At 43.9% G+C, this 129081-nt stretch overlaps 1 protein-coding gene across 1 annotated transcript; it reads left to right on the top strand.

Annotated features, from left to right (window-relative positions):
• Positions 1-11550: 11550 nt before the first annotated feature.
• Positions 11551-85702, top strand: LOC311135160 (SITS-binding protein; the record flags this gene model as incomplete). The annotated part of the gene is made up of 10 exons (XM_084169067.1): positions 11551-12021; positions 27769-27940; positions 59312-59519; positions 63513-63663; positions 69024-69230; positions 69696-69940; positions 70045-70181; positions 71582-71703; positions 84424-84603; positions 85526-85702. The coding sequence occupies 10 exons, from the start codon at positions 11551-11553 to the stop codon at positions 85700-85702; spliced, it is 2070 nt and encodes a 689-aa protein (XP_084025193.1).
• Positions 85703-129081: the final 43379 nt, after the last annotated feature.

The raw sequence follows: 129081 nt of genomic DNA, 5'->3' as shown, positions 1-129081 counted from the left end.
CGCCCGCTCCCTTGGTACCTCTGCCTGTCTCTGCCTTGCCCGGTTTTGACCACAGCTCGCCCGACCACGATTAAGCAATTCCCTTGTCTGTACTTTAATAAAACATCGCAATTCTGCGATTGGATCTTACCACTCTGTCCGAGTATTCATTACAGAATACCTCGCCTCAACCATGGATCCAGCGGAATTACAGAGGCGATGGGAGATACAGGAGAAACGGATGGATGAACTCCTGCAGCTACTCAACGCTGGTGCGGCTGAAGGCACCACACCGAGCACGGTCAGTCCTCGTCATGCACCTCCGATTTCTCTACCGACAAAGTACGACGGGGAACCTGGCAAATGTCAGGGGTTTCTACTCCAGACGTCCCTGTATACGTCCTATAATCGTACTATGTTTCCCGATGACCGTAGCAGGGTGGATTTCATGATTTCTCTGCTAACGGGAAGAGCACTGGATTGGGCTACTGCGCTGTGGGCAGCTGAGGTCCCCGAGTTGAATGCGGAAGTTAAGTTCAGTTTAAGAAACTGTTCCGAGAGGTGTTCGACCACCCAGTATCTGGGCGTAGTGTGGGAGACCAACTATGCGAACTTCAGCAGGGCCGTCGCACAGTAGCCGACTACGCATTAGAGTTCCGTACAATAGCAGCCGGTAGCGGATGGAGCGAGACTGCTTTGCTCACCGTTTTCCGAAGAGGGCTGCGCAAAGAAGTGCAGACTGAGTTGGCTTGTCGGGGAGATATCACTGCGCTGCATGAGTTTATCAACATAGCCATCTCTATTGATAATTTGTCAGTGCAACACAAGGTATCCGCAGTCCGGGAGCCCTCGGTCACTGGTCCTAAGCAATCGACAGAGCGGAGGAGAGAATCTGAGGAGGAACCCATGCAACTGGGACGGTCACCCTTACAAAGCTCGGTGAGACAACAACGTCGGCAAGACGGACTATGCCTGTACTGTGGTCAGTCGGGTCATTTCATTCATCAATGTCTGGTACGACCAAACCGTACCCCAGAATATCACCTCGGAACTGCCAAACCGGTGAGTGAGACTCAAGTTTTCAACATTACATCTAAACAAATGTATGTGCCAGTTACCTTATCTGTCGGAGAGAGAGTGCGCAGGTTGGAAGGTCTTATTGATTCCGGGGCGGCTGCCAGTTTTATGGATGTGGGTCTCGCTGAGGAATTGGGAGTTCAACTTATCCCAATTCAACCACCCCTGCGAGTCAACGCGCTAGACGGTGAGCCCATGGGCACTGGGTTCATTACGCACCGTACAGAGGTAATAAAGTTACAAGTGGGCTCCATGCACCATGAGAACATCATTCTGTTCGTCATCTCCGCTCCACGGGAGCCGCTAGTTCTCGGCCACCCCTGGCTCGTCACCCATGATCCGGTCATCTCCTGGAAATCTGGTAATATCACTGCTTGGAGTGAGGTATGTAGGGCAGAGTGCCTTAATTTACCTTGCAAAACGTCTACTGTGGAGGATGCGAAGGGTGCGGTTTCTACTGTTGTTCCAACAGAATACCAGGATTACGCGCAGGTGTTCTCCAAGGAGAGGGCTACCGTGTTACCACCTCATCGGGCCTGGGACTGCGCAATTGATCTGCTATCCGGGGCTACACCTCCTCGCGGAAGAATCTATCCTTTGTCACAGCCGGAACGAGAATCTATGAGCAAGTATATTGATGAGGCGCTACAGCAAGGGGCCATTCGCCCATCTACGTCTCCCGCCGCATCCAGTTTTTTCTTCGTTAAGAAAAAGGATGGCGGACTGCGTCCTTGTATAGACTATCGAGGTTTGAACGATATTACCATTAAAAATCGTTACCCTCTTCCTTTGATTCCGGCAGCCCTCGAGCAGGTGGGGCAGGCCTCAATCTACAGTAAACTGGACCTCAGGAGTGCGTACAATCTGGTGTGCATTAGAGAAGGGGATGAATGGAAGACCGCCTTCATCACACATTGAGGGCATTATGAATATTGTGTCATGCCCTATGGACTTACCAACGCGCCCTCAGTGTTTCAGGCATTCATGAATGACATTTTCAGGGACTGATTGATCGCTTTGTTATAGTGTACATTGATGACATTCTAATCTACTCTAACTCTCTGAGTGAACATGTGTCCCATGTACGACAGGTTCTGGACCGACTCCGACAACACTCTCTGTTCGTGAAGGCAGAAAAGAGTGAATTCCATGTCACTACGATTTCCTTCCTTGGGGCCATACTCACTCCCGAAGGGGTAAAACTGGATGAATCCAAGGTGCAAGCGGTACGAGACTGGCCTCAACCCCAGACGGTGAAAGAGCTCCAGAGATTCTTAGGGTTTGCCAATTACTATAGACGGTTCGTGCGTAATTTCAGCACAACCGCAGCTCCCCTGTCGGCGATGACCAGCTACAAGGGTCGCGGTCTGAACTGGACAGAGGGGGCAGTGCGTGCTTTTGAGACTTTGAAACAACGCTTTACCACCGTTCCCATTTTATGTCAGCCGGATCCTACCTTGCCGTTTATCGTGGAGGTGGACGCCTCGGAGGTTGGAGTTGGAGCCGTGCTATCCCAGCGCCAAGGTGAGCCGCCTAAATTACGACCCTGTGCTTTCTTTTCTAAGAAACTGAATTCGGCCGAGCAGAACTACGACGTGGGAAATCGTGAATTACTGGCGGTGAAATTAGCACTGGAGGAGTGGAGACATTGGCTGGAGGGAGCAGATCATCCTTTCCAAGTGCTCACGGACCACCGCAACCTGGAGTATCTTCACAGTGCTAAACGACTGAACTCCCGACAGGCAAGGTGGTCTCTATTCTTCAACCGTTTCCGATTCACGGTCTCTTATATCCCCGGGTCCAAGAATGGCAAGGCGGACGCGTTTTCCCGACGGTTCGAGCGCGCGGAAAGATCCGTGGAACCAGAACCTATCCTCCCCATGAGTTGCCGTGCTGGTCCTGTGAGGTGGGCTATCGATGACACTATTCAGGAGAGCCTACAAGCGGAACCAGCCCCTCCAGAAACCCCGGTGTCAAAGGTGTTTGTACCAGCTCTGCTTCGACCTCAACTGTTGGAATGGTGCCACACGTCGCTGGGATCTGGTCATCCCGGAATCACTCGAACTACACGACTCATCAGCCGAAAATACTGGTGGGATTCCCTAACAGATGACGTCAGAGACTATGTCTTATCCTGTCCAGTATGTGCTCAATCCAAGGCGCCTCGTGCACTACCGGAGGGTAAGCTGATGCCATTGCCAACTCCTCAACGACCCTGGTCGCACATTGCAATGGACTTTGTTACAGATCTACCAGAATCAGAGGGCCATACTGTAATTCTCGTGGTCATCGACCGATTCTCCAAGATGTGCCGGTTAGTACCCATGACCCGTTTGCCTAACGCCACTCAGATGGCTGAGACTGTGTTTAACCAGGTGTTCCGGCAGTTTGGAGTTCCGGAGGATATTGTGTCAGACCGAGGACCCCAGTTTGTATCCCGGGTATGGAAAGCCTTCTGCGAACGCTTGGGCATCTCGGTGAGCCTAACCTCCGGATATCATCCCCAGGCCAATGGGCAGACAGAACGGCTCAACCAAGAAATTGGGAAATATCTACGGCAACACTGTTCGCGGCAGCCGCAAGAGTGGAGCCGATTCCTTCCTTGGGTAGAGTATGCTCAGAACTCCCTCATTCACACCTCCCTACGTCTAACGCCCTTCCAGTGTGTTCTAGGGTATCAACCACCCCTGTTCCCGTGGGATACCGAACCAGGGATGGTACCGGCTGTAGACGAGTGGTTCCGTCGGAGTGCGCAGGTCTGGGAGACGGCCCATCAACATCTCAGTCAGGCCTCACAACAGCAAAAGACCTACGCCGACCGACGCCGGAGACCTACTCCCACTTATCAACCCGGGCAACGAGTGTGGCTGTCTACCCGGGACCTGCGGCTCCGACGGAGCTGCAAGAAGCTCCAACCCAGGTACATCGGGCCTTTCAAGGTACTGAGACGTATTAACCCTGTCACCTACCGTCTGTTACTCCCTCGACACTACAGGATAACCCCTACGTTCCACGTCTCTCTGTTGAAACCTGTCCACTATAGCCCGATGTACCCCCCAATCGCTCAACAACCAACTACACCACCTTTAGAGGATGAACAGGACACCACCTATACAGTCCACGAGATACTGGATTCAAGACGGAGACGAGGGGGCATCGAATATCTCGTGGACTGGGAGGGATATGGACCTGAGGAACGGTCCTGGATCCCTGCTAAAGACATACTGGATTCCGCTCTCAAGGCCACTTTCCACGCTGAACACCCAGATCATCCAGGACCCCGACCCAGAGGAAGACCACCCGGTAGAGGAAGAAGGCCGTCAGGAGCCGGCCCTGGGGAGGGGGATACTATAAGGGATCGGGGTTTGGCTGGGTCTAGACAGAGTCTGACACTCCCCCGATCTACAGAGAGGGGGAGTCATCAGACTCGATCTGTTTCACCTGAGTTCTGAGCACACCTGTCAGTAATTAGAGTTAGGATATAAGGTGTGCTCAGAAGTTCAGTCGGTGCGAGGTATTGTTCCATTGTGACTTGCTAAACGTTTTGTTCAGAGAGAGAGAGAGAGAGAGAGAGAGAGAGAGAGAGAGAGAGAGAGAGAGAGAGAGAGAGAGAGAGAGAGAGAGAGAGAGAGAGAGAGAGAGAGAGAGAGAGAGAGAGAGAGAGAGAGAGAGAGAGAGAGAGAGAGAGAGAGAGAGAGAGAGATTGTTATTTTGATTACCAGTGTATCAGACCTGTGCTTCGATGTTTGACTCCCCGAATTGCTTAATCCTCTGCTTGTTTCTCCCAGTGATTACCGTACTCTGATCCTGTGCCCGTGCCCTCAACTACGACTACGCCCGCTCCCTTGGTACCTCTGCCTGTCTCTGCCTTGCCCGGTTTTGACCACAGCTCGCCCGACCACGATTAAGCAATTTCCTTGTCTGTACTTTAATAAAACATCGCAATTCTGCGATTGGATCTTACCACTCTGTCCGAGTATTCATTACAACTAGCCATGGTGTCTAGAATTTTTCATACATTTCTCATTTGGCATATCTCATTTGTTGTGGTTTGCAGCAGCAGTAACACCTGTGTTGACATGACAACTGGGTTCCGAACGGAATGGTATACAGCTGACCAGCTTGTGGTCCTAAAAACCGGAAATGAGTTACCTCTGGTTCGTTCAGCCATTCATAAGGGGGAAAATAATGGGGAAAGAATGGGGTTTTGTGAAGAATGCCAAAAATTAAGTCTGAGGTTAACACAGATTTAGGAGATCTTATACGTTTTGTTCTATGATATAATATCAGTCAGTTAACAAAGTTTGGACACACCTACTCATTCAAGTGTTTTTCTTTATTTTTAATATTTTCTACATTGTAGAATAATAGTGAAGACATCAAAACTATGAAATAACACATATGGAATCATGTAGTAACCAAAAAAGTGTTAAACAAATCAAAATATATTTTATATTTGAGATTCTTCAAAGTAGCCACCCTTTGCCTTGATGACAGCTTTGCACACTCTTGGCATTCTCTCAACCAACTTCATGAGGAATGCTTTTCCAACAGTCTTGAAGGAGTTCACACATCTGCTGAGCACTTGTTGGCTGCTTTTCCTTCACTATGCGGTCCAACTCATCCCAAACCATCTCAATTGGGTTGAGGACGGGTGATTGTGGAGGCCAGGTCATCTGATGCAGCACTCCATCACTCTCCTACTTGGTCAAATAGCCCTTACACAGCCTGGAGGTGTGTTTTGGGTCATTGTCCTGTTGAAAAACAAACAATAGTCCCACTAAGCGCAAACCAGATGGGATGGCATATCGCTGCAAAATGCTGTGATAGCCATGCAGGTTAAGTGTGTCTTGAATTCTAAATAAATCACTGACAGTGTCACCAGCAAAGCCCCCCACACCATCACACCTCCTCCTCCATGCTTCACGGTGGGAATCACACATGCGGAGATCATCCGTTGACCTACTCTGCGTCTCACAAAGACACGGCGGTTGGAACCAAAAATCTCACATTTGGACTCAGCAGACCAAAGGACAGATTTCTACCGGTCTAATGTCCATTGCTTGTGTTTCTTGGCCCAAGCAAGTCTCTTCTTATTATTGGTTATTTGAGCTGTTCTTGCCATGATATGGACTTGGTATTTTACCAAATAGGGCTATCTTCTGTATACCAATCCTACCTTTTTGTCACGACTTCCGCCGAGGCTGCCCCCCTCCTGGTTCGGGCAGGCTTCGGCGTTCGTCATCACCGGAGTACTAGCTACTGCCGATCCCATTCTCATCACTCCACTTGTCATGTCTTGTCAATCACACACACCTGGTGCTCATTCCCCTAATTAGTATGTGTATAAGTGTTCCCTCTGTTCCCCTTGTCTTTGTGAGTGATTGTTTGTTTTGAGAGCGTGTAGCTCGTCGGTTGAGCTACTATTCACTGTGTTTATGCCAAGGTGGATGTTTTCCCTTGTAATAGTTTCTTTTGACGCTTGTCGCATTTGATTTATGTAAACGGAATAAACTCGGGACTTCGGTATTTTACCTCCTGTGCCTGATTCCTTCATTCACACCTCGTCACAGAATCACTCACCTGATCTGATATGGAGTCAGCAAGAGAAGACCGCATGCCTGGAGTTGTGGCAAGGGTCCAGGAGCATTCCTCGATGTTGGCCAGCTTGGGGGAAGCGATGGATCGGGTTCTTCAGGTGGTACAACACCTGTAGAGGAGAGGATCCGATCTATCGAGACCAGCTGGTCAACCGGATCCAGCCACCTACACCCCAGCCCCTGGAGGGATCCAGATATCCCGGCCACCGGCGTTTGATAGGACGGTAGCGCAATGTAAGGGATTCCTACTCCAACTGGAGTTGTATTTCTCCAGCATCAGGCCGGCACCCCGGGAGCGGGAGAAGGTATCCGTCCTCGTTTCCTGCCTTTGTGGGAGAGCTCTGGAGTGGGCCAACGCGGTGTGGAACGAGGGAGGGACCGCGTTGGAGGACTACGGGGAGTTTGCTCGCCTCTTTCGGGCCGTTTTTGATCACCCGCCTGAGGGTCGAGAGGCGGGCGAACGACTGGTTCATCTGAGGCAGGGGACGAGGACTGATCAGGACTATGCGCTGGAGTTCCGGACGCTGGCAGCGGGGTCCGGGTGGAACGAGCGGGCCCTGATCGACCATTTCCGGTGCCACCTAAGGGAGGACGTCAAGGCATTTTATTGGTTCCCCTAACCATTCCATTCCCCATCAGATCACTTGATAGTCGACCATTAGGGTCCGGGTTGGTTAAGGAAGTTACGGTACCAGTCACCATGATTACGCAGGAGACGCATGTTGAGCAGATCACCTTTATGATTATTGAGTCTCCTACTTAACCTGTAGTCTTGGGTATCCCGTGGTTAGCCCTTCACAACCCCAATTTATCATGGCCGCAGAGGGTTCTTACGGGGTGGTCGCGTGAGTGTCCGGGTTGGTGTCTAGGTGTTTCCGTTGGAAAGTCCAGACGGTACCCCCACCGTGTGCATTCCCCCCGAATACTATGATTTGGCACTCGCATTTTCCAAGATGCAAGCGCCTAAATTACCACCTCATCGGGAGGGGGATTGCGCGATAAACCTTCGGGTAGACGCTGTACCTCCCAGGAGTCATGTGTATCCCCTGTCGCAGGCTGAAACGGAGGCTATGGAAACATACATCACCGAGTCCCTGCGCCAGGGGTATATACGTCCCTCCACTTGCCTCCTCGAGTTTCTTCTTTGTGAATAAGAAAGATGGCGGTTTACGCCCGTGCATTGATTATCGACCACTGAATAATGTGACGGTACGATTTAGTTATCCTCTTCCCCTCATTCCTTCATGTGATTGAGTCAATGCATGGGGCCCGCTTTTTCACCACATTAGACCTCAGGAGTGCCTAAAACCTGGTGCGTATTCGGGAAGGGGATGAGTGGAAAACAGCATTCAGCACAACCTCGGGGCATTATGAATACCTGGTGATGCCCTACGGTTTGATGAATGCTCCATCCGTTTTCCAGTCCTTTGTGAACAAGGTGTTTCGGGACATGCTTGGTCGCGGTGTAGTGGTCTACATCGATGACCTCCTGGTGTATTCCGCTACGCGCGACGTGTCCCTGGTTCACAAGGTACTGGTCCGACTGCTGGAAAATGATCTTTATGCCAAGGCAGAGAAGTATGAGTTTTACCAGCAGTCAATCTCCTTCCTCGGATATCGCATTACCACCACAGGTGTGGAGATGGAGGGAGACCGCATTGCAGCCGTGCATAATTGGCCGAATCCAACAAAGGTAAAGGAGGTGCAGCGCTTCCTTGGCTTTGCCAACTACTATCGAAGGTTTATTCAGGGCTTTGGCAAGGTCGCAGCTCCCATTACCTCCTTGTTCAGCTCGGCGGAGCAGAACTACGGCGTTGGTGATCGGGAGCTACTGGCTGTTGTCCGAGCTTTGACGGTGTGGAGACATTGGCTCGTAGGGGCAAAACACCCTTTCCTCGTCTGGACAGACCACCGTAACCTGGAGTACATTCGGGCAGCGAGGAGGCTGAATCCTCGCCAGGCCAGGTGGGCCCTCTTCTTCACCCGGTTTGATTTCACACTCATACATTCCGGGTACGAAGAACGTGAAGGCAGACACACTGTCTCGGCTGTATGACATAGAGGAGAGGCCCAGAGACAACACCCCCATACTCCCGGCCTCATGCATTGTGGCGCCGGTAGTATGGGCGATGGACGCAGATATAGCGCAGGCATTACATACAGATCCATCTCCACCTCAGTGTCCAGCTGGGCTGCAGTACGTGCCTGCGCTTATCCGTGATCGTCTGATCTACTTGGCACACACGTCACCCTCCTCTGGTCATCCAGGTATTGGTCGTACAATGCGCTGCCTGACCGAGAAGTACTGGTGGCCTACCTTGGCTAAGGACGTGAGGGTGTATGTTTCCTCATGCTCAGTGTGCGCCCAGAGTAAGGCACCTAGGCACCTCCCAGCGGGTAAGATACAACATTTACCAGTTCCACAACGACCATGGTCTCACCTGAGTATTGATTTTCTCACTGATCTTCCCCCCTCCCAAGGTAACACCACTATCCTGGTCATTGTGGATCGCTTTTCAAAGTCCTGCCGCCTCCTTCTTTTGCCCGGTCTCCCCACGGCCCTACAAACTGCTGAGGCTCTGTTTACTCACGTCTTCCGGCACTACGGGGTACCAGAGGATATAGTGTCCGACCGAGGTCCCCAGTTCACGTCTAGAGTCTGGAAGGCTGCCCCCCTCTCCTGGTTCGAGAAGGCTTCGGCGTTCGTCATCACCGGAGTACTAGCTACTGCCGATCCCATTCTCATCACTCCACTTGTCATGTCTTGTTCATCACACACACCTGGTGCTCATTCCCCTAATTAGTATGTGTATAAGTGTTCCCTCTGTTCCCCTTGTCTTTGTGAGTGATTGTTTGTTGTGAGAGCGTGTAGCTCGGTTGAGCTACTATTCACTGTGTTTATGCCAAGGTGGATGTTTTCCCTTGTAATAGTTTCGTTTGACGCTTGGGGCGTTTGATTTATGTAAACGGAATAAACCCTGGACATCGGTATTTTACCTCCTGCGCCTGACTCCTTCATTCACACCTCGTCACACTTTTCACAACACAACTGATTGTCTCAAACGCATTAAGAAAGATAGAAATTCCACAAATTAACTTTTAACAAGGCACACCTGTTAATTGAAATGCATTCCAGGTGACTACCTCATGAAGCTGGTTGAGAGAATGCCAAGAGTGTGCAAAGCTGTCATCAAGGCAAAGGGTACTTTGAAGAATCTCAAATATAAAATACATTTTGATTTTCTAACACTTTTTTGGTTACATCATAATTTCATACGTGTTATTTCATAGTTTTGATGTCTTCACTATTATTCTACAATGTAGACAATAGTCAAAATAAAGAAAAATCCTAGAATGAGTAGGTGTGTCCAAACTTTTGACTGGTACTGTATATGAATTATGAAGCCATTATGTTCTTGTTTTGATTACATCAATTTTTCAAAATTCATAAAAGTTATGTTAGCTGAAGAAGATTGTCATAGAACAAAATGTATATGATTTACATTTCAGTCATTTAGCAGATGCTCTTATCCAGAGCGACTTACAGTTAGTGAATGCATACATGTTTTTTTTTTTTTTTTTCATACTGGCCCCCCGTGGGAAACGAACACACATCCCTGCCGGCCAAACCCTCCCCTACCTTGGACGACGCTGGACCAATTGTGCGCCGCACCTTTGGGGCTCCCGGTCGCGGCCGGCTGCGACAGAGCCTGGACTCGAAGCAGGATCTCTAGTGGCACAGCTAGCACTGCGATGCAGTGCCTTAGACCACTGCGCCACTCCTAAGCCTGTTTTTATCACAGACCTTATTTTCGCCATTTATCCAAAAACCATACAGAAACCCCCATTAATTTTCCCCATAGGCATTGACCAACGCGCCATGGCAGGGTTAGTGCCTACAAAAAGTATTTAGGCTATTGCTCTACAGGATTGATATATATTTCTTGCGATGCAATTCAACTAAATTGCAGGCAATTTTTGGGTGGTGAGCCACTGACTAACCCAGATGAAACTTTGTTGCATGCAACATAAATTGCGTCCAGATTGCTTCCTGTGAATATCGGCTTTTAATGTCAATTTTAATTGCAACTGGCCAAATTTAGCCTACTTGTTGATGTTTCGCCCACTATAGGCCTAGGCCTACTCCATAGAAAGTCTGCCAATTGAAACCTAAAGACATTGAGTTCTAAAAATGGTTAGGCTACACAATTTTACCCCTCTCCAAATGAATATTTATTCGGGTGATATTAACTTGAGCGCAGTGTTGTAAAAACGTGCAATGGCGAGCCTGCCAGTTGGAGCGCATGCAAGGGGAGCGAGCACCGGTCACTCCCCACCGCCAATGGCCTGCTCGCCCCAACTGGCTGCTCTGGGACTGCCTGTCAAGCCAAGCTCCTCGCGTCTACCGGCTCCCTAATCATTATCTCTTCCCTACTCTACCTTTCTGAAGAAACAGCCTGGCGTTACGTCAGACCCGGGCAAAAAGTGCAGGGCAAGCAATTCGGCGTCTAAGGAGCTAAGCATTGCTGCGAAACCCGGGTTAAGGCTGCTCACTCACAGCTCAGCGTTCAATGTCATTAAAAAGGAACACTTTTAAACCGTGGTAAGCATGTGGTAAGTCAATTCTTCTCTGATTAATTTTTCCAACCGTTGGATTTTTACCGTTTTCACTCATATGACAGTTTGGCCAGTTGTCTCTGTGGCTGACATAATTGCGCAAAAACTGCGGTAACACCGTGTGTTGGAGATTGTACAAAAGTAGGCTAACGAACGTTCAGTCACTCTGAAACAAACATGACATGATGATAATGAGGCACCCAATCTTTTCAACAACCACTTGCAGAGATTTTTTCTTCATTTTTTTTATTTGATTCTTCCTCATTTCAAAACAAACATGCCTCATGCTCGAAACAGGAACCCTAGCCCCATCCCCGAGGTAACATGGGATACGGGATTGAAGGAGATGAACGAAACTTGGAAGGGAGCTATTGCCTGTCTCGGGGTGGCAGTCTTCTTCGTCATGACCATTGGGATCATATACTGGCAAGTGGTGGATCAGCCCAACAAGAACTGGATCCTAAAGGGGAGTTATAGCGGGCTAATCTGGGAGAGACGGACTCACTCTCTGGTCATACAGACACTGACAGAAGACAAGACCTACGTGGAGATTGATGTGGGCAACGTGGGGAACCCCGATATTGAAGTGCCATTTGTCAGGAACCTGTGCTGGCTCAATAAGACGGAGTTCTGCTATACATGGGATTCGGTGGCGGACATTAAAATATCTTTGGAGGTGAATGAGGCGACGGAGACGGAGTGTTATAGCATGACATGGGCGCCGGTGCACTGTCATGTGGAGCTGAAGGTATGGGAACTCTCTCTCTCTCTCTCTCTCTCTCTCTCTCTCTCTCTCTCTCTCTCTCTCTCTCTCTCTCTCTCTCTCTCTCTCTCTCTCTCTCTCTCTCTCTCTCTCTCTCTCTCTCTCTCTCTCTCTCTCTCTCTCTCTCTCTCTCTCTCTCTCTCTGTGCGCGCACACACACAGCGGATTCAGCCTGTCAGACAGAAAGAGTATTCACATAAACCCATCAGGATACATTTTCCAAAATTGTCGTTTCCAAATCAATCAATTTACATAAGTGCCTTTTCTTATTGGGAGGCTGGGTTGGTTGTCACACTTTTTATTATTGTCTGTAGTTGTCAGCACCAGTATATCTTACAAGGTATTGGGTTGAAATGGGGATCCTTTTTATCTGCTTATCTTATTCCAACATGGAGTTAGTTATAAGCCATCAAACACACTCTGTCCACTTGTGACAACCAGCCCCATTGTGGGGTTGGTTGTCACACAGTATGGGGTTGGTTGTCACAGTGTTTGCTAGTAGCTTATTCCATCTGTAACAGGAAATGAAGCAATATAGCATATAGCTTATAGCATATGATTGAACGATATTATTAACAAAATTCAGCATTTTATGCCTTGATAATAACATATTACATATTGAGTAAATTTGTGAGTGTGAATGTAAATTTACATTTATTCACCGGAGTGCTGTCCTATTTTTGTTCTATGCGTGTTTGCACATGCATGTGTGGGTGAGTGACAGAAAATAATATGTGCGTGAGAGGGAGGCAACGAAGTGAGCTCTCTATAGCACAAGCACAAAAGAGCTTAGGATTTATTGTAATGTCCCTGAACAATATGCCCAGCAAACCAAAATTGGTTCTGTGAAAGTTCCCAGAACATTTGTTAGGTTGTGGCAAATATTCTCATAACACAAAAACTGTCCAGTTGTGCTGATGATTATACAATGTTTGTGTAAAACATTTGCCTGATGTTGCAAGAATGTTCCCAGAACGTTGCTCTCACATTTTGTTGCAGCAGTATGTTAATAATAATAACAATGTTCTAAAAACATTACTGGTACATTGTGTTATTACATTACCTGGAAACCTAATGAGAACGTTTGGGTTCGGGGAATGTTCTTTTGTGGTTGTTACAGATGTTGTGCACAACATTTTAGTGAATGTTAGGACAACATTCCAAGGATATTTAATTTGAATATTATTTGTATTTTTAATCAAAAACATTCTTTGAATGTTTTTGGTGTGTTATCATCCTAATTTTAGATAAAACCCTAACTAAAACTTAATGGTAATCTTAGCTAATATTCTGGGAATGTTCCCGGTTTGCTGGGTGGTTACAATGGGTTGAATTGTGACAAGGGCATTTCCATGTGAAAGGCCCCATGAGCACTAACATAAGAGCACATCAACATTATTTTTATTTTTGGATTAATTAAGGCATATATATATAAAAAAAAAAAAAATCCATCTCCAAAAAATTTAATAACCAAAGGCTTTGATTTCTGGTCAAACAGATGGAAAAGTGGTCTTAGAAAACAGTAGAGTATAGTTCAGTACAATACATTAGAGTTTAGTACAGTACAGTACATTTGAGCACACTAGTGTAGAGAACAGTATAATTTACTGTGCTGTGCTGTTCTCTGCTGTGCTGTTCTGTGATGTGAAACATAGATGTCTATGATTGGTACAGATTTGGTCCAGACTAACCAAATTTGGTCTTGTTTGGAGGCGGAGCGCATTAGAATAATAGCCAGTATGTAGAAGAATACCCACACATACAAAGGACGATTCTACATTTTTACCATGAAGATAATGACATTCATAATTATGCATTTCTATATAGTACAGATCAGGGACCAATGATGTCATTCTGTTACCATCATTCTGTTACCATGGAATTGCCCACAACCAACACCAATTTGTTTTTATAATGGGGTTGATTATGACAACCACCCACCCAATGCTAATTAAGATTCTAGTTACCACATGGCTTGACCTAGGAACTCAGCAATAGGTTTGAAATATATCTCCCAATTTCCTCTTTTCAACAAACATTATTGTTCATGGATACCCCCATTTTTTTATTTTATTTCACCTATGAAAAACACATAAATTGACCAGGTGGATGAGTTCTTTCAAAGAATTCACACATTTGAACCCTAAAAAATAGCACCATTTTGATTGGGAGTAATTCGCACTGTGACAAACAACCCTGGTCTCCCCTATACTTGAAAATTCTGCCTATTTTTCATAAATAACAATGAAGCTTTTTGGATTGTGTGCACTAGGCATACTGTTTGTAGCCTATTGTTTGTATACTTTTTGGGGGGCTGACAAATTACCCTGGAAATGGTTTAATTTATCCTAGACATTTATATTATTTTGTTGAACTTGAATACATTTTAATGAGATGTCCAGTGTGCGCACGATGCACAGACATGGCTGTGGAAGGGAAGCAGGATCTTGAACGTCCAGTCTGCTTCGTCATGGCACTGGGTTCTAAGACCACATAATTACTGTCCTTCAGTCCCTCCTGTTGCCAAATGATTAAACGCTTAACAATTCGGATGTTTTGAAAGTTTAATCCTTGTATTGGTACATTCCCTGGCATAAGTCTGTTGTCCCGTGTCATTTGGCGATTCCAGTTGCTTTATAGCCTAAAAGCTTTATTGTTGATGCTGAACTGTCATTTCGAAAGTCCAAAATCCTATCAGGCCTGTCACGCGTCTCAGGTGACAACCTGGCACTTGTTTCATTCCTGGCACGGAGCGGAAAATACTTAGAGGAAAAGCAGCATGAAAGAACATCATAGAGGCTAGGGTGAAAGACTACAAATGTGGCGTGATGGGGTTTACGTGGACATATTTTATTCTTTAGGCTACAGTAAAGCAGTGAAGTGGAGATGAATTCAAATGTGGCACTTGAATCCATGTGCAATCATATTACCGGCCGCCAGACCATGTGTTCTGCACATTCAAAGAAAATTGAATGTAATATTGTAGGCCTGTCGTTTTTCATTTGATTCAATGTCACATGTTGTTATTATTATTATTCCACATAATTCACCAGCTTTACTGTAAGTGGAATATTGATCAGGTAGATTTAAACAAAAATGAAATGTAACCAATTTTGATGCCCAAAAATTACTAAACACAATCGCTTACAGTACTACTTATCACAATTTGATTAGAGTATATAATGAGTATGTAGAGTGCAATATTTTGCCAGTTAGACTGTAAAGGGGTTTCCATGAATTTGACAGTAACTTACAGGCAGCAAAGTGGCAAGTAAGTTACTGTATTTTATATTGCAGTACATCTACTGCTACTAATTACAGTATCAAAGCAAGTACTGTATAATGACACACAGTACAATACCAAACAATTGAATGTATTATACTGTAAAAAAGTAAATGCTACTGTAATCATAATGAATGAATGAATGAATGGATAAATTAATGAATGAATGAAATTCATTGAGGGGAGGGGTTTGTATTTCACAGTATTTTGCTGGTGCAAGCAGGTTGGCTGCTAGGTAATGTGTTTACACATTACAACATATCAATGAATATTTGGTGTTTTATATCACTTTCACTACTGGAGGCCTTAACAAAGGCTTCCAAACTGGCAGCGACTACAGGGCAAAACAGACCAAAAAGTAATGGCAAAATGCTAAAAAATATAAGGCCCAATGCAGCCGTTTTTATATGAATATTAAATCATTTCTGTGTAACAATGAAGTAGATTACTGTAATAGTTTCCCATTCAAATAGTAAAAAAATTATCAAAAATAGCTTTTTAGCAATAACTATTTATCTCGTGTTATTGGTCTATTAACTAATTTACCGCCTGGTGATGTCACCAGGCAAGCCGAAACCCCACCCATGCAAAACCTGCTGATTATATATACTGAGTGTACAAAACATTAGGAACACCTGCTCTTTCCATGACATAGACTGACCAGGTGATTTCAGGTGAAAGCTATGATCCCTTATTGATGTCACCTGTTAAATCCACTTCAATCAGTGTAGATGAAGGGGAGGAAATAGGTTAAAGAAGGATTTTTAAGCCTTGAGACAATTAAGACATGGATTGTGTATGTGTGCCATTCAGAGGGTGAATGTGCAAGTCAAAAGATTTAAGTGCCTTTGAACGGGGTATGGTAGTAGGTGCCAGGCGTACCAGTTTGAGTGTGTCAAGAACTACAATGCTGCTGGGTTTTTAATGCTCAGCAGTTTCCCGTGTGTAACAAGAATGATCTATCACCCAAAGGACATCCAGCCAACGGCAGACCAGTGGTCAAAAACGGGTCATTGATGAAAGAGGACAAAGGAGGCTGACAATAATTGTGCAGTGCAACAGACAGGCAACAGTTAGTCAACTGACAGTCCAGTACAACTTTGGTGCCCAAAGACCCATAAAAGAATGCACAACTCGTCGTACATTGACAAGAATGGGGTACGGCAGCTGACGAGTTCCTATTCTTTCAGCAAAAAAAATTAAACTGCGGTTACAGTGGCTAAGGAACGAAAACAGTGGATACTGTAGAATTGGAAAAACAATGAATGAATCTGATGAATCCCAGTTCCTGCTGTTTCACGCTGATGGGAGGACTAGGGTGTGGAGAAAACCACATGAGTACATGCCACGTGTCAACATTGCAGGCTGGTGGTTGTGTGATGGTGTGGGGTGATTTCATGGCACACATTTGGCCCCTTGATAAAAGTGGAGCAATGTTTGAATGCCACAGTATATCTGAACATCATTGCCAATCTGGTGCATCCCTTCATGGCAGCAGTGTATCCATCTGCAAATTTATTTTTTCAGCAGGATAATGCCCATGCCACAAGTCAATCCAATTGAGCATCTGTCGGATGAGATGGAACTAGCTATTCGAAGTAGAGCTTCACTACCAGCCAAATTGACACAACTGTGGGAAGCATTGGAGTCAACATCGGCCAGAATCCCTGTGGAATGCTTTCGACACCTTTTAGAGTCCATGCCCTGATGAATTGAGGCTGTTCTGAGGGCAAAAAGGGGTATAGCACAATATTAGGACGGTGCTCCTAATGTTTTGTACACTCAGTGTAGAAGGTTCTGTGTAGATTGTATTTTCAACCAGCAACTATCAGGATATAACACACATTTTTTCACACTTTTACAGTGTTAGTTTCATCAGCTGTTGTACAAGATGATACAAAACACAGGAAAAACTGAATTTTTGACTGTACTGGGCCTTTAAGACTTGTTACCACTCCAACCTATCCCCTATACATTTTAAATTGATGGGGCAATATAATATAACCACATAGGAGTTAAATTGGTACACTAACAGGTGCAACAAATATAGGCTCTTACAAGGTACGCCTCAAAATATGTTAATGAACCAGAAACAACAACACCCACTTGTAGTCAAAATAATTTTTGCGCTCCAAAAGTACGCTACAGTACTTTATTCTGTGGGGTATGATTACAGTACCCTTGAAATACAGCAAATCTTTCCCCACCCACAATGCACCATAATTTACAGTATGCTGCTGTAAAATGTTTCACAGTATTTTAATGTTGATAATACCCCAAATTACTGTATAAATTACAGTTTTACGTTATAGTGTACAGTTAAGTCAAGTGGATATAAGGATCACTATAATTAAGATTTAATTGGATACATTTGTTTAAAAATTGTTCTTACTTAGGCTACACCTAAAGGTTTTCCAGATATGGCAAATTTGTCTCGATTATTTGTTGATACTTTATGCAGCATCTACGTATTACACCTCTCTTGGCCATATGAAATCAAAAAGAGCTACTTCTGATTTATTTGATATATTTATTTAAATCACAGCTCTTGGTTGAAAAGTCTGTTGCCCTCAGTCACAACCAGCTCATTATTTTTGTAGGTAGCACTTTTTAAGTTAGATCTTCAACACTCGTCCTCTCTTGTGATGGCTTTTTCCCCATTCCTTTTTCCTTCTTCCTTATCCTCCTCCTCCCCCCCTCCTCCTTTATTTTTTATGAAGATATGTGACCGACCGCCTTAAATCGGTCTTATGTAGCAAAATTTGACTTTTTGATTTTTACATTGGATAAAAGCAGACACAGTTGAGGAACAATGGGAAAGTAATTCTGCTTCGAAAGTTGATAAACTTGTAACCCCACTTTTGAGAAAATGGCCCTTGAATGTTTTGGTAGCCCTATTGGAGAGCTCTTCTTTGTCTACACCCATTCAGCATTGTTCACACCCTCTTAAGCCAGCCCCTCTTTAAGGATTCACATGTGAGGTCATGTGCTAAACAGTGAGTAGTGTAGTAAAGATTAAGACTAAAAGTGGTAATAGTAGTAGCCTACAATAAGTAAAAATTCCAGGTAAACAGAAAGTGTCCAGATAAAAATATTTTATAAATATTAGATGACATAGTAGCAATATCAAAAATAGATAGTGTCAATATCAAAAAAAGAACACATGTCAATGCCAGTAGAGAAAGAACTACATAATATACAGTATGTACAAGAACAATATCAATAACCATATCGGTGATAGATCAGGTAGTTATATGCATACAATTAGCGGTAAAGTGGCAGAGCAGCAGGATAAAAAAAATGAATAGTAGCAGCAACGTATGGTGTGTGTGTTAGGAGAGAGTCATGTGAATAGAGGCACTGCAGATAGTGCTGATGAATGGGAACTCGCCCCCAGTGATGAACGGGTCCGTCCGAACCACGCATGAACAAGGGAATCTATATTCGGAGAGCCTGTTTCTGTCCTGCCCTTGACTTTGGTGCAGGGCATGTGATGTCCATAGCCTCTTGGTCACAAAACTACCTAAAGTTTGTCTAGCTGTGTCCAGTCTAGGTGGTGCTTGTACAGGCAGACCATCTATTGGAGGAAGGGTGTCAGCGTTGCATAGCAGCTGAAACCTGGTCCTGACTGAGTCTGAACGCTCCTTGGCGACAACAACACCAGGCTCCAGAGCATCGAAGCTGTAAAACAGGAAATAACAAAAAAAATTGAGAAGACATTACAACCTTGCATAACATCAATTCACCTCCCAAGTTTAGATAAGAAGAATAACCTCATACAATGCAATGAAAATGATATTTACCTGAAGTGCTGGTATGGCTTGATCTGTGGCAGCGGCCTGAAGTACGGAGTCAGGTGTTGTTGCCAGCCATAGCTTTCCACCAGCACCGTACCATCCTCCAGTCCAACCAGCTGTGGGATGTTGACCCCTGTCAGAGTGCTCCTTTACAACACAAGCAATCTCGGACAAAGTGTTCACTCTGGTCTTTCTGAAGCGCTGCTTGATGAGGCCGAAGCACCAGACGGGGGCAAACTTGGTGTGGCCTGTGATCAGGAAGTAAAGGTCCAGACTGTGGTAGAACTTGTGCATGGTCCGCCAGGCACAATACCAGAGCACAAACTTGTTCTTGTTTTGGCCACTGCAGTTGTCACAATTCAGGTCCACACGTGTTTCCCCAACTCCGTAGTTGGTGAAGGATAGTGCACCTGCAAACAACAACAAAAGAACATTAAGATAAATTAAAATTAATTGTCTCACCCCTGTTAGTCTGTCTTTACATAGCTCAGTGAAAGGCATTTGCCTGCTTCCCATATATACAGTGCTGCTTGAAAGTATGTGAAACCCTTGTGCAATTACAGATTTCTTCAGTTTTACCATGAAATCTTCATTTAATCAGAACCAGTCTTTTTGATCTGACATAACAGGTTTATATTTACCAATACCATATGTTGGTGTAGAGGAAATAATGTGTGTAGTAGAAAAACAAAATTAAAAATGAATTAGTGCAGGTGCAAAAATAAGTGAACCCCAAGTTGCATTGGTTAAATCAAGCAGGTAAGTAAAATTAGCTACCAAATGAACAGATCAAAGGAGAGATCATTAGGAAAGAGTTTGGGCGGGACTCTGATAAATAGAGATAAGGAACCTGGTCAGTTACCCTTCCAGGTGAATGCAAAGCACACCATGCTGGGAGGAAAGGAGATCTCAGAGGACATCAGGACGAGGGTAGTGAGAGCACATCAGTCTGGGGAAGGCTATAAAATCATCTCAAAAAGATTTGAGCTCTATCAGTCCACTGTGAGGCAAATACTTTACAAATGGAGAGCATTTAACATGACAGCAACTCGGCCTAGAAGTGGATGCCCTTCCAAAATAGTCCAAAGCGCCACAAGAACAATAATAAATCAGGTAAAATCCAACCCAAACATAATATCTAGAGATTTGCAGACCTCCCTTGCTGCATCTCAGGTAACTGTGCATGCTTCAACAATAAGAAGAACACTGAATGGAAATGACATTCATGGTAGGGTTGCTAAGAAGAAGCCTCTACTGTCTGAAAAAAAATCAAACTGCCCGTCTTATAGTACAAATAAAGAAAAACACTTGAATGAGTAGGTGTGTCCAAACCGTTCACTGGTGCTGTGTGTGTGTGTGTATATATATATATACACTGCTCAAAAAAATAAATGGAACACTTAAACAACACAATGTAACTCCAAGTCAATCACACTTCTGTGAAATCAAACCGTCCACTGTCACGCTCGTCGATAGAAGTGGACCAATGCGCAGCGTGATAAGTGAACATACTTCTTTTATTAGAGTCACCACACGAACAAAACAACAAACGATACGAAACGTGAAGTCCTACGGTTACACAAACCAAACGGAACAAGATCCCACAACACACTGTGGAAAACAGGCTGCCTAAGTATGGTTCCCAATCAGAGACAACAAGCAACAGCTGATACACGTTGCCTCTGATTGAGAAACACACCGGCCAACATAGAAACAAATGAACTAGACAATCACCCTAGCACACAAAACACATAGAAACAACACACCCTGGCTCAACATAACAGAGTCCCAGAGCCAAGGCGTGACAGTACCCCCCCCCCCCAAAGGCGCGGACTGCGACCGCGCCAAACATAAACCGAACAGGGGAGGGCCGGGTGGGCATTCCTCCTCGGAGGCGGTTCCGGCTCCGGGCATGACCCACACTCCCTCTCTAACCCCCCAAAGTGCCCCTGGTCCGGTCTGGCCCTGCTGGCCGGAGCTGGACTGAACACTGGTGGAGGGATTGCTCTAGCTCCGGAGTGGAGCAGCTGACCGGTGCCGGACCAGGAACCGGTGGAACAGGCAAAGGGGGGTGCCGGACTGACGACGCGCACCACAGGCTTGGTGCGGGGAGCAGGGACGGGCCGAACCGGGCTGACGAAGCGCACCACTAGCTTGGTGCGGGGAGCAGGAACAGGCCGGACCGGGCTGACGACGCGCACCATTGGCTTGGTGCGGGGAGCAGGAACAGGCCGGACCGGGCTGGCGACGCGCACCACAGGCTCGGTGCGAGGGACAGGAACAAGCCGGACCGTACTGGGGACACACACCACTGGCCCTACGCGGGGATCAGGAACGGGCCGGACCGGACTGGCAACACACCCCAGTACCTCTCGCCGTGCCTCTACATCCTCCTTCCCCCTGGTGACCAGTGACTCCCGTAACCTGGCGGCCTCCTGCTGCCCCGTCGTCCACGGCGTGAATTTGTGACATCCACTTAGGAAGCAACACTGATTGACAATAAATTTCACATACTGTTGTGCAAATGGAATAGACAACAGGTGGAAATTATAGGCAATTAGCAAGACACCCCCAATAAAGGACTGGTTTTGCAGGTGGTGACCACAGACCACTTCTCAGTTCCTATGCTTCCTGGCTGATGTTTTGGTCACTTTTGAATGCTGGCGGTGTCTGCTCAAACGGCCAGAAACAGACTCCATGAGGGTGGTATGAGGGCCCGACGTCCACAGGTGGGGGTTGTGCTTACAGCCCAACAACGTGCAGGACGTTTGGCATTTGCCAGAGAACACCAAGATTGGCAAATTTGCCACTGGCGCCCTGTGCTCTTCACAGATGAAAGCAGGTTCACACTGAGCACATGTGACAGACGTGACAAAGTCTGGAGACGCCTTGTAGAACGTTCTGCTGCCTGCAACATCCTCCAGCATGACCGGTTTGGCGGTGGGTCAGTCATGGTGTGGGGTGGCATTTCTTTGGGGGGCCGCACAGCCCTCAATGTGCTCGCCAGAGGTAGCCTGACTGCCATTAGGTACCGAGATTAGATCCTCAGACCACTTGTGAGACCATATGCTGGTGCGGTTGGCCCTGGGTTCCTCTTAATGCAAGACAATGTTAGACCTCATGTGGCTGGAGTGTGTCAGCAGTTCCTGCAAGAGGAAGGCATTGATGCTATGGACTGGCCCGCCCCATTCCCCAGACCTGAATCCAATTGAGCACATCTGGGACATCATGTCTCGCTCCATCCACCAACGCCACGTTGCACCACAGACTGTCCAGGAGTTGGCGGATGCTTTAGTCCAGGTCTAGGAGGAGATCCCTCAGGAGACCATCTGCCACCTCATCAGGAGCATGCCCAGGCGTTGTAGGGAGGTCATACAGGCACGTGGAGGCCACACACACTACTGAGCCTCATTTAGACTTGTTTTAAGGACATTACATATATATATATGTGTGTGTGTGTGTGTGTATACATATGTGTATATATATATATATATATATATATATATATATATATATATATATATATATATATGTGTGTGTATATATGTATATATATATGTACAGTGGGGAGAACAAGTATTTGATACACTGCCGATTTTGCAGGTTTTCCTACTTACAAAGCATGTAGAGGTCTGTAATTTTTATCATAGGTACACTTCAACTGTGAGAGACGGAATCTAAAACAAAAATCCAGAAAATCACACTGTATGATTTTTAAGTAATAATTTGCATTTTATTGCATGACATAAGTATTTGATCACCTACCAACCAGTAAGAATTCTGGCTCTCACAGAACTGTTCTCCACTCATTACCTGTATTAACTGCAGCTGTTTGAACTCGTTACCTGTATAAAAGACACCTGTCCACACACTCAATCAAACAGACACCAACCTCTCCACAATGGCCAAGACCAGAGAGCTGTGTAAGGACATCCGGGATAAAATTGTAGACCTGCACAAGGCTAAGATGGGCTACAGGACAATAGGCAAGCAGCTTGGTGAGAAGGCAACAACTGTTGGCGCAATTATTAGAAAATGGAAGAAGTTCAAGATGACGGTCAATCACCCTCGGTCTGGGGCTCAATGCAAGATCTCACCTCGTGGGGCATCAATGATTTTTGTTTTAGATTCCGTCTCTCACAGTTGAAGTGTACCTATGATAAAAAATTACAGACCTCTACATGCTTTGTAAGTAGGAAAACCTGCAAAATCGGCAGTGTATCAAATACTTGTTCTCCCCACTGTATGTCCTGAATCAGTATAAAGGAGGAAATGTTGCTTACTCGTTGAGCAAAATCAAAGCTGAAATGCACCCTGTCGTCTTTGCTTGCTGGTTCAGTAGTGCCTCCCAGAGACAACTGCAGGTCTTGACAGGTGGTCTTGCAGTCAGCAACCATCTTCTGGTAGACAGACCGCTCACCATTCTCCTTGTATGACTGGTGGAGGAGAGTCAGGCGTGTTCTATTGATGTTCCATCACTAGCACAGAGAGGCTGCTGCCTAAATACAGACTTGAAAATCACTGGCCACTTTAATAAATAGAACACTAGTCACTCTAATAATGCCCCTTTAATGTTTACATATCTTGCATTACCATCTCATATGTATATACTGGATTCTATACTATCTATTGCATCTTAGACTATGCCACTCTGATAATGATAATGACATTGCTCATCCATATATTTACACTACCGGTCAAAAGTTTTAGAACACCTACTCATTCAAGGGTTTTTATTTTCTAAATTGTAGAATAATAGTGAAGACATCAAAACTATGAAATAACATATGGAATCATGTAGTAACCAAAAAAGTGTTAAATAAATCAAAATATATTTTATATTTGAGATTCTTCAAATAGCCAGCCTTTGCCTTGATGACAGCTTTGCACACTCTTGGCATTCTCTCAACCAGCTTCACGAGGAAGTCACCTGGAATGCATTTCAATTGACAGGTGTGCCTTCATAACAGTTCATTTGTGGAATTTCTTTCCTTCTTAATGCGTTTGAGCCAATCAGTTGTGTTGAGACAAGGTAGGGGGGTATACAGAAGAAAGCCCTATTTGGTAAAAGACCAAGTCCATATTTTGGCAAGAACAGCTCAAATAAGCGAAGAGAAACCACATTCCATCATTAAGTTAAGACATGAAGGTCAGTCAATACGGAACATGTCAAGAACTTTCAAAGTTTCTTCAAGTGCAGTCGCAAAAACCATCAAGTGCAATGATGAAACTGGCTCTCATGAGGACCACCACAGGAATGGAAGACCCAGAGGTACCTCTGCTGCAGAGGATAAGTTCATTCGAGTTACCAGCCTCAGAAATTGCAGCCCAAATAAATGCTTCACAGAGCTCAAGTAACAGACACATCTCAACATCAACTGTTCAGAGGAGACCTTGTGAATCAGGTCTTCATGGTCGAATTACTGCAAAGAAACCACTACTAAAGCACACCAATAAGAAGAAGAGACTTGCTTGGGCCAAGAAACACGAGCAATGGACATGAGGCCGGTGGAAATGTGTCCTTTGGTCATCCACCTCTGGCCTGCTGGCTCCCCTTCCTCTGCGGAAGCATAGCTCCCGCTCAGCCCAGTCAAAACTGTTCGCTGCTCTGGCACCCCAATGGTGGAACAAGCTCCCTCACGACGCCAGGACAGCGGAGTCACTCACCACCTTCCGGAGACATTTGAAACCCCACCTCTTTAAGGAATACCTGGGATAGGATAAAGCAATCCTTCTAACCCCCCCCCCAAATTGTAAAGTGGTTATCCCACTGGCTATAGGGTGAACGCACCAATTTGTGAGTCGCTCTGGCTAAGAGCGTCTGCTAAATGACGTTAATGTGCCCTTGAGCAAGGCACTTAACCCTAATTGCTCCTGTAAGTCGCTCTGGATAAGAGTGTCTGCTAAATTACTAAAATGTAAATGTAAAAATGAGTCCAAATTTGAGATTTTTGGTTCCAACCGCCATGTCTTTGTGAGACGCGTTGTGGGTGAACGCATAATCTCTGCATGTGTATTCCCCACTGTAAAGCATGGAGAAGGAGGTGTTATGGTGTGGGGGTACTTTGCTGGTGACACTGTCTGTGATTTATTTAGAATTCAAGGCACACTTAACCAGCATGGCTACCACAGCATTCTGCAGCGATATGCTATCGCATCTGGTTTGGGCTTAGTGGAACTATCTATTTTTTTTTCAACAGGACAATGACCCAACACACCTCCAGGCTGTGTAAGGGCTATTTGACCAAGGAGAGTGATGTAGTGCTGCATCAGATGACCTGGCCTCCACAATCCCCCGACCTCATCTAAATTGAGATGGTTTGGGATGCGTCGGACCGCAGAGTGAAGGAAAAGCAGCCAACAAGTGCTCAGCATATGTGGGAACTCCTTCAAGACTGTTGGAAAAGCATTCCAGCTGAAGCTGGTTGAGAGAACGCCAAGACTGTGCAAAGCTGTCGTCAAGGCAAAGGGTGGCTACTTGAAGAATCTAAAATATATTATGTTTTGTTTAACACCTTTTTGGTTACTACATGATTCCATGTGTCATTTCATAGTTTGTCTTCTATTATTCTACAATGTAGAAAATAGTACAAAATGAAGAAAAACCTTTGAATGAGTAGGTGTTCTAAAACTTTTTACCAGTAGTAAATACACACAGACAGCACCAGTGAAAGGTTTTGACACACCTACTCATTCAAGCAGTTTTCTTTATTTTTACTATAAGACGGCAGTTTGGTTCTTTTTTGACAGCAGAGGCTTCTTCTTAGCAACCCTCCCACTTTTTTGGTTACTACATGATTTCATATGTGTTTTTTAATAGTTTTGATGTCTTCACTATTATTTCCATGATGTAGAAAATAGTAAAAATAAAGAAAAACCCTTGAATGAGTAGGTGTCCTAAAACTTTTGACCGAGTAGTGTATATATTCTTATTCCATTCCTTTTCTTAGATTTGTGTATATTAGCTAGCTAACATTAGGCTATAACTAGCAACGCAAATGGCTTTCTGAGATAATATTACTACACAGATCATACAATTAATTTTAGCTAGCGAGCCAGCCACCTAACGTTAGCTAGCTAGCTAACAGTAAGCTTTAACTTGCAATGAAATCAACTTTCTGACAAAATTAGAAATGTATAATATCTGAAACTGTAGCTAGACGCTTACCGTATACATGGATGAACGCTTCACGGCAGACTGCTAACCCCTTTCATTAAATAAGACTTCCTGTGTCGTTTCCGTTTTATTTGTACAACTTGCTTGGCCTGTTGTGTCAAGTCACTCTGGTCCACACTGACCGTGTGCAATGCCATAAGAATCATCAGATCTTTCTCCCTCTCTGTCACGGATGCCATGGTTACCTGAAAAAACTGCAGTTCTTTGGTGCATTCGTAAATCTGCTCTCGTCTGAGTTTGTCAGAGCGCAGAATAACGGATTAATTTACGAAAGCTCAACGCCAGTTGAAAATGGCCGGTGTCAGTAAACGTCGACAAAAAAGCGTAATTAAATTGTTGCCAGCAGCACAGTTACAGTCACCAACACTCTGGATAACATGAAAACAGCCTAACCAGCTCTGCTAGGGCGAGTAAAATTGTCAGAGTGAGGTGTTCTCTCATTTGTGTCTGGAAGTAGCTAGCAAGCTAGCCAACGTTAGCCAGTTAGCTTGGGTGCTTGACTGCCGTTGTGTGTTCAGAACGCTCGGATCAACCCTACTCCTCGGCCAGAGCGTCCAGTGTGCGCTCTGAACGCTCCTAGACCGAAACGCTCTGAATTTACGAACTGACAATCTGACAACGCTCTGAGTTTACGAACGCCCAGAGCACACTCTGAGCGCACTCTGGCACTCCAGACTGAATTTACGAACACACCCCTACACATAACGAGCAGCTCATTCTATAGATGGAAGATGCTACACGGCAGACCAATCCGAAACTCATCTCTCGGCATATCTAGCCCATTCATTATCTCAGCCAATCATGGCTAGCGAGAATGTTCCTGTCTTTTTCTGTGGCTAAACCAACTAGGCTCGTAATTTAACAACTTTATTCGTATTTACAGATGGCATACAAGTTTGTTATTAAGGCACATGTTCCAGAAGGCATTTCTGCCAAAAAACGCATTTTGATAAAAAAGAAACGTTCAAATGCCTCTCCTGTGAAGTCGTGACTTGCAACACACGCCTAGTTTCCTGAAACGAGTCAGATATGCATTAGTGTTTGAGATTGATTCTAGATGACACTCAAGACCTCAGATCAACCCCTTTAGACTTTCCAACTCGGTCTCAATCTCTGTTTTCTTCCACTGTCTATTCTTTATCATTCAACTACCTTTCATCTATCTCTCATAATTTTCCTCCCTCCCTCTTGACCCTATTTTAATTCACCTCTCTCTCCCCAGTTCTGTTTCTTTAGAGGAATATTCTCTCTTCCTCCTTCCTTCCACTGTCACGATCCCGGTCTCTTTCTTTCTCTTTGTCCATCTCTCACTTCCCTCTTGCTGACATTGTATTAATCTCCTCTCTGCTTTTTTTTCCCACCATCTACTTCTCTCTGTCCTCCTATTCCACTCACGCTTTAACTGAAAAGATTGTCTGTATGTCTTATCTAACTGTGTGTGTGTGTGTGTGTGTGTGTGTCTCCCCCCTCCCTAGGACTGCTTCTCCATGGCTAACATGTCATGGTACGGTGGCGCCAGCGTCCAGAACCAGAGCTGGCCAATCAACGAGCAGAATGTCACCATGCAGCCGTTCACCGTTAGCAACCTCAGGGACAACCCCTCTGGCTTTGGCTCAGTCCTCGAACGCTACTTCCTGGGCTCGTCAGGTAAGGGGTCATCGCCTTGACAACGAGCGCAATATCTGGTCTGTCGGCTTAATAACGGGTGCCGAATGAGAATGTTGAGCCAGATTGATTTAGCTAAAAGTGGCCCCTAATCAATGATACAGGGTTAGATACATTTTCCATCCCCTAATGGTTATGGTTAGCATTAGGGGAAGGGATATCTGATTCTATGGGTGACATGATGAGTCACAGAGACAGGGGAAAGCCCTGTTGTTGTTCTTTTGTTGACTTACTGTATCACTTACATCCCTACGGGACATCTGCTCTGTAAATAGTGTAACACGATACAGGTTGTCCCTGGGTTTATTAATTGAGAGATTAGACTACAAAGGGCAGCAAACCACCATCATACATGAACTCCTAGGGATGCAGCACTAATTGCCTTTTGTTTCTATTATAAGAAGCAACAGATTACTTTATTGGACAGGTTATTTTGGGGGGTATCAGTTTTATCTGGATAGGATTGTAGGGCATGCCATGCTAGTGGTCTCAGCCGGATGTAAATGTGTGTGTGTGTGTTTGTGTGTGTGTGTGTGTGTGATGAGGGGTATTGCAATGACCCCTGGGGACTATGGACCACCACGCCTGCTATGTGTGGCATGTGTGACAGGGCTGCTGAGCTCCTAACCTAGTCTCCGCTAAAAGTGAGCCATATGTAAACGCCAAACACACACACACACACACACACACACACACACACACACACACAATAAGAAAAGAGTGCATAATACAAAGACATTTTAATGCAATGTGTGTGAGTCAAGGTCTGTTTGTGTAAGTGTGTGTCTGAGTGTGTATGTGCGCACGTGTGTGTGTGTGTGTGTGTGTGTACACGTGTGAGTGAGAGAATGTACCATGACTGTGTGTGTTTGTTGGAGCTGAAACATGCTAATCTTTGTCCCAGACAGCTTTGCCATTCCAGATCAGAGCATGGGGCAGTACATCAACTAAAGGCCATAATTATCATCATGTGATACAAACAAAGGCCCTTTATGATTCATCAGACCATTGTTTCCCCTCACACACACACACACACACACAGTCTTATATAACACAGTAGCAGGGGCTTAACTAAGGGAGAGAGTCGCATGACTTAAATCCCTTTTCCACCTTCTGAGAGGGTAGCAGTAATGTCCAGGACGTTTTAACCCTCTGTTATCACTGTGCTTTGAAGATAAATAATAAAAGTGCTCTGGGCTAAAGCTACTGCCGCTATCTCTGGACATAGCAAAGCTGATCAACGACAATGCCAGACATGCTAATGTGATACTAATGCTAACATTTTGCAGGTAAGATTTCAAAAGTAACACTCAGAATGAAATGTAGGGCCGGTTTCCCAGACACAGATTAAGCCTAGTCCTGGATTAAAAAGCTTCTCCATTGAAAGAGCTTTTTAGTCAAGGGCTAGGCCTAATCTGTGTCTGGGAAACCGGCCCATAATGAATAGAGCCCACGTGGTACTCTATTCCACGTGATTTAATTTGTTTTACATTAAATGCATTGTATGCATTTCTTTGGCTCCTATGTCTCCGCCCTCCATTGAAAATGAGTTAATTCTGGTGGTTTTGTCGAGTGAATCCACGGCAACAATGAGCTCAGGTCTCATTGTTCTACTGTATATAATGAACGCAATAAGAGCAGCAGCTGATCTAGCTGAAACGCAGTCTGTCTTGGGAAAATCATTGATCTGTCACTCTAATGTTTTCACCTATCCACTCACTTACAGATCAGTGGTTATCTCGAGGGGAATAGAAGAACCCAGCTGGAAAAACTGGTTGCCATGACATCATGATTAAATACTGGTTTTATAAAGATGTTTTGTTAACAAATAAAAACCAGAAAATGACGTAATTCCCATGATGTCTTGATCTTGTCATTAAAAATACAGTCGGTTACATGGTTAAGACCAGAGGGTTGTAATACTGTGTGCATAATACTGTACGTTTACTCAAATGGTTTTGAGGAAACCGATTGCCTTGAGCCATTTGAGTTGGCAAATGAATCATTTGATTATACTGTACTGTCAATGTGTGAGTAAGCAATGTACAACAAGTGTTCCTTTTAACTGTGCTTGAATAAACAACGTAAATGTAGAGTGAAGCTAATTTAAATTATGTTGTTGACTTTACTTGAATAATTGAGTGAAGTGCTTAAATTATGTTGTCGACTTTACTTAAATATACTATGTTATTGTAATGTAACCCTTGTGAGTGAAGTTGACGTAAACACAATTGAGTTAAGCTCACTTGAACATGAAAACTTGCTACTCAAATGGTTTAAGGAAACCGATTTGCCTTAAACCTATTAAATTAATGTATATGAAACAAAATACCTGTAAGAAACTAAAATGTAAAACAAAGTTACTTTTGTCCTTAGTAAAACAAAATTACAAAAAGCACAGCTGATTCAACTTGTCAATAAATCATCAAGCCCTCAATGAGTTGAATCAGGTGAGTTTGTCTGTGTGCTGTTGGGGGAGTATTCAAGGCCTGGAGTTGGGAACCACTGCTGTAGGCCTATGGCTGCAATGGCGTTGAATGCCATTATCACCTGCAAAAGGAGTTGACATTGCTGATATCCTGAAAAGAGTGACAATCAAATAAAACTAATTGGAGAGCTTAAAACTGAACAAAAAGGTACACTACAGATACAAAAGTATGTGGACACCCCTTCAAATTAGTGGATTCGGCAATTTCAGCCACACCCGTTGCTGACAGGTGTATAAAAACGAGCACACAGCCATGCAATCTCCATAGACAAATATTCACAGTAGAATGGCCTTCCTGAAGGGCTCAGTGACTTTCAACGTGGCACTGTCATAGGATGCCACCTTTCCAACAAGTCAGTTCGTCAAATTTCTACCCTGCTAAAGCTGCCCTGGTCAACTGTAAGTGCTGTTATTGTGAAGTGGAAACGTCTAGGAGCAGCAACGGCTCAGCAGCGAAGTGGTAAGTTACACAAGCTCACAGAATGGGCTCACAGAATGGGACCGCCGAGTGCTGAACTGCGTAGCACGTAGAAATCATTTGTCCTTGATTGCAACACTATCGAGTTCCAAACTGCCTCTGGAAGCAACGTCAGCACAAAAACTGTTCATCGGGAGCTTCATGAAATGGGTTTCCATGGCCGAGCAGCCACACACAAGCCTAAGATCACCATGCGCAATGCCAAGCGTTGGCTGGAGTGGTGTAAAGCTTGCCGACCAATGGACTCTGGAGCAGTGGAAACGCGTTCTCTGGGGTGTTTCATCACGCTTCACCATCTGGCAGTCCGATAGACAAATCTGGGTTTGGCGGATGTCAGGAGAACGCTACCTGCCCCAATGCATAGTGCCAACTGTAAAGTTTGGTGGAGGAGGAATAATGGTCTGGGGCTGTTTTTCATGGTTTGGGCTAGGCCCCTTAGTTCCAGTGAATGGAAATCTTAACGCTACAGTATACAATGATATTCTAGATAATTCTGTGCTTCCAACTTTGTGGCAACAGTTTGGGGAAGGCCCTTTCCTGTTTCAGCATGACAATTCCCCTGTGCACAAAGCGAGGTCCATACAGAAATGGTTTGTTGAGATCGGTGTGGAAGAACTTGACTGGCCTACACAGAGCCCTGACCTCAACCCCATCAAACACCTTTGGGATGAATTGAAACGCCGACTGCGAGCCAGGCCTAATCGCCCAACATCAGTGCCCAACCTCACTAATGATATTGTGTGGCTGAATGAAAGCAAGTCCCCGCAGCAATGTTCCAACATCTAGTGGAAAGCCTTCCAATAAGAGTGGAAGCAGTTATAGTAGCAAAGGGGGGACCAACTCCATATTAATACCCATGATTTTGGAATGAGATGTTTGACGAGCATGTGTCCACATACTTTTGGTCATGTAGTGTAGGTAATGTTCATTTGAGAATACAACACACACAAATTAGAGAGAGTCCCTTTATTGCAGGATTGTGAGATGTGATTAATCAACATTGACACTAATTCATCTTGAATAATAGTTTTAAGTTAACAATTACAAGTTTAAACACCTCACTTCAAAGAATCAACACTTTCATATAATTTCAAAGCTTACAAGTAATCTAACTCATAGATAAAGGTTAAACATCTAAATAACAAGAAGGCTATTATTACAAAAGCATAATTTAAAGTAAACAAAAAAAAGTAAATACCAGAGGTGGCCAGCCTCGCTCCACTGATCCCTGATCTACTGGGTGTGCAGATTTCTGTTCCAGCCCAGCAATAACATACTTGATTATCAACTAATTAGGTTTGATAAATTGAATCAGGTGTGTTAGTGCTGGGTTGGAACAGAAGCCTGCACACCCAACAGGGTTGGCCTGCTCCAGTTGTAATAGGTTTATACATTGTGTGTGACTTTTAAACTGTATTTTTTTAACAACATTTGCTAACTTAGGTGCACATAGGGCTGTGGCGGTCATGACATTTTGTCAGCCGGTGATTGTCAAGCAAATAACAGCCGGTCTCATGGTAATTGACCGTTAATTAACATAAACACATTTAGCATCTCCTGGCTTCCACACATAGCCTACAAGCCACACTGATGCAGACCTTTGGAACATCTACATTTTAAGAAGTCTAATAAATCCATGTAATATAGCTTACACCATCACAATAAATCCATTATTTATTTTAGACAGGTCTAAAGAAACAGATTAACAGAATAGCATACTCTGCGTTGTCCTTATGTTAGGCCCTGATCTGGCTATGCCATATGCCTGTGGGCTACACTAGTTCATTTAGCAGACAAGATATGCTTAGAATTCCGTGGCATTATTTTATAGTATGAAGAATACAATTTAACACAGCTGAATAAAATTGAAAGGATATTTTCTCCAAACGATTTGAGGGAGTGCGCACATGCGGCTGTTCTGTGTTGAGCGGTTAACAAAGAAACAGGTACTCTTATATGCTTAATTTAGAGTTATTTATGTAACTTTAGTTGTGATACAAATGTTGGGTTATATGTTTTGATTTTTAATACATTCTAAGGCTGCATGATGCGACTAATGATGATTTGAAAAAAGTTGCTTGAAAGGCATGAGCTCTGCTTAGTTTTTTTGCGCAGGCTGTACACACTTCATCAGTCTCTCATTCACAATTTGACAAGAACTTGATAAGGCCTTGAATTTCCCGGCTGCATCCCCTTTGTGTGGCTATAATCCCCCCAAAAGAAATCCATGCCTTTTGCGGCCAGTGGCCGTTGTGCCCTTGGGCTGAATATAATTATTATAATTCCCTTCTCAACGCTGGGTGCCGAAGCACCTCTCAGTTACGTGATCAGGTCTTTCTCACAGGCTACAGGTGAAGACACACATCGGGGACGCAACTGTGCGCGTCCTTATCCAATTCCGATGTGCATATTGAAGATATTGTAAGAACTGTCCACATTTACTTTTCGTCAGCCAACAAGATGAGTAGGCCTAACGAACAGCAAAAGCACTAGCCTATGTCAATCTACTATCCACCATAGTACAAAAGTTGCCCTATTCTGTGCGAGAAATAAATATTCCAAACATAGTCCGGGACAGTTGAGGGATGGAATAGATCCCAAATTAATACAACCACTAGCATCAAAAAAACTGTTTTAAGCAGTGAGCCTGACGCAACAGATGGGCACGTTTAGCTTAAAATGTTGTTAACTATTAGGCTATTTCTTCCCATTATAAGCGCAGCAATGCACACACAGCAGTAGCCTATAAGCGCGAATGTTACATTAGCAGGAAAACACCATTCTCAAAAGTGACCAAAAATGTGATTATGCATGTAATGCTTTTATTACAAAGGTGCATTTTTATGGTGAAAATTCTTCCCCAAACTTGAAACTCACGCGCTGCATACAGTGCCTTCGAAAAGTATTCAGACCCCTTGACATTTTCCACATTTTGTTAGTTTTCAGCCTTATTCTAAAATTGATTAAATCGTTTTTCCTCCTCATCAATCTGCACACAATGACCCCATAATGACAAAGCAAAAACAGGATTTTAGAAAAAAACTGATATCACATTTACATATGTTTTCAGACCCTTTACTCAGTACTTTGTTGAAGCACCTTTGGCAGCGATTACAGTCTCGAGTCTTCTTGGGTATGATGCTACAAGCTTGGCACACCTCTGCAGATCCTCTGCAGATCCTCTCAAGCTATTTTCAGGTCTCTCCAGAGATGTTCGATCGGGTATCTCAAGGACATTCAGAGACTTGTCCTGAAGCCACTCCTGCATTGTCTTGGCTGTGTGCTTAGGGTCGGTGTCCTGTTGGAATGTGAACCTTTGCCCCAGTCTGAGGTCCTGAGTGCTCTGGAGCAGGTTTTCATCAAGGATCTCTCTGTACATTGCTCCATTAATCTTTGCCTCAATACTGACTAGTCTCCCAGTCCCTGCCGCTGGAAAACATCCCAAGAGCATGATGCTGCCACCACCATGCTTCACTGTAGGGATGGTGCCAAGTTTCCTCCAGAAGTGACGCTTGGCATTCAGGCCAAAGAGTTCAATCTTGGTTTCATCAGAACAGAGAATCTTGTTTTTCATGGTCTGAGAGTCTTTAGTTGCCTTTTGGCAAACTCCAAGCGGACTCTAAGAAGAGTCTTGGTGGTTCCAAACGTCTTCCATTTAAGAATGATGTAGGCCACTGTGTTCTTGGGGACCTTCAATGCTACAGAAACTTTTCGGTACCCTTCTCCAGATCTGTGCCTCGACACAATCCTGTCGTCTCTGAGCTCTACGGACAATTCCTTCGACCTCATGGCTTGGTTTTTGCTCTGACATGCACTGTCAACTGTGTGACCTTATATAGACAGGTCTGTGCCTTTCCAAATCATGTCCAATCAATTGAATTTACCACAGGTGGACTCCAGTCAAGTTGTAGAAACATCTCAAGGATGATCAATGGAAACAGGATGCACCTGAGCTCAATTTCGAATCTCATAGCAAAAGGTCTGAATACTTATGTAAATAAGGTAAAAACCTGTTTTCACTTTGTCATCATAGGGTATTGTGTGTAGATTGCTGAGGATTCTTAAAAAAATAAATAATAATAATTAATAAGGCTGTAACGTAACAAAATGTGGAAAAAGTCAAGGGGTCTGAATACTTTCCGAAGGCACTGTATGTATACCAGTTAGGTTCTACACCCATTGTAAAGCGTATTAATGTGCTTAATTTTCAGAAGTTATTTGGCCACTTTAGTTGTGATACAAAACTTATCATAACATATAGGTCGATTGGCTAGGCTACATGAGGTGTGCGAATATGATTTGAAAAAGTTGCAGAAAAAGCATGCACCGTTTGCCTTAAGCTGACAGATGATAATATATCATTCACAAGTGAGAGGCTAATATTGTCACCCATCACACTATTATTGATTTAATCTTGTCTTTACATATACTAAATAATATATGTGTGAAATTTGTTTTGATGTAGAATGGAACATTATCATGCACCTGTCACGGAACTGGGGCAGCGGGGAAAAAAATAAATGTCATCTATGCACTTAAATAGCGAATGGAGGAAGCTTTTCCTGTGGTTCATTTTCATGCCAGCCAGGTAAGCTATACTCCTGTTTTAAAGAGAAGCAATGTGCTTAATATTAGGAAGGTTGAGAAATAAATATAGTAGGCCTAGTCTATAGAAAGCTGATGCGATCCTCCTCTTTTTAATAGAGGCCATCACTCTGTTTTCTCACGAAATTGCATAGCCTATAGAAATGTTGCGCAACATGAGCTCACGGGCTCTCATGAAGTGTTTGATTAAATTTTCGATTACATGTGCATTGATGTCAGAGTGATTAGAGGGACAATAGAGTGCTGAGTACCATGCAGTTAGCAAGTTTGGTAGGATACCTATGACCATCAGCAGCATCAGAGCTTGGAGACGCCTAATTACCGTGACTAAACAGTCACATGGAATTTGACTGCCGTCATGACTCGTGACCGCCGGTGTGGTGGTAATACGGTCACCGTAACAGCTAATAAGATAAGAGACAGAGAGAGCGCACACAGGAGAATAAATAAAGAAATAGAGCGCAAGAGAGATAAAAAAAAAGAAGAGAGAGGGTACTGGAGAGTACAGGAGGGAGAGAGCACAGGAAAGAGAGAGAGCAGGAAAGTGAAATTTGAGCTAGTTGCCAACTGGGGGAGCTTGTCCTATGCCCACCTGTCTTAAACTGTACATAACAACTGGAAGTACTGGAGTGCAGATTAGATATCGCTGAGATGCAAGATACATTTTTTTTGGAGCTATCATGCGAGCGGTCTAAAGCCCAAAGGCTTATTCCTATATTTACACATCATTAAGTAATGTAGATACACGTTACAGGGGGTTACCACAACCAAGACGTAAGCATTATTGGTGTAAAGTATACTATAGGATAGGTGATATACTACCGGTTTATAACAGTTGATGATACATAAACATTGTCGGCTACTCATTTTAGATGTTATTAATGAACTTGGTCTCACGAAGGCCGGGATTCAATCCGAGGCGCATTGTAATGTAGAGCACTTGACATTTAAAGGTGTGTGTTTCCGATTGAGCCGACATTTGCAGCATTAGCTGTGAATGTGATCTCCCTGAACATTGGGAACATTGCCTTTAAAAGGTACATTGTCGGCTGTATAGTGCACTGCTCTATAACGCCCTCAGATTCTTAGTTAAATTCAAATCCATCTCTGATTAGTAAGGTCAACTTTCACAGATGGGCTATACCTGGGAAAACAAAATATTCTTAAAAGGAGTATTATTGAATGGAAAAATTAATGTTTTACCAAGTAAAGTCTTTTGTCTGTAGAGCAAATAGATATTTGGTTTATCTTGCATATTTCATATTTGATGTGTTTGAAACTCTAAAGTGTGACAACGATTGTACAGATCACACTGTTAATGATTGTCAGATGATAATGTCACGTTGTATAATGATTAGAAGACAGTTGTAGGAATACGTCATAGGGGTTAGATTTACTCCTTCCAACACAAGGTATGTCATGAAAAACGACGAGGACGAAGCCCAAAACAAACACGTATGTGTGTGTGTGTGTGTGCGTGTGTGTGTGTGTGTGTGTGTGTGTGTGTGTGTGTGTGTGTGCGTGTGTATATATATATATATACAGTTGAAGTCGGAAGTTTACATACACCTTAGCCAAATACATTTAAACTCAGTTTTTCACAATTCCTGACATTTAATCCTAGGAAAAAGGATCACCACTTTATTTTAAGAATGTGAAATGTCAGAATAATAGTTGAGAGAATGATTTATTTCAGCTTTCATCACATTCCCAGTGGGTCTGAAGTTTACATACACTCAATTAGTATTTGGTAGCATTGCCTTTAAATTGTTTAACGTTTGGGGTAGCCTTCCACAAGCTTCCCACAATAAGTTGGGTAAATTTTGGCCCATTCCTCCTGACAGAGCTGGTGTAACTGAGTCAGGTTTGTAGGCCTCCTTGCTCGCACATGCTTTTTCAGTTCTGCCCACACATTTTCTACAGGATTGAGGTCTGGGCTTTGTGATGGCCATTCCAATACCTTGACTGTTGTCCTTAAGCCATTTTGCCACAACTTTGGAAGTATGCTTGGGGTCATTGTCCATTTGGAAGACCCATTTGCGACCAAGCTTTAACTTCCTGACTGATGTCTTGAGATGTTGCTTAAATATATCCACATAATTTTCCTTCCTCATGATGCCATCTATTTTGTGAAGTGCACCAGTCCCTCCTGCAGCAAATCACCCCCAAAGCATGATGCTGCCACCCCCGTGCTTCACGGTTGGGATGGTGATCTTCGGCTTGCAAGCCACCCCCTTTTTCCTCCAAACATAACGATGGTCATTATGGCCAAACAGTTCTATTTTTGTTTCATCAGACCAGAGGACATTTCTCCAAAAAGTACGATCTTTGTCCACATGTGCAGTTGCAAACCGTAGTCTTGCTTTTTTATGGCGGTTTTGGAGCAGTGGCTTCTTCCTTGCTGAGCGGCCTTTCAGGTTATGTCGAGATAGGACTCGTTTTACTGTGGATATAGATACTTTTGTACCTGTTTCATTCAGCATCTTCACAAGGTCCTTTGCTGTTGTTCTGGGATTGATTTGCACTTTTCGCACCGAAGTACGTTCATCTTTAGGAGACAGAACGCGTCTCCTTCCTGAGCGGTATGGCGGCTGTGTGGTCCCATGGTGTTTATACTTGCGTACTATTGTTTGTAAAGATGAACTTGGTACCTACAGGCGTTTGGAAATTGCTCCCAAGGATGAACCAGACTTGGGGAGGTCTACAATTTTTTTTCTGAGGTCTTGGCTGATTTCTTTTGATTTTCCCATGATTTCAAGCAAAGAGGCACTGAGATTGAAGGTAAGCCTTGAAATACATCCACAGGTACACCTCCAATTGACTCAAATTATGTCAATTAGCCTATCAGAAGCTTCTAAAGCCATGACATCATTTTCTGGAATTTTCCAAGCTGTTTAAAGGCACAGTAAACTTAGGGTATGTTACCTTCTGACCCATTGGAATTGTGATACAATGAATTATAAGTGAAATAATCTGTATGTAAACAATTGTTGGAAAAATTACTTGTATCATGTACAAAGTAGATGAACTAACCGACTTGCCAAAACTATAGTTTGTTAACAAGAAATTTGTGGAGTGGTTGAAAAACGAGTTTTAATGACTCCAACCTAAGTGTATATAAACTTCCGACTTCAACTGTATATATACAGTCGGGGAAAAAAGTATTTAGTCAGCCACCAATTGTGCAAGTTCTCCCACTTAAAAATATGAGAGAGGCCTGTAATTTTCATCATAGGTACACGTCAACTATGACAGACAAATTGAGAAAAAAAATCCAGAAAATCACATTGTAGGATTTTTAATGAATTTATTTGCAAATTATGGTGGAAAATAAGTATTTGGTCACCTACAAACAAGCAAGATTTCTGGCTCTCACAGACCTGTAACTTCTTCTTTAAGAGGCTCCTCTGTCCTCCACTCGTTACCTGTATTAATGGCAACTGTTTGAACTTGTTATCAGTATAAAAGACACCTGTCCACAACCTCAAACAGTCACACTCCAAACTCCACTATGGCCAAGACCAAAGAGCTGTCAAAGGACACCAGAAACAAAATTGTAGACCTGCACCAGGCTGGGAAGACTGAATCTGCAATAGGTAAGCAGCTTGGTTTGAAGAAATCAACTGTGGGAGCAATTATTAGGAAATGGAAGACATACAAGACCACTGATAATCTCCCTCGATCTGGGGCTCCATGCAAGATCTCACCCCGTAGGGTCAAAATGATCACAAGAACGGTGAGCAAAAATCCCAGAACCACACGGGGGGACCTAGTGAATGACCTGCAGAGAGCTGGGACCAAAGTAACAAAGCCTACCATCAGTAACACACTACGCTGCCAGGGACTCAAATCCTGCAGTGCCAGACGTGTCCCCCTGCTTAAGCCAGTACATGTCCAGGCCCGTCTGAAGTTTGCTAGAGTGCATTTGGATGATCCAGAAGAGGATTGGGAGAATATCATATGGTCAGATGAAACCAAAATATAACTTTTTGGTAAAAACTCAACTCGTCGTGTTTGGAGGACAAAGAATGCTGAGTTGCATCCAAAGAACACCATACCTACTGTGAAGCATGGGGGTGGAAACATCATGCTTTGGGGCTGTTTTTCTGCAAAGGGACCAGGACGACTGATCCGTGTAAAGGAAAGAATGAATGGGGCCATGTATCGTGAGATTTTGATTGAAAACCTCCTTCCATCAGCAAGGGCATTGAAGATGAAACATGGCTGGGTCTTTCAGCATGACAATGATCCCAAACACACCGCACGGGCAACGAAGGAGTGGCTTCGTAAGAAGCATTTCAAGGTCCTGGAGTGGCCTAGCCAGTCTCCAGATCTCAACCCCATAGAAAATCTTTGGAGGGATTTGAAGTCTGTGTTGCCCAGCGACAGCCCCAAAACATCACTGCTCTAGAGGAGATGTGCATGGAGGAATGGGCCAAAATACCAGCAACAGTGTGTGAAAACCTTGTGAAGACTTACAGAAAACGTTTGACCTGTGTCATTGCCAACAAAGGGTATATAACAAAGTATTGAGAAACTTTTGTTATTGACCAAATACTTATTTTCCACCATAATTTGCAAATAAATTCATAAAAAATCCTACAATTGATTTTCTGGATTTTTTAAAATCATTTTGTCTGTCATAGTTGACGTGTACCTATGATGAAAATTACAGGCCTCTCTCATCTTTTTAAGTGGGAGAACTTGCACAATTGGTGGCTGAATAAATACTTGTTTTCCCCACTGTGTATATGTATAACAAAGGGATGTAACCCAAACAAAAGAGTGAGGTGTAACGACAAGGACAACGGGGAACAGAGGGCACATATATACACATACTAATCAGGGGGAATGGGAACCAGGTGTGCGTAATGAGACACTACATCACTGGGGCCAAGCTTCCTGCCATCCAGGACCTCTATACCAGGCGGTGTCAGAGGAAGGCCCTAAAAATTGTCAAAGACTCCAGCCACCCTAGCCTAGACTGTTCTCTCTGCTACCGCACGGCAAGCGGTACCGTAGCGCCAAGTCTAGGTCCAAAAGGCTTCTTAACAGCTTCTACCCACAAGCCATAAGACTCCTGAACAGCTCATCATGGCTACCCGGACTATTTGCATTGCCCCCCCCCACCCCACCCCACCCAATCCCCCTCTTTTACGCTGCTGCTACTGTTTATTATTTATGCATAGTCACTTTAACTCTACCCACATGTACAGTGGGTAGAACAAGTATTTGATACACTGCCGATTTTGCAGGTTTTCCTACTTACAAAGCATGTAGAGGTCTGTAATTTTTTATCATAGGTACACTTCAACTGTGAGAGATGGAATCTAAAACAAAAATCCAGAAAATCACATTGTATGATTTTTAAGTAATTAATTTGCATTTTATTGCATGACATAAGTATTTGATCACCTACCAACCAGTAAGAATTCCGGCTCTCACAGACCTGTTAGTTTTTCTTTAAGAAGCCCTCCTGTTCTCCACTCATTACCTGTATTAACTGCACCTGTTTGAACTCGTTACCAGTATAAAAGACACCTGTCCACACACTCAATCAAACAGACTCCAACCTCTCCACAATGGCCAAGACCAGAGAGCTGTGTAAGGACAGCAGGGATACAATTGTAGACCTGCACAAGGCTGGGATGGGCTACAGGACAATAGGCAAGCAGCTTGGTGAGAAGGCAACAACTGTTGGCGCAATTATTAGAAAATGGAAGAAGTTCAAGATGACGGTCAATCACCCTCGGTCTGGGGCTCCATGCAAGATCTCACCTCGTGGGGCATCAATGATCATGAGGAAGGTGAGGGATCAGCCCAGAACTACACGGCTGGGACCACAGTCTCAAAGAAAACCATTAGTAACACACTACACCGTCATGGATTAAAATCCTGCAGCGCACACAAGGTCCCCCTGCTCAAGCCAGTGCATGTCCAGGCCCGTCTGAAGTTTGCAAATGACCATCTGGATGATCCAGAGGAGGAATGGGAGAAGGTCATGTGGTCTGATGAGACAAAAATAGAGCTTTTTGGTCTAAACTCCACTCGCCGTGTTTGGAGGAAGAAGAAGGATGAGTACAACCCCAAGAACACCATCCCAACCGTGAAGCATGGAGGTGGAAACATCATTCTTTGGGGATGCTTTTCTGCAAAGGGGACAGGACGACTGCACCGTATTGAGGGGAGGATGGATGGGGCCATGTATCGCGAGATCTTGGCCAACAACCTCCTTCCCTCAGTAAGAGCATTGAAGAAACACACAGCCAGGGCAACTAAGGAGTGGCTCTGTAAGAAGCATCTCAAGGTCCTGGAGTGGCCTAGCCAGTCTCCAGACCTGAACCCAAGAGAAAATCTTTGGAGGGAGCTGAAAGTCCGTATTGCCCAGCGACAGCCCCGAAACCTGAAGGATCTGGAGAAGGTTTGTATGGAGGAGTGGGCCAAAATCCCTGCTGCAGTGTGTGCAAACCTGGTCAAGACCTACAGGAAACATATGATCTCTGTAATTGCAAACAAAGGTTTCTGTACCAAATATTAAGTTCTGCTTTTCTGATGTATCAAATACTTATGTCATGCAATAAAATGCAAATTAATTACTCAAAAATCATACAATGTGATTTTCTGGATTTTTGTTTTAGATTCTGTCTCTCACAGTTGAAGTGTACCTATGATAAAAATTACAGACCCCAAATGCTTTGTAAGTAGGAAAACCTGCAAAATCGGCAGTGTATCAAATATTTGTTCTCCCCACTATACATATTACCTAAATTACCTCGACTAACCGGTGCCCCCGCAGATTGACTCTGTACCGGTACCCCCTGTATATAGCCTCCCTACTGTTATTTTATTTTACTGCTGCTCTTTAATTATTTACTTTTTTTAATTTACTTTTTTTTTGTAAGTAAGCATTTCACTGTAATGTCTCCACCTGTTGTATTCGGCACATGTGGCAAATAAAATGTGATTTGATTTACATAACAAAGGGATGTAACCCAAAGAAAAGAGTGAGGTGTAACCTCTTTACAATACACGGAACGAGACCCGTAATAACAAGAGCTCACGAGACCAACGGACATGGGACAATAATGGACAAGGACAATGGGGAACAGAGGGCACATATATACACATACTAATCAGGGGGAATGGGAACCAGGTGTGCGTAATGAGACAAGACAGTCCGTGGTTGGTGGTAATGAACCAGTTCAGTGACGCCTAGAAGGCAGGTGACGTAGACCTCCGGAGCTGGTGAACGGAATGAGCAGCAGTACCGGGGGGATCTGTGACAGATAAGCAAAGTAGTGTGTGTAGGTATGTGTGCGCATGCGTGTGCACGCACGTGTATGTATGTTTGTGTGCGTGTGTTTGCATTTATTGTATTAGCTTTGACTTGAACATCTAACCAGTACCAGAATTGAGTGTTATAAGATTTCATAAGATTTCATACATTTAGGAGACATAATATCATAGCATTCTATTTTCCACTCAAATATAATTAGCCTATTTTCCATTCTCTTTTTTTCTGGAGCTCCATAATTCACAGACAAAGGGTTTCTCTTCAAATCCCCTTATGCTGACATACCTAAATAAGACAGATCGCTTGGCTCTCCTCTAAGTTTCCACAACCCATCATTACAAATAAGGCCCAGGAAAGATCCTGTCCTTTGTTGTTTTCCTAGCAGGCTCTTTTAAATGATGGCCTGATAGCTCCTCTAAAGAGATCGCCAGTCTTGGAATCAGTCTGGAACCAATAAAAGTAATTCATTCGGCGGTCTTCTGATATCTGTAATTTTTTCCGCCATTCCCTCCTTCTCCCTCTTTTAAGAAGTTGCTATCAGGGATTAGCGTTTGAAATTCATTCTAGACGACGTACAAGACCTCAGATCAACTCCCTGAGACCTTTCCACTTCTCCCCGCTGTCCTCTTTCTCTCTTTCTATACCTCCGCTCTCTGTCCCGCTCTTTTTTGTACCTCTCTCCCAATCTCCTTTTCTCTCACTCTTTCTATCTCTCTAACTATATCTTTCCATCTGTTGATCCTAGAGAAAAGAGAGACTCTCCTCCGTCTTTAGTTGTTTTTCTAGAAGGCCTTGCCAAACACAGCTCAGAGAGAGTAAGGAGAGAGTGATCATACATAGTAGTTGTCTCAAATCTCTTTCTCAGGTCTGCTGTCTTTAATGCCTTTCAGAAGCAGTTTTACCTCTAGGGCAGTGTTTCCCAACTCCAGTCCTCGAGTACACCCAACAGCACACATTTGTGTTGTAGCCCCGGAGAAACTGTTGGGGGTATTCGAGGACTGGAGTTGGGAAACACTGCTCTCGGGTACCCCACTCTAAACCACCGGAAACCAGGGTCGTGTTCGATAGCCACCAAACTGAAACATATCTTTCACCCCTGAGTCATTCATGCACAATGAACGTTTTCCGTGAAATACCATGAGAACATTTTGTTTAGTCACGAATACATCAGACAATGATACTGTTCTTTTTGAAGTGCTAAATAGAAAGAATAATAGATGGTTAATATAATTTTCCACACAGTATTTGACAACTTGACAGACATTTTTTTTTAAATAATTAGTATTCAACGGCAGGTTGTGAGCATGTTGAGAAATATGTCAGTCTTACAGTTTCATTATCCTTATACAGTACATACGTAGGACAAATCATCAGAAATAGGGGTATTGTAAAACAGTTGGCTACTGTACAAACGTAGCACGGTGTTGTATGCCATTACTACTCCAAGATACATTGTACAAGATCACCTTTTCTACGTAACTTGTCAACTGATTCAGTATCGCCTCTCTCTCTGCTTGAAATTCATCAGTTTACAGTTTATCAATGCAATTCAGATGAGTGGAATACAGTGCATTCGGGAAATATTCAGACCCCTTGACTTTCTCCACATTTTATTACGTTACAGCCATTTTTTCTCATCAATCTACACACAATACCCCATAATGACAAAGCGAAAACAGGTTTTTAGAAATGTTTGCTAATTTATTAAAAATAAAAAACAGAAATACCTTATTTATATACAGCACCAGTCAAAAGTTTGGACACACCTACTCATTCAAGGGTTTTTCTTTATTTTTACTATTTTCTACATTGTAGAATAATAGTGAAGACATCAACACTATGAAATAACACATATGGAATCATGTAGTAACCAAAAAAGTGTTAAACAAATCAAAATATATTTTATATTTGAGATTCTTCAAATAGCCACCCTTTGCCTTGATGACAGCTTTGCACAGTCTTGGCATTCTCTCAACCAGCTTCACCTGGAATGCTTTTCCAACAGTCTTGAATGAGTTCCCACAGATGCTTAGCATTTGTTGGCTGCTTTTCCTTCACTCTGTATTCCGACTCATCCCAAACCATCTCAATTGGGTTGAGGTCAGGGGATTGTGGAGGCCAGGCCATGTGATGCAGCACCCCATCACTCTCCTTCTTGGTAAAATAGCCCTTACACAGCCTGGAGGTGTGTTGGGTCATTGTCCTGTTGAAAAACAAATGATAGTCCCACTAAGCCCAAACCAGATGGGATGGTGTTTCGCTGCAGAATGCTGTGGCTTGAATTCTAAATAAATCACAGACAGTGTCACCAGCAAAGCACCCCCACACCATAACACCTCCTCCTCCATGCTTTACAGTGGGAACTACACATGTGGAGATAATCCGTTCACCCCCACCGCGTCTCACAAAGACACGGCGGTTGGAACCAAAAATCTCCAATTTGGACTCAAGACCAAAGGACACATTTCCACCTGCCTCATGTCCAAGCAGGTCTCTTCTTCTTATTGGTGTCCTTTAGCAGTGGTTTCTTTGCAGCAATTTGACCATGAAGGCCTGATTCACACTGTACCCTCTGAACAGTTGATGTTGAGATAATTTTTTTATGTCTTAAAGTAATGATGGACTGTCATTTCTCTTTGCTTATTTGAGCTGTTCTTGCCATAATATGGACTTGGTCTTTTACCAAATAGGGCTATCTTCTGTAGATGGGAGAACCTTCCAGAAGGACAACCATCTCTGCAGCACTCCACCAATCAGGCCTTTATGGTAGATTGGCCAGACGGAAGCCACTCCTCAGTAAAAGGCATATGACAGCCCGCTTGGAGTTTGCCAAAAGGCACCTAAAGACTCTCAGACCATGAGAAACAAGACTCTCTGGTCTGATGAAACCAAGATTGAACTATTTTGCCTCAATGCCAAGCATCATGTCTGGAGGAAACATGGCACCATCCCTACGGTGAAGCATGGTGGTGGCAGTTGGTAGAAAAGATGATTGGAGCAAGGTACAGAGAGATCCTTGATGAAAGCCTGCTCCAGAGCGCACAGCACCTCAGACTGGGTCCACTGTTCACCTTCCAACAGGACAACGACCCTAAGCACACAGCCAAGACAACGCAGGAGTGGCTTCGGGACAAGTCTCTTAAGTCCAGCCAGAGCCCGGACTTGAACCTGATCGAACATCTCTGGAGAGACCTGAAAATAGCTGTGCAGCAACACTCCCCATCCAACCTGACAGAGCTTGGGAGCATCTGCAGAGAAGAATGGGAGAAACTCCCCAAATACAGGTGTGCCATGTTTGTAGCGTCATACACAAGAAGACTCGAGGCTGTAATCGCTGCCAAAGGTGCTTCAAAAAAGTACTGTTTAAAGGGTCTGAATACTTATGTAAATATCATATTTCAGTTTTAGATGTTTTTTTTTTGCTTTGTCATTATGGAGTATTGTGTGTAGATTGATTAGGGGAAAAAAACATTTAAATCAATTTTAGAATAAGGCTGTAACGTAACAGCATGTGGAAAAAGTCAAGGGGTCTGAATGCTTTCCGAATGCATGCATGCAGACACACACACACGCATTTTAACGGGATGCCGAATCCATCCAAGAAAAACAGGAAAGGCTTATTAAAAAGTAAAGGTGCTTCAAATAAATAAAATACAATTGTATTTGCCACCTGCGCTGAATAAAACATGTGTAGACATTACAGTCAAATGTTTACTTACAAGCCCTTAACCAACAATGCAGTTTAAAAATAAAATAAAAAGTGTTAAGTAAAAAATAGATAGGTAAAAAATTAATACGTTTAAAAAAAGCTAATAATTAAAGAGCAGCAGTAAAATAAAATAACAGTAGGGAGGCTATATACATGGGGTACCGGTACAGAGTCAATGTGCAGGGGCACCGGTTAGTCGAGGTAATTTAGTTAATATGTACGTGTTGGTAGAGTTAAAGTGACTATGCATAGATACTTAACAGAGAGTAGCAGCAGTGTAAAAAAAGGGGGTGGGGGGGGGGATGGGGACAATGCAAATAGTCTGGGTAGCCATGATTAGCTGTTCAGGAGTCTTATGGCTTGGGGGTAGAAGCTGTTAAGAAGCCTTTTGGACCTAGACATGGCGCTTGCCTTGCGGTAGCAGAGAGAACAGTCTGGAATCTTTGACAATTTTTAGGGCCTTCCTCTGACACCGCCTGGTATAGAGGTCCTGGATGGCAGGAAGCTTGGCCCCAGTGATGTACTGGGCCATACGCACTACCCTCTGTAGTGCCTTGCGGTCGGAGGCCGAGCAGTTGCCATACCAGGCGGTGATGCAACCAGTCAGGATGCTCTCGATGGTGCAGCTGTATAACTTTTTGAGGATCTGGGGACCCATGCCAAATCTTTTCAGTCTCCTGAGGGGGAATAGGCTTTGTCGTGCCCTCTTCACGACTATCTTGGTGTGTTTGGACCATGATAGTTTGTTGGTGATGTGGACACCAAGTAACTTGAAGCTCTCAACCTGTTCCACTACAGCCCCGTCAATGAGAATGGGGGCGTGCTCAGTCCTCTTTTTTTTCCTGTAGTCCACAATCATCTCCTTTGTCTTGATCACGTTGAGGGAGAGGTTGTTATCCTGGCACCACACGGCCAGGTCTCTGACCTCCTCCCTATAGGATGTCTCATCGTTGTCGGTGATCAGGCCTACCACTGTTGTGTCGTCGGCAAACTTAATAATGGTGTTGGAGTTGTGCCTGGCCATACAGTCATGAGTGAACAGGGAGTACAGGAGGGGACTGAGCACGCACCCCTGAGGGGCCCCCGTGTTGAGGATCAGCGTGGCAGATGTCCAAGATCCAGAAGTCCAGGATCCAGTTGCAGAGGGAGGTGTTTAGTCCCAGGGTCCTTAGCTTAGTGATGAGATTTGATGGCACTATGGGGTTGAACGCTGAGCTGTAGTCAATTAATAGCATTCTCACGTAGGTGTTCCTCTTGTCCAGGTGGGAAAGGGCAGTGTGGAGTGCAATAGAGATTGCATCATCTGTGGATCTGTTGGGGCGGTATGCAAATTAGAGTGGGTCTAGTGGTGTTGATGTGAGCCATGACCAGCCTTTCAAAGCACTTCATGGCTACAGACGTGAGTGCTACAGGTCGGTAGTCATTTAGGCAGGTTATCTTAGTGTTCTTGGGCACAGGGACTATGGTGGTCTTCTTGAAACATGTTGGTATTACAGACTCAGTCAGGGACATGTTGAAAATGTCAATGAAGACACTTGACAGTTTGTCAGCGCACGCTCGGAGTACACGTCCTGGTAATCCGTCTGGTGAATGCTGACCTGCTTAAAAGTCTTACTCACATTGGCTACGGATGTCCCTCTGTCTGTAGTGAAAGGTCAAAGTTAAAAGGTGACATTTGAAGTGATCCTGTGCACCTTGTGAAGGGTTAGGTGGGTTTTACAGTGGCGCTAGCCCCCGATGAATGGGGGAATTGGGGGTGAATGCTCCAGCCTGACTCCCTGCTGCTGCTGTGGACCAGATGGGCTGCAGTCTTTTACCTGTGAACCCGGGTTATAAAAATCTGTATTCAAACACTGGGAGAGCATTAAAGTGTGTGTGTGTGTTTGTGTACACGTGTGTGCACGTGTGCAATGAGTGAATCGTTGTGAGTGTGTGTGTGTGTGCGTGTGCATGAGTGAATCTTTTGAGTGTGTGTAAGAGACAGAGAGATGGTGGTTGATTTGTGTTCTAGCTCAACAGCTGTAAAACCGATACGTGTGTGTGCCATATCATTCACGTCTGCTCAATAAAATTCATTCACTTTATTTTTATTTTTACTTCTATGCATCTGCCGGCTTTGAAGGTAAAAGGATACGGTCCGTCTGGCATTCCATTTTTCTTTTAAGAGCTAGTGGAAAATATTTCATGGAAGCTGGTGGTATTTAGGGAATTGTTCTAAAAATAAGAGACACCCCTGCGCGCTCTCCCGTCTACCTTTAAACTCCTGAGGAAGCCAACTTGGCCATAACTCAAACCTTAAAACTCTTACATTTCAACAAATGACATTTATTGATTCCCCCTACTGGGTGGATTCCTGTATGTTACATGCATCGTATGTCACTGTTCAATCCAAAACGCAGACAAGATTTTCCTGCAAGGGGTATGAAAACGCTTTGGGGTGAGGAAAAAAAAATCTGTATTCTTCCGTCACCAGTATGATAATTTCATTTCATGGAATAAATAATTGTTTTTATTTCACCATGAAAATGTTATTTGCTGTGTGAAACAGAAAAGCCAGATTAACTTAATATTCCTTCAAACAGCTATGTTGTGCATGTCTTTAGTCTGTATTTAGACCTGACCTGAAAACCTGGTAACCTGTTTAGATTGAGTCCTGCCCTATACAGTACAGAATCAGTACACTCTTAGAATTAAAGTTGCCTGGAAGAACCTTTTGTGTTGCCACACCGGCAGAACCTTCCTAGTTCAAAAAGGTTCCTAGAGGAACCCCTCTGAAAAGGGTATTTGAGGAACCCCTGTATAAAGGTTCAATCCAGAACCTTTTTGTAATGGGAGGAGTTAAATTTGGAACCTTTTTAATAATATATTGTAGAGGTGGCAGCCTATCAGATCGGAGGTATGGCTTATTGGAGGTGTGGCTTTTATTTTTGGCCACCCTTTAGCGTAAATGTAATTCCTGTTCATCATGTTAAGTTTGTACATTGCACATTTTAAACTTCCCTTGAATATTTATGGATATTACATATTCTAATATAATATTAAGAATATTAACATTGCTGATCACATATAGTAATTAAGTGGTAACTATTCCAACGTTGGGATTTGCATAGGCTCTTGAGGAACTCATACGCCTCTGTTAGCCATTGAGGCTACGAAACTTTCAGTGTTCAACCTTTACGTGATGACAATACAACAGAACAGAACAGATGAACATTAATGACATTTACTCTAAATAAATATCTTAAAGCCACGCCACTACTAAGCCACGCTTAGTAGGGAAACCCGTTGCTACATTGAACCATTAAAGGTTCCTCCAAGAACCACTCAACTAGCCAAAGGTGCAAATATGAACCTTCGACTATCAACGGTTCCTCGAGTCACCACTAATTATAAGAGTGTACAGTACATAGTGTACATATAACCCCCATTCCCCCAAAACAAGTTTAAATATTGTACTATAAATTGTGCCTTCCTGTATTATACTTATGCTAAAAAATTTATTATATTCTACTTAGCCATTTACTTTGTTCATATTCTTATATTCTCGTATTTCTTATTGTTGTTGCATTGTCGAGGAGCCTGCATTATGCAGTAAGCATTTTGTTGGACGGTGTATACCATGTGTATCCTGTACATACGACTAATAAAACTTGAAACTATTTACTTACATCTACATAAATCGGTGACATTTTACTGTTCTTTTTGCTTTTCTGCAAAATGCAGAGATTTGTAGTAAGTTTAGGCCAGATCTATGCAACTTCATTGTCACAGGACAATAACCATAAGAGTTGGCAGCGCAGACCAGACGTATCTGGGACCCCCCTTTGCTGCTAAAAAACAGCCTCCACTCTTCTGGGAAGGCTTTCCACTAGATGTTGGAACATTGATGCGGGGACTTCATTGGCTTCCATTCAGCCACGAGCATTAGTGAGGTCAGGCACCGATATTGGGTGATTAGGCCTGGCTCGTAGTAGGCGTTCCAATTCATCCCAAAGGTGTTTGATAGGGTTGAGGTCAGGGCTCTGTGCAGGCCAGTCAAGTTCTTCCACACCGATCGCAACAAAACATTTCTGTATGGACCTCGCCTTGTGCATGGGGGCATTGTCATGCTGAAACACAAAGGGCCTTCCCCAAACTGTTGCCACAAAGTTGGAAGCACATAATCATCTAGAATGTCCTTGTATGCTTTAGAGTTAAGATTTCCCTTCACTGGAACTAAGGGGCCTAGCCCGAACCATGAAAAACATCCCCAGAACATTATTCCTCCTTCACCAAACTTTACAGTTGGTCCTATGCTTTGGGGCAGGTAGCATTCTCATGGCATATCCACCAAACCCAGTGTTAAAAAACAAACAAAAAAACAGTGTTAAACAAATTAAACTTAAACTTAAACTTTCCTTAATGTGTTTGAGCCAATCAGTTGTGTTGTGACAAGGTACAGAAGATAGTCCATATTATGGCAAGAACAGCTCAAATAAGCAAAGAGGAACGACAGTCCATCATTACTTTAAGACATGAAGCTCAGTCAATCCGGAAAATGTCAAGAACTTTGAAAGTTTCTTCAAGTGCAGTCATAAAAACCATCAAGCGCTATGATGAAACTGACTCTCATGAGGACCTACTCATCTCACAAAGACACGGCGGTTGGAACCAAAAATCTCAAATTTGGACTCCAGAACAAAGGACACATTTCCATCGGTCTAAAATCCATTGCTCGTGTTTCTTGGCCCAAGCAAGTCTCTTCTTCTTATTGGTGTCCTTTAGTAGTGGTTTCTTTGCAACATTTCGACCATGAAGGCCTGATTCACACAGTCTCCACTGAACAGTTGATGTTGAGATGTGTTTGTTACTTCGACTCTGTGAAGCATTTATTTGGGCTGCAATTTCTGAGGCTGGTAACTCTAATGAACTTATCCTCTGTGATGGGTCTTCCATTCCTGTGACGGTCCTCATGAGAGCCAGTTTCATCATAGCGCTTGATGGTTTTTCCGACTGCACTTGAAGAAACTTTCAAAGTTCTTGACATTTTCTGTATTGACTGCCCTTCATGTCTTAAAGTAATGATGGACTGTCGTTTCTCTTTGCTTATTTGAGCTGTTCTTGCCATAATATGTACTTGGTATTTTTCCAAATAGGGCTATCGTCTGTATAACCCCCCTTTCTTGTCACAACACAAGTGATTGACTCAAACTCATTAAGAAGGAAATGAATTCCACAAATTAACTTTTAACAAGGCACACCTGTTAATTGAAATGCATTCCAGGAGACTACCTCATGAAGCTGGTTGAGGCTGGTTGAGAGAATGCCAAGAGTGTGCAAAGCTGTCATCAAGGCAAAAGGTGGCTATTTGAAGAATCTCAAATATAAAATATATTTTGATTTGTTTAACACTTTTTTGGTTACTACATGATTTCATATGTGTTATTTCATAGTTTTAATGTCTTCACTATTATTCTACAATGTAGAATAAAGAAAAACCCTTAAATGAGTAGGTGTGTCCAAACTTTCGACTGGTAGTGTATATGGAATAATACACGTTAAAATTTTTCGACCAGTCTATTGGTCGAAAGAACATTAGACTCATGATTGACCACTATTGTTTTTAGTCGGGGACAGTCCTAGTTTACAATTTTTTTAAAAATGAAAAGCTGAAATGTCTTGAGTCACTAAGTATTCAGCCCCTTTGTTATTCCAAGCCTAAAAAAGTTCAGGAGTAAAAATGTGCTTAACAAGTCACATAATAAGTTGCATGAACTCACTCTGTGTTTAACGTGTTTTTTAAAGACTACCTCCTCTCTGTACCCCACACATAAAATTACTTGTAAGATCCCTTAGTCGAGCAGTGCATTTTAAACACAGATTCAACCACAAAGACCTGGGAGGTTTTCCAATGCCTTGCAAATGGCACCTATTGGTAGATGGGTAAAACAAAGCAGATGTTGAATATCCCTTTGAGCATGATGAAATTATTAATTACACCCAGTCACTACAAAGATACAGGCGTCCTTCCTAGCTCAGTTGCTGGAGAGGAAGGAAACCCTGTCAGTGATTTCACCATGAGGCCAGTGGTGACTTTAAAACAGTTACAGAGTTGAATGGCTGTGATAGGAGAAAACTGAGGATGGATCAACAACATTGTAGTTACTCCACAGTACTAACCTAAATGACAGATTGATAAGAAGGAAGCCTCTACAGAATACACATATTCCAAAACATGCACCCTGTTTGCAATAAGGCACTAAAGTAAAACTGCAAAAAATGTGTCAAAGAAATGAACTTTATGTCCTGAATACAAAGCGTTATGTTTGGGGAAAATCCAACATCACTGAGTAATAATAATAATAATAATATGCCATTTAGCAGATGCTTTTATCCAAAGCGACTTACAGTCATGCGTGCATAAATTTTTGTGTATGGGTGGTCCCGGGGATCGAACCCACTATCTTGGCGTTACAAGCGCCGTGCTCTACCAGCTGAGCTGAGCTACAGAGGACCAGAGGACCACAGAGTACCACTCTTCATATTTTCGAGCATTGTGGTGGCGGCATCATGTTATGGGTATGCTTGTCATCGGCAAGGACTAGATTGTTTTTTTAGGATAAAAATGGTTCAATTTGATTTCCAACAGACACTGGGAGACAAATTCTCCTTTCAGCAGGACAATAATCTAAAACATAAGGCCAAATATACACTGGAGTTGCTTACCAAGATGACATTGAATGTTCCTGAGTGGCCTAGTTACAGTTTTGACTTAAATCGTCTTGGAAATCAATGGCAAGACTTGAAAATGGCTGTCTAGTAATGACCAACAACCAACTTGACAGAGTTTGGAGAATTTTAAAAAGAATAATGTGCAAAAATTGTAAAATCCAGGTGTGCAAAGCTCTTAGAGACTTAACCAGAAAGACTCAGTTGTAATCGCTTACAAAAGGTAATTCTAACATGTATTGACTCAATGGTGTGAATACTTATGTAAATGATATTTCTGTATTTCATTGTTTTCACTTTGTCATTATGAGGTATTGTGTGTAGATGGGTGATATAAAAAAAATATATATCCATTTTTTATTCAGGCTGTGGCACAAAATGTGGAATAAGCCAAATGGTATAAATACTTTCTTAAGGCATTGTATGTGGATGCCACTCTAGTCATCACACACACACTTGTGTGCCTTATTTTTACACTTAATCTTCTCCCTTCCTCTTCCTTTTATCTTAAAATGCTCTCTGTGTTTAATTTTTATGTTTAATTTTTATATTTTTATGGAAGGCTTTGGAATTGGCAAAGTTGATGGATTGCCAGTGTTTGTTGTCGATGGCTCAAGTTCATGCTTTTCAACGGTGAACTATTTTCAAGTGGTTGAAGTGGGTCTTAAATGGTACAGAGTATTGGCACCGCTTTTCTACTGAGTACTGATACTTAAATAATACCTGTTTTAAAGGTAGAGTCAGCGATGCATGAAGTAAACAGTAATATCATCTGATTTCTGCAACAACGACGAATACGAATCACAAGGCTAAATTTCTCTTCTGTTTTGGTCCCACAGCTATCACTTTGCAACAGTGTGAAGCGCACCCATGCACATGTGCAGATATTTTTTGCAAGTGCAACATCAGCATTTCATCCTGCTGCTCGTGGCAACGTTAAGTATCAGTTTAAAATATGAACCCAATTACAGTATAGTTAACGTGAGTACCGTTAGTGCTTGAAGTGGACTGAAATAGTTATCCATAATCTTTTTGGGTGCCGGTACTCTTTATATTTAGATGCTGATCCACAATTAAAACTTAAGAAATGCGATGTATTTGGTAATTAAGAGTGGGGTGGTGACTTAATACCTTGGGAAAGGCGGCTGAAGGGTTACCACTATCCCTTTGACATTCTCCATTGCACACACATGCTCGCACCATCACTGTTATTTTATTGAAAATGTATTGACTAATTTTGTACCGTGCTTTCGGACCGCATTGAGAAAATGTTTGCGGTCAGAGGCGTTTCACTTCTCATGAGGTGCTGGACAGAAGAAAAAAGTGTGAATGTATTTATTGGCAATTTGATATTAGAACTAAACATCTTCTGAATGAAGCAAAAATATATGTCAAGGTATTGTGTTGTTGGAGCATTGGAGTATGCATAAAGATAGAGAAAAACCCATCTGCATAGTTGTGTGTTGTGTTAGAGAGAATAGTCCTTGTTTTTACACATGAACAATCAGAACTACTACTTGTATTCCCAATTCCTTGATGTCTGATTTAAAGATAATTTTTTCTGATCACCTGGCATACATAATATAGTACAGCATCTACAGCAGACTATTCATCTGATCTTATTGTGATCAATTGCCAGCGTGATCACAGTAAAGCCATTGAAACTCGAGAGACCCACATTTGAGTCTTAAGGAGCTCGGTTCGCAGGGTTCTCGGACTCTCGGACATGGGCCAGATTGACCTTAGTTAGGCACAGATTTAGGATTAGCCTACCCTCCCATGATTGTAACTTAAACCATAATGGTGGGGAAATGCAAAAATGACCTTAGATCAGTGTTTATAGGGGTAACTCTATAGGATTCTGTCCTGGTGTATAGGGCAGGGCATGGGACAGTTTCATAGGAGATACCCGGTAGAGACATGGATGGTGGAAAGGAGGTTGGTGGGGGTGAGGTGAGGAGGAGGGAGGTAACCTGAGAGGCAGGAGGCATTCCTGGCAGGGCAGTTACATCTGTGGACACAATTATCTGGTTCACATAATCTCATCATTTCACATGGAGGCTGTGAACACCATAAATACAAACAGGAGTGAGAGAGAGTGCGAGAGAGAGGATATGGGAGTAGAGAAAGATATGCTGTAGGTTAACTGGCTCAAGAATACAATTGCGAAGTTAAGTAGATTTGATATTGCTGTGTAGAAATATGGTCTGTTAACGTGTACTTTGTTGGGTAATTCTTAAAAGCTGAAACGTTTTTTTTATTTTTTATTTGCCTAGGTGGCAGTTGTTCCATCCAAAGCAATTTTCACTGACCAAGTTCGTTAGCTGGTTTTTTAGCAACGTCCAGAATCTCCTGGTTAGCATTTATGGAAAATATTGCAATGCTAGTGGAAACGGATTGTATCAGTTAGCGGTGCATTCAAAAGTATGTGGAAAGCAAGCAAGGATACAGTCCATTTCCACTAGCAAAAATTCTAGCCAGGAGATTCTGGGGCTCGTTTCACAAAATTTGCTGCACGCAAGATGCGATTTGCAATGAACAACAGGTTTTTGTTTCACAAAGAAATTGCTAAACCTGTGTCACGAACTTGTGCCACTCGTGCTTGTTCATGACAATTACGAAGGTAATCAGCCACTCTGCAAACATTTTTGTGAATTGCCTTCGTGAAACGAGATATAAAATAAACAGCTTTCCAACTTCAAAATGGTTTGGATATAACACTAATTCAGAAATAAGATTTAACTTCAACAAAAGTTAACTATCCCTTAAAACCCATAAGAGTTTAAGCCCTGTCTAAGCCAGGGGGTTCTACTAAGCTAATTATATGGAGTGTCATACCAAGGATCATTTAGCTATTTGATTTTGAATTTAAGACCCCTAGAAGTATAAAAACAAATAATAATATTTTTGATTTGTAAAAAATTGGAGCCTTAATGCTATTAGCCCACACAAACACATTGAATAACAGATTCATTACATGGAACAACAGATAGTCCCCCAAAAAAATCACAAGGAAGTTTGTTCTGAAGTGTCTGTCCTATATCTGAGAGATATAAGAAAGATCAGGAAACATCATGTACACTACAGGTAAAAAGTTTTAGAACACCTACTCATTAAATGGTTTTTCTTTATTTTTACTATTTTCTACATTGTATACATCAAAACTATGAAATAACACATATGGAATCATGTAGTAACCAAAAAGGTGTTAAACAAATCAAAATATATTTGAGATTCTTCAAATAGCCACCCTTTGCCTTGATGACAGCTTTGCACACTCTTGGCATTCTCTCAACCAGCTTCACCTGGAATGCTTTTCCAACGGTCTTGAAGGAGTTCCCACATATACTGAGCACTTGTTGGCTGCTTTTCCTTCACTCTCAAGTCCGACTCATCCCAAACCATCTCATTTGGGTTGAGGTCGGGGGATTGTGGAGGCCAGGTCATCTGATGCAGCACTCCATCACTGTTCTTCTTGGTCAAATAGCCCTTACACAGCCTGGAGGTGTGTTGAGTCATTGTCCTGTTGAAAAACAAATGATAGTCCCACTAAGCCCAAACCAGATGGGATGGCGTTTCAGTTTTGCACGAATGCTGCCATCTATCCACGGGTTCTGGTTAGGGTAGGTTTTAATAGTCACAGTGGGCACAACATCTCCTATACACTTCCTGATAAACTCAGTCACCGTTTCAGTGTATTCGTCTAAATTATTTTCGCAAGCTACCCGGAACATATCCCATTCCGTGTGATCAAAACAATCTTGAAGCGTGGATTCTGATTGGTCAGACCAGCGTTGAATAGTCCTTAGCACGGGTACTTCCTGTTTGAGTTTCTGCCTATAGGAAGGGAGGAGCAAAATGGAGTCATGGTCAGATTTGCAGAAAGGAGGGCGGGGGAGGGCCTTATAACCATCCCGGAAGTTCGAATAGCAATGGTCGAGAAGTTTAGCAGCCCGAGTACAACAGTCGATATGTTGATAGAACTTCGACAGCCTAGTCCTCAAATTTGCTTTGTTAAAATCCCCGGCTACAATAAATGCAACCTCAGGATATAATGGTTTCCAGTTTGCATGAAGTCCAGGTATCGGCTTGAGGGGGGATATAAACGGCCGTGACTATAACCAAAGAAAACTCTCTTGGGAGATAATACGGTCGGCATTTGATTGTGATTATTCTAGGTCGGGTGAACAAAAGGACTTGAATTCCTGTATGTTACTACAATTACACCATGAGTCGTTAATCATGAAACACACACCTCCGCACTTCTGCTTCCCGGAGAGATATTTATTTCTGTCTGTGCGATGAACTGAGAACCCATGTGGCTGGACCGATTTCGACAGAATAACCCCAGAGAGCCATGTCGGTGGAACTAATTATGTTACAGGCCCTGATGTCTCTCTGGAAAGAAATCATTGCCCGGAGCTCGTCGACATTGTTATCCAAAGACTGAACATTAGCAAGTAGTATACTTGTAAGCGGTGGGTGGTGTGCGCGCCTCCTAAGTCGAACCAGCAGGCTGCTCCGAGTACCTCTCTTCCGCCGGCGATGTTTTGGGTCAGCCGCTGGAATCAGTTCAATTGCCCTGGGGAGAGCAAACAAAGGATCTGCTTCGGGAAGGTTGTATTCCTGGTCGTAATGCTGGTGAGTTACCGTCGCTCTGATATCCAATAGTTTTTCCCGGCTGTATGTAATGATACAAAACACTTTCTGAGCTAATAATGTAAAAAATTATACAGAAAAAAACAAAGTACCGCAAAGTTTCCTAAGAGCTAGTCGCGAGGCCGCCATCTGCGTCAGCACCAGACTTCGGATGAGTCCCAAGACGCTTGTGGGGGTCATAGAGCAAAATGCAGAACACCATCGTGTTCGTGAGAGTCTAATCTTTCCATAGAGGAAAAGATCAGACTGTGTTTGTAGGCCAAACCGTTTGGATGCTACAGAAGATTTTGTGAGACGACCGATTTTCAGGATGTCTCATTGTCTGAGAAACACCTCTCTAGCTCTGTCACCTTTCACTGCAGATGCGGTAGTGCGACATATGCAGATGTGGTGAATTGAGACTCATCCAATGCAAAAAAACTGATCTCTAGCTTAAACTGACAGATTTTTATGGGGATTTTTTTATTATGCTATTTAGACGTCTGTGGAGGCAAGGACATCACCCTTAGGGGGTTTAAGATTGTGGTTGGTTGGTTGGTTGTACAGAATTGAGCACTATGAAAGGATGTATGATGGGGCACCTACTGTAGGGGAGTCTGACTGGTAGTAGTTGTAGGTTTTTACACAGTACACAAGACCAGTATTTGAGTTTATTTGACCAAGCGTGAATACCCCAATGGGGGTATGATTGATATTGAACCCCTAGATATCATCCTAAAGTTGCTTTTCCCACCACCATGCACTGAGATCAGCTGACTCTACCCCCCACACCCCCACCCTTGCCACATCACCTTTCTCCCTTCGCTTCTCTCTCTCACATTATGTCACCCCTCTCGCTCTCTCACGCTATGTCATTTCATTGGCATCTGACTGTCATTTCCGAGCATGTGACTCTCAAATGTTCCTGCATCGTGATTTGTGACTCACAGTTCTCTGGTAACCCATCAGATAAACAAAACAAAGTGAATAGGCAGAACAGGTACAACCCAATAGGAACTAACCACGATGCACCATTTGAGAAGCATTGTCAGCAGCAGACCTGCATCTAACACATACTTTCAAATACTTTAGCTGTGGCTTATTTAGTCTTCACTCCCTTTAACGATCGCTCTCATCCTCCCTCTCTCTTTCTCTATCATCAGATGAGAATCTAATGGGGATTCAGGTGAGCAGGAGATGCAGAGTGAAGGGTAGACACAGGGATTAAACCCCGGTCTCAGGCGGAGAGTTGTACATGTGCATAAATCCAGGAATGTTAGAGCATGGCTCTGCACCTCACATGTATTTTCCCTTGCTCTCTCTCTGTATTTTAGTGCTTTTTCTCTACAACCCCCTTTGGTTTGACATAGGGTTTGACATTCCTTATTTATTTGCTAGAGATGTTAACCTGAGTCTCTCTCTCTCTCCTCCAGGTGTAGCTGTGCTGGTTTCCCCAGACGTTCCTCTTCAGGTGGGAATGGAGAGCCGACGGCATTTCTGCCTGCATTCTCCCTCCAGCCTGGAGCGCACCCCGCTGCAGTACACCGTGTGCGTGGGCCGCAACATCAGGGCTGTACACCAGGAGGCGCTGCAGCAGCTCTCACCGCCCAGCAGGGTGCTGCCCAACATGGACATCTTATGGTACAACTCCCTCATCTTCGTCTTCCTGAATTGTATTACATTTAATTTAGATTATAGTGGACTAGCTATGTGTTATAACTTATGGATAGAGATCATTACCTATTCATCACCCAGCTGTGTAGCACAGTCCATTGCAGTCCATACTATACAAAGTCAGTCCAGCTGTAACAATGACGCTGGGAGTCAGGAAGCAGGTGCAGTTGGTGAGTTTAATAATAAAGAACATGGAGCAATACAAGAGAAGCGTCTGGACATGAACACAGAACCAATACTGCCTGAAGAGGGAGTGCTAGATAAAGGGGGAGTAATCAGGGTAGTAATGAAGTCCAGGTGTGCATAATGACGGTTGCCAGGTGTGTATAATGATGGGTTGCTAGGAACGGTGGTTAATAAACCGGCGACATAAAGTGCCAGTGCGGGAGTAGACGTGACAGTACCCCTCCCCCCTTCGCTCCAGCCGGTGCGGATGGCGAAGGAGGAAATCTTGGATGATGTTGGGATCTAGAATGTAGTCCACCGGAACCCAACACCGCTGCTCTGGACCGTACCCCTCCCAGTCCACCAGGTACTGGAGCCGACCCCCACGACGTCGAAGGTGAGATCCAATAGTTAGTGGAGAGCTGTAATCTTTGTCACATCGTTGACCCTCCGGAGGACCTTGAATGGCCCCACAAACCGGGGGCTCAGCTTCTTACAGGGCAGGCGGAGTGGGAGGTTCCTGGTGGAGAGCCAGATGTGATCACCAGGATGGAACACGGAAGCCTCACTGAGTTGGCGTTCCGCCTACTCCTTCTGGCGGCAGACAGCGCGCTGGAGTCTCACGTGGGCATCGTTCCAAACCTCTTCTGCGCACCTGAACCACTCGTCCACCGCAGGAGCTTCGTTCTGGCTCGGGGTCCACGGAGCCAGGGCTGGCTGATAACCCAGCACACACTTGAAGGGAGTCAGCCCAGTGGAGGAGTGACGCAATGAATTCTGGGCGTACTCCGCCCAGGGAAGGAATCGGGCCCACTCCCCTTGCCGGTCCTGGCAGTGACTCCTCATGAACCTCCCCAGCTCCTGGTTCATCCTCTCAACATGCCCGTTAAACTGAGGCCGGTACCCGGAAGTGAGGCTGACCGTGATTGTAGGCACTCCGCAGGTCCAATTTGGTAAAGAACCGGGCCCCGCGGAGCTGTTCGATCGCTGCCGGCACCAATGGGAGAAGGTAACAATATTTAGTGGTGATGGAATTCAAATCTCTGTAATCAATGCACGGGAGTAACCCTCCATCCTTCTTTGCCACGAAGAAGAAGCCTACAGATGCAGGGGAGGTGGATGTGTGGATGAAACCCTGTTGGAGCGCCTCATGGATGTACTCCTCCATAGCCTTGGTTTCAGCCACCAATAGAGGGTAGATGCGACTGCGGGGAGACACAGAGCCTGCAAACGATGGCACAGTCCCAGGGGCGATGAGGAGGGAGACAGGTGGCGCGGGTCTTGGAAAAAAACTCCCGCAGGTCTTGCTATACTTCCAGGACGTTGGGCTGAACGGCAACCACAGGACTCTCAACCGACGTGGAACCACAGGAGAAGGGAAAGCACGTGCTCCGGCATTCGGGTGCCCAGTACGTGATTGTCATCCTCGACCATGAGATGGTGGGGTTATGGCGTTGGAGCCATGGGAGGCCAAGGATGATATTGTGTACGGGTGCACTGATGATGAGGAAGGGAAGGCTTTCTTGATATATGGACTCCACAGTGAGGGTGAGTGGTGTTGTGATGTGTGTGATAGTCCCGGATCCCAGTGGTCCATTATCCAGCGCTTGAACCGGAAACAGAGAGGGGAGTGGGTATGAGGTGATGTTGAGGGAGGAAGCAAGGGCCTGGTCAATAAAATTCCCCACCGCACCAGAATCCACTAGAGCTGTAGAAACAATACATGAGGGACAGCCAGCTAGTGAAATCAATAGTAAAAAGGGTTTGGCGGAAAGTAATGATGATGGATTACTCACGCCTAACCCAGGAGACAGCTGATCACGGGGCTGTCCCTCTGCTCTCGTGGACCCCGGGTTGGGACGTAACGGACACCATTGAAGCTGGTGCACCTCTTGACCGCAATAGAGACAGAGACCCAGCTGTCTCTGACGGCATCGCTCAGCCGTGGTGAGGCGTGTGGGCCCCACTTCCATGGGTTCAGGCTCTGACTCAGAACGGTCAACGAAGGAGGTAGAGAGGGGGGTGCCGACACTCCCGAAGAAGGTTATCCAGACGGATGGCCATCGCGATGAGTGCGTCCAAGGAGAGGGTGTCGTCCGGCATGCCAACTCCGTCTGGACCTCTTTGCACGGTCCTCTTCTGAATAGGGTGCCGAGTGCCAGCTCATTCCATCCGCTGGATGCTGCCACTGTCCGGAAGGTGAGGGCGTACTCCGCAGCGGTCTGGCCATCCTGACGTAGTTGGAGTAGGCACTCACCCCCCTCTCTGCCCTCCGGTAGATGATCGAAGACTCCTCTGAACAGATAATTGAACCCCTCATAGGAACCCAGCTCCTCCCCTCCTCTCTCCCAGACGGCCGTAGCCTATTCCAACGCCCGTCCGGTCAGCAGGGAAGTAACCGTGGCAACCTTGGACCTCTCGGTGGTGGGGGCTCCCATCTGATGAGTGAAATAGAGGGAGCACTGGAGTAGGAAGCCACAGCATTTGGATGGAGTCTCGTCGTATTTGTCCGGGAGGGACAAGCGGGCATCGCTGACCTGGGCGTACTGCTGGATGGGCTGGGGTGCTGGCTCGCTGGGTCGATTTGTAGTAGAGAATCCTCCGCTCGTTGGAGATGATGCCCCTCGGGTAATGTCGAGACGTTGAAGAACGCGGAGGACCTCATCCATAGCCATTCCCAGTTGTGCCAGCTGGTCGTGGTGTTGGCGAAGTAAGTGTCCCGGTTTGCCGACCATCTGGGAGATGTCTTGATTCCCTGCTGCTTCCATTTGTAGAGGCAGTATTCTGTAACAATGACGCTGGGAGTCAGGAAGCAGGTTCAGTTGGTGAGTTTAATAATAAAGAACAAAGCGATACAAAACAAGATAATCATCTGGACATGAACACAGAACCAAAGCTGCGTGAAGAGTAATGCTAGGGAGTGCTAGATAAAGGGGTAGCAATGAAGTCCAGGTGTGCCTAATGATGGGGTGCAGGTGTGCGTAGTGAGGTTTGTCAGGTGTACGTAATGATGGGTTGCCAGGGCCGGTGGTTAGTAAACCGGCGACGTCAAGCGCCGGAGCGGGGGAGCGGGAATAGCCGTGACACCAGCCTAACTGTTTGGTCTTAGTAACCATTGCAGGGCAATTGTCATGTTGTTCAAGTGTTAGGCCTAGATTCAATCATATCAAGCATTAACTGGCGCTAGCCGACACCCGCATAGCTGGTGTTTTGGCGGTGTCGTAGGTGTAACTCCATGGGAGCTGTCAAATCGGTGAGCGGCTGCTTTTGTGGTCATTGTCATGAAGCCACACCCGTTCCACCCGTGTTAGAAGTTCAGAACGAGAAAGTGTAGGCTGGAAAAAATTATACTCAAATTGAAAATTATTGAATGAAATAAAAATGATTTATATCAGCCTAATTGAGGTGTAGATTACATCACACATGCGAGTGTTCAGACTTGTATCACGGCTGCATGGGATTTCTACTAATGCGACTAGGTGCATCCACAGGCAATGTCTACGATTGGTATAACACCGGTAGCCGCTTGTGTATTTGACAGCCCTAACACAGTTCCACTTCCAACACTACCAAAACACCAGCTATGCGGGTGTCGGCTAGCGCAGATATGATTGAAACCCAACGAGACCTCACAAATTCCCATTTCAGTTGGAATCCTAACTTGAGATGCCTGTGCTTTTAACTCAGCAGTCGCATAATTTATGTGTAACGCATTGATGTCAAAAACTTGAGTTATGCATGTGGATCTTAAGTTAGACGGAATCCTATCTGTCTGTCCATCCCTCCCCCATCCAGGTTGCCTTTCTGGAAGCTGCTGGCCAGTGTGGACTCAGGGCCGAAGGTAGAGAGGGAGTTGAGGACCTTCTCCAACCGTCTGAGGAGACACCAGCTGGGGGAGGGGGCCATCAGCCTCAACGAACATTCCACCGCCCTCCTCGCCGACATGGTATGTCCCTTCTCTCCTCCTCTCTTTTCTCCTCCTCCTTTCTTGTCGCAGTAACACTTCATTTTACTGCCCAGTTTAAGCTGGTACTTACCTGGTATTTAGGTGGTAACAATGGATACTTTCTGATAGTTACCTCAAAGAATTCAACCCAAATGGTTACCATTATAACAAGCAGTTTCTAAGTAACTACCTGGTAAGCGGCGGCTTGAAAAACAAAGTGTTACCCTTGTCTCTTCTCTCGTCTTTATTTTGACCTTCCAAGGTGTTTGGTTGACAGTCGCTGGACCCAGGTTCGAGTCCTAGTCGAGGATACCCCCAAAAAGGGTTTTCAAAAGAAGGGGTAGTGCAGCAAACTTTATTAGCCCAACAACACCTTACAAACAAGTTGAGAGGTTCGGATGTGTGTATGTGGTGCCAGGACAACAACCTCTCACTCAACGTGAGCAAACTAAGGAGATGATCGTGGACTACAGGAAAAGGAGGGCTGAACACGCCCCATTCACATCGACGGGGCTGTAGTGGAGCCGGTCGAGAGTTTGAAGTTCCTTGGTGTCCACATCACCAACAAACTATCATGATCCAAACACACCAAGAAAGTCATGAAAAGGGCACGACAACGCCTTTTACCCCTCAGGAGACTAAAAAGATTTGGCATGGGTCCCCAGATCCTCAAAAAGTTATACAGTTGTACCAACGAGAGCATCCTGACCGGTTGCATCACCGCCTGGTATGGCAACTGCTCGGTATCCGACCGTAAGGCACTACAGAGGGTAGTGCGTACAGCCCAGTACATCACTCCTGTCTCCTGAGTGGCGCAGTGGTCTAAGGCACTGCATCGCAGTGCTAGCTGTGCCACTAGAGATCCTGGTTCAAATCCAGGCTCTGTCGCAGCCGGCCGCGACCGGGAGACTCATGGGCGGCGCACAATTGGCCCAGGGTAGGGGAGGGAATGGCCGGCAGGGATGTAGCTCAGTTGATAGAGCATGGCGTTGTGGGTTCGATTCCCACGGGGGACCAGTATGAATTTTTTTTTACAAAAAAATATATATGTATTCACTAACTGTAAGTCGCTCTGGATAAGAGCGTCTGCTAAATGACTAAAATGTAAATGTAAAATCACTGGGGCCAAGCTTCCTGCCATCCAGGACCTATATACTAGGCGGTGTCAGAGGATGGCCCTAAATTTTGTCAAAAACTCCAGTAACCCAAGTCATAGACTGTTCTCTCTGCTACCGCACGGCAAGCGATACCGGAGCGCCAAGTCTAAGTCCAAAAGGCTCCTTAACAGCTTCTACCCCCAAGTCATAAGACTGCTGAACAATTAATAAAATGGCCACCCGGACTATTTGCATTGACCCCACCCCCCCTTTTGTTTTACACTGCTGCTACTCGCTGTTTATCATCTATGCATAGTCACTTTACCCCTACCTACATGTACAAATTACCTCAACTAACCTGTACCCCCGCACATTGACTCGATACCGGTACCCCCTGTATATAGCCTCATAATTTTTATTTTTAACTTTATTTTATTTAGTAAATATTTTCTTAACTCTATTTTCTTAACTGCATTGTTGGTTAAGTAAGCAGTTCACAGTAAGGTCTACACCTGTTGTATTTGGCGCATGTGACAAATAAAAATGTATTTGATATCTTGGTGTAACGGCTAAATTGTTGGGTTATGCCGGTCGGGGCTACCCCCCGGATTCTCTGCAATACTTTGATATCTCATTCAAACAAATACATCTGTGAGAAGAAAAATAGTCCTATGTCCCCCGGCTGATAGTCGGACAGCCGAGACATTTGACTGAGGCTGGGCAGGGAGCCAAGAGAAACTAGTTTAGGTGAACCTGACACCTAGCTAGTGCAGTGATCTGCCTCAGCTACATGGGAGAGGAGTCGCCAGTTCACCTACTGTTATTCTAAATTCACTGTCTATCAGAACACACCAGGTTTGCATTCCATCTCCACAGTCACTTTCCCACAGGGGGGGGGGGGGGGGGGGGGGGGTGAGAGAGGAGAGAGAGAGAGAGAGAGAGACATTGCGGGGGAAGGATAATATTTTTGAGACTAAGAACAAGAGCGTCTGATCAAAGGGTGCTTGCTGAGGTCACCCAGTTCACTTTGCTAATAACGTCGAATTATCCAAGGGCACAGTTAGCGTATGGAAACCTTGGCACGATTGGCAAAGTAGCGTAAGTGTGAACGGCAACAATGAATTGCTGCAAGGACTATGCTTCTCTCTTGTTATATTTTTATAAGTATTCATAAGTTATCAGTCAAGCCACAAGTTATTTTTTTTTTCTAGTTTCCATATTAGCTTTATACAACGAGCTCTTGAGTTGGAACAACAACTTGGCGTAGAGCAAATTGGGATATAAATAGGACTGCCAGGTTTTTGCCTTTATTGCTGTGCCACTAGAGATCCTGGTTCGAATCCAGGCTCTGTCGTAGCCGGCCGCGACCGGGAGACCCATGGGGCGGCGCGCAATTGGCCCAGCGTCGTCCAGGGTATGGAGGGAATGGCCGGCAGGGATGTAGCACAGTAGATAGAGCATGGCGTTTGCAACGCCTGGGTTGTGGGTTTGTTTCCCACAGGGGGTATGAAAATAAAAAAAATAAAAAAAATAGGTATGCACTAACTGTAAGTCGCTCTGGATAAGAGCGTCTGCTAAATGACTAAAATGTAAATGTAAATTGCTGAAAAAACTTTGTGTAATGTATGGTTGGCCAAACAAAATACAATCGGATCATACATTTTTGTTAGATCAGCATTATTCAATGATACATTTACATTTTAGTCATTTAGCACATGCTCTTAACCAGAGCGACTTACAGCTAGCTAGTATGATAAATACTATAAGGGACTATTTGTCTCCCTTTAAATGAAAAACAACTTGTAAAGACTTTATAGAGCATTCATAAAGTCTTTATAAGCACTACATATCGGTAGATATTTCTCTAATAATTTATAAGCTACATTAAGGTGATATACTCAGTCCTTACATCTGTTGCTCTGTCAAGTGCGATACCACCCTTTCCCCACCCTTCATGATATTTGCTTATGAAGAGGCCTCATAAAGGGTTTATGAAGATTTATAAAAGTTATGTTTCCTTTGAAGTGTAATAATTACTGTGTAATGGTTGACCTCATGGGGTCAGGCTCAAAAGGTCAACTTGTATCAAAAGGCTTTCTTAGTTATGCCATTACATAAGCAGAAATCCCCTTTGCCCTTTTCTTCTCACGTCTAATCACCAGATGATTAAATTAGATGTTAAACAGTCGTAGCAGAGGTTATATCGCCATAGTTACGTGTTTACTTACAGTAAGGGAAAAAAGTATTTGATCCCCTGCTGATTTTGTATGTTTGCCCACTGACAAAGACATGATCAGTCTATAATGGTAGGTTTATTTGAACAGTGAGAGACAGAATAACAACAAAAAAATCCAGAAAAAAGCATATCAAAAATGTTATAAATTGATTTGCATTTTAATGAGGGAAATAAGTATTTGACCCCTCTGCAAAACATGTACTTGGTGGCAAAACCCTTGTTGGCAATCACAGAGGTCAGATGTTTCTTGTAGTTGGCCACCAGGTTTGCACACATCTCAGGAGGGATTTTGTTCCACTCCACTTTACAGATCTTCTCCAAGTCATTAAGGTTTCGAGGCTGATGTTTGGCAACTCGAACCTTCAGCTCCCTCCACAGATTTTCTATGGGATTAAGGTCTGGAGACTGGCTAGGCCACTCCAGGACCTTAATATGCTTCTTCTTGAGCCACTCCTTTGTTGCCTTGGCCGTGTGTTTTGGGTCATTGTCATGCTGGAATACCCATCCACGACCCATTTCAATGCCCTGGCTGAGGGAAGGAGGTTCTCACCCAAGATTTGACGGTACATGGCCCTGTCCATCGTCCCTTTGATGCGGTGAAGTTGTCCTGTCCCCTTAGCAGAAAAACACCCCCAAAGCATAATGTTTCCACCTCCATGTTTGACGGTGGGGATGGTGTTATTGGGGTCATAGGCAGCATTCCTCCTCCTCCAAACACGGTGAGTTGAGTTGATGCCAAAGAGCTCGATTTTGGTCTCATCTGACCACAACACTTTCACCCAGTTCTCCTCTGAATCATTCAGATGTTCATTGGCAAACTTCAGACGGCCCTGTATATGTGCTTTCTTGAGCAGGGGGACCTTGCGGGCGCTGCAGGATTTCAGTCCTTCACGGCGTAGTGTGTTACCAATTGTTTTCTTGGTGACTATGGTCCCAGCTGCCTTGAGATCATTGACAAGATCCTCCCGTGTATTTCTGGGCTGATTCCTCACCGTTCTCATGATCATTGCAACTCCACGAGGTGAGATCTTGCATGGAGCCCCAGGCCGAGGGAGATTGACAGTTATTTTGTGTTTCTTCCATTTGCGAATAATCGCACCAACTGTTGTCACCTTCTCACCAAACTGCTTGGCGATGGTCTTGTAGCCCATTCCAGCCTTGTGTAGGTCTACAATCTTGTCCCTGTCATCCTTGGGGAGCTCTTTGGTCTTGGCCATGGTGGAGAGTTTGGAATCTGATTGATTGATTGCTTCTGTGGACAGGTGTCTTTTATACAGGTAACAAGCTGAGATTAGGAGCACTCCCTTTAAGAGTGTGCTCCTAATCTTAGATCGGTACCTGTATAAAAGACACCTGGGAGCCAGAAATCTTTCTGATTGAGAGGGGGTCAAATACTTATTTCCCTCATTAAAATGCAAATCAATTTATAACATTCTTGACATGCATTTTTCTGGATTTATTTGTTATTCTGTCTCTCACTGTTCAAATAAACCTACCATTAAAATTATAGACTGATAATTTTTTTGTCAGTGGGCAAATGTACAAAATCAGCAGGGGATCAAATACTTTTTTCCCTCACTGTAGTAGTTATAGCAGCCACAGAGTCCAAAGGCCGCATGAGTCAGCTACTTTACTCAATAGTAGAATTAGTAGAATTTAGAATAGTAGAATTTCTGTTATTTTCTACCAATAGTGTCCTTCAGTGTCCCTTTCTTGGTTCTGTTTCAACAGCATTAATGGTTTTTGTTTTGATACTGTAGCTGTTCTTGTACATGGCTTACTTTGAAATGTATTTATTGAAGTGATGAAGTTTAGGTCTACCTAAACCAAGGTAGGTGAACCAAAATGTTAACTTCAATAAAAAAGTGAAACTTTGTAAGTAAGCAAAGCGGCAGCATCTTAAGTGATAAGCTTAAGTGATATGATCACAATGTTTTGACGACATGGTCTTCTTCAGTTCCCAGTTAATATCCTGCATGTCTCTTTTCCGGTCTTCTGCTCCAATATCTCTTTCTCTCTTCCTACAGGACCATGACTACCTCACCAGCAGGAAAAGGGGGACATCCAAGAGACAGACCAGGGACTTCAGGGACCTCTCGCTGATCAAGCTTCTAAACATTTCCATCACCCTGTCCCCGTTCCTGAGCGTGGACACCACCCAGTTTCACAAGTCCCTGCTGGACGGCACCGAGGCCTATTGGCTCAGCCTCCCCGTAGCCCCACAGGGGCGACTGGTAAGCAGCCTAGCAAACCGTCACCTGACCTGGGGAGTGGTGGAACTCTACACTCAGAAAAAAGGATTCCAAAAGGGTTCTTTGCGAAGGGATAGGATTTTTTCTATGAACCGTTTTCATCCGAATAACCCTTTTTGGAAGACGAGGGTTTTTTGTAAAGGGTTCCCATATCGGGATAGCCGAAGAACGCTATATGGTTCTACTTAGCACTGTTTTTTCTAAGTGTAGTGGGGAGATCCATTGGGCCTAAGGGAGGTGTCTGTTGTAATGGGGTGGTGGTTATCTGGATGAAAAAAAGGAAAATGGCATCCTTGCATTTTGCATGCTTTAAAGACCATATTTATTGTGGCGTTTATTTCCTGCTTGTCCTCTTCAGGTATTGTCCAAGTCTGGCATGTTCTAATGTTTTAAGTATGTAAAGGCCATACAATGACATATTGCCCAATCTACTCTCTCTCTTTCCAGGTGCCTGTGCTAACCCAGTGGCGAGGGCAATTCTGCGTGAAGCTGAATATCAGCAACCCAGAGGCGGTCAGCTGGTTCCTGGACCGGGTGGGCTTGCTGCAGGCCCGTCTGGGCATGGAGTACATCCTTCTGGAGGGGGCAGAGGGGAACCCGCTGGACCTGGGCGGGGGAGATCAGTATATCGGCCAGCTGGCGGATGTGGCAGCCAGGATAGAAGAGTCAGCTATCATGAATGCAGGGACAAGGTGAGGGCTGAGGGAGGACTCTCTTTCTCTCGCTTTCTTTCTTTGCACACACACACAATACACTGACAATATAGCATAACTATCATTTCTCGCTCTTCCCCCAGGTCGAGCCACAAGCCTGTGTTTGTGCGAATGCCTCCTTTGCAGTCTGACTGGAGCTCCTCTGGACTGAAGGGCCTCATTCCCTCCTTGCTGCACCACACTCTGCTGGGGTACAACTTACTCATTCCCGACGCAGTAGGTAATACCACAGCTACTCACCATCACTATACCTTCAGTTCAGATAGTCGTACCAAAGCCAATGGACACTCACACTCTCGCTAGTGAGCAAACGAGTGAATGTTGACTCCCTCATTCACTCATTAATTCGCTTGCTCAATTCATCAATCACCTAGTCTATTATACCCTGAAATAGTCAGTCTATAGAATACAGTAAAGTCTGATTCAGATGCTCACTGCTTTTACATTGTTTGGATAGTCCTGTATAAAGGGATAGTTCAGCAAAAGTACATGTTAGCATATTGGTTTCCTTGCCATGAAAGCAGTCTATGGACAAGGAGGGACTGCAATCCACACTTTAGTTTAGTTAAAGTAGCCATTGCCACTAATCGGTAATATGAGCATGTACGGACCAAAACTGAATGTCAATATCCGCTGTTCAGTATGTTTTAAATTGCATGCCCAAATCATCTATTTTTATGTTGTTGTACTTTTACCCCATTTTCGTGATATCCAATTGATAGTTACAGTCTTGTCCCATCGCTGCAACTCACTCACAACTCGGGAGAGGCATGTGTCGTCAGAAACACGACTCTGCCAAGCCGCACTGCTTCTTGACACACTCCTCGCTTAACCCAGAAGCCAGCCGCACCAATGTGTCAGAGGAAACACCGTACAACCGAAGTCAGCTTGCAGGCGCCCGGCCCGCCACAAGGAGCTGCTAGAGAGCAATGGGACAAGGTCATCCCGGCTGGCCAAACCCTCCCCTAACCCGGATGACGCTGGGCCGGCTGTGACACAGCCTGGGATCGAACCTGGGTCTGTAGTGACGCCTCAAGCACTGCGTAGCAGTGTCTTAGACCGCTGCGCCACTCGGGAGGCTGCCCAAATGATCTCTTAAATGGATTGTGCTGATCAATGACTAGATTTGAAGTTATTTTCAGATGGTTTGGTCATGGGTTCACTGCTATTTCTGCCATAAAGTCTGCAGTCAGACCTGATTCTATTTAAAGTAACAACCATCGCACCACCTTTGATATTCTGGACGACTGCATATTCCCAAAGGTGAAACATCCTTGGGCTTTGGCAAAAAAATGACATATTCCCAAAATACTCTGAATTCCGGTTAGGGAACATATCAGACAAGTATTTACTTTGATGTGGAGAAAACAGAAAGCTGTCAGAGAGAGGAAGGATAGATGGGCTGGAAATCTCACTAACTTCTTTCACCCTCTCAGACTAAAATGCTATATTAATAACTGTTGGATTTCACGCCTTCAGTGAAATGTCTGTCTACCTCTATAGTATATGGGCATAGCAGGCTGGTTTGATAAATTCTAACTCTCTCTCTCTCTCTCCCCCCACACCCTTCCCCTACATCTCCCTCTCCATCCCCCCCATCTCTTTCTTTCTTTCTTCCAGGTGGTTCTCTGTCTGGGGACCTGGTGACTGACGAGGAGCTGTTTATCAGGTGGCTGCAGATTGTAGCCTTCCTCCCCGTCATCAGCTTTGAGACACCTCCCTGGGTCTGTGGGGAGGACCGGGTGAGTGAACACCACCCTCACAAGACACCACAAAGACTCCCAACTAGGATTTCAACATTTAAAAAAACATTCACAGGGTTTTCAGAACTCCTAGTTGGAAAATGCAACCCTGAACCCTCATACACACAAACACCCCAAATGTTCAGACCTCCTGTAAGACTACAATATTTTGGGACGCCAGGGACCAAAGCCCTTTTTACATACTCACCACCACACATTCCGATCACAGTGAGAGGTGGGGAGTGAATTTGGCCAATTCGATGTGCTGTGCTGGAGAGATGTTCTTTCATTCTTATAGGATAGTTTAGCTAGTGTGTTTAGGGTTAGGGTGTGTGCTCTGTCAGTGGAGGCCTGATATTGTGATAGTGTGTTTATTGATCCTCTCCCTTTGCTTCTGGGTCACTCAGTGCTTTTCCCACCGCGTTTGTCCATCAGTCCATGTGTCTGTCTGTCACATTTTTGTGTGTGTGGAAGTTTAAAGTATATTGTGTCTGGGTCTATCCAAAACCAGGCCTTTCTCTCTCCCTCCCTCCCTCTCTGTCCCAGCATGTTACTGGATCACTCCCCATCCTCACCTCTCTGATGGACATCAGAAATATACACTTCACCAAGTAGGCATGGAAAACAAGGGATTAGGGCTCCAAGGGTACTCTCAGGGTGTCTGGTCATTGATATCAATGTGCCTATTGCGACGAAGATTGGCCGCTAGATTATCGCCAGCTGATCTCTTGTTAAACCATCAATACGCGCTAAATTCAACCGCAAGCTTATCTCAATTGCAACCAGCATTGGCCACCGACGAGCCGGATTAATTCAGGGGCTTACCAGGGTTGAAGCCCCTGGGCCCAAGAGGCAGCATTTTTATTTATTTATAACAATGTAAAAAAAAAATGGAATAATATGTTTTTGTGTATATTATATATGTATGTATGTATATATATATATATATATATATATATATATATATATATATATATATATATATATATATATATATATATATATATATATGTGTATATACAGTACCAGTCAAAAGTTTGAAGATAGCACCTATTTGGTAAAAGACCAAGTCCATATTATGGCAAAAACTGCTCAAATAAGCAAAGAGAAACGACAGTCCATCATTACTTTAAGAAATGAAGGTCAGTCAATACTGAACATTAAGAACTTTGAAAGTTTCTTCAAGTGCAGTCGCAAAAACCATCAAGCGCTATGATGAAACGGGCTCTCATGAAGACCGCCACAGGAATGGAAGACCCAGAGGTACCTCTGCTGCAGAGGATAAGTTCATTAGAGTTACCAGCCTCAGAAATTGCAGCCCAAATAAATGCTTCACAGAGTTCAAGTAACAGACACATCTCAACATCAACTGTTCAGAGGGGACTGTGTGAATCAGGCCTTCATGGTCGAATTGCTGCAAAGAAACCACTACTAAAGGACACCAACCAGAAGAAGAGACATGCTTGGGCCAAGAAACCCGAGCAATGGATATTAGACCGGTGGAAATTTGTCCTTTGGTCTGGAGTCCAAATTGGAGATTTTTGGTTCAAACCACCGTGTCTTTGAGACGCGGTGTGGGAGAACAGATGATCTCCACATGTGTAGTTCCCACCGTAAAGAATGGAGGTGGTGGTGTTATGGTGTGGGGGTGCTTTGCTGGTGACACTGTCTGTGATTTATTAGAATTCTAGGCACACTTTACCAGCATGTCTAGCACAGCATTCTGCAGCAATACGCCATCCCATCTGGTTTGGGCTTGACCCAACACACCTCCAGGCTGTGTAAGGGTTATTTTACCAAGAAGGAGAGTGATGCATCAGATGACCTGGCCTCCACAATCCCCCGACCTCAACCCAATTGAGATGATTTGGGATGAGTCGGATGGCAGAGTGAAGGAAAAGCAGCCAACAAGTGCTCAGCATATGTGGGAACTCCTTCAAGACTGTTGGAAAAACATTCCAGGTGAAGCTGGTTGAGAGAATGCCAAGAGTTTGCAAAGCTGTCATCAAGGCAAATGGTGGCTATTTGAAGAATCTCAAATATTAAATATATGTTAATTTGTTTAACACTGTTTTGGTTACTACATGTGATTCCGTATGTGTTCATAGTTTTGATGTCTTCACTATTATTCTACAATGTAAAAAATAGTAAAAATAAAGATAAACCCTTGAATGAGTAGGTGTGTCCAAACTTTTAACTGGTAGTGTGTGTGTGTATATATACACACAGTGTGTGTATATATATATACACACACACACACACACACAGTGCCTTGCAAAAGTATTCATCCCCCTCGGCATTTTTCCTATTTTGTTACATTACAACCTGTAATTTAAATTTATTTTTATTTTGATTTCATGTAATGGATATACACAAAATAGTCCAAATTGGTGAAAGGAAATGAAAAAAATGATTTGTTTCAAAAAATTCTACAAAAATAAATAACGGAAAAGTGGTGCGTGCATACCTTTGGTATGAAGTCCCTAAATAAGATCTGGTGCATCCAATTACCTTCAGAAGTCACATAATTAGTTAAATAAAGTCCACCTGTGTGCAATCTAAGTGTCACATGATCTGTCAAATGATCTCAGTATATATATACCTGTTCTAAAAGGCCCCAGAGTCTGCAACACCACTAAGCAAGTGGCACCACCAAGCAAGCAGCACCATGAAGACCAAGGAGCTCTCCAAACAGGTCAGGGACAAAGTTGTATAGAATTACAGATCAGGGTTGGGTTATAAAAAAATATCAGAAACTTTGAACATCCCACGGAGCAAATAAATAATAAATAAATAATTCCAATACCCTGGCAATTTGACTATTAAACTCATGGGTACGCTAGCAATGGCTGCCAGACCTTACTTGAATGGGAACCGCCATCTATGGATTATATTTCTATGGTTGGTTGTTCATTCGGATTAATTTTTTTACAAAAGTTTTGAAGTGTCTGTCCAATATCTAGGAGATGTAAGAAAGCTCAGGAAATATTTGATCGACCGGCTCGATTCGGTCTTATGTAGCAACATTTGAAATTGTGTTTTTTACATTGGATAAAAGTAGAGAATCTGAGCTATAAAATGGTATATCATACACTACAGTTGAGGAACAATGGGAAAGTAATTCTGCTTTGAAAGTTGACAAACTTGTAACCTCAAGAGAAAATGGCCCTTGAATGTTTTGGTACACCTACTGGAGATCTCTTCTTTGTCTACACCCATTCAGCATCGTTCACACCCTCTTAAGCCTTAGCCCCACCCTTCTCTTTAAGGATTCACATGTGAGGCCATGTACTAAACAACCAAAGATTTCAAGACTAAAGGCTGGTTTATACTACGGGTTACTTCGTAAATTCAATCTGGAGTGCCAGAGTGAGCCCAGTGTGCGCTCTGGGCGTTCGTAAACTCAGAGCGTTGTCAGATTGTCTGTTCGTAAATTCAGAGCATTTCGCTCTCGGAGCGTTCAGAGCACACACTGGATGCTCTGGACGAGGAATAGGGTTGATCCGACCGTTCTGACTTAACAGCATTAGCCAAGCAGCCAAGCACCCAAGCTAACTGGCTAACGTTTGCTAGCTTGCTAGCTACTTCCAGACACAAATGAGGGAACAGCTCACTCTGACCATTTTACTCACCCTAGCAGAGCTGGTTAGGCTGTTTTTATGTTATCCAGAGCATTGGTGACTGCAACTGTGCTGCTGGCAATAATTTAATTATGCTTTTTTGCCAACATTTACTGACACCGGCCATATATTCAACAGGTTCGTAAATCCGTCAGTTATTCTGCGCTCTGGCACACACAGACGAGTGCTTTGAAATCGGAGTAGATAGCAAGAGTGAATTTACCAGCTACGTCTATCGGCAGTTGTCGCAGTGACATCATGAACATTCTATTGAAATGGTTACTTGCATAGTGGAGTCTTTTGTTTGGTCATGTAGCTAGCTAAACAATGAACCATAATCCCAACTCATAACATTACTACCCTGCATGAATCTGCAGGTACAGTGGCTTGCGAAAGTATTCACCCCATTGGCATTTTTCCTATTTTGTTGCCTTACAACTTGGAATTAAAATTGATTTTTGGGGGGTTTGTATCATTTGATTTACACAACATGCCTACCACTTTGAAGATGAAAAAAACATTTTTTTCTTGTGAAACAAGCAAGAAATAAGACAAAAAAACAGAACTTGAGCGTGCATAACTATTCAACCCCCCAAAGTCAATACTTTGTAGAGCCACCTTTTGCAGCAATTACAGCTGCAAGTCTCTTGGGGTATGTCTTTATAAGCTTGGCACATCTAGCCACTGGGATTTTTGCCCATTCTTCAAGGCAAAACTGCTCCAGCTCCTTCAAGTTGGATTGGTTCCGCTGGTGTACACCAATCTTTAAGTCATACCACAGATTCTCAATTGGATTGAGGTCTGGGCTTTGACTAGGCCATTCCAAGACATTTAAATGTTTCCCATTAAACCACTCGAGTGTTGCTTTAGCAGTATGCTTAGGGTCATTGTCCTGCTGGAAGGTGAACCTCCGTCCCAGTCTCAAATCTCTGGAAGACTGAAACAGGTTTCCCTCAAGAATTTCCCAGTATTTAGCGCCATCCATCATGCCTTCAATTCTCACCAGTTTCCCAGTCCCTGCCGATGAAAAACATCCCCACAGCATGATGCTGCCAACAGCATGCTTCACTGTGGGGATGGTGTTCTCAGGGTGATGAGAGGTTTGGATTTACGCCAGACATAATAATAATAATAATAATAATAATTACCTTGATGGCCAAAAAGCTCAATTTTAGTCTCATCTGACGAGAGTACCTTCTTCCATATGTTTGGGGAGTCTCCCACATGCCTTTTGGCGAACACCAAACCTGTTTGCTTATTTTTTTCTTTAAGCAATTGCTTTTTTCTGGCCACTCTTCTGTAAAGCCCAGCTCTGTGGAGTGTACGGCTTAAAGTGGTCCTATGGACAGATACTCCAATCTCCGCTGTGGAGATTTGTAGCTTCTTCAGGGTTATCTTTTGTGTCTTTGTTGCCTCTCTGATTAATGCCCTCCTTGCCTGGTCCGTGAGTTTTTGTGGGCGGCCCTCTCTTGGCAGGTTTGTTGTGGTGCCATATTCTTTCCATTTTTTTATAATGGATTTAATGGTGGTCTGTGGGATGTTCAAAGTTTCTGATATTTTTCTATAACCCAACCCTGATCTGTACTTCTCCACAACTTTGTCCATGACCTGTTTGGAGAGCTCCTTGTTCTTCATGGTGCCGCTTGCTTGGTCGTGCCCCTTGCTTAGTGGTGTTGCAGACTCTTGGGCCTTTCAGAACAGGTGTATATATACTGAGATCATGTGACAGATCATGTGACTTAGATTGCACACAGGTGGACTTTATTGAACTAATTTTGTGACTTCTGAAGGTAACTGGTTGCACCAGATCATAGCAAAGGGGGTGAATACATATGCACGCTCCACTTTTCCGTTATTTTTTTTTTTTCATTTTTTGGAAAAAGTTATTTTTTGTATTTCACTTCACAAATTTGGACTATTTTGTGTATGTCCATTACATGAAATCCAAATAAAAATCCATTTAAATTACAGGTTGTAATGGGAAAAAATAGGAAAAAAAACGCCAAGGGGGATGAATACTTTTGCAAGGCACTGTAGCTAACCAACCACGTTCAATATTAGCTAACTAGCTAACATTAGGCTATAACTAGCAATACAAATGGCTCGGAGATACAAATAATATTAATACACAGATCATAGATGTAACTTTAGCTAGCGAGCCAGCCAGCTAACGTTAGCTAGCTAGCTAACAGTACACTTTAACTTGGAATGTGTAATATCAGAAAATGTAGCTAGCTAGACTGTCTTACCCTTATACATGGATTGATGCTTCTCACTCTCTGTCACAGATGCCGTGGTTGCCTTAGTTTGAATATGTAATCCAGAGACAGGTGTTTTATACACCAGCCTTCTGTGTGTTCTATTTTTGACCCAGTCTGCATATTTGCAATCAAACGCAATAACTTTCTCCATCTCCTTAGCTATCATACTCTAATTTCACCGTGCATTCCACTGATTTCAAAACTCTGTCCTCCAGAAAGTGGAGAGCAACACCTTTGCAGTTCTACTATGTGATATCTTTCAAAAAAGCTGGGTTAGAAAGGATTACCTACACATACTGACCAGCTCATGTTATAGACAGAAGAGCGCTACATGGCAGACCAATCCGAACTTCTCTCGGCATGTCCAGCCCACCCATTATCTCAGCCAATCATGGCTAGCGGGAAGGTTCCTGTCTTTTTCTGTGGCTAAACCAACTAGGCTCGTAATTAAAACATTGTATTTGTATTTACAGATGGCATACACGTTTGTTATTAAGGCACATGAAAGTTCAAATGTTCCAGAAGGCATTTCTGCCAAACAACGCATTTAGATTTTTAAAAAAAAGTTTACATTCAAATGGCTCTCCTGTGAAGTAGTGACACCTAGTTTCCTGAAATGAATCACGTGGTTTTTTGGACACATATTTAATCCCTTATTTTTGATGCCACAAAACTACCTCCATACTTCCATTCATGGGTTACCTTCCGACGAGTCCCGTGACACTTGTGGGGGTCGTAGAGCAAAATAGGCCAAACCGTTCGTTTTCGTGTCTCTTGGTCTGACAAACATCATTGTAGCTTGGCCACCTTCCACCACAGATGCAGAATGCCGATATAGGCGGATGCAGTGGATTGAGACGCAGCCCATGCTCTAGCTTAAACTGATGTTATTATGTTACTTTGATTGATGCACAGGTGCGTCAATAGACACTTATTGATTTAAAGTTGCACAAATTATATTATATCTATTTTTTAATCGTTCGTGGTTAGGCTGGTATTTCAGAGTAACATCCTATGTGTGGTTTGCAGAGATTGTTTATTTATTTGTAGCGCAACACTCAATAGTGAACCTTTATACTTTCCTACAGGACTAGAAGGCCAGTAGGCCTACTGTGGCAAATTGTACTTTATTGAAGAAACAATGTCTGAATTGGAAAGAAATGTGGTATGGGAGAGTAATTTCGTGTTATTTGGAAGTCGTTAGATTAACTTATCGTTTCCCAAACTTGGTCCACATTTTGTTTTTTGCCCTAGCATTACACAGCTAATTCAAATAATGAACATCAAGCTTTGCAAAGTGCTTCGTTTTATAATGATATTTAAATTGCCTATCACACGTTGCTGCATTCCATATACTTTCATTTACAATGTGGAAATTAAATGCAAGTTAGTCTTCAATAACTTTATTTTCGCAGAAGAGTAGCTTCGATGTAGGCATAATTTGTCTTAATTGCTAATTGGTGTGCAATTTAAAATGTATTCACTAAATCATCGTAATTGACAAGTTACATTTCTGGTTGAATAATTTTATTTCAGTTGTAATATGTAATTCTTACATTTTATATTTTTTCTTATTTCGATTTCGTTGTTCATAATAGGATGTAATTTAATTGGGGCGGGAGTTTGAACGCAGACAATTACCATTTCCCATGCAATTTCAGCTGTCTAGTATCAAGCTGGCTTGACACCGTAACAACCAAGGTTATTTTAGCTCAGAGCTCCACGTAATCTCCCGTAGCGTGTTAAGAAATCCAGCAGAACCTGGGAATACACTACATGGGCAAAAGTATGTGGACACCCCTTCAAATTAGTGGAATCGGCTATTTCAGCCACACCCATTTCTGACAGGTGTATAAAATAGAGCATACAGCCATGTAATCCCCATAGACAAACATTGGCAGTAGAATGGGCCGTACTGAAGAGCACAGTGACTTTCAACATGGCACCGTCATAGGATGCCACCTTTCCAACTAGTCAGTTCTTAAAATTTCTGCACTGCTAGAGCTGCCCGGGTCAACTGTAAGTGCTGTTATTATGAAGTGGAAACACATAAGAGCAACAATGGCTCAGCCACAAAGTGGTAGGCCACACAAGCTCACAGAACGGGACCGCAGAGTGCTGAAGCGCGTAAAAATAGTCTGTCCTCGGTTGCAACACTAACTACCGAGTTTCAAACTGCCTCTGGAAGCAACGTCAGCACAAGAACTGTTCTTCAGGAGCTTCATGAAATGGGTTTCCATGGCCGAGCAGCCGCATACAAACCTAATATCACCATGTGCAATGCCAGTTGTCGGCTGGAGTGGTGTAAAGCTCGCCGCCATTGGACCCTGGAGCAGTGGAAATACGTTCTCTGGAGCGATGAAACATGCTTCACCATCTGGCAGTCTGACGGACGAATCTGGGTTTGGTGGATGCCAGGAGAACGCTACCTGCCCGAATGCATAGTGCCAACTGTAAAGTTTGGTGGAGGAGGAATAATGGTCTGGGGCTGTTTTTCATGGTTCGGGCTAGGCCCCTTAGTTCCAGTGAAGGAACATCTGAAAGTCACAGCATACAATGACATTCTAGACGATTCTGTGCTTCCAACTTTGTGGCAACAGTTTGGGGAAAGCCCTTTCCTGTTTCAGCATGACAATGCCCCCGTGCACAATATGAGGTCCATTCAGAAATGGTTTGTCGAGATCGTTATGGAAGAACTTGACTGGCCTGCAAAGAGCCCGGACCTCAACTCCATCAAACACCTTTGGGATGAATTGGAAACACAGACTGCGAGCCAGGCCTAATCGCCCAACATCAGTGCCAGACCTCATTAATGCTCTTGTGGCTGAATGGAAGTAAGTCCCCGCAGCAATGTTCCAACATCTAGTGGAAATCCTTCCCAGAAGAGTGGAGGCTGTTATAGCAGCAAAGGGGGGATCAACTCCATATTAATGCCCATGATTTTGGAATGAGATGTTCGACGAGCAGGTGTCCACATACTTTTGGTAATGTAGTGTACGTGAGAGGTGGGTATGTTTTGCCTTCAGCAAAGCACAGTGGCCGTGGCCAAAATCGTTGATGCCTATACTACCTCAACTATATACGGTGTACTAACCACACTACATACTATACTAAACAAAAATATAAACGCAACATGTAACGTGTTGGTCCTATGTTTCATGAGATGAAATTAAATACATTTTCCATACGCACAAAAAGCGTATTTCTCTCAAATTTTGTGCACAAATTTGTTTACATCCCTGTTAGTGAGCATTTCTCCTTTGCCAAGATAACCTATCTACCTGACAGGTGTGGCATATCAAGAAGCTGATTAAACAGCATCATCATTACACAGGTGTACTTTGTGCTGGGGACAATAAAAGGCCACTCTAAAATGTGCAGTTTTGTCACAACACAATGCCACCGATGTCTCAAGATTTGAGGGAGCGTGCAATTGGCATGCTGGCTGCAGGAATGTCCACCAGAGCTGTTGCCAGAGAATTTAAGGTTAATTTCTCTACCATAAGCCGCCTAAAATGTGTTTTAGAGAATTTGGCAGTACGTCCAACCGGCCTCACAACCTTAAACCACGTGTAACCATGCCAGCCCAGACCTCCAGATCACCTGCGGGATCGTCTGAAACCAGCCACCCAGACAGCTGATGAAACTGAAGAGTATTTCGGTCTGTAATAAATCCCTTTTGTGGGGAAAAACTCATTCTTATTGGCTGGGCCTGGCTCCCCAGTGGGTGGGCCTGGCTCCCAAGTGGCTGGGCTTATGCACTCCCAGGCCCACCCATGGCTGCGTCCCTGCCCAGTCATGTGATATCCATAGATTAGGGTCTAATTTATTTATTTCAATTGACTGATTTCCTTGTATGAACTGTAACTCAGTGAAATTGTTGCGTTTTATATTTTTGTTCAGTATATTTGAGAATACTGTTCAGTAAAAATTGTACAAATAAACTAATTATACAAAACATTAAGAACACCTGCTCTTTCCATGATATAGACTGACTAGGAGAATTTAGGTGAAAGCTATGATCCCTTGTTAAATCCACTTCAATCAGTGTAGATGAAGGGGAGGAGACAGGTTAAAGAAGGATTTTTAAGCCTTGAGACAATTGAGACATGGATTGTGTATGTGTGCCATTGAGGGTGAATGGGCAAGACAAAATACTTAAATGCCTTTGAACGGGGTATGGTAGTAGGTGCCCAGGCACACCGGTTTGTGTCAAGAACTGCAACGTTACTGGGTTTTTCACGCTCAACAGTTTCCTGTGGGTATCAAGAATGGTCCACCACCCAAAGGACATCCAGTCAACTTGACACAACTGTGGGAAGCATTGGAATCAACATGGACCAGCATCATTTACATTTACATTTACGTCATTTAGCAGACGCTCTTATCCAGAGCGACTTACAGTTAGTGAGTGCATACATTATTTTAATTTTTTCATACTGGCCCGACGTGGGAATCGAACCCACAACCCTGACATTGCAAACGCCATGCTCTACCAACTGAGCTACATCCCTGCCGGCCATTCCCTCCCCTACCCTGGACGACGCTGGGCCAATTGTGCGCCGCCCCATGGGTCTCCCGGTCACGGCCGGCTACGACAGAGCCTGAATTCGAACCAGGATCTCTAGTGGCACAGCTAGCACTGCGATGCAGTGCCTTAGACCACTGCGCCACCCTGTGGAACGCTTTCGACACCTTGTAGAGTCCATGCCCCGACGAATTGAGGCGGTTCACTCAGTGTATCAACATACTAATGCTTATCCATACTGAGAAGTCGTCATATAATGCACAATTGGGTTGTTCCCCGCAATTCATTCATTTTGGTACAGTACATCCCCTTATTTGATTATCAGCTGTTGTCAAACACACATGGATCTGAAAAGAAGATTATCTTCCTCACTAGTGTGCAGCGAATTCATACTAGATGAAAAGCCAAAATTAGTATGACATCCTGGCATTTAAAACACACTCCATAAAAACAAAAACAAAATCACATCTTATAAAACGTTCTTTTTCGTATACCCAATGAGCCTACTATTTAGAATGCAAGTAAGGGTGTTCCGCTAGGCCCAGTGGCTTTTCGGAGATGATGGTGGGTGGGGTGATAGTGTTGGGGTTTTGGGGTGGTGGTAGTGGAAGCGAGGGGGTGGAATTCTCTGGATTGGGTGGCTAGGTTTTGCCTTACGCAAAGCCGTGTCTTTTTGGAGAGGATAGAGGTTGAGGTGGTGATGATGGTGGTGGTGGTGAAAGGGTTTTTTCCCACTTTTCTCGATGGGAGCAATCGGTTGGCCCCCTCCCTCCCTTCGGCCCAGTATCACCTGTGGTTAGGAATCCATCTGGTCCACATTAGGGCCTTCCTCTAGATTTATGACTCTCTCACTCTCGGGCCATGATGCGAGCCACTTCGGCAGGAATGATAATAAATTTGAGGACAAGTCTTGGAAAAAGACTTTATTACAGTCATTAAGGTTCCCATGTGTAATTGACTAGTGTGACAGGGCTGATGGAGATCAACTCATTTTTCCACTTTTGGGAAGCAAAGAGAGGGGGAAATATCCAGAGAGAAACAACATTTGCATGACAATTATGGAAATATGGGAAATGTGAAAATATTGGTCAGTTAGTGATTGAGGGACTGTAGTTTTTCCATGTCGGTCCTTGGCTGTATCTCAAATGACACCCTATTCTCTGGTGGTTCTGGTCGAAAGTAGTGCACTGGGGAATCGGGTGTTATTTGTGTCTGAGAGCTTGAATTAAGTGGTGTTCTGCCGGATATATAACGCATGACAAATTACAGTAGGTATGTCAGACTGCTATTATTGTGTTGTCGTGAGAAATACCTTGGACTACATTTATTTTCCATAGTGTCCTTGTGTTTGGGTGTATTTGCATTGGCCATCATAGTGTGTGTGTGTGTGCGTGTGTGCATGCATGCGTGCGCATGCGCAACACCCTTCAGAGACTGTTACATCAATGACCGTTTTGGGTCCAAATAGGAATAATACCCATGGTTTAAACCGCATGCCTGTTTTTTCAATTAGAGCTCCAGTCATAGCCAGGCTATGATTCTTCCACATTCATTTCGACAAATGTTTTCCCCCCTTGTCAAAATACATAGTTTTATGGTTGTGGTTGGGTTTTGTTTCCGTCACGGGAGACTGGAGAGGACGTTAGCCCGGGTGTGTGACCCTTCCTGGAATGTCCGAGAGGTTTGGCCCGAACCGGAGAGGAGACGGACACTGTTAGACCACAATGTTAACAATGCTCTGTTCTTTATTCCTGCGTGTCTGAGAAGGATGGCTGAACTTGGCTCACCTCTCTCAACTCAAATGCATTTACAGGTCTTTAATGTACACTGAGGACCAGTTTCCGCACCCAGATTAAGCTCACTCCTGGACTAAAATGCATGCTCAATGGAAAATCTCCACTGAAAGTGCTGGGCACAGATGTCAGTTCAACTTCTAGTTTCGATTTACATTTGGTTGAGTTGTCAACTAACCTGAATTCAACGTGAGCTCAACGAAACGTGTCACCGTGTCATTGGATTTAGGTTAAATGTTGGGTGAAAAAGAGACTAAATTCCCTTACGTTGAAGATTTTTAAAAAATCCAATCAGTTTTCCACGTTGATTCAACGTCATTACATTAGATTTTTTGTTGAAATTACTTGGAAACAACGTTGATTCAAATCAGTTTTTGCCCAGTGGGATAGGCTTAATCTGGTTTAAGACTGGCCCTCAGTGTACAGTAAGTACACTGCTTACAGCTTTGGCTGTTCCAATGATTGTTCAAAAGTATGTTGTTTCTCTGTATTTATATGTGATTGTCCCTCCTCCCTAGGTGCTGAACTTGACGCGGGCCCTCATCGCGTGGCACCAGGACTTTGTGGTTCCACTGGTGACGAGGTATGCAGAGGACTGGATGACCTCGGGGAGCCCAATTTACCGGCCCCTGTGGTGGCTCAGCCCTGATGACCCTGTGACCTTCACCATCAATGACCAGTTCCTCATTGGAGACGAGGTGACCGAATGACACTCAGACATGGAATTGTTTTATACTCTTTCTAATTCTGCTGGTTATGCTTGAAGTGGTTGGCTCAAATTGAAGGACGCACACCGATAATAAACATTCTTATTGAAGAAATTCTGGTACAACCTTTATAAAGCCCTCTTGCACAAACTTCAGCCATACCTTACTTCAGTTACCAGACCCGGTCTCAGAGATGACTAACTCTGGAGATCCCTTTGGTCTCCACTGAGTTAAGTAGATCTGCATTTCATTTTTTTTTACCTTACTTTTTCAATGATCTCCAGAACGCACAAAAATTTGATGTTTTGGTGCTGCTAGGTCACCTTTTAACTGAGGAATCTTTTTTATTTTTTATTTTTTATGATAGTTTTATGAAGCTACTTTTCTTAAATTGCTTGTAAATATTGTATGTTTTTATTGTGTTGAAATTGTAAAATGTGTATGATTGATTGCAGGGCTCCCTTGTAAAAGAAGGATGGGTCTCAATGAGATTTCCCTGTTCAAATAAAAGGTTCAATAAAAATATATATTTTTAAATATGCCGTTTGGGGCCTACTGAATGAGACCCCCCAGTTTCCAAGTGTAAGAAAGAGGCCTAGGGCCTCAGTATTCATCTCAGACAGTCTCCCGCGTGGATCCCACTTCTAACGCCAACATCAACTAGTGGCCAGTGCCTGAGGCCCTAGGTCTCTTTATTACAGTTGGTGTCAGTGGGATAGACGTGTTGCATGCTCCTATCACTCCCATAGATTTTTAGCTAGCGGTAGCTAAAGTTAGTACAGTTTCTCCTGGTCGATAGACTACTTTCAGGGTAAGGAACCATCTAACATTGAGTTTTAAAAAACGGAACTTTAATTAACTCCTTTAATTTGTTGTTGTTGTTATTATTAATATTATTATTATGTATTTCCAGGTCCTGGTTGCCCCGGTAATAGAGAGGGGGACAGTACGGAGAGATATTTACCTGCCCGACGGGGGCTTCCAGTGGCAGGACAGCCGCAACGCCCAGGTGTTCGACGGGGGAACTCTCTTGAAGGACTACCCTGTCGCCCTCGAGGAGGTTGCCATTTTCTTAAGGAGGAGATCTTGAGGCTCGAGTCACATGATTTATACGTGACCTATCCGGATACTAGTTTTGAATCCTTTATTTTATGTTTTACTCGTGCTGTTCTCAAGTTGCACTTTTCCACAAAGACAATTGACAGAGGCTCAAGACTTCTTCTTGAGATTATATGTGAATATTTTTATACTTGCACTTTACAATTCAGAACGATTTGTATTTTACTGACGTCGTTTTCTTCTCTCTTCTTCCTTTTTTAAACTTTAATCTGTTTTACCTCTCGGCTGATTGTTTCAGGACTTATTTTTTGTTTCTTTTAATCATTGCTGTTCTTGCTTTTTTGTATCTAAGTTATGGAGAAAGAAACCTGTGTGTTTACATACGATTCATTTCTACAGTCTTTAAACGTTTAACTGCTGCCGGTTCTTATGGAGACATGGAGTACCAACGCAAGCCCCTCGTTCGCTTAAAAACAAATCGTATGAATTTCTAAAGAAGACCAAACGAAGGAAAAGAAACAGAAGGATATGGTTTCTGCTAAAGGAGAGCCTGGAAGGAATGAATGAGATGAATGAGATGTTAGCTTGATATGAAAGAGGCTGAAGCACCTTGGTATGTCTCTCTCATTCTTTAGAAAAGCTTTTACTTGAACTTACCTGGGCTCAGAGCTGACATATGATGAATGTACCTCAACTTCAGTTTTTCATTGCTTTACTCGCTAACAAGTCTGTCAATCAACACTTACACACTTCAAGACTTCAAGACACCCCTCTCCTTTAAATGACTTATTTTTTAAACTCACGCTCAAACAATATGCAGAAGATAATGCTAATATTCTGTATTGTACTTTACAACCTTAACATACACTACATGACTAAAAGTATGTGGACACCTGTTTGTCGAACATCTCATTCCAAAATCAGGGGCATTAATATGGAGTTGGACCCACCTTTGCTGCTATAACAGCCTCCAATCTTCTGGGAAGGCTTTCCACTAGATGTTGGAACATTGCTGTGGGGAGTTGCTCCCATTCAGCCACAAGCATTAGTGAGTTCGGGCGCTGATGTTGGGCGATTAGGCCTGGCTCGCAGTCGGCGTTCCAATTCATCCCAAAGGTGTTCGATGGGGTTGAGGTCAGGGCACTGTACAGGCCAGTCAAGTTCTTCCACACCGATCTTAACAAGCGATTTCTATATGGACCTCGCTTTGTGCACGGGGGCATGGTCATGCTGAAACAGGAAAGGGCCTTCCCCAAACTGTTGCTACAAAGTTGGAAGCACAGAATCGTTTAGAATGTCATTGTATGCTGTAGCATTAAGATTTCCCTTTCCCTTCAAAAACAGCCCCAGACCATTATTCCTCCTCCACCAAACTTTACAGTTGGCACTATGCATTGAGGCGGGGAGCGTTCACCCAGATTCGTCCGTCGGACTGCCAGTAATTCATCTCTCCATAGAATGCGTTTCCACTGCTCCAGAGTCCAATGGCGGCGAGCTTTACACCACTCCAACAGACGCTTGGCATTGCGCATGGGGATCTTAGGCTTGTGTGCGGCTGCTCGGCCATGGAAACCAATTTCATGAAGCTCCGGACGAACAGTTTTTGTGCTGACGTTGCTTCCAGAGGCAGTTTGGAACTCGGTAGTGAGTGTTGCAACCGAGGACATACGTTTTTTACGCGCTTCAGCGGTCCCGTTCTGTGGCTGTGTGCTCGATTTTATACACCTGTCAGCAACGGGTGTGGCTGAAATTGCCGAATCCACTAATTTGAATGGGTGTCCACATACTTTCGTATATATATAGTGTAGCTTGTCAAGCTCTACACTGGTATAAGCAACCCAATTGAGTGCCTTTTTTATACATGAACTTGAACCTAAACCGCTGTCCCAGTAATAGCATGCACCATACGCAACAGATATTGCTTATTGCAGCTTAGCCCACTCAAACCTCCTACTGAATCTGCTGTCTGTCTTAAAAGCTTTTAATAGGATGGTCATTTTTTACTGGCACTGCTGCTGTGTTGGTGTGCTCTTTCATGGTAGCCAGAGGAGGCTTTAAACAAAGACGCCAGGCTTTAAAGGTGGACGCCAGTCGTAATGGAGATAAGGTGCCCCAAAGTTCCTGCGTATGTCAAGGGTTGGAAACACCTATGTACTGTTTGCGCTGTCATAGCAACCGTTGCAGCACAGTTTGGACGCAGATTAGAATGACTACTGTCAAAGAATGTAAGCCCCTCCCCCAATTGTTTACAGGGTGGGTCACCATTGCGACTAGGGTCTCATTTGCAAGGGAGCCCTGTGAACATGAACATACAATAAATCATATCAATACAATAAATGCAACAATATTAATCAAAACAAACAACTCACAAATTACCTCCCTTAAACTTGATCTAAACTGTCCAATTGAGACAAGTGAGTCTAATTTTAAGGTGGCCTGAAGGCTATTCCATGAGCATAAAAACGAAAAGCATTTTTCCCCCAGGTCAGTGGAGACCCGCAGGACCTCCAGAACCAGCCAGTCCAGAGAGTGGGTCTGAGAATGGCTGGATCTCCAGTTAATACGTGAGCTGAGTTAGTTGGGGAGTCTCTGAAGAACCGATTTATATACAAAAAGTAGCCAATGCAGGGCCCTTCTGGTAGTCAGAGACTCCCAGTCAACAGAACTATAGAAAATGCAGTGATGTGAAAAAAAATTGTCCCCAGTGATAAATATAACACAGTGCTGAATGATAGACTGAATCTAAAGGTTCTAAAGCAGAGGCTGTGCATGCATGTAGATTATATCACCATAATCAAGTACTGGGAGAAGCGTTGCATGAACAATCTTCCTTCAAATCAGGTCGATAAATAAGGCAGTACAAATATTTTTATGGTCTAAATTGTTTAGACCATAAAAATATTTGTACTGCCTTATAGCACCTAAGACAAGTGCAGCCACTGAAACAGTGCTATGTCCAGGTCTAAAACCAGATTGATGTTCATTAAGAATAGAATGAGAAGTTTAAATAGTTCTAAGCTGAGAGTTGGCCAGGGTTCTAAAACTTTGGCAAGGCAAGGTAGCTTGGAAATTGGATGGTAGTTATCCAAGTCAGAAGGATCTCCACCTTTGCGTAGGGGGAGGACTTATGCCGTTATCCAGATCTTAGGGATAACCCCAGAAACAATTGGCAAGTAAAAAATATAGGTTAAGGATTCTGCAATATGTGGGGCAGAAAGCTGCAGCAAAAAGAGCTCAAGTGAGTCAGCCACAGCAGATTTCGATCTTCAATAAGGCACTTAGTACATAGACATCAAATGGTTGAAATGAAAATGAGGAATGTGTATCTGGGAATGTTTTGTTCTCTACAACCTGGCTCGAGGTGAGTAAAAACGACTCCCTCTGCTGGAATCAAAGTTTTCAGAAGCTATTTTATCAAATAGGTGGCCCGCTGAGGCAAAGTGGTTATTAAAAGCACCACAAATGTCCATCTTATCTGTTATGGGACCAGAGGCTGTCATAACCTGCTGGGGTAATGAGGGGATGAAGTTTTGTTTCAGAGATTTGACTACCTTCCAGAAGGCAGCTGGATTCGCACCATTCTCAGACACACAGTTCAAGAAGTATGTCGATTTTGTCTTTTTAACCAGGGATAGACATGCATTTCTCAAGAGTCTGAAGGACTGCCAGTCAGATTTAGATTAAGTCAGTCTTAGCCCAAGCTAAATTTATCTTCTGAAGTATCTCTGATAGTTCATGCGCAAACCAGGGATTAGCTCTATCCCTTACCCTTAGTTTCTTGGAGGATGCTTATCTGAAATAGAGTTGAGCAAAGAAGTAAAACAATTTAGCGCCTGATCCGAGTTAGAGATATGACACAACCCCCCATTCACACAATCCCAGATCAGACAAGAATTGTTGCTTATTTAAATTCCTATAATTTATCTTTGTAATAATGCGAGGGCGAGATGTAGGTAGCTTTGCATTTCTTATGCAGAAAATGGGACAATGGTTACTGAACTCATTAGCAAAAATAAAAAATTGCTGGATACTTATGAGGGGCAATTGTCAAAATAATATCTAAAAGAGTCGATTTTTCAGGGTGTTCAAAGTTGGAGCGGGTTGGTTCAGTTATCAACTGCCTATCAGAAGCTGGCCTCAACCAATCCAGATTAAGATCACCCAAAACGAATAATTCAGATTTAGCATAGTTAGACAGCAAGTCACACAATTGGTTAATAGCACATGTTGAGGCAGAGGGAGGGAAATACATTTCCACAAGCGTAAATTGGGCATTATTACCAAGGCCCACATAAAGGACTATACATTCAAATTGCTTAGGGACAGGTAGTGAGAGATACAGAAACATTTAAATTGTCCTTTGTAAATATGGCGACACCTCCACCAACTCTGTCAGATCTAATCCCGTTTCAGCAGTTCTGAGCTAGCCATCCTAATGTCATTAGAACCCACAAAGACTACGACAGCAACAACCCCCGTTTTCTGGTGTAAAACAGTAGGATGCAGCCTAGTAATGTCCTGTAGCCGAGCCCCAGGAGAGCACAAGGTTTTTGCCCCGGGAACCGAGATGTTTCTCACCATAAAGCTGCCGATGATAACGGCTGGTGAAATGGCAGAGGAGGTCCGGAGGTTTTTTGTCTCCCGCCGGCCACAAAACCCATTATGGCTGATGGAGGAGCCGGTGCGTCAGACACCCTCGAGGTCCGGTGAGAGGAGGAGCGCAGCAGATCCGAGTCTGGGGCAGAGTCCCGTCGGGAACTTGGAGGATCCGTGGCAGAATCCAAGACAGAATCCCCCTCGGAAAGAGTCCGGAAAGGGGACAATGGTGCTGGAATCTCCGAAGCCAAGATGGTAAAGCTGTTTGACAACTGGATTTGGGTCGGGCTTCCCAGCACCAAAGAAGCCCCACTCGCCACAGGCCACTTCACTCCATTTGGCCTACGGCCGGTGAAGTGCTTCCATGGTTGGGCAGCAGGATTGGTGAGAGTATTATCCGCTAAATCCACCAGAAGCAATGGTCCTGCTCCATTTCCCAGGGGAATAGGAGACTTCTTTGGGGAAGGGTGCCTGGAAGGCATTGGCCATTCAGTCAAGGAGTGTTGACAAGGTGGTGATACTCTCAACACAGCCTGTGGTGTGGAGAAGGTAGGCGGGGGTACTTTCCCCAGTAGATTGTGCAAGTTTTTAATCTGTTTGCTAAGAGTAGTCACTTCTTTCTTATAGTCCTCTGCAAGTAAACAATTGTTGCATCGAAACTCTGGTCGGTCCACATTGTCCCGGAAGAGAGCATGTTAAATACAGCTCCTGCAGCGCATGAAATGCTCGCTTTTTTCCCTGAACGGGAAAGCCTCCATGGGAAGAGACATAGGAACTAAATCGGTGTAGCAGAGATAGCGATTTCAGGCAGAGTAACAAAAGAGACAATAACTTATGTATTTTTCCGGACCTATACAGGCCGTCGGTAAATACACCCAATACAAAAAAATATATTAAACAAAATAGACTCCAGCCTGTTAAACTTAACTTTCTGCTACAAACAATTCACTCTCAAACAAATGTGTGCGCTCGCTCTCCTTCCAGTGACCCTAACCTTCACGGGATAGTTCAGGGAAATTACATATTTCGATATGTTTCTTTGAAAGCAGTCTAGATACAATGAGTGACTGCAATCCACACTGCAGTCCAAATCATCTCTTAAATGGATTGTGTTGCTCAATGGTTCACATGATTTTGGCAGAACATTTTAAAAATTGAGATACTATTTGGTCCCAAAATGCTAACATGACCAGTAGCTAGTTTAACAAAACCAAATTGTGGATTGCAGTCATTCAAGGTAAGAATTTCTAAATATCTACATGTGTAATTTCACTGAACTACCCCTTTAAAATGATAGTTCACACATCTATATCTTGATTGCTTATAGTAGAAATTCTGTGTTTCTGTATTATTATTTCGCATGATAGCATATTTGGCTAACATAAATGGCCGGTGGGAACCATTAATTGGATCCATGAATTGGCATCAGTGCCCTTATCAATATAATATTGAGTTGATCTCTATGAATTATTAGCTACATCCTATCTTTAAAAGCATCTGATTAATTTACTGCAGTAGTAGAGTTTTATGGAAAAATTCTCAAATATCTTTTGAAGGCTACATAGCAATTGAAAGAAGGATCTACTGTATAGATTTTGTATTAACATTTGACTGAATGATCAGTGGCCTGCTATACAGTTAGATAGACAGCCAATCTGGTTTAGAAAGCATGTGATTTGTTGAGACTGTCCAAACATAGAGCAATGTCTCCACACATTACGCACCTGCTAAATGAGTTGGTTAGTGAATTCGTGCTGTTATTTGATTTAGTGTAACTCTATACCCTCAGAATTTCACAGACAGAGAATTTCACAGATCCGTAACCTCATTCTTTATATCAAGCACCATACCAGTGTCTACATAGGTGAAAACAGTGCATTTCTAATAAAAACGTTTCCTTCATAAGAAATAAAAACTAATCAAGCCTCGGTACGGATTCTCTCTGGTTTGTTTGCCATTCTGGGACCTGAGCTGCGTCACTTAATTACACCTTTAATTTTGAGAACTTAATTGATTTACTTTACTTTAACTTGTTTACTGTATACAGAAAGAACACTCAGGTCTACTGTTAGTAGCTAATCAAATCACACAATGTCTTAGTGCCACAGCACGTTGTGAGCACGTGTCTTAAACGTCTTAAACCCTATTAGAGATGAATGTACTTAACCGTTATGGCCCCAATGCAGTAGAACTAACTGTTTATGTAAGGAGCTTTTCTTTTTTCCTGATTTATGTTTTTCAGTGTATGCTGTTATATGGTACTGTAGATGTAAGTTGCTAAGAAAAGCTTGGAGACACTTTTCCCACCACACGCTGAGCAGCAAGCGTGATCATATGTACCTTGTTGTCGGCCCTCTCTTATACAGTAGCAGGACGGACCGGGTCTTACTATGACCACATCAGCAATGTACATATTTCAATGACTGTGCCATTACATATTTTATTTCTCTCTTCTGTAAATTGGAGAAATAGAAATCGACAAACTGCAATAAAGTTTACATTTTCTTACGACAGCTGTTCTTGACTTTGTTAAATTATGACAAGACGGATCATGATATCACAAGGTTGTGTTGCTATGTACATGGTCAATGTGTGTCTCTTTGTGAGAGCTCTTGTCTGTAGTTATTGTATGATTATAGTATTATCATCTGTGTCTTTGGACAGAAAATAATGTGTGGTTACTTGTTTCTGTATGCTTGGCTGTGTGTGATTGTGTTTTGTATTATGTGCATGCTTGTTTGCTTATTTGTCAGTTTATGTGTGTGCCGATGCAGTCATCCTTATATTTGTGTGTAGGACTTCTAGTCTAACACAAGGAAAATTCAGACAAGTGGGGACATTTCGCCGGTCACCACAAGGAAAAAGGCTGTTTTAGGCTTAAGGTTACAATTAGTCTTAGAATTAGGGTTAGGAGTATGGGAAAGTATAATGTTCAATGGGAATCAATTGTTTGGTGCCAACAAGGATAGTAAAACAAACGTGTGCGTGAGTTTGTGCGTTTTTCCTGCTTGCTTGTATATTTCTGTGTGCTTTGTTTTTCGAGTGTGTGCTAACTTGGTTTTGTGAGTGTGCGCTTGGGTGGTTTTGTGAATGTGTTTTTGATTGGTTGTATGTGTGCACACTTGCTTGAGAGTATGCTCATGGTCATGTGCTTGGCTTTGTGAGTATGTATTCACTTGCTTGAGAGTATGCTCATGGTCATGTGCTTGGCTTTGTGAGTATGTATTCACTTGCTTGAGAGTATGCTCATGGTCATGTGCTTGGCTTTGTGAGTATGTATTCACTTGCTTGAGAGTATGCTCATGGTCATGTGCTTGGCTTTGTGAGTATGTATTCACTTGCTTGAGAGTATGCTCATGGTCATGTGCTTGGCTTTGTGAGTATTTATTCACTTGCTTGAGAGTATGCTCATGGTCATGTGCTTGGCTTTGTGAGTATGTATTCACTTGCTTGAGAGTATGCTCATGGTCATGTGCTTGGCTTTGTGAGTATGTATTCACTTGCTTGTGCATTCGTGTGTGTGCAGTCTACATATGGACGTCACTCACTCTACCCCCCTCCTTGTCAGCCAGTCTATCACTTTATATCTGCGTCCATGCTGACGACTAACATCTCCACTAATTCCTCTTAAAGCTAATAAAAAGTTATTTATAGTGGCGTTGAGCATGCGGTGGTGGCTGGAATTCTCTGGGGAATCACATTCACCCATGCAGCCCCCCCGAGCTACCTTTCAGCTCCCTGCCTGGCTGGGATCCATCCAGGGGCCCCTTTCTCGTTTCTCTCTCTACTCCTTCACTTCAGACAGACGGCAGGCCACCAACATCTTACCTTCACCAAATCACCCTACTCAGCCCTATTTAGGATTTATGTAATCCCTTTTATACTAGGTATTTCTTAAAGCAGGATCAATGAGTTAGCTTGCCAGCTTTTAACTCGTTTATAAGGTTAATTCTGCCATGTGAAATACCAGCCGGGTCTCCGGAGGTATTTTTGTAGAGCGACCTGGGCCATGTTCATTAGGCACCAAATGGTTGAAAACGTAGTTGTCGAATAAGAAACGCACATTTTCGTTTTCCATTGCAAAACGCTTTAAAGTGTTTTCTGTTGTGCCCCCTAATGAACACGACCCAGGCAAGACGCCATTGAAGGGCACAATTCCAATAATCTATTTTTTTATTGGTGATTTCTTTTTTTCTCATCCATTATGAAGATTGAATGTTCTCAGAAGGAACGGTTATCAGTTTGTTGACAAGGCTCTCTCAATAACCAGAGCCTATACTGAAAAATGTATGTACAGAGTTAATGTTTAGGTATCTCAATCTCTCTATTTTCGGCTAAAATCAAACTGAACTTATTGTGTCCTAATGACTATAGTGCAGTATTTCTGATAATGTGAGCTATTAACATTGTTTCTGAGAAAATGCCAAACAGCAGTAGCTCTGTGTATCACAGCCTGTGAAAAAGGCAAATATTTTGCAGCAGCACATAGTGGTCCAGTTACTTTCTCTCCTCTCCACTGCTCTTCCTGATTCAATGTACACAGCGAATTGCCAGTGTTACCTAGTGTTGATTTTTCAGTGTAAAATGTATAGTGTTGATTCTGGTGTTAAATTAACACTTATTGGTGTAAAATAACCCCATTGTTGGTGTTAATAAACAGAGTTGAACCAAAACCACGCCTATCATGATCATATTTCCCATTATGCTCTATTGGAAGTTGATTTTTAGAATTGTTTGTTTCAATATCTGTGTTTTTGCATGTACATTAATTCATCCTATGCTACTCAAATATAAATAACATGTTTCTGAAGTAATCCAATCTCTTACTTGGACTTATTGCACCCATTTACTGAATTTGTTGTTACAGTTTAGATAGTCTCATATCTTAGTCTTCCCAACCCAGCAATCATTCTGAATGCAGGTGAATAAAATGTCAAAATGTTGGCAATCCCCACTCTGGTTGGATTCCGATAGAAATGACACGTCACTTTGCAAGCCTGCATAATGTGACTTGCAGGCCTGATGAGTGTTAGGGTAAAACTAAGCCCTGAAAATAAGGCCTTATGAAATATGTGTTGTATTGTGTTAAATAATTGTATTTTAATTATATGTTTGCTTAGAATTTCACTTGGTGAAGGTCACAGGACTGAAAATGGATGAATGCAACAACCATGTCTCTGTCACTAACAAATACAGTCAAAAATGTACTTGAATGGCAAGGCATTCTGGGAAATATGTAAATAAGACTTTTCGCTAATCAGTGTGTTCATTTAACACTGAAAAGTGTGCACCTGTATAGACACTGGACCAGTGTTAAACACTCAGTGTTGATTTAACACTGGAGAATTTGCTGTCTGCTCAATTAGCTTTGAGCTTAACACAACCTTCCCAGCCAGGCATGAAAAACAAATTGTACAGCCAAACCCGAATCAAGAATGCCACGAATGAACAACTTTGATATCCAATCTACATAACTGACATGAACCGACAATGTCGTTCGCTCTCTCTTTGCCCATTTCATAATGGCAAATAATATGAATGAATGGTCACTTTGGTTTAGAATGTGGACACCCCTGGCCTGTATTAATGGGTCAACGCACATGATGATTGGTCAGCCAGCACACACAGCAGACAATATGGTCTATTTTTTTAGGGTGTTGTGTACTGGGGAGACAGGCAGATGAATTAAATTGGTGACAAGCCGAGGCCTGAGACCTCTCGCTCAGTCTACTTTTAGAAAGTGCAAGTCAAGTTTTAGGTTTCAGTGTCTGCCCCAGAGTGAATGGGTTTTCCAGCTTGCCAATTAGACATACAATTTAAAAGCCTCTTGTCCACGGGCCAGTTGGTTGGGAGCCTCTTGTGCAGTGCAAGGCCAGTGTCAGTCTGTGTGTGTGTGTGTGTGTGTGTTTGCATGTTTGTGCGCATGTGTGTGTGTATTTGTGTATCTGCATGTGTAGTGTGGAGTATGAGTGTGTGTCTCGTCTGGCTTGTAGGCTGTTATTCATTCTCTGTCTGCAATTCAAAGGGATCTCAGCAGATAAAATAAGGTATACTGTGTAACACAGCAGATGTAATGAATGCAACATACTCAAGTCTTAGAGATATGTATTCAAAGAAAGTGTTTTCAAATGTTGATTTACAAAGGCCCTGCCTTTGAAAGTGATCCTTTTTCCCCAAGCAGCCAAGCTGCAGGTTCCCAGAGTTGACGAGGGGCAAGTAGACCTCAGGAATTCGGCCTTGAAACGTTAGCCCACCAGCGGAAGCCCAGGGCTGGGTGACATAGGGGCAGGCGTACCATTCTGGAGGTGCGTGTGGGATTTAAAGGGGGGGAGGGGGGATCTGTCCCATCTAATCACTTCCTGTTCCTTATCACCTCGTGATAGTGGTCTGCACAGGACTGATTTATCAAGGCAATGTAGGAAACCAGGGGCGGACTTTGCCCAAAATGCCAGATGGGCTGGTCCATTTTAAGCCCAGTGGCCTGTCTAACTGGTTTAAAAAAAATGCAAAATGATTATTATCTGGCTAATAATGGGGGCCACAAGGAAAAAAAATGGCCGGGTGTGGGGGCCTCAAGAAAAAACAAAATGTGTCCAGTGTGTTAGAAATGCTAGGGATGATTTTTGGTCCCAGGCGGTCCTTATAGTAAACTATAGCCTAATCATATTTAGGAAGTACATTTCCTTGGAACGATAACTGCCCCGTTGTTCTCCGCCCATACATAGGCTATAGCCTAGCCTACTCTATTGAAGTGAGACCACACGCGCTCCTGATCTAGCACGAATGGCTACTAAACTTGAAGCAACGAATGATGAGCGGACACTTCCACTTTCTCTTGAGCTACGTTTTGCATGTAGGATATAGCTTAACTTTTAGGAGGACGATTTGCAGGCAGAGACAAATAAATGGGTAATCAATATTTATTGAAAATGAAAAGGTGCAATGCTCGCTCACCATGGTAGCATAACCTGTGCGCGTGTTGCGCCTTTTCCTTTTCAATTATCACATTTTTTGATTGCACCGCCACTTCTTTCAATTATCAATATTTATTTACAGACCCTGTAGTAAACTATAGTCTAATCATATTTAATGTAATTTCCTTGGAAAGATACCTGACACGTGATTTTCCGCCCATGCATAGGCAGTATGTGATGGAACATTTTGTGTTGGTGCTTTTCTATTTTATACATTTCTGTGTTCTATGTTTGTGCTTTTCTATAAACCAATTTCTGTGTTCATGCAAGTGACTGATTGAACGAATCCTCACTATCAGTGTCTGCAATTTGGCAGTATGCCCAGAACCTTGTTTAGAGAAAGGGATATCTAATTTTCAAGGTCTCAGCTTAGAGAGAAGAAGCCTCGTGAGGTATTGGTCGGTCACATGAATGAAGCAAACGTTAATGATTAATGAATTATGAATAAGCTAAATCATGCAAATATGACTTGTCAGTATATAAGGGAACTAACGGGACTGCCCCGTTAGAGCTTCTGACAGACGTTCACTATGGTGCATTAAGTTTTATGGAACCTCTCCAGCGCGCTGACAATAAACAATGATTCATTTAAGATTGACTTCGAGTGTCCCTGTAAAATAATTTCCACGACAGCAGCCTACTCGATTTCATTGAGACCACACATATAGGTACTAGGCACACTTGATCTCGCAGCTCAACTAGGACAGAAGAGGTAGGCTACTTAATTTAAAGCAGCAAATTCTGAGTGTGAATAATGCGACAAAGATGTGCTTTTAATACAATAGGTAGGCTAATACATACAAAGAAGAAAGAGGACCGTTTCCAAATAATCTGCGGGACAACAAGAAATATTTTCATCCCAAAGTTTTCTGTGTGACCGCCTGCTCCCAACCACAGCATGATAAATGCAGACTGCGCCGCAATGATCTCTGTCGGGACCGCATGTCCCTCGGGCATCCTGCAGGAATGCCGCCCTCTACCTCGTGACGCCTTTAAACGTTTTCCATTTAATTTGGGCTCCTGAGGAATACCGCGCAAATGTGGGTCTTTGACAGGTTTATTAATACCGCAGCAGTTGGATCTGCCTCCTCGGTGCGGTACACTTGAGCCTGACCACCTGGCTGTGTGGTGGGCTGCTGCAAGGGGACAGCTCTCTCTCTCTCTCGAGGTAAATCTACACTGCCTCGTAGCAGGAAGGATCCCATTTTCCTACAGTCTTCATTTCAAGTGGTTTTCAATTTCCTCAAAGAAGTAATGTAGGGTCTATTTATGCATGCTAGCTGGTAGATCCATCCTTTGGTGGTTTTGTCTATATAATATATATATTAATACTGACTTAACCAAATGGTGTCCAGGTGTTGTTGTGTCCACTATGTCTTGCTTGGGTCTGGATGAACACCAACGAAGACTAGCTTCAAGGCAGGGGCTAAGGACCACATACTATCCTGATTGGTTTGAAGTAGCTTCAGTCACTGTTTAACTTTCGCTACCTGGCTCACACACACACACACATTTTAAAACTTTATTTGAATCCACAAATCACATGACAGTCAAGAAATAATCAAACATTTCAAAGATCAGGGCGATATGGACACTCATGGATACAAAAAGCACTTTCTTCTCCATACAGTTAGGCTGACCATGACTGCTGACACAGAGCAGAACCTTGTTAGCTGCTTTGCTTTTGTCCTATGCAGGCATGCAATCTGTAGGCCACATACTGGTCACATGTGGTCCTCTGTAGTCCTCTGTAGCTCAATTGGTAGAGCATGGCGCTTGTAACGCCAGGGTAGTGGGTTCGATCCCCGGGACCACCCATACGTAAAAATGTATGCGCACATGACTGTAAGTCGCTTTGGATAAAAGCGTCTGCTAAATGGCATATTATTATTATATTATACTGTCAGCCTATGTGCTGTACGTGGACAAATATCAGTACCACTAGTTTGCACTAGTATACATCACTGGGGCCAAGCTTCCTGCCATCCAGGACCTCTATACCAGGCGGTGTCAGAGGAAGGCCCCAAGATTTGTCAAAGACTCCAGCCACCCTAGTCATAGACTGTTCTCTCTGCTACCGCACGGCAAGCGGTACCGGAGCGCCAAGTCTAGGTCCAAAAGGCTTCTTAACAGCTTCTACCCCCAAGCCATAAGACTCCTGAACAGCTAATCATGGCTACCCGGACAATTTGCAATGTACACCCCACCCCCTATTTTACGCTGCTGCTACTCTGTTTATTATCTATTCAGTCACTTTAACTCTACCCACATGTACATATTACCTCAATTATCTCGACTAACCGGTGCCCCCGCACATTGACTCTGTACCGGTACCCCCATATATAGCCTCCCTACTGTTATTTTACTGCTGCTCTTTAATTATTTGTTATTTTTTACTTAACACGTATTTTTCTTAAAACTGCATTGTTGGTTAAGGGCTTGTAAGTAAGCATTTCACTATAATGTCTACACCTGTTGTATTCGGCGCATGTGGCAAAGACAATTTGATTTGGTTTTGTTCAGGCGTGATACAACAGGCTGATGTTTAAGTAGCTTGGCAGCAAAGGTCTTCTCCATTAATCGAATCCAAATCAAATCAAATTGTATTTGTCACATACACGTGTTTAGCAGATATTATTGCGGGTGTAGCGAAATGCTTGTGCTTCTAGCTCTGACAGTGCAGTAATATCTAACAAGTAATATCTAACAATTTCACAACATATACCCAATACACACAAATCTAGTAAGGAATAGAATTTAAGAATATACACATATATGGACAAGCAATGACAGAGCAGCATGGACTAAGATACAGTAGAATATTATAGAATAGAATACAGTATATACATATGAGATGAGTAGTGCAAGATATGTAAACATTATTAAAGTGACTAGTGTTCCATTCCTTAAAGTGGCCAGTGATTTCAATAGGCAGCAGCAGCCTCTAATGTGCTAGTGATGGCTATTTAACAGTCTGATGGCCTTGAGATAGAAGCTGTTTTTCATTCTCTCGGTCCCAGCTTTGATGCACCTGTACTGACCTCGCCTTCTGGATGATAGCGGGGTGAACAGGCAGTGGCTCGGGTGGTTGATGTCCTTGATTATCTTTTTGGCCTTCCTGTGACATCGGGTGCTGTCGGTGTCTTGGAGGGCGGGTAGTTTGCCCCCGTTAATGCGTTGGGCAGACTGCACCACCCTATGGAGAGCCCTGCGGTTGCGGGCGGTGCAGTTACCATACCAGGCGGTGATACAGCCCGACAAGATGCTCTCAATTGTGCCTCTGTAAAAGTTTGTGAGGGTTTTAGGTGCCAAGCCAAATTTCTTAAGCCTCCTGAGGTTGAAGAGGCTCTGTTGCGCCTTCTTCACCACACTGTCTGCGTGGGTGGACCATTTCAGTTTGTCAGTGATGTGTACGCCAAGGAACTTGAAGCTTTCCATCTTCTCCATTGCAGTCCCGTCGATGTGGATAGGGGGGTGCACCCTCTGCTGTTTCCTGAAGTCCACGATCATCTCCTTTGTTTTGTTGACATTATTTTCCTGGCACCACACTCCCAGAGCCCTCACCTCCTCCCTGTAGGCGGTCTCATCATTGTTGGAAATCAAGCCTACTACTGTTGTGTCATCTGCAAACTTGATGATTGCGTTGGAGGCGTGCTTGGCCACACAGTCGTGGGTGAACAGGGAGTACAGGAGGGGGCTGAGCACGCACCCTTCTGGGGCCCCAGTGTTGAGGATCAGCGAAGTGGAGATGTTGTTTCCTAACTTCACCACCTGGGGGCGGCCCGTCAGGAAGTCCAGGACCCAGTTGCACAGGGCGGGTTTCAGACCTGATGAGCTTGGAGGGTACTATGGTGTTGAATGCTGAGCGATAGTCAATGAACAGCATTCTTACATAGGTATTCCTCTTGTCCAGATGGGATAGGGCAGTGTGCAGTGTGATGGCGATTGCACCGTCTGTGGATCTATTGGGGCGGTAAGCAAATTGAAGTGAGTCTAGGGTGACAGGTAAGGTAGAGGTGATATGATCCTTGACTAGTCTCTCAAAGCACTTCATGATGACAGAGGTGAGGGCTACGGGGCGATAGTCATTCAGTTCAGTTACCTTTGCTTTCTTGGGTACAGGAACAATGGTGGCCATCTTAAAGCATGTGGGAACAGCAGACTGGGAAAGGGAGTGATTGAATATGTCCGTAAACACACCTTCCAGCTGGTCTGCGCATGCTCTGAGGATGCGGCTAGGGATACAGTCTGGGCCGGCAGCCTTGCAGGGGTTAACATGCTTAAATGTCTTACTCACGTCATCCACGGAGAAGGAAAGGCCACAGTCCTTGGTAGTGGGCCTCGTCGGTGGCACTGTGTTATTCTCAAAGTGGGCGAAGAAGGTGTTTAGCTTGTTTGGAAGTGAGACGTCGATGTCGGCAACGTGGCTGGTTTTCCTTTTGTAGTCCGTGATTGTCTGTAGACCCTGCCACATACGTCTCGTGTCTGAGCCATTGAATTGCGACTCCACTTTGTCTCTATACTGATGTTTTGCCAGTTGAATTGCCTTGCGGAGTGAGTAGCTACACTGTTTGTATTCTGCCATATTCCCAGTCACCTTGCCATGGTTAAATGCGGTGGTTCGCGCTTTCAGTTTTGCGCGAATGCTGCCATCTATCCACGGTTTCTGGTTAGGGTAGGTTTTAATAGTCACAGTTGGCACAACATCACCTATACACTTCCTGATAAACTCAGTCACCGTTTCAGTGTATTCTTCTAAATTATTTTTGCAAGCTACCCGGAACATATCCCAGTCCACGTGATCAAAACAATCTTGATGTGTGGATTCCGATTGGTCAGACCAGCATTGAATAGTCCTAAGCACGAGTACTTCCTGTTTGAGTTTCTGCCTATAGGAAGGGAGGAGCAAAATGGAGTCATGGTCAGATTTACCGAAAGGAGGGCGGGGGAGGGCCTTATAACCATCCCGGAAGTTCGAATAGCAATGGTCGAGGATTTTAGCAGCACGAGTACAACAGTCGATATGTTGATAGAACTTTGGCAGCCTAGTCCTTAAATTTGCTTTGTTAAAATCCCTGGTTACAATAAATGCAGCCTCAGGATATGTGGTTACCAGTTTGCATAAAGTCCAGTGAAGTTCTTCGAGGGCCGTCGTGGTATCGGCTTGAGGGGGGATATACACGGCCGTGACTATAACCAAAGAAAATTATTTTGGGAGATAATACATTTGATTGTGAGATATTCTAGGTCGGGTGAGCAGAAGGACTTGAGTTCCTGTATGTGAATCCGGAGAGCCATGTTTCCGTGAAACAAAGTATGTTACAGGCTGGTTTCCACTCTTTGCTTTGGGCAAAGGACCAACACAATCCACCAGAACCCTGCCAAAAGGCCAGTCAAAAGCAGGAACCGGCTGCGAAAGCGCAACCGGCACAGCCTGGCTCGGTCTACCCGTCCACTGGCAAACTCAACTGGATCCACAGCAAGACACAACATCCTGTTTCAGACCAGGACAGAAGAAGTTACGCAAGGTATGGTCAAACGTCTTGTTGACCCCATGATGGCCTGCCATACTACCATCGTGAGCCAACCCCAGCACCTCCCGTCGAAGCGTAACTGGAATGAAAACCTGAGATACACTGGGCCAATCGTCCCGCCTAGAAGTGGCGCAAGAATGCCACTTCCTCACCAGAACACCATCTCCATCAAAGCAACCCCCACGAACCCCACCAAACTCCTCTAGACGTATCTCAGCAAAAAGAGGGGAGAGGGAAATATTTTTACTCTATTCAGCAATCAGCTGCTTCCAAGACATTGAAGTGTCAACTGTAGGAACCCTCTCTTCCTTCAGCGGTCCTACAAACTCGCTCACCTTTGGGGTTTTCAAAGGAGAGGTCACCCATAAACATACTGAAATCAGGATCACCCATAAACATCTCAGACGGATTGACCATGGTGGGATCGCTGACATCCTCCTCAACACTAGAGTTGCTCTCGGCAACATTTACACATAGCACGTGTAACGGCACACGCTGGGAAAACTCTAGGTTACTTTTCTGATAACCCATCAGGTTCCTGTACTCTGGGTTCCTTACAAACAAAAGGAGGATTTGGCACGACCTTCCTCCAGTCAAATCCTTTCCCAAAATGAATGAGACCCCCTTCACCGGTAGGCTAGGCCTCACTCTAATGACAATGGAACCAGAAACAAGAACAGACTCGAGTTCCACATTACACAAAGGAACTTCCATGCAACCCATCTTTGGGCGGTGTAGAAAAGGACTGAAACCTTGCAGTAGGATTGCTTTTTGCGTAGGGATAACTAATGGGTGCTTAGTTTGTGAAGGTAGCTTTAGGTGTTATGAAAGACACAAACTCATCTGCAAAGACTGCAGATTTCTCGAGAGAGAGGTCCTTGTGCTCATAAATGTAGGTAGCAACCCTTTCGTGAAGGCAATTCTTGAACTGCGAGAAGTATGAATGTCTTTAAATCCTCAAGGTCCTTGACCTCTTGAGAACCACACCACTGATCAAAAATACATGCTTGTTCCCTTGCGAACTCAACATGGCTTTGTGTTTCGGTCTTTCATAATTTCCGTAAAAGCTTTTCCCACCAGAACACATTTGAGGAGCAGTGACCAAATCTCTCGCATACATTTTAGGGATGTGGCAATCCGCTCAAACAGAGTAAAATATACATCCATCTCTTTTTCATTGAATATCAGTACAAGCCGGCTGTTCCGGCCAAGATCAAACTCTGAGGGTGCAGGATGGTCTGACTGGATTCAGAGTGCTTCCAGATTGATCTCTTAATCGAATGGCATGCTCACGTTCTTGATCTTGTTGTTTGGCTGCATGTTCACGTTCTTGTTGTTGTTGTTTGGCTGCATGCTCATCTTGTCTTTCCCTGTGCTCTAGATCTAATTAATGTTTCTCCAACTTTGCCTTTACTTCTTACTCCCTCAGTTGCACGTCTACGGGACTCACCCCACTACCCTTAGCACCCTTTTCATCAGCCTCTCTCTCCGAGAGGATTTCCTCCTCCACCAAAACAGTACCGATAAACTCGGACTACTGCTTTTGTATCGCCAGATGCCACTTTCACGTCATAATGCTTTGCAATGATGAGCAAAGTACATTTATCTAGCATCTCCTAGGGTTTTCCACAAATGCTTCCAACTTAAAGTCCATGGCTATTTTTTATTAGCCTGTGTGTTTATGCAACTTTCAAAATGATTCCACCAATCTTATAACCCTCAGGGTGGATGTCAGTGACAGAAACCCTACCACAAAAGTGTATTTTGAACACTCAAATACAGTATCTGGGCACAGCAGAGCTTCAGAGTAGGAAATTCGAGTGGCTATCATAGGAAACAAGATCCTGACGAGCCTGCATTTTGTTACGTTCCCCAGCAAGAAGAACTAAAATTGTCGCTCAAACAGAAGGGGGAACTAACAAAGAGTCACTGACAACAACCAAAATAAAACAGGTGGGGTTTTAGGAGGGGTTCTGAAAGACACCCATGGGGGTGTCCACTGAAAGTTGATGATGACTGATGGCAGCCCATTCTTGCATAATCAATGCTTGGAGTTTGTCAGAATTTGTGGATTTTTGTTTGTCCGCCCGCCTCTTGAGGATCGACCACAAGTTCTCAATGGGATTAAGGTCTGGGAAGTTTCCTGGCCATGGACCCAAAATGTCGATGTTTTGTTCCCCGAGCCACTTAGTTATCACTTTTGCCTTATGGCAAGGTGCTCCATCATGCTGGAAAAGGCATTGGTCGTCACCAAACTGTTCTTGGATGGTTGAGAGAAGTTGCTCTCGGAGGATGTGTTGGTACCATTCTTTATTCATGGCTGTGTTCTTAGGCAAAATTGTGAGTGAGCCCACTCCCTTGGCTGAGAAGCAACCCCACACATGAATGGTCTCAGGATGCTTTACTGTTGGCATGACACAGAACTGATGGTAGCGCTCACCTTGTCTTCTCCGGACAAGGTGTTTTCCGGATGCCCCAAACAATCGGAAAGGGGATTCATCAGAGAAAATGACTTTACCCCAGTCCTCAGCAGTCCAATCCCTGTACCTTTTGCAGAATATCAGTCTGTCCCTGATGACTGTAAGTCGCTTTGGATAAAAGCGTCTGCTAAATGGCATATTATTATTATTATTATGTTTTTACTGGAGAGAAGTGGCTTCTTTGCTGCCCTTCTTGACACCAGGCCATCTTCCAAAAGTCTTCAACTCACTGTGCGTGCAGATGCACTCACACCTGCCTGCTGCCATTCCTGAGCAAGCTCTGCACTGGTGGTGCCCCGATCCCGCAGCTGAATCAACTTTAGGAGACGGTCCTGGCGCTTGCTGGACTTTCTTGGGCGCCCTGACGTCTTCTTCACAACAATTGAACCTCTATCCTTGAAGTTCTTGATGATCCGATAAATGGTTGATTTAGGTGCAATCTTACTAGCAGCAATATCCTTGCCTGTGAAGGCCTTTTTGTGCAAAGCAATGATGACGGCACGTTTTCCTTGCAGGTAACCATGGTTAACAGAGGAAGAACAATGATTTCAAGCACCACCCTCCTTTTAAAGCTTCCAGTCTGTTATTCTAACTCAATCAGCGTGACAGAGTGATCTCCAGCCTTGTCCTCGTCAACACTCTCACCTGTGTTAATGAGATAATCACTGACATGATGGCAGCTGGTCCTTTTGTGGCAGGGCTAAAATGCAGTGGAAATGTTTTTGGGGGATTAAGTTCATTTTCATGGCAAAGAGGGACTTTGCAATTATTTGCAATTCATTTGATCACTCTTCATTACATTCTGGAGTATATGCAAATTGCCATCATCAAAACTGAGGCAGCAGACTGTGAAAATTAGTATTTGTGTCATTCTCAAAACTTTTGACCACGACTATACAGTTTGCCTACATCTGTCAATCAACTGATGACCCAAATCAGCTCATCAACTCAGCCATGGAAACACAGTAGCCTATTATCGGTTTTCACACCTTTCATTATGTGACAATGGATAGGCTAACAGGTAGCCTACAGAATGTAGCCTATTGGAATATAATCAAATATGGGGCCTATTGTAACCATCAATGGCACTAGATTATTACCAGTTTATGTCTCGTTAAAACCATCAATACGCGCTAAATTCCCACGCAGAGCTGCTAATTGCAACCATTATTGCAACCATTGGTCACCTCATTACCGCTCCCTAAAATATGATTTCAGTATTACCTTAGTCTGAAATGTGTAAATATATCATGTCAATCAGGGGATTGAGTTCTTTGTGCCAGAAAGGCATGGGCCGGAATCAAACCCACACTGAAACATTCGGCCTATGTGTGCAAGCTGAAGGCAGCAGCCCTAACCGCTAGACCACCCCAGGCTACAATTGAACTGAATTTTGACCTTAGGATACACTTGACCCTTGTATGTCGTAACCTACTGGAGACCAAAATCTATCTTGTGTTATTAATATACATAAAATGACAGTTGTTGATCTGTATGGCTGCATTTTAGATACATTTTTGTACATTTAAATGTTGCAGTAATAGGACCTAGGACTAGCATTTGAGCGAGTGAGAGAGAAAATTATCCACGACAAAAGAGTGATCAAGTTAAGATCCGACATCTTTAAGCATAATGTCTAAGGTAATTACCTAGTTATAACCAGTTATAGGTGAGTACATACAGTGCTCCACATCTGCAGGTGATCTGTCTATCAGGTCAAGATCACTCCAACAGGTCCCCCTCCACCCTCTGAGGATATGTATAACTTAATATTATGTCTCCAGAGAAACCTGGATTTAAATAAATACTTTATTAGATTTGCCTTTAGAATAACTAATTTTCTGAGAATACACACCAATACAGCTCTCTGTGTAGATTCAAATTGTATCTAAGTACTGTATTGCAGTTCTATCAAGTATTTACCATTGGCAGATTTTATATGCACAAAAAAATAAGGTAATTTTGGTTTTGTACACAGTCATATGAAAGGTGGTATAGAAAAGTACAATCTTAGTCGAGTACATGGGGAGCTATTTCTCTGCAGATGATCTGTCTATCTGGTCAAAATCACTAATACAGGTCCCCCTCCACCCTCTGGTGGGATGGATAACTTGTTATTATGTTTCCAGATAAAAATAGATTCAAATATAGGTCCTATCTATCAAATTACTATGGGCTGAATTACTGTAGGTGTTTTTGGCTGGGGTAAAAATGACCACAAAGTACTTGAACATTTAAAAAGTCAATATTGATACCGAAACACTAAACAATGACTTCGATTTGTTAAGAACAAGTTGATTGATAAAGTCATGAAACATTTTAAGAATTGAATAAACTGCCTACGATCAAAAATATGCCTCCGACACAATTTGGTAGCTTGAGGGTTGAAGGGACAATCAGTTCAAATACAACTTAAATCACCATCATTGTGTAGTAAAACCATTAAAAGTAGTGCACCTAAGCTGAGATCTGGTGTTTGGATGGTGTTTGAATGTAAACCCAATGTAAGTGTTATGATACACTGAATGTATTTCAAAACAGAATGGAAGTACTCTGAAACACACAAAGTGGTTCTTCAATCTGAATAATTGGTGTTTCAGTACACCTTAAATCTGTCCCAATACCCTCACAACCATGTGTTTCAATATTCCAGCAGCTCAGTTGCCACTAGTTTTAGTGTTGCAAAACACTTCATTTTAACAGTGTATAGTTATTCTAGGGCAACTGAGTTGGTTTCTATGGAGACATAATGTTAAGTTATACATACTATATCATCAGAGGGTGGAGGGGGACCTGTATCAGTGATTTTACCAGATAGACAGATCACCTGCAGAGATGGAGCACCTTATGTACTCGCCTATGGTTATAACTGGTTATAACTAGGTATCGAATTTAAATAGCCATATTTAGATATATGCTTAGTTGCAGTCAAAACAGCTCAGAAAAGTCTAGCACAGTAACCGGCCACCATCTGAATGTACACATAGTGCTGTATAGGTGTGTATTCTCCCCAAAATAGTTATTCTACTGAAAATGTTATATTATATACCAGAATTCCTATACTAACTTCCAATATTCTATATGTGCAACTTGGAATGATATTTTGGGTGCTATACCATTTAGTTTGATTTGACTTACAGGGTTTGGGCATGCCATAACCCCTACCACTCCCATTGTTTCACTAACAGTGACGCTAATGCTGGCTGTGGGGTAAGTAAAGAAAGAAAACTAAGCCATATTTTCGGTCAATGTCTCTCAAAATTACTTTTTGAAGTGATTTTAATTACTTTTTGTCAGTAAAATTAAGTATATATTACAACATAAATATGACAAAATTCATATTTACTTCAAAATTCTGAAAACGAAATGATACTTTAATCAAATTATAGTTTTTAGTACTAATGTGCATTGTACATTGAAAAGAAGCTGCATTTATATTTTCGTTTTACAGAATATGCAAATTACCTGTAATTTTGCTAAAATAACAGTCTGTTTTGGTCATTTTTTATTTTAGCTAAACATAAATTACATGTATAATGATGTTGTGATAAGAAATAAGTTGATATTTTGCAATGATTGTTCCAATAGTATATACAGTGGGGAGAACAAGTATTTGATACACTGCCAATTTTCCTACTTACAAAGCATGTAGAGGTCTGTAATTCTTATTTACGTCATTTAGCAGACGCTCTTATCCAGAGCGACTTACATGAGCAATTAGGGTTAAGTGCCTTGCTCAAGGGCACATCGACAGATTTTTCACCTAGTCGGCTCGGGGATTAGAACCAGAGACCTTTCGGTTACTGGCACAACGCTCTTAACCACTAAGCTACCTGCCGCCCCCAACAGGAGCAGATCAACAGTTCGCTTACACTCGAAAAGCATTTTTAGAGTATTGCACAAGTTTTTCTCTGACAAACATCCTTGCAATGTCCACTCTTGCTTCATTCAGTAAAAAGAAAAGAAAAAAAGAATGTGATTTACCATAATTCTGGAACCATGACACGTGGATGCATTGCTCTTTGTCATCAAAAGTAACACAAACCAGTCACTAGTTAGAAGGCTCATCTCCAGTATATAAAGATATTCATATAATTTTATTTTGGCTTCCTGCTATTCAGTACTCTCTATACTAGTGGCAGCATACTCATTCTCAAGGTGAAACAGCAAACAGTATTAATGACATGATCCCAGTACACGGGCAAGCACTTCACAGGTAGGGTCTGTGTGTGTGTGTGTTGTGTTGGGTTCTGTAGGTGAACTGGGAGTTAAGGCGGTGGGTGGCAATTGACCTTGTCCCGCAGGAGAGCCAGGGCACTGGTGGAGAAGTCTCGCAGGACGCTCACAGTCTCTCGCTGCATCTGCAGGGAGTCGCGTACAAACTCCTGCTGCGACTCCACCAGCTGCTGCACGGACTGGGCCAGGGCCCCCAGAGACCCTGACACGGCCCCTAGCAGGGCAGTAGTGGCCTGCTGCTCCTTGAGACTGAGGGAGGTACACTTCAACTGTGAGAGACGGAATCTAAAACAAAAATCCAGAAAATCACATTGTATTTTATTGCATGACATAAGTATTTGATCACCTACCAACCAGTAAGAATTCCGGCTCTCACAGACCTGTTAGTTTTTCTTTAAGAAGCCCTCCTGTTCTCCACTCATTACCTGTATTAACTGCACCTGTTTGAACTCGTTACCTGTATAACAGACACCTGTCCACACACTCAATCAAACAGACTCCAACCTCTCCACAATGGCCAAGACCAGAGAGCTGTGTAAGGACATCAGGGATAAAATTGTAGACCTGCACAAGGCTGGGATGGGCTACAGGACAATAGGCAAGCAGCTTGGTGAAAAGGCAACAACTGTTGGCACAATTATTAGAAAATGGAAGAAGTTCAAGATGACGGTCAATCACCCTCGTTCTGGGGCTCCATGCAAGATCTCACCTCGTGGGGCATCAATGATCATGAGGAAGGTGAGGGATCAGCCCAGAACTACACGGCAGGACCTGGTCAATGACCTGAAGAGAGCTGGGACCACAGTCTCAAAGAAAATCATTAGTAACACACTACGCCGTCATGGATTACAATCCTGCAGCGCACGCAAGTCCCCCTGCTCAAGCCAGCGCATGTCCAGGCCCGTCTGAAATTTGCCAATGACCATCTGAATGATCCAGAGGAGGAATGGGAGAATGTCATGTGGTCTGATGAGACAAAAATAGAGCTTTCTGGTCTAAACTCCACTCGCCGTGTTTGGAGGAAGAAGAAGGATGAGTACAACCCCAAGAACACCATCCCAACCGTGAAGCATGGAGGTGGAAACATCATTCTTTTGGGATGCTTTTCTGCAAAGGGGACAGGATGACTGCACCGTATTGAGGGAAGGATGGATGGGGCCATGTATCGCGAGATCTTGGCCAACAACCTCCTTCCCTCAGTAAGAACATTGAAGATGGGTCGTGGCTGGGTCTTCCAGCATGACAACGACCCGAAACACACAGCCAGGGCAACTAAGGAGTGGCTCCGTAAGAAGCATCTCAAAGTCTTGGAGTGGCCTAGGCAGTCTCCAGACCTGAACCCAATAGAAAATCTTTGGAGGAAGCTGAAAGTCCGTATTGCCCAGCGACAGCCCTGAAACCTGAAGGATCTGGAGAAGGTCTGTATGGAGGAGTGGGACAAAATCCCTGCTGCAGTGTGTGCAAACCTGGTCAAGACCTACAGGAAACGTATTATCTCTGTAATTGCAAACAAAGGTTTCTGTACCAAATATTAAGTTCTGCTTTTCTGATGTATCAAATACTTATGTCATGCAATAAAATGCAAATGAATTACTTAAAAATCATACAATGTGATTTTCTGGATTTAGATTCCGTCTCTCACAGTTGAAGTGTACCTATGATAAAAATTACAGACCTCTACATGCTTTGTAAGTAGGAAAACCTGCAAAATCGGCAGTGTATCAAATACTTGTTCTCCCCACTGTATATATATATTTTTTCAATAGTTATTACATGTCATTTATGTTTCTTCTTGTGGTCAAAATGACCCCATTTGGTAATCAATTTATGTAAAATATGTTGGTAGCTTGAGGGTTAAAGAGTGATGTAGACCTGGGGAATCCAGGACAATAAACTGTCTTTAACACTGGGTGAGAAAACACAGCACTAAAATCTGTGGGATCAAGATTTCTGCACCCCTGATGTATGAGTTCTGCACCGCTGATGTATGAGTTCTGCAACGCTGATGTATGAGTTCTGCATTGCTGATGTATGAGTTCTGCATTGCTGATGTATGAGTTCTGTGTTGTTCAGCTGGTAGAGCATGGCACTTGCAATGTCAGTGTTGTGGGTTCAATTCCTATTGGGGCCACCGATACGAAAATTTATGCATACTACTGTAAGTTGCTTTGGATAAATGTGTCTTCTAAATGCCATTTATTATATAGTATAGAAATGTCATGGCCCAGTTTCAGCTCATTAAAAGTGCATCAATCCTTCCTTGATGTAATTACTGTCGTGGGTTTAATTCCTGCTGGAATTCGCACACTCTTCAAACGGGGTGTCATCATACCATACATCATACTCTATCTTTTAGCTCCCTCTAGGGGATACAATCATTACTACAATGAGCTGACACCCAAACATTTTGGAAGAGGTGCTTACTAACGGAATAATAGCCTATGTAAAAATAAAGTAGTAGCAAAAATGTTGTGGGTGCTCCCAATAATGTTTTATTATAGAGTGTGTGAATTTCTTTCTTTATTTGTACACTGTATTGGATAAACAGGAAAACTGAGTGTATTCAAAGTGGATAAACAGGAAAACTGAGTGTATTCAAAGGTTAGGCCTATCTCATAGGCCCACACTTTACGGATTTGAATTTATAAATCAAATGAAAGGATCACTCATGATATAGGCTAGATGTTCATTTGATGAGCATAATTATTTATATATATATATATTTTTTAAATCAAATAGGCTTATTTTACATAAAAAAAACACTTGTTCTAATAAACAGACCAAGCAATTAGAAAAAGCATGAATAAATAATAGAAAATTAAATTTAAAAAAGAAATAAACAAAACAAAGACACAAAGTGGTCTAATCAGAAATCAGAGTACAAACGTTATTATAAAGACATAGGGCTTCTTTAGATTTAACAAATTTCTAAGATTTCTTGTACAATGTAACCTCATTCAAAAAGACTACAAACAGAGGGGTCGTTTTTAAGAAACACCATTTTGTGTATGAAATATGCCATAATAATCCAATTATTGTACATAAATTCAACATTTCTGTCCTCCAATAGGAAATAAAATATGCCATTATTATAAGTTAAAGTGGGTATGATAAAATAATTATATGTAATCCAGTATAGAAATGCATCCTTAGACCAGGCACTGCATCGCAGTGCTAGCTGTGCCACTAGAGATCCTGGTTCGAATCCAGGCTCTGTTGTAGCCGGCCATGACCGGGAGACCCATGGGGCGGTGCACAATTCATCCAGGGTAGGGGATGGAATGGCCGGCAGGGATGTAGCTCAATGCCAGGATTGTGGGTTCGATTCCCACGGGAGGTATAAAAAAAATAATGTATGCACTCACTAACTGTAAGTTGCTCTGGATAAGAGCGTCTGCTAAATGACTAAAATGTAAATGTTAATATCAGAGTTACAAAAAACACAATGGTTAAATCTCTGTCTTAAGAAGTCATTACATGGACTAATGTCATTCATTGTCTTGAGATTAACTTATTTAGCTTTAGGTGTTAAAGGAAACAAAAGGTATCTGGTTCTTATTCTGACTATATAAATCCTAGTGAAATCTTGTAATATATATTTCATTTTCAAAGGTGAACGGAAACACTCAGAAGTAAAAAATAGTTCAGAATGTTTTATTGAATTGAATTGACATCCATCTATAACTAATGAAAACCTCTGTGGTACTGCAATATAATAAGTCAACATCCCTTAGATTAAAAAAGCATTGCTTGTCAAATTGCTTTAACCACTGTAGTGTATAGCTATTGATGCAAACAAGATCATATTTAGGTGTGCATGTAAAGCAATGCAAAACTCTAGATTTCTTACATACTCATATTATTACTAGATGGTAACTGTCCATGAAGTACAATTGATGGGACTTGCTTTAACACTTTAAAGTATTTTTGTAGTAGTGTTTGAGAAACAAAGCAAAGCAGATTTAAAGCATGTTTGAGAAACATTATAGTAGTGGTAGTGTCTGCAGTAGTAATGGCGGTGACCGATTATAGTTGAAAAAGTAGGTAGATGAAACGTTGGAATAGCCTGAACATATGAAAGTTTGTTTGGTGTATCTAGCTTGAACGGTTCAAGAGTTACTGTTCGTTAGTTATATTGTGCTAATTTATGATCATTTATATAGTTCTAGTTGATAAAACATTTTAAAGAATTTGAAGTTAGAATAGCCTGAACATGTGAAAGTTGGTTTGGTGTCTCTAGCATGAACGGTTCAAGAGTTACTGTTGGTGGGTTATTTCATGGAAATGAATGCACATTTAAATAATATAAGTATTACAGGACACCACATAAAGTGTCAATAAATAGGTTATTGACATTCTGCTGATTTATGAAGGTTCTCTCATGATCCACAGATTACTGTAGAGTGTGAGAGGTATTTAAATGGGTTGATGGACCTGCAAAGCTTGTGTTTGTTTGTGTGTGTCAGAACCAAGATGATTTGGATTATTCCAACCTGATTACCGCACCAGGTATTCCTTTTCTGTTCCCATGCTGGAGACCAGGGCTTGATTACAACCTGTTACAATGGTGGCAACATTTTGTGGCTGATCTTTCAGCGGGGGAGTGGGTGAATGTGTCAAAGACCTGACTGGGCCGAGCACCGCACGGTGCGTCTTTGTGAGACGCAGAGTAGGTGAAAAGATCTCCGCATGTGTGGTTCCCACCATGAAGCATGGAGGAGGAGATGTGATGGTGTGGGGGTGCTTTGCTGGTGACACTGTCAGTGATTTATTTAGAATTCAAGGCACACTTAACCAGCATGGCTACCACAGCATTCTGCAGCGATACGCAATCCCATATGGTTTGCGCTTAGTGGGACTATCATTTGTTTTTCAACAGGACAATGACCCAAAACACACCTCCAGGCTGTGTAAGGGCTATTTGACCAAGAAGGATAGTGATCAGATGACCTGGCTTCCACAATCACCCGACCTCAACCCAAATGCGATGGTTTGGGATGAGTTGGACCTCAGAGTGAAGGAAAAGCAGCCAACAAGTGCTCAGCATATGTGGTAACACCTTCAAGAATTTTGGAAAAGCATTCCTCATGAAGCTGGTTGAGAGAATGCCAAGAGTGTGCAAAGCTGTCATCAAGGCAAAGGGTGGCTACTTTGAAGAATCTCAAATCTCAAATATATTTTGATTTGTTTAACACTTTTTTGGTTACTACATGATTCCATATGTGTTATTTCATAGTTTTGATGTCTTCACTATTATTCTGCAATGTGGAAAATAGTAAAATAGTAAAGGAAAACCCTTGAATGAGTAGGTGTGTCCAAACTTTTTAATGGTGCTGTATATACTGTATATTAGGGCTGTCAAATGATTAAAATAATTAATCACGATTAATCGCGTTAAATTCTGTAGTTAATCACGATTAATCGAGAAAAAAAATGTATTTGCTCAGATTTGTTGCTAAATAAAGATTTTCAATAAATAAAAAAAAGCAGTGTACTGAGTTATAGGCATGTAGTTTTTAATGGCATATTTGAAACAAGGTAAGCAATATTAAAATCCTGTAACTTACTAATGCTCTCACTAGGCCTACTCCCTCATAAATGTTCTCCACACAAACACACACACACACACACACACACACACACACACACACACACACACACACACACACACACACACACACACACACACACACACAGACACAGACACAGACACAGACACAGACACACACACAGACACAGACACAGACACAGACACAGACACACACACACACACAGACACACACACACACACACACACACACACACACACACACACATTGTTAAAGCTTCAGTCATTCCAAATGATTATAGCGTTGTCTATAAGAAAAAATAACTGGCTCTATAGATACAAAGAACAAAGAGCATAAACCTGTCCAACAATGTCATGGATTCCATAGAACATGAACCTGTGACCATACACTTCAGTCGTCCTCTCTTATTTATTTTCAATGAGCCAGTTACTAAGTCAAACAAGCCTGTTGACATTTTCAGATGATAAAGCTGCTCTCTTCTTCTGTATATGATATGCCCAGAGAGTGAAAACAACCTCTCACAAGGTGCTGATGTGGCAGGCGTTGTGAGGTACCTTCGTGCAATGCAGGCCAGCCTGGTGTGTGCCCCTGCATGCTGTGACCACCACTGTAGTGGACAGTCCTCCATGTTGATGCTGGGCTCTGCTTTGTAACGCTCCACACATTTCTCAATGGTCTCCTCCTCTTCATTAGACTCAGACAGAAGAACTCAACAAGAGGACAGCTTTCTTCTTTGTTGGATCTGACTCTGTTGCTTTATCAGGTTGCTGTGCAGGCCTCTCTTCCTTCAGCAAGTTGCTGACCAAAGCCCACACCTCACCCCTCTCAGGTCTGGGAAGGCATTTCAGGTCCTTAAACCTTGGGTCAAGTGCTGTGGCGATCTTCAGCCATGTGAGGTTGGTGTTTTCCTTGCATTTATCCAGGTCTGTTGTGAATGTTAGCTTGACTCTTACCACGTAGGCAGGGTCATCATCGGAGCTCTCCATCACCCGACATGGCACAAAGCAGGCAACACCACTGAGCAGGAGATGTTCTTATCTCCTCCCAGAAGTTCAGTCAAGTGGAAGATAATTCAAAATCACTACAGTCAATTGTGAGACACTTGTCATACGCAGACACTTTCCCTCTCTCACACACACACTTTACGCTCTCCTTCTCTCTCTCTCTCTCTTACACACACACACACACACTTTACACTCTCTCTCTCACACACACACTTTACACAATCTCGCTCTCTCTCACACATACAAACACACACAATCGTATTATACCACTAATAGTGTGATAAAGAAGATAACCTGCAGGGCTCCAGTAGTTTCTCCAGTTCAGCTGTGGTTGGCATGGTGATGTTCGTTTTCTGTTGGGCCAGAGCATCTCTCAGTGGTTATTGGTTTCTGTGGACACACTTGACCATTTCCAGAGTGGAATTCCATCTTGTTGTGACATCTTGTGCGAGTGACTCCTTCTTTTGGCCATTTGCAACTTGCTGTTGTCCTAGCTCTGCAGCGTTTTGGTGGGCTGTGTTTGAAAAACCCAACAATTTTTCATTATTTGGCTAGGTGATAGATTAATTTGTATTTTAAGAATAATGATTAAAGGATTTCACCCCAAATACAGTATAAATGTGTGAACGGTGTTAGAGTTATAATGTAGTGTCAACCCACTAACAGAGGGGGGAAGTTAGAAACTGTTGAGAAACCATTCCAGGGTGAAGGGGACTAAGAAACTGTTTAAAGGTGGGCGGAGCAAAGTGCCTTTGTGTGTCAAGGGATATAAAAGCTGTATGTATGTTTTTTGGCGCCAGAGCTCTCCATGATTAAAACATACAGATCATTCTTGTTGGTTGCGGACCTTCGTTTAATTCATGATTAAACCAGAGTCTTACACCCTCTGGGAATTATTCAAAGCATTAAGTTTGATTAATTAGAGATAGAAATTCTCGTGACACTAGGGCATTGTCGAACCCTCTATTCAGTAGGGGCACTGTGATGGATCTTTGGAGACTGTGCGCGGTGCAGGGCAGGTGTTCAAAAGGCAGATGTCTTGCAGCTGCAATCATGTAGCTTTCCTCTTTATCTGAACTGTCACAGTCTTGGTCAATCATGTTACTGTTTGTTTTCTGTTTTTGTCTTGGTGTTGTTCTTTTCACAAGTTTGGTTGGTGTGTCTTGATGCACTGGAAAGTCATTTACAGGTAACAGGAAGTTCCGGTGCAGCACACGAAGAGCTTTGTCTCCAGACTCTTTGCATCTTTGTTGCCCACTTCTCTGCGAATGTTTGTTGGGTTCTTGTCACTGTTTCTGGTTTGAGGTTGAACAGTAGGTCGATAGGAAGGCTTGGGGCTCTGCCATACAGGAGGAAAATGGTGAGTATCCTGTTGCCTCGTGCCTTGTACAGTTATTTACATTTACATTTACATCATTTAGCAGACGCTCTTATCCAGAGCGACTTACAAATTGGTGCATTCAACTTATGATAGCCAGTGGGACAACCACTTTTTTTTTTTATGGGGGGTGGGGGAAGAAGGATTACTTTTATACTATTCCAGGTATTCCTTAAAGAGGTAGGGTTTCAAGTGTCTCCGGAAGGTGGTCAGGGACTCCACTGTCCTGGCGTCGTGGGGGAGCTTGTTCCACCATTGGGGTGCCAGAGCAGCGAATAGCTTTGACTGGGCTGAGCGGGAACTGTGCTTCCGTAGAGGTAGGGGAGCTAGCAGGCCAGAGGTGGATGAACGTAGTGCCCTCATTTGGGTGTAGGGTCTAATCAGAGCCTGAAGGTAAGGAGGTGCCGTTCCCCTCACAGCTCCGTAGGCAAGCACAATGGTCTTGTAGTAGATGCGAGCCTCAACTGGAAGCCAGTGGAGTGTGCGGAGGAGCGGGGTGACATGAGAGAACTTGGGAAGGTTGAACACCAGACGGGCTGCAGCGTTCTGGATAAGTTGTAGGGGTTTAATGGCACAGGCAGGGAGCCCAGCCAACAGCGAGTTGCAGTAATCCAGACGGGAGATGACAAGTGCCTGGATTAGGACCTGTGCCGCTTTCTGTGTAAGGTAGGGTCGTACACTGCGAATGTTGTAGAGCATGAACCTGCAAGATCGGGTCACCGCTTTGATGTTAGCGGAGAAAAACAGGGGGTTGTCCAGGGTCACGCCAAGGTTCTTTGCACTCTGGGAGGAGGACACAATGGAGTTGTCAACCGTGATGGCGAGATCATGGAGCGGGCAGTCCTTCCCCGGGAGGAAGAGCAGCTCCGTCTTGCCGAGGTTCAGCTTGAGGTGGTGATCCGACATCCACACTGATATGTCTGCCAGACATGCAGAGATGCGATTCGCGACCTGGTTATCAGAAGGGGGAAAGGAGAAAATGAATTATGTGTCGTCTGCGTAGCAATGATAGGAGAGACCATGTGAGGATATGACAGAGCCAAGTGATTTGGTGTATAGAGAGAATAGGAGAGGGCCTAGAACTGAGCCCTGGGGAACACCAGTGGTGAGAGCACGTGGTGCGGAGACAGATTCTCCAAGAATCTGCACCGGAGATGCCCCAACTCGGAGAGGGTGGAGAGGAGGATCTGATGGTTCACAATATCAAAGGCAGCAGATAGGTCTAGAAGGATAAGAGCAGAGGAGAGAGAGTTAGCTTTAGCAGTGCGGATAAATGAGAATCTGATGTCGTCAACCTTCTTTTTAAAATGGTTGACGAAGTCATCCACAGAGAGGGAGGAGGGAGGGGGAGGAGGAGGAGGATTCAGCAGGGAGGAGAAGGTGGCAAAGAGCTTCCTAGGGTTAGAGGCAGAGGATTGAAATTTAGAGTGGTAGAAAGTGGCTTTAGCAGCGGAAACAGAGGAAGAGAATGTAGAGAGGAGGGAGTGAAAAGATGACAGGTCCGCAGGGCGTCTAGTTTTCCTCCATTTCCGCTCGGCTGCTCTGAGCCCTGTTCTGTGAGCTCGCAATGAGTCATCAAGCCACGGAGCACGAGGGGAGGACCGAGCCGGCCGGGAGGATAGAGGACATAGAGAGTCAAAAGATGCAGATTGTTGGAGGAGGAGGGTTGAGGAGGCAGAATCAGTAGATCGGAGGGAGAAGGATTTAGCAGAGGGAAGAGATGATAGGATGGCAAAGGAGAGAGTAGCGGGAGAGAGAGAGCGAAGGTTGCGACGGCACATTACCATCTGAGTAGGGGCAGAGTGAGTAGTGTTGGAGGAGAGCGAGAGAGAAAAGGATACAAAGTAGTGGTCGGAGACTTGGAGGGGAGTTGCAGTGAGATTAGTAGAAGTACAGCATCTAGTAAAGATTAGGTCAAGCGTATTGTTAAAGGCATGGACGATGTTTGATAGATGGTCTTTCCACTCTGTCTTCTTCTCTTCTTGCAGAGTACGGAGCATCTGCAGGAGTGTTCTATTAATCTTTTACACAGGGTTCCCTTGTGGATGGTATGGGGTAGTTCGAGAGTGTGAGATCCCTGCAAGCTGCTGGAGTCTCTGGAACAGGTTGTTCTCGAACTCTCGCCCTTGATCGTGGTGAAGCTTACTAGGATAGGCAAACCGAGGAATGAAGTTTTGGAATATCTTCTCGGCTGCAGTTTTTCCTGACTTGTTCTTCGTTGGGTAGGCCTGTGCAAAGTGTGTGAAATGATCGACCAGTACAATAATATATTCATAGCCTCCTTTGCTTGGCTCCAGGTGCATGTAGTAGACGGAGAGAAGCTCAAAGGGTGCACTGGTGTCGATAGAACCCATAGGTGCTTTCTCTGGAACACAGGGACGTTTCTGCTTGATACATGCACACTGTCTGATCACATAGTATTCTAATTCACGCTGCATGAATGGCCAGTAAAATCTTTCCCTGACTAGATGGATCACTTTGTCTTCTCCAACGTGGCCCATGTCGTCATGTAAGTTCTTCAGCACCATTGATTTCAGCTTGCTGGGTAGTACAAGTTGCTTCTGTTGTCCAGCCTGTTTGTACAGGATTCTATTTTCGATGACCAGCTTGTTCCACTCATGGACTAGTCTCCATATTTCTGGTCCCATTAGCTTTTTCTCTTTCTCATTTGGATTCCATCTTTAGTTTTTCAGCAAGATGATTTCTCTGATTGCAGCATCCTCGTGCTGTGCAGCCTTGATATCCTCTGGTGTGATGGCAGGCACGCCTTCAGGTGACACACCACCCTCTCCAGAGTTGACTTGCAGCGCAGCCACCAATGGAACATCCTCATTTTTCACTGCTCTGCTTCCTTGCGATACCGCTGAGATGACTTCTGGTGGCATAGATTCTGTTAGCATTCTGGACCCATACCCGATTACACGTAGTCTCCCGTTCTGATGTTGGTAAAGGACAGCCCCTAGACCCTCATTGGAAACGTCAGTGTGTAGCACAAATGGTAAGTCACAGTCTGCGTATGCTAGTATGGGTGGATTGGTTAGCATGTCCACCAACTTGGCTACGATGGCTCTGTGTACAGACGTCCACTGGACTGGTGTCTTGGGAGGCCGTTGTCCATTGCTAAACTTTTTGGCCTGGGTTTTTGCTCTGGTTGATTTGGGCTTGGCAGTTTTCCCCTTTTCTTCTGATGGACTTTGAAGCAGCTCAACTAGGGGTTTGGACATCCTGGAGAAATCTTAGATGAACGACCTGTAATTGCCGAAGAATCACAGCAGTGTTCTGACCTCTCCAACTGTCTGTGGCTCCCTCTCCTTTAAGACGATTTGTACTCACTCGCAGGATACGATGCGACCTATGTACCTCACCTGGCGTCTGAAACATCAAACTTTTTCGGACGCAGTTTGATACCGTGCTTCCTCATCCGACTAAGTACTCTTCTCAGGTCTTCCACATGTTCACTGAACGTCTTGGAATAGCAGAGAACATCGTCCAGATATGGAGAACAGCAGTCATCTCTCATGCCCTCTAGAACTCCTTCCATATACCTCTGGAAAGCGGATTGATGCGTTGGTCAAACCAAAGGGGATGCGGAACCACTCATATAGAACCCAGGGGGTGCTGAAAGTGATGGCTTGTCTTGAGCTTTCATCCACAAAGCCTTGATGTAAGCGCTGCCTTGGTTGAGTGTTGAGAACCACGTGTATCCCCCTAGGTTATCCAGCAGGTATTGTATCCGTGGCAACAGATGACGGTCAGGGATGGTCTTGCGATTCAGCTCCCTGAAGTCGACACATAACCGCAGGCTGCTGTCCTTCTTTTGCACGCAGACCACCGGGGATGAATATGGGGATGAATATGGAGATGTGAATTTCTTGATCCAGCCTCTCTCCAGTAGGTTTAGGACATATTCTTTCACCCCTTTGTATAGAGGTTTCAGAATGGAGTTGTAACTTTTCTGGATAGGCGTGTGATCCTTCAAGTTGAGTTTCAGCTTAAGGTTCGGAATGCAGCCGATATCTCCATCTTCCTGTGCGAACACATCAGATTCTTCATACAGCATTCTTCTGACTATTTTATGTCCCTCTTCCTGTAGATGTTCTAAGTCAACAGGTGGGTGCCATTTTTCTCTGGACCCAACTGGTGTGTGACTCTCTTTTCGCTGCTCACCATGATGAAGCTGAGTGGAGCATAGGAAAGCATCACTAGACTGACTCACATGCTTCTTCTGACAGTCAGGTGCTGTGATAACAGGTCTGATGTCATCCATCAGTTCTACCCAACCCAGCACTGTTCTCTGAGAGAGGTAAATGTCATGTTGTGTGGAGTTCTGAATTGGAATCTTTACCACCTTCGAGGCTCCACAGGGCACATCCACCTTGGGTGGCCCGTCAGGAAGTCCAGGACCCAGTTACACAGGGTGGGGTTCAAACACAGGGCCCTGATCTTAATGATGAGCTTGAAGGGTACTATGGTGTTGAAGGCTGAGCTGTAGTCAACGAACAGCATTCTTACATAGGTATTCCTCCTGTCGAGATGGGATAGGGCAGTGTGCAGTGTGATGGCGATTGAATCATCTGTGGATCTATAGGGGCAGTATGCAAATTTAAGTGGATTTAGTGTGTCAGGTAAGGTGGAGGTGAATGATCCTTAACTAGCCTCTCAAAGCACTTCATGATGACAGAACTGAGTGGTACGGGATCGAGAGTCATTTAGTTGGGATCCTGAGTGGCGCAGCTGTCTAAGGCACTGCATTGCAGTGTTAGAGGTGTCACTACAGACCCGGGTTCGATCCCGGGCTGTATCACAACCAGCCTTGATCGTATGTCTGTTAACACTCCAGTCAGCTGGTCTGCGCATGCTCTGAGGATGCGGCTACTGTTGACAAGAGGCTCAGGGACCAGCAGGCCGGGTTTAGGAAAGACAGATCAGGTACGGACCACATCGCAACACTACGCATCATCATTGAACAGTCAATAGAATGCAACACATCTTTGTATATCAACTTCATAGACTTTGAAAAGGCATTCAATAGCCTGGACAGATCAACCATCTGCAAAGAATATATGTTGGTCTGTGGTGTGTAATGAGGAGCAAACAGACACTGCATTTGACACATTTATAAAATTGCTTATTCCAGTTACTAATAAGCATGCACCCATAAAGAAAATGACGGTAAAAACTGTTAAATCCCCAGATACAATGCTATTTTACAGTAAACAAATTGACAACAATCTTTCAGCATGCTTATAGAGAAGGACATTCAACAAGACCAGCACTTACACAAATGACTGATGATAGGCTGAGAGAAATGTATGATAAAAAGATTGTGGGGGCTCTTTTGTTAGACTTCAGTGTGGCTTTTGACATTATTGATCATAGTCTGATGCTGGAAAAATGTATGTGTTATGGCTTTACTTCCTAGTAGCTATACATGTCAGCTACTACAGCGACTGAAATTACTGCAACACTAAACAAAGCGTTCCAGTTAGTTTCAGAGTGGGTGGCGAGGAATAAGTTAGTCCTAAATATTTCTAAAACTAAAAGCATTGTATTTGGGACAAATCATTCACTAAACCCTAAACCTTAACTAAATATTGTAATAAATAATGTGGATATTGAGCAAGTTCAGGTGACTAAACTGCTTGGAGTAACCCTGTATTGTAAACTGTCAGGGTCAAAACATATTCACAAAACAGTAGCTAAGATGGGGAGAAGTATGTCCATAATAAAGCGCTACTCTACCTTCTTAACAGCACTATCAACAAGGCAGGTCCTACAGGCCCTAGTTTTGTCAAAATCAAATCAAATGTATTGGTCACGTACACATGGTTAGCAGATGTAATTGTGAGTGTAGCGAAATTATTGTGCTTCTAGTTCCGACTGTGCAGCAATATCTAGCAAGTACTATCTAAAAGTTTCACAACAAATACCTAATACACACAAATCTAAGTAAAGGAATGGAATAAGAATATATAAATATATGGATGAGCAATGTCATTGTCAGAGCTGCATAGGCTAAGATGCAATAGATAGTATAGAATACAGTATATGCATATGAGATGGGTAATGCACGATATGTAAACATTATTAAGAAAGTATAGAATAGAGTATATACATATGAGATGGGTAATGCAAGATATGTAAACGTTATTAAAGTGGCATTGTTAAAGTGACTAGTGTTCCATTTATTAAAGTGGCCAGTGATTTTCAAGTCTGTATGTAGGCAGCAGCCTCTCTGTGCTAGTGATGGCTGTTTAACAGTCTTATGGCCTTGAGATAGAAGCTTTTTTTCAGTCTCTCGGTCCCAGCTTTGATGCACCTGTACTGACCTCGCCTTCTGGATGATAGCGGGGTGAACAGGCAGTGGCTCGGGTGGTAGTTGTCCTTGATTATCTTTTTGGCCTTCCTGTGACATCGGGTGCTGTAGGTGTCTTGGAGGGCGGGTAGTTTGCCCCCGGTGATGCATTGTGCAGACCGCACCACCCTCTGGAGAGCCCTGCGGTTGTGGGCGGTGCAGTTGCCGTACTAGGCGGTGATACAGCCCGACAGGATGCTCTCAATTGTGCATCTGTAAAAGTTTGTGAGGGTTTTAGATGACAGGCCAAATTTCTTAAGCCTCCTGAGGTTGAAGAGACGCTGTTGCGCTTTCTTCACCACACTGTCTGTGTGGGTGGACCATTTCAGTTTGTCAGTGATATGTATGCAGAGGAACTTAAAACTTTCCACCTTCTCCACTGCTGTCCCATCGATGTGGATGGGGGGGTACTCCCTCTGCTGTTTCCTGAAGTCCATGATCATCTCCTTTGTTTTGTTGACGTTGAGTGAGAGGATATTTTCCTGACACCACACTCCGAGACCCTCACCTCCTCCCTGTAGAATGTCTCATCGTTGTTGGTAATCAAGCCTACTACTGTTGTGTCGTCTGCAAACTTCATGATTGAGTTGGAGGCGTGCATGCCTACGCAGTCATGGGTGAACAGGAAGTGCAGGAGGAGGCTGAGCACACACCCTTGTGGGGCTCCAGTGTTGAGGATCAGCGAAGTGGAGATGTTGTTTCCTACCTTCACCACTTGTGGGCAGCCCGTCAGGAAGTCCAGGACCCAATTGCACAGGGCGGGGTTTAGACCCAGGGCCTCAAGCTTAAGGATGAGCTTGGAGGGTACTATGGTGTTGAATGCTGAGCTATAGTCAATGAACAGCATTCTTACATAGGTATTCCTCTTGTCCAGATGGGATAGGGCACAGTGTGAAGTGATGACAATTGCATCGTCTGTGGACCTATTGGGGCGGTAAGGAAATTGAAGTGGGTCGGTAAGTTGGAGGTGATATGATCCTTGACTAGTTTCTCAAAGCACTTAATGATGACAGAAGTGAGTGCTACGGTGCGATAGTCATTTAGTTCAGTTACCTTTGCATTCTTGGGTACAGGAACAATGGTGGCCATCTTGAAGCATGTGGGGACAGCAGACTGAGATAGGAAGAGATTGAATATGTCCGTAAACACACCAGCCAGCTGTTCTGCGCATGCTCTGAGGACGCGGTTAGGAATGCCGTCTGGGCCGGCAGCCTTGCGAGGTTTAACACGTTTAAATGTCTTACTCACGTTGGCCACGGAGAAGGAGAGCCCACAGTACTTGGTAGCTGGTCGTGTCGGTGGCACTGTGTTATCCTCAAAGCGGGCAAATAACTTGTTTAGCTCGTCTGTCAGCAAGACGTCGGTGTCCGCGACATGGCTAGTTTTCCTATTGTAGTCCGTGATTGTCTGTAAACCCTACCACATACGTCTTGTGTCTGAGCAGTTGAATTGCGACTCCACTTTTTCTTGATATTGACGTTTTGCCTGTTTGATTGCCTTGCGGAGGGAATGACCACGATGTTTGTATTCTGCCATATTCCCGTCACCTTGCCATGGTTAAATGCGGTGGTTCGTGCTTTCCGTTTTTCGCGAATGCTGCCATCTAGCCACGGTTTCTGGTTAGGGTAGGGTTTAATAGTCACAGTGGGTACAACATCTCCTATACACTTCCTTATAAACCCACTCATCGAATCAGTGCATACGTCCATATTATTCTACCCGGGAACATTTCCCAGTCCGCGTGATCAAAACAATCTTGAAGCGTGGATTCCGATTGGTCAGACCAGCGTTGAATAGTCCTTAGCACTGGTGTTTCCTGTTTGAGTTTCTGTCTATAGGAAGGGAGGAGCAAAATGGAGTCGTGGTCAGATTTGCCGAAAGGAGGGAGGGGAGGGCTTTGTATGCATCGCGGAAGTTAGTGTAACAATGGTCCAGTGTTTTTCCAGCGCGAGTGCTGCAGTCAATATGCTGATAGAATTTAGGAAGCCTTTTTCTCTAATTTGCTTTGTTAATATCCCCAGCTACAATAAATGCAGCCTCAGGATATATGGTTTCCAGTTTGCATAAAGTCCAGTGAAGTTCCTTGAGGGCCGTCGTGGTATCGGCTTGAGGGGGAATATACACGGCTGTAACAATAACCGAAGATAATTATCTTGGGAGATAATACGGTCGCCATTTGATTGTGAGGAATTCTAGGTCAGGTGAACTAAATTACTTGAGTTCTTGTATGTTTTCACAATTACACCATGAGTCGTTAGTCATGAAACATACCCCCCCACCCTTCTTCTTCACGGAGAGATGTTTACTTCAGTCGCCGCGATGTACTGAGAACCCAGAGGGCTGTATGGACGGGGACAGTATATCCCTAGAGAGCCATGTTTCCGTGAAACAGAGTATGTTACAATCCCTGATGTTTCTCTGGAAAGCATCACTTGCCGTGATCTCATCAACTTTGTTATGTAGGGACTGGACATTAGCAAGTAATATACTCGGAAGCGATGGTTGGTGTGCGCGCCTCCTAAGTCTGACTAGAAGACCGCTCTGGCTGCCTCTCCTCTCCTCAAATGCCCTGGGTGGTGCGGACAAAGGATCCGCTTCGGGAAAGTCATATTCCTGGTCATAGTGCTGGTAAATTGACGCCGCTCTGATATCCAATAGTTCTTCCCGGCTGTATGTAATAACACTTAAGATTTTCTGGGTTAACATTGTAAGAAATAATACATAAAAAAACAAAATACAGCAAAGTTTCCTAAGGACTAGAAGCGAGGCAGCCCTCTCTGTCGGCACCAGGTGCCACAAAATAGGACTTGCAATTGGCTCAGAACAGGGCAGCACGGCTGGCCCTTGGATGTATACAGAGAGCTAATATTAATATGTCAATCTCTCCTGGCTCAAAGTGGAGTAGAGATTGACTTCATCACTACTTGTATTTATGAGAGGTATTGACATGTTGAATGCACCGAGCTGTCTGTTTGAACTACTGGCGCACAGCTTGGACAGTCATGCATACCCCACAAGACATGCCACCAGAGGTCTCTTCACAGTCCCCAAGTGTCACGACTTCCTCCAAAGCTGCCTCCTCTCCTTGTTCGGGCAGGCTTCGGTGTTCGTCGTCACCGGCATTCTAGCCACTGGCACTCCTCATCTCATCATTCAATTTGTTTTGTCTTGTTTATTACACAGACCTGGTTCATATTCCCTCATCAGTAGCTGTATAAGTGTTCCCTCTGCCCCCTTGTCTTTGTGTGTGATTGTTTATTGTGAGGAGAGTGAAGCTCGGTTGAGCTCCTTGTGTTCTGTATCGCCAGGTTATTTTCCCCGTGTGCCTTGTTGGTTCCAGTGCGCCTGTTTTGCGCACTGGACTGTTTTTGACGCATTACTGCGTAACTCTGTATTCCGGAATAAATCCAGTTTTTTTGTGATTTACCCTCCTGCGCCTGACTCCTTCAAATCACCAATCACAGAATCACACACCCGCCATTGAGTCAGCAGGAGAGGAGCTGATGCCTGGAGTCATGGCATGGGTCCGGGAGCATTCGGCGATGCTAGCCAGCGTGGGAGAAGCAATGGATCCTCCAGGTCGTCCAACGCCTGGAGAGGAGAGAACCCGATCCATTGCACCCCAGCACCCAGAGGGATCCATATATCCCGACCACAGGATTTCGACGGGACAGCTGCTCTCTGCCAGGGATTCCTCCTACAACTGGAGTTATATTATTCGAACATCAGCCAGGCTACGTCAGAGTGGGAGAAGGTGACTGCCCTCGTCGCCTGCCTCTCAGGGAAAGCCCTGGAGTGGGCCAACGTGGTCTGGAGTGAAGGAGGAGCCACGTTGGACAACTACGGAGAGTTCGCTTGCCACTTTCGGGCCGTCTTCCATCACCCACCCGAAGGTAGAGAGGTCCACCTGAGGCAGGAGACGAGGACCGCGCAGGACTTCGCCCTGGAGTTCCGGGTCGAGAGCCAGACCCGATCACCCGGTACCAAGACCGGAGCCTCACTGGTGAGGGTCAGCGTTGGCCTTCTGACGACGCACGGCGCGCTGGAGGTGGACATGAGCAGTGTCCCACGTCTGCTCCGTGCACCGAAACCAGTCATCCACCACAGGAGCTTCGGTCTGGCTCTGATGCCACGGTGCCAGAACCGGCTGATAACCTAAAACACATTGAAAGGGCGATAGGTTAGTGGAGGAGAGGCGAAGAGAGTTCTGGGCATATTCTGTCCATGGCAAGAACACTGACCACTCCCCCGGCCGGTCCTGGCAGTAGGACCGCAGGAACCTACCCACATCCTGATTCACCCGTTACACCTGCTCATTACACTCGGGGTGAAACCCAGAGGTCAGGCTGACAAGACCCACAGACGTTTCATGAACGCCTTCTAGACCCTGGATGTAATACTATGTCCTCTGGCACCCCGTAGTGCCGAAATACGTGAGTAAACAGGGCCATGGGGAGACCGGGCAGAGAAAGGAGGCAGCAGGCTTTTGAAAAGCGGTCCACAACAACCAGGATGGTGGTGTTACCTTAAGAGAGGGAAGATCAGTTAGAAAATCAATACACAGGTAGGACCATAGCCGTTGTGGAACTGGTAAGGGCTGTAACTTACCCACTTGGGGGTGCCTAGGTGCCTTACTCTGGGCGCACACCGAACAGGAGACATACAACCTCTCGTCCTTAGCCAAGGTCGGCCACCTGTACTTTTCCGATCAGGCAGCGCACTGTACGACCGATACCTGGGTGACCAGAGGAGGGGAACGTGTTTGCCCAATAGATCAGACGGTCACGGACAAGAGACAGCACGTACTGCAGCCCAGCTGGACACTGAGGTGGAGATGGCTCTGTGCGTAACGCCTGCTCTATGTCCGCGTCCATTGGCCATACTACCGGCGCCACAATACAGGAGGCTGGGATCATGGGGGTGTTGTCTATCGGCCTCTTCTCTGCATCATACAGCCATGACAGTGCGTCTGCCTTCACGTTCTTCGTACCCGAGATGTATGATAGAGTAAAATCAAACAGGGTGAAGAATAGGGCCCACCTGGCCTGGCGAGGGTTCAGCCTCCTCGCTGCCCATATGTACTCCAGGTTACGGTGGTCCGTCCAGATGAGGAAAGGGTGTTTCGCCCCCTCGAGCAAGTGCCTCCACATGGTCAGGGCTCGGACAACAGCCAACAGCTCCCAATCACCAACGTCGTAGTTCTGCTCCGCCGGGCTGAGCTTCTTGAAGAAGAAGGCACAGGGGCGGAGCTTGGGTGGCGTGCTCGAGTGTTGAGATAGGACA

Source organism: Coregonus lavaretus (genome assembly GCF_964263955.1).
Source record: "Coregonus lavaretus genome assembly, chromosome: 9".
Lineage (NCBI taxonomy): Eukaryota > Metazoa > Chordata > Actinopteri > Salmoniformes > Salmonidae > Coregonus > Coregonus lavaretus.
The sequence above is the reverse complement of the archived record's forward strand: the minus strand, read 5'-3'. Positions and strand labels throughout refer to the sequence as shown.